Genomic DNA, 144,179 nt, shown 5'->3' with positions numbered 1-144,179 from the left:
TCACCATCTTCAGGTTTATGAATTTAAATGAACCCTAAAATTAACAGTTATATCATGGGAGAAGAAATCTGTATTTCAAAGTAGGAAAATATGAAACTGATTGTATTGAGTGTTTCATAAAGAAATTGAAAAGTACACTTTACAAATACACACTTTTTGACATCTCTGAATGGTAATTTCATCTTTCAAATGTCTTAATTCTGTCTTTATTTTTATTCTTCAAAACTCCCCGTCAAGCTTCTGAAGATATGTGATTCTGTGTACTGGGAAAAATGGATTGGAGCATTGTCAGTTAAATATGAGGAAGTCAGGCTTCCTCTCAAGCTGGAGAGGAATGAGACATTCAAAGTCAGCTGCAGCAAGGTGATTTTAATCTGACAGTTTGGCAATCTGAAATACTGTAATTTCGCTCATATAATCTTTTTTGTCCTCTTGAGCTTTACATATTCCCTAAATATGGTGCAGCATAATGGGGACTCAGAACTATTCTTCATTCAAAACAACAGAAATTCTGCCCACTGAATATTTAAGGCAGCCTTTTATAAAATCTGTTTCAAAGGGGGATTTAATCTGATTTTTCAATCTAAATTGTGAAGCTTCTAACAATGGCCTGTTCCTTCAGAAGGCCTGGTATCCAAAAAAGCAGATTACTGCTAGGCAAAACCTTTGTCTGCAGAAGCCTACAAGAATTATACAAAAGAATTTCTGTTACTCAAAATACTAGTTATCTTTCTGATTATAATTCTTCAAGATGTTTTTAACCTTTGCTGAGAAGGCAGAGTTACTGACTGCCTTATTTGCTTCAGTCTTTACTGGTAAGACTGCCCCTTGGTAATCCCAGATCCTGTTGGTAAGAGAGAGAGTCTGGGTAAAGAAAGACTTCCCCATGGTCAAATAGGATCTGATAAGAAGTCATCTAGTGAAGCTCAGTACACACAAATCCATAGGCCCCAGAGGGATGCACCCATGCTCTCCATCAACTTTGAAAGTTCATGAGAGCAAGAGAGATGCCTGAGAACTGGAAGAAAGCCAGTGTCACTCCGGTCATCAACAAGGGCAAGAAGGAGAACCTCTTAAAACTACAGCCTCACCTCTGTCCCTGGGAATGTGATGGAGCAGCTTATTCTGGATGCCACCTCCAAGCAATTGGAAGAGAAGGAGGTTATCAGGAATAGTCAAAATGGATTCACTGAAGGGATGTCATGCTTGACCAATCTGGTAGTCTTCCATGATGTTATGTCTGATTTGGTGGATGAAGAGAGAGCAGTGGATGTTTGTATCTTGTCTTCAGCAAGGCATTTGACCCTGTCTCCCGTACATTCTTGTAGGTAAGCTTAGGAGATGTGAGACAGGTGAGTGAACAATGAGATGGATTGAGAACTGGCTGCCTGGAGAAGCTCAGTCTTCTGATCAGTGATGCAGAGTCTAGTTGGAGCCCTGCAGTCAGTGGTGTTCCCTGGGAGTTGGTTTTGTGGAACATCTTCATTAATGGCTTGGATGAGGAGACAGTCCGTTCTCAACAAGTTTGCTATGATACAAAGCTGGCAGGAGCAGCTGACACCCTAGAAGGCTGTGTTGCTGTTCAGCAAGACCTAGACAGATTGAAGAGTTGGGTGGAGAGGAATGTTATGAGGTACAAAAAAGCAAGTGTAGAATCCTACACTTCAGAAGGAATAATTGCTTGTGTCAGAACAGTTTATTCAAAACCAGCCTGCCTGGATGCTTTCTTGTGCAGTTTTCTGTAGGGAACCTGCTTTATCAGGGGAGATTGGACTAGATGATCTCCAGACATCCCTTCCAACCCCGATGATTTTGTGATAATATGGTTGTTTCTTCATATTCTGCTCTTCAGCCTTTCACCCAGAAAATAAGTGTAGGTTTGGAGTGGAACAAGTAATTTAGCAGTAATTCAGTTTTTCTGTTAAGAATGAGTCACCATCTGACTTTCCACCCCATGCACTCCAAAGGTCTGCTGTGGTAATCACCACTTCTCATATGTTTTGAGGTCATCCCTCTCTGCTGACCCGTGAAGCAAAAAAATGGCAATTTCCTCTTCTATGACAGGGTAAAGCCAGCTTTGGCAATTAAATTTGAGCTGCTTGGTGTCAATTGGCTGTTTTGGGTAATTGTGCAGCCAACTGCTAGACATCCATCCTGTTCCAGTTGTGGAATTACAGCTACATAGGTTCTGGACTTAGGAAACCTTAATATAGGTGCTCTTGTCATCTATAATCTGAACAGCTGTGTTATGTTGTGACAAGTGATAAGAATTCTCTAGTTAGGAGTATACAGAAAGGAATTTTGCCTAGACAACAGAGTATTCCTTGTACCTAGCAGTGAGCTCACCGTGTTTAACTTCATCTGATTTTTTTTTAATTAAAATCAATAGTTTGTGTTATAAGTATTGATAGATTTTTCTTTATTGTTTGAATAAGCATTTTTATTGCCTGTATATATTAGTATTATTAGTATTATACAATAATAATGTTATATTATTATATTACTAATAATTATATTAGCATATATTAGTTCTAGAAATTCTGCATTCTATCTTAACTGCTTATATGCTTCAATATATAAAAAAAACTGGGAAAGGAGCTAAACCAAGAGCAGTCCCTTTGAGGAATTTTTTTCTCTCCAATTGTCAGATGTTCAGTGGCTTCAATAGAAGTGCTCAGCTGCCCTTTGCAGCACATGGAACTGGGGTGTAAATAGCTTGTGGGGTTTTTTTTGCTTTCACTAGTTATCAATTATTTTAGTATAGTGCCTTAGTATCTCATGTATACCATGACTCAGTCTGAGTATTATCCTTGCACAGTAGTTCAGTTTCAAGTTGTAATGTGTACCTCTAAGATTTTATAATGCTGTGCCTTCGCTCAGATCTCTTTCTAGTGACTATTCTTTCTGTACATGGGTAGGAAAGAGCTTTATAGAGTTAAGGATTGAAGTGTCAACTAATTAAAGTCAAATTCATCTGTTTTGCTTTAATGCTTCTCTTTTATATCCTTTTTTTGGGGGGGAGGGGGGGGGAGGGTGGATAGGGGAGAGAAAGGGAGAAAGACTTCTGAAGAAAGGCAGTTTTATCTTTAAGTATCTTACAGTATGAAGCTACTTCATTTCATAGACTCTTGTGGCTTCTATTTCCAGATATCAGCACATTCACATAGCACTATTGTTATTCTGGGCAATAGTAATGATCTGCAGTAGAAGTGGTCTTTTGCATGCACAAACCTAGAATAATAGAGGCCTGTGCCATTCCAGCTAGAAAAGAGCATCCATTTATTATCACTAGTGATAGCAGGTGTACAGTTTGCTTCCCAAGATACCAATTGTAAAGGAAGAAGCACATTCATAAATGCTGTGAAATGAGGTTTTATCCCTTCCAGTCAATTGCAGTGGAAATGAAGACACAAATTTGTGACTACAGTTCTGAAAGTACCTCAGAAGAGTGCAAGGTACTGTGAGCAGTTAGGTGAGCAGTGCAGGACTACTCTTGCTTATCACTTCGTTGCATATTTCAGGTAGCCAGGCATGCCTTGCTTGGCTGAGGCTCACCCTGTGTTCTCAATTCTCTTTATGAGTTCACCTCTGGTGTCTCTGTAGTCACTTTATCAGACACACAACCCCATCAAGCAGGGCAGCTGCAGTAAGAGTGCAGCTTCCAGGACTATCTGTTTCTGGAGCAGCACTAAACTGTGTTGCATTTGTTGGCTACTGCATGGATTCTTGCCAACTGCAAACTGTTGGTCCTGCACAGCAGGAAGCAAAACCCAGTGGCTGTAGGAGTCTTTCCATGGCTTTCAACAGTGTGCATTGGGTTAGCCCCTATAACTGAGATTCCTGGGGAAAAAACAAATTTGCAGCAACTCCACGTGGTAATGCAATTAAGCTTTCACTGGTGTGAGTTCTTTTGGTTTTAAGGTACAGATCCACAGATAATCACCAAACTACTTTGTTATGAATTTTAAAATACTTTGGGGCGCTACAATGACTTGCCTTTCCCCTTTGAGACTTCTACCTAGCATAGTTTTCAGGACTGATAAACAGAGCTTGCATTTTCTGTTATCAGCCTATTTCCTCAAGTGAGTTTTAAGTTGCATTGTATTCACAATGGGGCCATCTTCCGGTCAGTTTGCTGTTATAAATAAGCATGCCATTTATAATTGCATGTAATTAGAATTGTGCATTAGAAGCATTTATGGTATCTACCAAAAATACTGATTAAATTATATAGTGAGTGTGTGCCTTCCTGGTTTAAATATGTTGAACACTTTCCAATACTGTTACAAATAAATGAATGTATATTCTCTTCTCCCTTGCTAGCACTCTATCTCACTTTTTTGTTAAGCTCCCTAAATTTCTTTGACTCCTTTGCCGAGGGAAAAATATCAAAAGGCAAAGGTCCAGCCCAAACCTAAGGCTTTTTGGTAGTTAATTTTTCTCCCATGTAATCTTTCCTTTTTCTCATGATTAAAATTGGCCTATTACAAAAGATCAACACTATACACAGTGATGTTGTAAATAGCAATAGATCATGCATGGATGCAAAACTTTCATTTAAACCTGGTAGCTGAATCACTGTGTTTTTTTATTTTTCCCTTACCCTCCTACCTTTTCTTACCTCCAAGGGTTTTAATCAGTAAATTCCTAGTCAGCATAATGGAAATTATTTCTGTTACTGTCTCAAAGAAGACATTCTCCTGGTCCTAAAGGATCCTTAAAAGTATGCAGAAGTTGGTAGGCATGTCAGTTGCAATCCATTACCTTTCTTTATTAGAAGTGGAAAATATCCAAGTATGAAGCTGTCTTCGGTCTTGTAGTATGTCCTATACTATATTCTGTCTGATTGCAATCCCACAATTGTTTTCTGTTTGTAAAACTGGCAGTGAATGATCTTGCAAAATTCAGGAATCTGGCTGCAGAATGAAGTATTTATGTTGCTTGAAGGCATAGCATATTTTTCTAAGCACGTGCAATAAAAATAACCTATTCTTATATATTGTCATCGGTGTTGTGTTTCAGCAGCATAACAAGTTCCTCTGTGTGACAAGTGTCTAGAGGTTAAGAAGTTTAAAAGCTTTCTTTATAGTTTGTACCATATCCAAAATTTTAACAGACTTAATGGAAGTACAGACTTCCCACTCTGTACTATGGGTTTAGCCACGATTGCTAAAAGCAACTGGAAGTTTAAGATTGAAGCTAATTATATAGGTAACAGGCTTCAATTTTATTATTATTATGAGCTTTAATTACAGGCATTAATTCAGTGATATTACAGGTGCTGTTCTCTTTCTTTGGCCCAAGAAAATGTAAATGAAGTAGGAAAAGGAAAATCTTGTTTGAAGAAGGGCATTGAAATGAGGTTGGCTCTAAACAATCTACTTGACTCACTGGGGATAGGATACTGTCATTAAAGCCTATGGCGAATTGCTTATGGATTACTTTGTAGCCTGGTTGCAGTACAACGTTGTAACTGTGGACAGTGGCAAAACTCTACACACCTGGGTGAGGAACATCTAGATCTGAGCCTGCTGGTTCCTCTGTGTCCTTTCCATTTTCCTTTGCAGTTCTTCAGTACTGCTTCTTTTCTCCTCGTATCTCTCCTACATCACAGTTCTGATCTTGGCCTTATTTCTCTCTCCTTTTGCTTCTTGATCTCTGTCTATGGCTATGAAGCTACGATCCAGACTGCTAACCCCAACCTGTCATCTCTACAAGAACTTTGTTCACATTTCAGATATCTTATGCAGTATTTCTGGGGTCAGCTGTCTTGATTATTGTTTCTTTCAATCACTCAATCTGCAATCCCTTGTGCACTGGAATGTCTTCAGCTGTATGTCTACTAGCATCATTTGACATGTCTCTTGATTGTATTCCTTAGTAATGTTTGAAATGAGATCCCACACTGGGAAGATGTAGCATGTGCTGTGTTATCCAGGTGGGACACAAGTGCTGTATGATGAAATCTAAAAAGTTCAAACATCTTGCTTGCTCAGGTATCAGTGTATCCTAAGAGACCATGCCTTATGTTTTCAGTACCACAGACTTGCGTTATAGTGAAGCAGGAACTTGCTGTAGTCTGAAGCAGATTTGATTGCTGATTCCAAGGGGACTGCTCCATGAATATGCAGAGAAACAGCACTGGCAGTGAGTTTGCAGTCCTGCTCATCAGCTATCTGTTGCTAGATGGTGTAGTCAACAGAGGTGCTGGTCACTTCTATCTTCCATAGGTCCTGAATGGTCAAAACCATGAAAAAACGGATGCATTCTGCATTTCATAGTGAACTTTAAGATTTTACTGTGACATTTCATGTTCTCTTTGTCATCAATTTCTCACTTCCTTACAAAAGGTAAAAACTCTTCTCCCATCTCCTATGGGATGGTTCTGCTGCAAAGGGAATTTTTTTTTTTTTTTTTTTTTTTTTTTGCAGCTTATAGCAATCATTTTGAAAGGACAGAAATTAAGTTATACTATCCCAACATTCATTTCACCACTCTGCACTGTAGCAGGGGTCAAAGAAGCACCAATGATGACATTATCTGTTGAGCTCAAGTAATGCAATAACTGTGTTCCAAAATAAAAGACGAGACTGCTGTACTTGATAATTATTTAGTGAGGTAACACTGTGGAGATGCAGATTATAGTAATCTGAACCAGTGGAAGGATTGGGGGGAGGGGGAGCTTGGTTGCTTTCTTGTGTGTGTGTGATTATTTTTCCGGTTCTCCATAATCACCTTCTGATTACCCTTGAGTTTTACTTCTTAATGGAGTTTAGGGGTTGGAGGGTTTGCTCTAGCTTGTCGTTTCTTAATTTTTTAGGTTCTGTTACTGAATTGTGTTGCTGGATCAGTGTCTTATCTGTTGCATTGGCAGGAAGCAATTACCAATAAAAGCAAACAAGAAACATCTGAGCAGTTAGTGAAAACAAACCAATGATATGGTGGCTTTGTTTATAGAATCATAGGATTATTAAGGCTGGGAAAGACTACTAAGGTTATCTAACCATCAAGCCATCTTCCTGTGTGCACTATGTCCCTCAGTGCCATATCTCTACATTTCTTGAATACCTCCAGGTTAAGAACCACTCATCTCTGAGAAGCAGGAGATCTGGATGTCTGCATACAGATAAAAGCCACGAGAAGGGTTAATTGGATGAGCAGCAGTAGAGAAGAATAAAAATGATTATCAGACAAATGTGAGCAGAATGAAACTGACCTGTATGTTGATGCTCATGACCCTTTTATATTTTTCCTGTTTTTTCCACAGGTAGCTTGGGGCAAGCAAAATAGCAATGTTTAGAGCAAGATGAAGTTTTTAACCTGTACCTATGCAGCTAACAAGTAGACTTGTAGAAGCATGGTCAGTAAGATAGCAGCATCTAAGCAGTGGCTTTGTTTCCAAAACCAAACACTTTGTTATTCTGTTGGTGCTGTGTCTTTCTTATTTGTTTGGATTTTTCCAGCTAGAATCACAAAATGACATGGGGAAAAAAAATGTTTGCTTCAGACTCTTAGATCAAAAGTGCCCTAAATTACGATATGAGTATGCTGGAGCAGGTCCCCTTCAAACACTGTGGTTGAATTGCTCTTTGTCTTTGTCACCTTCTGGAGCAGAGGCTGGATTCCTGACATCCATTAATGTCGGTCTACAAATCATTGTCTCTGACACAGAGGAAGAAATTCTGATTTACACCACTTCACACCCTGATGAATACAGCTTAGGGACACTGCCCATAAGTGCTTAGGGCCCGTATCTGTTAATAGAAGCAAACAAGTGTGAATCATAAGGATTTAGATCTTCAGTGGGAAAATGAAAAACAGAAAAACCAACCAAACAAAAACAACCCGAGGTTCCAAAAGCAGACAAATGAAGGAATTAAACTGCTCGCTCTTTATTTTATGGTCTGGTTTTGTCTTCACCTTACCTGCGTGGAAGCAGCAAAGGTGGAAAACAAAAGAAGAGAGCAGTTCTGGAATGGTACCTACTTTTTTCCCTCACTTTGGAAAGAACGAGTGTTGCTATAGTTTTCATCTCCTCTAAAGCAGGGAAGAGTTGGGGCCCTCCTTTGCTTCAGACTTCTGACCCCCACACCATGCCCACTTCTATGGCACCAGAGCCTTTCAGCCACATGGCAAGAGATGGCTCTGACTCCTGTTATACGTGCCTCTCTCTTTCCCTTTCTTTTCTGAGCTTGCTTGGGATTTATTAGATTTCTGAATGGTGCTCGTATGTTTAATTAATTAAGGCAGGCTGAAATGTGGTTTTCTCTTGGATGTATGCAGAAAGCGTTGAAACTTGTGATAGAGTAGAAAGTGTTGATGCTGCAGGGCTGTACTTCACAGCCTTGTAAGGCCCTCAAGCAAGTCTTTCTCCTGCAAAAATGAGATTTACCCTTTCTGAAGACAGTTCCTCTGTGCGTGTGGAGTGGCACTGCCTGTGATCCTCCCCTCAAGTTTTACATGCTACCACCACTCCTGGATATCTTTCCAAAGGAGTCCTTATTTGCATTCATGGCCTAATGAATCCCTCATCTTCACATTATACCTTGCAAGCGCAGAGATGGTGGAGGGAGGATGACTGCTGCAGGGTATAATCCCCTCTGCATATGTAGAACAGGTGAGCTGCATCCAGACAGACTGAAAATTTACTGCTAAAAATCACTAGTAGTGAGGGCACTTTCTTGTACGTAGTGCTGCAGACACCTGGCATTGTGATCATTTCTTGTTTCTAGAAATAATGCACTTGTTTCTTGTCAATAGTGACAAGTAGCCTTTTTAATGTGTTGCATATAGAAATAAGAGAAAATGCAGACTTAAATGTTCTCCTAGTTTCGGCAATGTGATGAACAACACCAGGCAGCATTTTCATGTTTCAGTGTATATAAATTCAGTATAACCCACGTCTGTCTAGCTTAGGATGGTAAAATTATAGCTGTAATAAATACAGAATCTTTCATTCGTAATGTACTTTTCTGTTTCCCAAGAGAGAAGATTTGGGAACAAACTTTACAGATTACCTTGTTTCAGCCTAAGTACGTTCATTTAAAATGTTTGCTGTGCTGGACACTTCTTACAGTCTGAGCTTTCCTGCTGTGGTTATTGCTCTGGCTGCACGGATCATTGAACAGAGAACTGATATGCCCTTCCTTGCTCTCCTCTAATAATCAGGAGGGAAGTAGCAACTTGTGTTTGCAATGAGGCTCTCAAACTAACAAACAAACAAAAAAATACATCTAGATAGCTGCTGGAAATAGATGCCCTCTGAAATACCTTGCTGACCCATGCTCCTTGTAAGTACTTACGATTTGAATCGTATAGTGCTTGATCATGGAAGATTTGGATTCACATTTAAAATCTGCATCTTTGCTTTTTTCACTTGCTTATCACTGGGTGTTTACTTTTGTCTGTTTGAAGTCTGCAGACTCCAGTTTCTGTGCCTAAGAAAACGCATGGAATAGCAAAGGTAGTGCTTATGAGCAATCACTTTATGAATGTCAAAAACCTCTTATGTTTCTTTTTGCATCCAGTATTATCCCTCTCCTTCAAGCCCTATGAGCCATGGTAGCTCTGATGATATCATCTCAAACAGCAAGCATTGCTAAATAGCTCTAATGAAATCTCATCAAGCGACTCCTGAAAGGTATGCTCTTTGTGAGAGCACATATTAAAAGAAAAAGTCATAAATCAAATAAAGTAGGTGTTATCTGTTCTTTTGATGGTGTTGTGCTACTGATAAACAAACAGAAAATCCTCAAGAACTAGCATGTCATTTTAAGTCTATTTTTCCCATTCAAGAGAGCTATTCATTTCAAATAACAAAGGAAGGTTGCTCTTATGCATGTCTGTGTGGTGTTCTGCACTGTTGTACGGGTGGCTTACAGCACCGTGTTTCATATTCAAATCTGTTTGGTATTTCCTTGACCTCTTACGTAATTAATGTCTGTTTAACTAAAAGGCTCTGCTTATGAAAAAACAAGAAATTTGTTGTGCAACCATAAGTAGACAGCCTACGTTTGTCTTGTCTAATCCATAAAGCCACCTTTCCTATTAAACTAGCAGGAGGGTTTTGCCTTAACAGTCAATGCAAAGTTGCTGTGTACTCTCAATATTTCTCTTACTTCAAAGCAAGGGTTTTGGCTGCTGAAAGCATTTCTGTTTTCTCAAGTCTTAGTTTCAGCTGGGATGGAGCTATTTTTTTCAGAGCATCCAGTATGATGCTATGTTTTGGTTCTAGGAGAAAAGCAATGTTGATTGATAACACACCAATATTTCCAGTTGTTACTGAGCAGTGTGGTACAGACCTGAGGCCATTCTAATTTCTCAGCTCATACTAATGAAGGTCTGGAAGGGAACAATTAGGAAGCTGACTTAAACTGGCCAAAGGGATATTCCATACCATACGATGTATGCAGAAAGAGAGTTTTGAAGAGGGTGAGAGTTCCTCTCTCTTTCTTCAACTCCTTGCAAGCTAGCTAGGCTTTGGTCAGGACCTGGTGGTAAGCAATTGCTTGTGCACTAATTGCTATATACAGTCATATATATATATGTCATATTATTTATCCTTTCCTCTATCTTAGCAAATAGTTTTATCTCAACCCATCAGTTCTACTGTTGATTTTCCTTAAGATTCTCTCCCCCATCCCACTAGCAAGTGGGGAGAGTGAGCGAACAACTCTGTGATGCTGAGCCACGTGCAAGGTTAAACCATGACACTGATCATATTAACATTAATTTCAGCAAGGTGTTGTAGAGCCAGTAGCTCCAAGTTGGTGCTGCAATTGTTCTGGATGGGTAAGTGTAGGATTCAGCAGCCTGCAGTGAAGTTGGGATGACAGTAGATTTTGAGGTCACCCTCAATGCTTTCTTTCCTTCAGGGATATATATACACCCTGGTCTTACTTAACTTTACTAAGTCTCTAAACCAGGCCAGTTTGACCTAAATAAACTGCTTCTTGTGGTACAATGTTTTCACACTCAAAGGCTGAAGGTGCTTTTCCTTTATAACAGTTTCAATGGCTTTCTAATGGTTATCAGTGGGAGTTTTATGCCACTGGATATTAAAGTGTCATTCCAGACTTTATTGACTAAATTTGTAGACCTTGTTTCTCTCACTGGGAAGAACCTTTCTGGGGGCCACCATTGGAGGCAAGTGTGGTTATGCTAAACAGCAGTGACATCTCTGGTAGTATGAAGTATGGTGATATCGGAAGTATGGTGATATAGGATGTGTAACAAAAGAGCAGTGTTCATTTCCGTGATGAGGGGGCTGAAGAGGGGGCAGGGAAGTTGGAACTAGATGATCTTTGAAGTGCCTTCCAGTGCAAGCCATTCTATGATTCTGTGAAGTGGTAGCCAAGTTTACTCTGAAGCAATTCCAGTTCACGCACAAGGCTGCAGTGCTTACTGCAGCACCAACAGAAACTGAGAGAAATGGGGATATAGTATGGTTTGGAATGGTGTACTTACCATAGCCTGGCTAATAACAGTTCACGTTGCAATAGTGTTAGTGCAAACTTACGGATTAGGGTAGTTTGGAATCTGTCATTGATGCATGGAGATTTATCCACCAGTTCCATTAAGATTGATCCCCTTCACATTGATCTGTAGCTACTTTCTCCTATTTCACTAACAAAACCTGATTTAACTTATATTCGGTTCAATAAGGAGTACTGCCTGCTGAAATAGGGTTTGCTTTCCTGCTCACCTTTCTAGGAAGCCATCGTCAGTTGTGTTTTCTGAACAAAACTTCTTCATCCCAAATTCATGAAGAGAAAGTATTTTGCTACATTTTTCCAGTATTCATGTGGGATTTAGTACATAATCCAGTGCTGTTTCCATCTTGCAAGGTCCAGCATTTACAGGTGAGCTGGGATTTAACAGTGACTGACATGAATGTAAGCATCTGATTTCTTTTCTGAACAACAATTCAGAGTAGGTACTGCTACTGGGGAAGAAAACAGAGTGACAGGGGAATGTCAGACATAGCATTGGAGGGGAACTGCCGTAAGAAAGTAGTCATAAGTGAGCATAGCTTTCAAATATCCCCTACAGGATTTTGTGCTGTGGGGAGTTGGATTTTTTTTATTCCCCTCCCCCCCCAGTTCATAAAGCCTGCACCTTGGTACAACCCCTGGAGCACTGACATACCACTGCTTTGGGAGCACTTACTCCCGATTTTCTTTCCTGATGCGGGAGGGGGTTGATGTATGCTTTTGATCTCATGGCTATTCCATTCCTCTCTGCCATGCAAAGTTCTCATCATTATTTGGCAGCTATGACCCACGCACAAGCAGTGCAAGGGCCAATGCTTCCTGACCTGCTTCTCCTTTCCTCCCTGTTTCTGATAAGACCTGTCATCTGGCCCTTTTTATATAAAGACTGTTGTACGCAGCCTTTAAATAGTACTAAGCGGTAGGGAAGTGATGGCAGTTTTTAATCACAGTAGGCTCAGTAATAAGACTCTCTTGCAAATGACATGGCTCTAAAATTTTGATAACGTGCAATCTAATTATCCAGCTGGCCTTTATCCAGATCTAAGGCTTATGTTCTGGCAAAGTGAGCACACCTAATCCTGCTGGTGGTTCAGCTCTGCCATAACACTGCTCTCAGTATGAAGCCTGAGCACAGGGTTTGCTGTGTTTCTCAGCTCCCTCCAGTCAGGTCTGTGCTCTGCCACACACGCACAGCACCACTGCCTAATTTGTTCCCTCTGCTGATGACAAGGACACTCAGGACCGAGTGCAGGGAGCACAAGCAGTGCTTATCAAAGGGTGCAGCCGGCTGGAGTTCACCTCTTGGCTTTTGGATCCATCATGGCTTCTGCCGTGCAGAACACATAATGCCTGCACCTTCCTAGGGAAAAGCTTTATTGTTATTTTTTTCACCTCTCTCCCAGCCTGCTGAGCATACTTTACTAATAGTAAAACAGAGAGGAAGTTCTAACAAAGCAAAACCCAAAAGGACCATGCTTTCATGTTTCTCTTACTGAAAAGATTAAATTGCTACAGCTGTATATCAGGCCAACGGATGTCGATGTTGAGGCTGGATATGCTAGATCCTTTTGGGAGTGAAAACTAAAAGCCTAATTCTCAATAAGGGAGGAGTTCAAGGCATCATTATGTGTCTGCTTTTGCTGAGAAAATGGCATGAGCAAAGCAATGTTGCTATGTTTCAGCATAACATCTTGCTAGACGCATGTATCCTGTTTTTGCTCTTTAAAACAATCACTTGAGAGAAAAGAAAAAAAAATCTCCAAGCAAACTGCAGACCATTATTATGAAAAGCGTTTCGTCCGCTTGCACTGAAGGCTGGGCTTAGAATGTGCATACTTATTCTATTAAAACAATTAAAATAAAGCAGGGATTCCTCACTGTAGCTCATGTGCAAATATTTTTGCACATTCCTGTGTATACTGAATTGAGAATCTTGCTAAAGATGAAATAGCACTAAATTACACACATAAGGATAGTAGCAATCAGATCCTAATCCCAGCCAGAGATTTGGGGTACTAGTTTGATACGTTAAAAAAAAAAAGAAGAAGAAAGACAAGGAATACTGCTTTATTTTTTTTTATATCATCTACATATGAGTTTTTCCATCAAGCATCAAATTTGGTGTTTGTATTCTGAATTATAGCCCACGGGTACGGAATAAACTTAAGCATGACCTGCAATGTTAAATAAGAGAAATTCAATTTAAATCATCGTGTAATGCGTATACCTGCCAGGCACAGGGCATAGCCTCACCCAATTAAGCTCTGGTATGCACAGTTCTGACATATATCACACCAGTTTGTGATTGCCTCAAGCTGAAAAATCTGGGCTCTTTTCACACTTAAAAACTCCTCTCTCAAGTCGTGTCCCCATGACATCAGAAGGACATGGAGTGGAATGCACGAAGCCAAAAATATTTGTCCCCTATGTTTATCAGCTTATTCAGGTTTTGAAAGCACCTGAAAAATCTCAAAGTTTGATAAGAAAAATCTGAGAGTAATTATTTTCTTGCCTCCATGCTTTTTCCTATAGGTTTTCTTTAATCGTTCCCTTTTTAGCTGGAAAAGTAACAGGATTTTAAGTTTCTCTTCATTTCTGAGGCAGCGTGCTCAGTAGCAGTGCATTTGTGGTTTTTTTTTTGTCATCTTTCATCTTTAAAAATATTTACATTACAAATGCTGGGCATACTTCTCAATAGTATAAATAACAAGACTTCTTCCATAGAAGAAAACAGAATGCACTGAATAAATTTACTTGCATATTTTCACCTAAGGGCTACGGTTGATCCACTCTATTGCAACAACCACACTGGACTTACCAGCTCAGTGCATCTCTTGCTCCTAAAAATGCCAAATTCATTTTAAAATACAGGAAGCACCAGCCTCAATTGGCTATATCATCCTATCTTTTTTGCCAAAACATTGTTTTAATGGGATTGGTGTGTGAGGAATGGTCGTAACAACCTGTAGGAGAGATGAGGAGTGTAATATGAGGCAACCATCGAGTCAGCAAAGGAGTGAGTGCTCAGAGCATACATATCTTCTACTGAGGGTCTTGCCTCAGTGATGAACGCCATCATAAATGCATGGGGAAAGGGGGAACATAGTGCAGAGGAATGTGACTGGAGAGAACAGAGATAGGGTGGCTGCAAGACACTTCAGCGTAGTGCATATTGTCTGCTATATGTACTCAGGATATTTCTGTTTAGCCTGGATTGAAAAGAAGGCATTTGTCATGAAGGCGTGTAGAAACACTGCTTTGTCCTATGGACTGGATGGTGAAGATAAGATCAGGCTGGTTTTACCACCAAACAGCCAGGTGCACCTATATGACATATATGGGGGGACCTTGTTGTGGTCTTCCAGTACGTGAAGGGCGCTTATAAACAGGAGGGGGAATGGCTGTTCACAAAGGTGGATAGCGATAGGACAAGGGGAATGGTTTTAAACTGAGACAGGGAAGGTTTAGGTTAGGTATCAGGAGGCAGTTTTTCACACAGAGGATGGTGACACACTGGAACAGGTTGCCCAAGGAGGTTGTGGATGTCCATCCCTGGAGGATTCAAGGCCAGGCTGGATGTGGCTCTGGGCAGCCTGGTCTGGTGGTTGGCGACCCTGCACATAGTATGGGGATTGGAACTAGATGGTCCTTTTCAACCCAGGCCATTCTATGATTCTATGACTTGAAAGGCAACAGGGGCCTCTGCTGTATTTCTTTGACTCACGTTTTCTTGGACAAATCAACTTCTCTGTGTTAGTAAAGGGTTTAGTTAATTGTTTTCTTTATTTTTTCTTTTTAAATCTACTGGTTGTTTCCTTGCACTGAAGGAACGTGGCTGTGGAGTCAGTGTCAGTTCCAGGAAAACAAGATAGGGGATGACTCAGGAAGGGCCCCACACGTCCCTCAGCCATACCAGTAGTTCTTCTATGTCTTTTATTTCCCTATTCCAACTGCAGACATTGCTTCTGATTTGTTGTTCTTGGGAAGTGTTCAATACACTCGTGGGGTTTTTTAGAGTTGGAGGAGTGGGTTGTGAGCAAGACTCAGCGGGCACGGAAACAAGTAATGACTTCAGCCATTTCTGGGTTACATTTTTAAGTTTATTTACAATGATGGCAGCCCAAACTATTTTACTGGTATATTTCTAAAAGGCAGCTTCTGTTCTGGTGGCCCCATGGGGTCAGTGAGCACCCTGTGGAGCCACTGCCTATCTGCCACCACACAGACACAGCCTCAGCTGGGAGAATCTGCAGCACAGAACATTCTCAGAAGTTTTCTTATCAGTCTCACCAGGGTGGTTTCTTCCCTGCTGCACACCTGTTTCTCAGTCCCGGGGATGCTCTGCTTCAGCACAGACTCCCAGTTGCTCAAGGATGTCTTTCAAAAGGAGGAATAGAAAACACTCTTCTCAAATGTACCGTATATAAGTTTTAAACTGTATTCAGCTGGTTACTTTCCCAATCACCTGCTTTTTTGATGTCAGATATTTTACCTATGCCTATCTTTGGGAAGTACATTAAATGAAGGTTTTTGATAAGTTCCCTTCTTGAGGTTCCTCTCAAAATCTCTTGTGCCCCCTCTGCGCTGTCAGAAGCACAAACATGTTCTTAAAAGCTGCGTTAACATAAGGTTCACTGGTATGCTGTGTGTTTTTGGTAATTGCACTGTGGGAGATTGGAGTTGGTTTGTAGCTGCATCAGGATGAGGATGGAATGAAGTACAACACTGGGAAGATTCTCGGTTCCCACCAGTTTGTATTTCCAGCAAGGCCTGCAGACAGCAGAAGATTCAAAAAGAGCAAGAGCGTTGGGCTTTATTCTGAGCTTCTCTCTGAAAAGGTAAATCAGATTTATGTCTTGTGGAAACCACCCAAGTGCAATGACATACAAATAAAAGGGGAAGTGCTGCATTTCTGCATTGAATGTGCACTAAGCTGTTTGTTTTGAATTTAAAAATCTGTTGGGCAGGATTGCTGCAATGTGTTTTATTTTCTCATCTACATAAAAATCTTGTGCTAGTCAAACTCAAATAATAGAGAAGTGATGGCTGATTAGACCTGCCTGTTAGCATCTTCTTGACTCTAGTGACTGAGAAATGCTTGGAAAAATTTTTCCAAGGCCACTTACTTTTGCATTACAGATTAATTTCAGAATCCATACTGGAAATATTAGCATTCCCCAACACAACTGCATAAGGGTTGTGTTGGCCCTGTTAGTATTTCTTAGTAAGGAGAGACTCAAACACTGGTGTTCCTGCTGCCCCATTCCTCGAAGGTGCTGCTCTTTGCTCTATTACTTTTCAGTTAAATCAATTTTTATCTTATAGTGCCAATTCAGTGGATTTTTTTCTACAATGTGCATGAGATTACCGAGCGTTTCTGCTTTGTTGTTGAAGTTACAGTTGTGCTGCCGGCAGATGATCATTTTCTATACTCATGCATAAGCCAGATCATTTTCCGATTCTGCCAAGGGGAAAAGCCTGCTCTGTAATTGTGCATGGACCCTCCTATTCAGCATTGCTCAATGGCAACTTCAAACACAAAGAAAAAAATAAAATCTGTGTTTTAAAGTGTGGGAAAGACAGAATCTATGTCAAAGCCAAGACTTGAATGCTTTCTAACTAATGTCCTCTTTTTTTCTAGAGTTTTATTCACAGTATTACTATTGTTATTTAAATAAAATACATTTTTTATTGTTGAGAGAAATCTGGTGGAAAACAACTTTGTTAAAATGCCATTGAAGAAAGCAGTGCTGTACATTACATTTTATTTCTGTGAAGCTGGGGGGGATTAATGTATTGCCTTGAGCTCTTGCATTAGTATTCCCAGCTACTGAAAAACAAAAGTCATACTTGTTTCTTTTTTCCCAATGAGCAGTTTGCCTAGCTCTGGGTGATATGCTTACTAGCTAGAATTAAAAAAGCTATTAATTTTTACCTAATTTATTTCTACTCCTGCAGGCTCTGACTTTCTCATAGGAAATTAGGAAGGCTCTTAGTGCCCTTCACTTGGCTGGATTGTGTGTACCTTCTTTTTTGTTCCCCAGACCTACTGACACCATAGGAACTGGACACTCTGCTCAGACTGACACATCATCACAAACTACTCACCCAGATCTCCAGAGCATTTCGTGTGTCGTATGCATATGCATGATTAATAGGTATTTTTGCAGATATTTTTGCTTTTTTTTTTTTTTAAAAGGGTGAAACCAAGTGAACAAAATCTTTTTTTTTCCAGTGAACTGTCTGATCAAACGGAAATGAAAATCTGTTCTCTTCTGAGCAATTTTTCCCTTTTACAATTGCAGCATTAACTCCCTCAACTAGGCTAACTGCTGTGGGCAGTTCCTATCATAAACTTGCTACCCAGTGGCAAAATGTGTGTAGCTCAGAGAATGCTAAGGGCAAAATATGCAAAATATTTCATGAATACAAAGCACAAGATGTTCTGGGGAAGCCCAGTACTTGGACACCCCCAAGGTATAGAGGCCTATATTAAACAGAGGGGGGAAGTGCTTGTTGTCTCCACGTCTGCTTGCATCTGTTACTATGCTGCTTGCATTGGCTGGGTTTGTTGTCAGGAGCAGGCTGGTGTTAATATGGTACAGGCTGTGTCCAATGCCTCTGTCACTGTTGCGTAAGACAGGAATGGTGTGAACAGCAGCATCCTCACGTTTGCAGGAGTATCCAGGCTTTGGTTAGGGACTCTGAATTGTGTTTAATTCTGTTCTTGGAAATTAAAAGGCAATCTGCCTGTGGTAATTAGGTACAACATGGAAACATGAATGAGACAAATTCATGGTTGAATTTCTCCCTGTAATGTTTTCTTTCAAGAAAGCTGTTGATCAATACATCATTGATCACTGGAGTTTATAACCCCCCCAGTGGGACTCCTTCTCTACCCTCTTGCAGCAGTACTCCCAGTTTCACTGTATTTGTGGAGTGTGCTTCAGCAGAAATTCTCAGTAGTACCAGGCAGAATTCACTCCAAACATTTCAAAACAATAATGTCACTGATTATCTGACCCTGAAACATACTTATGAACAGCTATGAGGAGCACAGATCAGCAAGTACTGATGAGGTGGTTGGTTACCCTTTGGCAGGTACTGTGAGCTGATACTCAAGGAAGTGTGAAGAACAGCTTTTAAGGCTAAAAATGCACCATTAATAGAAATGATCCGCTTGTGCACCTGTAACCTTTTATATGTGTTACACTCAAGTGCTCAGGCAAGGTGTTAGTCACTTCCTGCATCCTGGCAGGTAACTGTTGGACAAGAACTGTACAAATGCTCCTCAAGGGTGCAAATCTGCTGAGGAAAGTCGTGTCCTTAATATAAGGGTTAAATGAAAAGAGAAGAATGTCCAGATTATATTATTAACTACTTCACAGTAATTGTGGCAGTTCATTTCTGTTATAAAGATGGAACATCAGGTACTTTTTACTTCAGAGCACGGTACTAATAAATTTCGAGTATTTATGTTCTCAATTTTAATTCATGTTGGGTTTATTTCGCTTTTAATTAAGAATTGAAGTAAAAAGGATTGAGAAAAGTTAAACAGTGAAAAATAATTACGTATATGTTCAACCTGGTTTGCTTCAACCTTCCCAGATTCCTTTGGGTGCTACCCTGAGGCCCACCTCCTTTCACCCAAAACTCTCAGAAGAAAGCTTTAGCCAAGCTCTATCCTTGAGCCTTATCCATTCAGTCCAAGGTGAAGTAGTTTCTATTAGGAGTAGACTAAAATGTGCCTTTGCTGTACATACTTCTAATCAGAGAGAGAAGGGCTGGGCAGCTGTGTATGTGAGGCAGCTGTGATGAGCAGCACACAGCTGATGCTTCTCATACACTTTCTTGCTTGACCAAATCATCTCCCGCTGTACTGAATCAAAGCTAAAGAATTACCAATCACTTTCCTACCCATGACTATGAGACACAGAAAACACTGTAATTGGGCACAGTGCTTAATTCAGAATTCATTTTTATTTTCTAGAAGTGGAACTTCACTTGTGTTCCTGTTTACCTGACCCCAAGTAGCTGAGGTCTCTACTAGCAGATGAAGGGTTTTCTTTGAGAAGCCACATGTTGAGAGTTTCGTCAAAAACAGCTGAAGTTTAACACTCTTGTAGCATACTGCATTATTCATAGCATTGTTTTAATCTAGTAAAACATTTTCTTTTTTCTTTGGGTTGTTATTGTAGCTGTTCCATTTCCCTGGTAAATGATTAAGCATGTACTTGTTCTAATTTTTGATGCCTGCAGGTGGTAGCGAGCTGAGCTGTCTCTAGCCCTACTTTGAAAACAATACAGGTATTATTCTCCAAGAGAATCACAGTGTGGCTTTCTATGGCACAGAAAGTAGCTCTAGGCACTGAGATTTGAATTATAAAATAATGTTATAGTTTAAATGTGAGCTCACATTAACAAAAGGAAGTATCAGAGAGACTGGCTGCAAGACAAAGAATATGTTCAGTTTGGCCCAGGAGGCATTTGTAAGTTGTGTTCTTCCAGATTGACAAATTCAGACTGGTCACACCTGTACTCCAACCAGTGGCTGAGGCTTTTTTGTCAGTGTGTCACCTATGAAGCTCTGGTTTGGGGGGTTCTGCAGGAGACTCTAGGTTGCTACATGGGTTCTGCTTGTTAGCTTTCAGACTGTGCTTTGTTTGGGGAGCGTTGAAATAGATGATTCTGGGTGCAAGACTGTCTATGGTAAGTGTGCATGGCTGTTTGAAATTGAACTGTCTCAAAATTTCAGCAATTAAATGTAATGTTAGCAAGAAGAGCTTAATTCAGTAAGTATTCTTTGTGGTCTGGAATACTTTTGAAAGCTGTGTCTGGGACAACAGCCTCCTGGCAGCTAAATAAAACATTTTCCCCAGACTATGAGTGTAACCAAAGATAGGGATGGTTTGCTGGGCAACAAGCAGATAAGGACAGAAGAGATATCTTTCATACAACAGCACTTCTGTATTTTCTAGCTAAGGCCTGGTGGGGGCTTAAAGGTAAGATTCAGTTTGATGAGAAGGCTGAAATTACAATTCTGTCTGTAGCGTAACAAGTAGCGGTAAGAAATGAAACTTAGTAATTATATGCATTAGTTCTGTTTGAATTAAGATGTGTGATTCAAATTCTGCTTCTGTTGACAATTCTGTAATGGGGTAGTAGCTACAGCATCCTTGGCATACAGGAATTGGGAGGAGGGCTGATGTGCTGCTGTGTTCAGGAGGTGGGAGTACGGTATGGCTGCTAATCTGGTGATGCACATTGACATGGCTTCCCTGGAGTAAGGTGGTTTCTGTGCCATTCCTTCATAATGAGCAGCTCTTTATATCCATAGAAATAGTGCTTGTTTTATGAAAGAAAAATCAAAGTATCAGTGTTTATGCCAGTGGTAACAAGCCTTCTTTATGTCAAAATATTAGGCATCACTGAGGAAATCCTCCTGTTGCGAAATAATTAAAATATTAATCTCCTTTTTTACATTTCAAGGGATTGTGGGAGAGAGAAAACCAAAAAGCAGAACTTGGAAATGCATGTGCAAACTGCTTACTGATAGAACAGAAGGTTGTCCTTGTATTCAGTGTAGTAACTTTAACTTTCAAGTCTTGCTTCTGTTAATGTTCATTAATCCATACATGAATCACTTAGTCTGACAGTGGAAAAATATGAACTCTAAATGCAAATTGTGGACATATCAAAGGGAGGTTATCAGTGGTTTATTTTCAGGAGGGTAATAAAGGCTTCTGAGTTGAATAGGTCTAGCTTTTCACAGGGTGTCAGAAATGAGGCTAAAATGATTCTTATCACAATGTTTTAAAGGAGAAAAAGTGATGTAAAGCTAATTTCCTTTTCCAAGAGAAATTTGCTGTGACATTGAGACAACAGAGCAGCATACTGTTGGAAGCAAGCCGTTCATTGACGAATTTAAAATTCACTGCCAATTCAGCAGTATCTTTAGACCACAGAATTATATTCCCATATCTCCTGAATATTAACTACGTTTAATGAAATAAATATATCATGGTCTGTAACTTTTTTTTTTTTTTTTTTTCCTCAGTGAGGGAAAATACAACGTATTTTCTATCTAATCCTGCATTAATTACTTGTCTGTTCTAGATATATATTCTATATATATATATATTGATACTGCTACCTATAGACAGCAGAGGGTTGTTTTCTTTTAGTTGGTCTGATCATTACAGCTTGACTATAAAGATTGGAAGGCTTTGTATAATTTGTAGTTTTATTTATTTGCAAAGAGAGTTGGTGATTAGAAAGAGTCATAGTCTTATTACCAGATTAACTTGCCTCACTCATGCGTGCTCACTCTGCAAGAGCTCTGCCTCTCCAGTCCTGGGGCAGGAGCAGAAAAAAGAACTCATCTTAGCTCATCATTGCTTCTAGCAAAACCTGACAGCTGTTAAAGTAGCCACGCAATGGTTTTCCTATTCCACATAAATTAAGAAATCTCTATGCTTCTGATCTCTTCAGTTTGCTGTTTCCTATGTGGAATATAAAACTTTCAATTTTATTTAAAGAAAAGGCAGGGAGCTTCAGGGAAGAAGAGAGAGGTTCAGTAGGATGTCACCACCCTCTTCACCTATCTATCCTGGTCCTTTTTTCAGAGAACAGACTCACACACATACACAGTATACGTATAAATACAAGTTTTTGTATAAGTATATATTTTGTATAATATTTTTCTACCTTTTTTCAGGTAATCCCAAAATGTATAAAAATGTTTTATCATTGGGGAGGGAGAGAAGGAGAAAGGTCAACAGTCAACACTATCAGAAAAATGGGGGCAATATTAAATAAGGAACTGAAATTCAGATGTCTCCATAAAGTAGAAGTGAGGCATATAATTCATTGATCAAGTCTGAAGAGAATTTTTACTAAAATATGTTGGTGTCTTCCCTTATGAAGTGCCTTACCTGGAGTGGCAATACTTCATTCCTATCCCCAGCTGAGCAGGCAGTTGCTAAAATGCAGTGCTTACCGGGTTGCAGCTATTCCTTTGAGAAATTAAATGCAACTGAAGAAAGTCTGAGAAAAGATAAAGCCTCTCACCAGACTTCAGAAGACTTTTGAATATCTTCATTTGACATAACACGCTACTATACAGGAAACATGATTTAAGCTTACAAGGTGCAGAAATGAGGATTACTGAAATGACAAGAGGGATTAGCCCGTGAAGGAAATAGCTGAGAGTGAATTTTTGCATCATGGGACCAGATAAATTAATTTTCAACATCTTTTGCTACAAATGCTCTGTTTCTGTATGGCTCCTAAAAGTCATTGGCCATTCAGCAGAGATATCAACTACGTTCAGTTTGGTTGGCAGTAAAGTAGTCACATGCAAAATATGTTCTTTCCGTTTATCCTGCTCTTTTTCTTCTCATTTTCCCCCATTAATGAGTGGTAGTTTATTGAGATCTTTCTTTCTTTTTTTTTTTTTTTTTCTGACATGTACTAAATATGAATATTGGTAGAAGATGGTAGAAGAAAGAGCCATTATGAAGGTTCACAGCAGTGACTCATCTGCAGCTGCTGTACCTTTATGGTAATGAGTGCATTGTTAATAACTTGCTGCCCTTATGTAGTTTTGGCTGGCTTTCAGCTTTGCTGTTCTTTACTGGATTATAGCAGAACTCGCTGAATTTTTGTAAGGGCTACAACATGCCAAACATTCTGACGTTGCTGAGGCAAGTAAAGGAAAGCAGTTGTAAAAACCCTTTCCTCAGTGCAGTGATGGAAACGTAGGCTGTGCGCTCTTTTTTGTTTTATGCAAACATTGCTGCTGTATTTAAATACAAAATATATGTTAGAGTAATATAAGTAGAATTCTTTATTTTTTCCATTCTGCATCTGCAATATACAGATGGTCTGCAGTTGAAATCTATGTCTATTGGACTGATATCAACTGGGTCAAAACCAACTTGCAGTGGTAGGACTTTCAAATAACTATACAGGAAGAGAACACTTACGCCTAAATAGCTACATGGAGGCTCCCTGTGCTATATATGTCCCTATGCAATGTATCTCACATTCACTCCTTCATGCAGTGCCATCGTGCTTCTAAGAGAAAAGTTGAAGATGAAAGCCATTCTTTATAGAGGTGAGTGTAGTGCTCTCCCCCGATGAGGGATACACAGTGAAATAGCTGTCATCCTACAAACCATTTGTGCACCTAGGCTGCCATCGCAGCCCCCAGTGTATATTTTTAGTATTAATGTAGCATTTTTAAAGGTCTGCTGTCTGTGAAGCAACTTTTAGTTATCCTAGCTGTGCCTTTTTTTTCCCCTTTTTTCACAGATGTCAATCTCTCATTCCCTGTGGTGCGTGTTCTTCGATCCAGCAATCCATACATAACTGTAACTGAAATCTTCTGACCTCTGAAAGTCCCATTTGTAAAATAGAATATCATGAAATTGCTGTGATATTTTCATTATTTGGATAAAAATCCCACTGGTCCGGTTGGAGTTCTGCCTCAGTAAGAGCCATAGAAGCATCCATTAATTCTAGCTGGCCCTTATTATATCTTACTGAGGAACAGAGGCGCAGTTAGTGTTTCAGCTAACATAAATTTTTGAAAACCATGTACACATTCAGGGCTGTATCTGGGCTCACCCCCAGTCCTTCTAGAGAAAAAAAAAAAAAAAGCATGCAAATGTTCTGCTTTAAATAAGAAAGGAGCAAAATTCTACAGGAAATGGAGAGAAGGAAAAAGGATCTTGCAAAAGGTGAATTAGATGGGAGTTTTGCGGTGAAGGTGCAGAATTGAGTCATCCCAAGTTTAGCAACTGGTGATGGGGACTGTCAGTAGCCCATTGGCAGCCATTACCACCATGGACGCTATTCTTACCTTTCTGTTGCTCAGGCTTCCAAGGTTTGTTGTGCTTCAAGAAACTGATACTTTAGTAACTTCTTGATGTTGAGCTTGAAGAAGTCTTGATATTGAGAAGGCAATAAAACAAGTGCATTCACTGGATAATAATTAGGTTTGCAGATCAAAATTGGAAGCTGTTTTGGATGAAACATAGTAGCACCTGGTAGATGAAGAGCACTAATGTTGACTTCTTTTCCACCTGAACAGAGGTTCATGGTACTAGGTCTAAATTGGTTGAGAATTGGTGAATATAAGTTGATTCCTGGACCACATAGGTCTTCTGTTTTCTGTTGCACATATCTACTAAAACTCACTGAATTTAGTGGACCTTGAAATTTCCAGAGCCACGAAAGTCTCCTTCATTTCACAAGAGCATCTGTGCAAAAAGAACATCAGATGTTTAGTAAACCAGTGTAAACATTCTGCTACTAAAACATCCTCTGAAGTGGATAATTCAGGAAACAGTTTTGCTCTTGCTTGATATGAAAGCAATGTAAGTAAGCATTGTTTGAGTGATGTTCTAGCATTTTTAGTAATAAAGAAACTGGCCTAGGAAAGATGACAAAAAAAAAAAAGGAGGAATGGTGCTGAAAACTATATGCAGATCTCTGAGCATCATCAGTTTCAGAAAAAGCTTGTCAAATATCCTGAAAATTCACCAATTCTTTGTGAGTAGCTTCACTGAAACCCAAGTTGTAGATGTAGATTTAATTTGAGGTTTGTGTTCATGCACGCTTTAGACAGATAAAAACTTTCCCATGTCAAGCAAACATGAACAGACTATGACAACAAAATCTGGCACTTCTAGAAAGAAAGCCAGGTTTATTTCAGCTATACTCCCAACATCTCAGTATAAATGCAGGAGAGTGTTGAAAACATCATAACAAAACAGGCACCACAAGGACAGGTTTTAACACTCTAGATACTCTTTTTGAAAGGTCTTCATCTCATGTTACGTGACTTAAGGAGACAAATGTAATGATATATGGTAGAAGATACTGAAAAAATTAGGAAGCTTTTGTCAGTGCTCAGTGTAACATGCCTGTTTGTTTTCTGTTGGCTGTTAAGACAGACAAGTAGTTAAATCATTGTGCGGGTCACGGGGAAAGGTGTTTCTCTAGGACAAAACTGCATGTATTGATTAGCCTGGTTCAAGAAACCAGTGCATCAAACAACAAAAGGGTGTAAAGAACATGCCCTGATCCTTGATGAGTGAAGGCTAACAAGGAAGTGCAGGTTGAAGCATAAAGAGTGAACTGGATTTTGGTTTGTGTCTATCATGACAGCTAATAGATGATGGATGATGATAGTTGGTAAGTGCAGCATATATGTGCACTGGTTGCTTTTATGACATACTTTTAACTCTTTCAGGATAATGCAAAGCTTTGTGATAGCTAACAGGTATCCTTTTCACCCCATTTTTCCTCTAAGAGAGAATATGAAGGCAAGTACTTGGGCTATGGTTAAGTCCTCAAGGGTAGGAACAGTGTGTGGATCCAGGAGTTGGATTCAGTGATCCTTATGGGTCCCTTCCAATTTGGGATATTCTGATTCTGTGACTGGAAGGCATATATATTCTGATTTGATGACTTGGAAGCCCAAAAACACAGCCATTAAGAGAAAGGAAAGAGGTGATCATGGCTGGAGAGGCTTATCCCTGGAGTCAAAGATTGTAACAATAAATTATGGCAAAAAAAAAAAAAAAAAAAAAAAAAAGTTTTTTGATAATGAGCTTCAGTTTTATTTTGAATTCAAAAATTGTGAAAGGAAACCAATAGTAATTAGACTCAGCACATGGTAATTTTATGCAAAGGGAGCATAAAAATAAAATTATACCTACAAGCCAGTAGGAGAGAATATTTCATTAAGCTAGGGCAACTCCGTATATGAGTTTATAAAGCCCAAAATATTTATCTTGAAAAGTCGATCTCATTCTTTCCAATGGTACAGCTGTGTTTGTTTATCTAAGGACAAAAGTTGGTCTTGGAGGTGGAATATCTTTGTCTGATGTTTCAGCCCTTAGAGTCTAGTAGAATTCTACACATAATTAACACTTCTCTGATGCGTAATACATCACAACATAAGTGTTGGGTCAAGCGTTTGGTTTCTTGCCTCTATTATTATTATCAGTCCCACGGAAATTCTAAGCACTGTAAAAAGCAAGAAGATCACATTGCCTGTGGCTAAGAATTTTGCTGCAGATGGACTTCATAGCCCCTGGACTTTCGCTGTCAGAAACAAAGAAGCATGAAAATGTCTCAACCTCTTCATTTCTGAAACTCTAGGGATGGATCTTAAACAGTTCTCATTATTTTGGTAAGCCTAATTCCCATATAAATAGAATTCATTTTGTATTTGGGCGCCCAATTTATTGAATTTGATCCTCAGTTGAAGAGTATGTGCAGATCAGAACAAGTATCAAATCAGCAGACCACACAGCTTAAATACAAATATATCGCATTTTGATTATATTTGATTTTGATATATATTTTTTGGAATATTTTTGTTATCATGTCATCATCTGCCACTTTATATATCATTGTCAGCAAAGGACTACTATAAACATCCTCTTTTTCTTTCTTCATCATCTTCGTTTTGAATCAGCTGCAAGGACACAAAAACAGCAGAACAATAAGTGAATAGAAATTTAGTGTCCTCGTTTAGGAAACATGCAGTACGAAACTGAAATAGATTTAACAGGATAAATATCAGAAAGCAAGTTGCCATCCATACCTTAATAAAGCATAACTTACCAAATATACAGAATGTTTATGTGCTATGTAGTCATATATCTTCAGAATTTCACTTACCTACAGAAAAGCACATGATTAAAGTGAAATGTATATTAGATTGCTTCTATACCACTTCTCTTGTAAATTGTCTTGTTTTTCACTTGGTCAAATCAGAGTTATCCTGACTTCCATCATTTTCCATGAAATGAGGATCTGGCATGCTATACATAATTCTCTATGAATTGCTCTGAGAAATTAATTTTCTGTAAAAATAAAACACAAAATGCATCATGAGGAAAATGTGTGAGATCAGCCATACTCGTCTCACCAAAATGAGGGACTCAAACTCAGCAGTGAAAAGAAACATGGATAATAATTTGTTGTTTTTTTATACTTGGACCAGAAGAAATGTTATAGTGAAAAAAATTGTTCTGAAAGTCGGGAAAGAGCTGCATTAGCCTGAAATGCTAAGCAAGATAAATATTTAGGCACTTGGGCACCTCTGTTAGTGCTAGTATTGGCTTTTTTTCTTTTCTTTTTTTTTTTTTCTTTTTTTTTTCTTTTTTTTTTTTCGGATTGGAAATCATGGTTGACCTCTTAGACTTCAAACTGGTCACTTGTGACTAAAGTTTCTCTAAGTCAAATTGGATTCTATTCACTTCTGGCTGGAGGCTCTGGCTGCCAGCCAGGCTGCTTTGCCTAATTCAAGGCTTCAGTACAAATTTTTTACCAACTCCAGTCCCAAAAGCCTAATTGAGACACGACCCTCTTATATCCAAGAGCTGCTCCCATTTTCCAAGTAAGGTAGTGCTGCTGGCCTGAATGCTATCATGGAGAGATGTGAAGCTGCTGCTGCACTCCCAAGGGGAAGGAGAAGTAGCACAGTTGTATTCCTGCACCATCCCTCAGTTCTCAGGTTCTTCACCTGGATAGGATTTGAGACCCACTCTGCCCACGGATAGCAAGACTGAAAGAAAAGGCATGTCTGATACAACGGTTGCACCTTAAACTGCCATGCGTGCTCCCCCATAGGAGCACGACAGTTACTGAAGTTATTACAGACCTCTGTCTGGAGTTCATCTTTTTCTTCAGGAGCATCTGTCTCATTCGGAGAACAGGTTGAACTGAATTTGCAGTAGAGAACAGTTGACCATGGATAAAAGTTTGTTCCTGTTTCTTCTGTTTCTCAGTTACTTCACTGAATTTCCTTTCGGGGCTAGCACACTACCTGTGATCTGTGCTTGTCTGAATATCTTTTGAAATATCCACAGTTCTTTTTAAGTGTCTCAGCCTAACCTCTTCTGATATTTCCTCAGTTCCTTGCTGTGCTGGCGTTTTTTGAAAGATCTTTTAGCCCCACCGATATGCTGGCTGATTCAGCCACCACATTAAGCAAGCTTCCTACTTCCAGCCACTTCCACCTGCTGGACCCTCCAGAGAGCCAGAGCTCTTCTGAAGATACAGCAAGGGGACAGGTTTTCTTTGTTCTATTGAATGGCAGCCTCCTCTCACTATGCTTGCTAAAACTCAAGAATGGTGATACCTGATATAGGAGGATGGGTCTGCAGTGTGAGTGTAAAGATATATGTATGCTTCTGTACACCATGGTGTTAGGGAGACAGTTTCCACCAATACTGCTGAAATGTTTCATGTATGGATAGAAGGCACTGATTGTTTTCTACAACAGGTCTTAGCAAGTGCACATGAACGCTCATCCAAAAGGTGAATCTGATCCTTCAAAACAAGTCCAGGTAAGGATGCTGCTTCTGCCTGGTTTTGTGACAGTATCACTGTATGGCACCGAGTGAATGACAATTTTCTATGCATCATGCTATTCTCTGGTGTCTTGAACCAGTGTGAGTATTGTATCCCATGTACCCCCATTCTACAGCCAAAGGCTTCTGTTCAGTAGTACTACATCAACCCAATGTACCTTCAACAGTTTTGGCTTTTTCTGCTGTGGTACAGATCAGATAGTCACTATTTCTCTTTCTCCTACCGAGCAAAGCATGGAATAAATGTAAGAATATTTGCATCCTAAATAAGTTGCCAATTTTAATTTTTTCCTTTAGGGCATAATCTTCTTCATTTTGGACAGGTTATCTCACTCCATCAGGATCAGGCTGGCCTACTTTGTATGTAAACTTTCATTTGTCTGTCTAGTTGCAAATACATTTTTTATTTTGAAACAAAATTGGAAAACTGTGAATGTTTAGGTAGAGTGCATAGAGCACAGTCTGATTTTCCTCTTCTCTTCTGTGTCCTTACTTGGTCCTGTACGAAGCAGACACAAGTCTGCCAGTGAGCAGATTTACAGCCAAACGTGCAATTGATCACACAACTGTAGACCATTCAAGCTGTCTTTTTGTACAGAAATTACCTCTGTGCTTTAATTCCCAAAGTGTTCCCTTTTCTCACAGGTGTGACCAATGCTTAGCAAATCCACTTTCTCTTAATTGCAAGCACAGGTATTATTGTGCTCTGCATCGTGTATTTTAAGTATTTTATTTTTTACTTTTTTTGTTGTTTGTACTGTTTAAAATTAACTGGATCCCTTGCAGTTGCTCCTGATTTATTTGTGAATTCCTATAATCTTTGTCTCTCCTGTCTTTGGAAGGAGTAGCTCAGAAAAACAAAAACCCAACAAAAAAACCTGTACATTTTTCTTACAGGCAAATTTTACATTTCAGGTACTATTCTTCTGTAAAATTATATTATAAAAAAATGATCGAAGAGGTGGTGAAATATAAAGTTCTTTCATTAACTCAAGGATAGACCTAGTAGAGCTTTAGTGAGCCACTACTGTGGCTGCATATATGTTACTTTTATTGTATGCAGTTTAGTGATCACCAATTCTATTCAATCAGAGATATTTACGAGAGAGATCCTGCAAACCTTAAAACGATTGTTGGGTTGAAGTGAACATTAGTATGATATCATCTGATGATTTTCATTGGACTCATAGATAGAGGGTGGGAAAGAGGAAACAAGACCAACTGAGATTTAGATTTATAGTGAAGACGGTGAGGTGCAGGTGGGATGAGATGTATTCTGCAATTCTCCAGCACTAGAAGGAATTAGAAAAGAAAGTCTCCTTTGAGAAAAATGCACCGTTTATTTGTTCAAAGTGACCTTGCAATCCATCAGCCATTAATTTGATAGCAAAGAACGTGATCGCCACCCTGTGGTTGTGGGTAGAATTAGGCTAATGTAATGTCACTAATTAAAAAGTAATTAATGCTTCCTGCTGTCTGCAGTAAAGTTTTTTTGGTTGTGCTTTTTGGGTGTAGCTGGAGAGTTCGTAGAGATGCAGAAATATTTGAGAATGGAGGAGGTAGGACTGGGAGTTGAGGCTCCGGCATGACCAGGGAAAGAGGATTTATTTTGGGACATTTAGCTTCCAGAAATGAAACTCTTATCTCTGTGTGTAAGCTGTATTTTACACATTCCTGAGTTGCCTGAAGTTGACTTGGTTTTCACAGGATGACGAAAGTATTCCAGAAAAAAAGCAATGTGGGAAAAATGCTCTGTGCAATAATTTGTCCAAACATTTTTCTTGAAATTTCCCATTGAGAAAGGAAGCCCAAAATACAGAATGCCTAGAGGGGACTATTGCTGACATTGCAGAATCACAGAATTGTAGGGCTTGGGAGGGACCTCTGGAGATGATTGAGTTCAACTCCCTGCTACAGCAGTTCCCTACAGCAGGTTTTGCAGGACTCCACAACCTCTCTGGGCAGATTGTTCCAGTGCTCTTTCACCCTCACAGTGAAGATTTTTCTCATGTTCAGATAGAACTGCTGTATTCCATCCATGACATCAGCCCTAGTTTTGTAAGAAAATAGGCTTACGCTTCCTTAGCAGTTTTCTGAAATTCCTGACTCCCGAGAAGAATTGTGTTCACTAAGTCTATCTGTACATAGGCTGCCTTGGCTGAGGAATCATTGTCCTTTTGCAGAGGAAGACTGGGAAGATTAAGCTCCATATGCTTAAGCCATTCTATGTGAGCAACTTCTTAGCTCAAAATTACCAGCATCAGGCGATGGTTTTAAGAAGCCTGGTTGCTAATCCTATCTCTCTTTTTGTGAATGTTTAGTGCTCATGAATGTTTTAGGTGACCAAACAACATCTTCCCCTCACAGGAGCACTTTGCCTTTTGCACGAGATCCTTCTGGGAAGGTTCGGCTTTGTGGGACTGAGGACTTTCTCCATATCTTGCATCCCAAAAGTGCAGATGTTCTCTATAGCATGGAGCGCATCTTCCATGAGGAAGGAGGTTTTGTAGAGCATACAGCAACATCTTCTTGATGTTTGGTTTTCCTGTATTTTGAAGAAAAGATCTTGAGCTGATCTGCTTTCAGAGTACTTCCACAGCATTATTCTATTTCTGAGGCTAAGGCATTAAGAGAAGAGACCCAAGGAAATTTTGGTCATCTGTAATATAATTTAATTTAGAACTTAGAGCCCCCAAAAGTTAAGTGACTGCATTTAACCTGAAGCATACTTAACCTTTAACACAAGTTGACTAGTGTGGATTGCCCACCTTATGGTGGGAACTTATGCTAACATTTTTCTTCTACCAAATGCTTTTCCATCACACTGAGATCCTGTAAAGGCTGGGAATAAATATAACCAGTCACCTCAAAATCAAGATTGGAGGTGAAGAAATATAACTGCAGTGCAGTGTTACCATAGTAACAAAAGCTCTAAAGTGATCTAATCTACTGTTAAATTCCAGCTCAGAGATGAACGAAATCAACATAACAGAATAAATGTTACATTAAAAGGGGTAAAATGATATTTTGAGAGTGCTGTTATGTTTGTGTCCTCAAATACAGCATAAAAGCCACATTTGAAAGGAGAGGGAATTGGAATTGCACATTTATCATATTTGTTTCTAGCTCAGTCTCTAATTAATATCCTGCGAGGATAGCTGTCAGGTGACTGTTTAATATATAGCCCGAGTTTACTCACACAGATGTACAGCTTTTTATAATATTCTCTTCCTATTGTTCTGTTTGTGCAGATGGAGAATGGTGGCCCATCCTCTGTGCATCCCAGATTTTTGGAACCATTAAAGCCTCCCACCTCTCACTGTTGCTGGATCTAAATGAGTTGGAATGCTGAATCCTTCCTAAAAACTGGGTTAGACCGTGAGGAGCCTATAATGGGACATCGGTAGGCAAAGTTGTTTTCAATTTCATTTTTTTCTCCTTGTCTTAGGGAATGTTGACATATCAATGACTATTTTTCATTCTATTTCAAAAAAACAAGTCTGTAAAACCTCCCATGAAATTAATTAAAAAGCATATATCGTTTTGAGAAAGATTACTGGAAGTCATTCAACAGGAAAAGTTTATCACATTATGTCATGGCATGACATTCTCAAATATAAACCACATGCATTACCTGAACAGGCAGAGAGTAACATTGGTTTTTTAAGGTTTATTCTATTACCATTAAGGTCGTTGGGAGTTTCAGCTATCACTGAAGATTAGCTGTGATTTTAGTTTGCAGGATTGGAGGTTGGGTTGTTTTTATTTTAAGCAGTCAGTGCTTGTGCTGTAAGTTGGAAATTTTAATAGCTGTTATTTGAGCATTTCTAAACCGACTACAATAGGAAATTCGTTTTAGCAGTCTAGGCGAGTTCTGTATAATTTTGACTTATGCATAATAATGTAAAAATAAAAAGGAAATAGTTAAACTAACAGCAGTACATTTGTAATAACTTTAATAAAAAAAATTGACTAAGCGTTTTAAAATATTCAGTATAAAGAAAACTTCTTTCATTGACAGAGTTTGACCAAAAAACCCCAGTCTTTCTTAATCTAAGCAACTGGCAAATATTTCACAATAGAATATGTCTTCATGATCAAAGACGCTCCCAGAATTTCTCTCTGGCTCATAGCAAGGAATAAATTAGCTTTGTGTTTTAAAAGTAGGTCTTCAGCTGTATTTCATCAGCAAGGAACAGGTGAAAATAGAATTTACAGAGCATGTCTTCTAGTTTGTTTTAATAGCTCATAAACAGCTTGCAAACAGCATGCTTTAGAGTTACATTTTGCTTTTCCAATGGGAGAAGATGAGCTCTTAGAAAATGACAACTCATCTGCATGCAATTTACACACTGCATTTTTGCAGGAATACATTTAACTTTTTTGCACTGTTTTTTTTTTCTGGTAGTAGCATTTCATTTTCTCAGTGCAGCACAGAAGTTTTAAGTTCAGATTTTGAAAGGTAGATCCTATGTACTTTGCAGATGTAGACTTAAGAGTGCAAAAATAACAGGATGGCCCTCTTTCTAGCTCTTTCTTGAGCAATGTGTAAAATCTTATATGTATATAAATGTTTTGGTTTTTTTTTTTCTGATATCTAATTATGTATTTGTCTCTTTGTCCTTTATACCATGCTGATCGCTCTGGTATCTTACATAAAATTCTTGCTTCATTATTGAAAGGCATGGAAAGCAGAGCTATTTCTGAGGCAATAATCTTTGCTTTTATAGTCTATTCTCGTTCACATTGATTGCTTGAATTTGAAACTCTGATGACATTCTGAAAGTAATAAAAAACTGTGGAAGAATTTGTTTCTTTTTTGCCAATGTATTCTTATAAAGTCAAGCAGAGCTGCTTACAAGCATGGTACAGTTGCTGTTGACAAATTCAGGTAAATGAGGAGCAAAACAAATTCCATGAAGGTTGAAGCTGGAGCTTCCCTTGGCTGTTCTACAGGTATCCTTTCCTTTTCCAACTCAATCTGTCTTTATTCCATTTGAGACTTTCCTGAACTTGAATGGATGAAGTTCTGTGGGGAGAAAATAAACACCATCATTCTCTTCTCTCAAACTACACATTTTAAAAAAATTCTGAAGTGTGGTGCAGATTCCAAAGAGGCTGGGCTAACTCAAGAGTCTCTACCCCCATATACATTAAAATGTACTACAGTGTACCAGACCTTCTTATCTGTTCTATTTTTGAGTCCAATGTGATTCCTTACTTTAGTTTAGCCAGTTAAAAAGTGCAAGATGATGTGTGTTGATGCAGAGGAACAAAGTCTCATGATTGAATTTTCAGGTGTATCTCCTCCATAGGGTAAGACCTTTTTTCCTGTGTACAAGTATGCTAACAATTATTTGTTCCTATTCTTTTCATACTTCATGTAGATATTTTATAGGTAGCTTCAGGTAAGCATAGTAACATGCAGATAATTTTGTAAGTGAATACCACTTCTAAATCTTCTTTTTGTCAAACTTGAATTAATATTTTAGTTACATTTTACGGGTCCCATTTAGAGTTTCAATCTCTATACATATGGCATTGTGCTAACATATCTGAAATGTAACTTCTAATGTAGTCTTCAATAACTGAGAAAGTGAAGGTCTAGTTGAAAAGTCATTTATTTAGGCTTGAAAAAGCAGAGGCAGGTAGAGTGTGGTGACATGATAGAATGGGAATGTGAGAGATTTCAGGTCTGTTCTTTTTTTATAATGTCCACTTATCTTCGTGTTTCTTCTTGTAAACCACTTTGCAGATGAGAAACACAAGGATGTCCCTTGCTAAGGGTGGTCAGTGATTCATGTAGACTTCTATCTTGTTTTTAATATAGTCCAGGAGTAGGTATCTGTGAAAAATGACATATGAGTGGAGCAAGTACGCAGTTACACTTCTCCCACCACTTTCCCAAATTCTGGCAGTCTGTGGCTATTGACATACTGACCAAGTTTGTTGTATTAGTCATGTTTTTTTCTGGCATTTATAGGTCATTCTTTCACAGATTTCTTTTTCTCTCCAAAGCATCCTTGGCAACAAGTTTTGACATTTTAGTTATAGATTGTGGTCAGAGAGAAAAATCTACTTGCTTTTCCTAGTCTTAAAACTACTGCTTGAAATTACAGAACTGAAAAAGTACCAGATCAAACTCAGGCATAAGGAATAAGCACTTGGTTGCCTCTACTGGCTTTCATCTGCTGCTGTATCCATTTAGAGGTGGGTTGCCTAAGAATGCATGCAGCATTCAAGCTGTGGGTACACTGTAGGCTTATAAGGCGGTATAATACTGATTTTGCTTTTGTTTTTTATCCCTTCTTAATGATTCCTACCAGTCTATTTTCCTTCTTGGTGCCTCTGAGCCATGAGCTGACATTTTCAAAGAACTATCCGTAATGACTCTGAGATCTTCCCTGAATGCTGAGAGATAATTTAAAGTACATTAATATATACATATTTAGACTAGTTCTTCCCCAAATGCTTTACTTTAAAATTCATTTGACATTGATTGATTGTCTCGTCACACAGTATTGTGAGATCATTCTGCTACTTGTCACAGTCAGTTTTCATTTTTAGTACTCTGAATAATTTTGAATCACGAAGAAACTTTGCCGTCTTACTATTCATTGCTTTCTTGAGCTTTAAATATGCTGAAGAGGGCTCATACAGGCCCACAGTTTTGATGTGTTATGAAAAATGGCTATTCTTATGCTTTATGTTCTACCTTTTAATAACTCATTAATTCTGTAAAGGACATAGCTTGTAGCTCCATACAATTTAATTTTTTTAAGAGCCTTTGGTGAGAAGCCTTGTCAGAACCTTATTGGAAATCCAAGTGGAGCAGATCAATCGAAATGGCCTCATTCCCATTTATCAACTCTTTCAGCGAACTTGAATACCCTCAAGAGACATGACTTTGTGTCTCGGTTCTTCTGTGTTGTATTTATTTGCGTGTCTGCTACTTCTTCCTTTATTACAGTTTTTATCAATTCACTTGATATAAAAATGAGATTTACTGATCTGAACTTTACTGAGTTTTCCATTAATCTTTTAAAGAAAAACTTGGCTCACAAATCTATGTATCTCCACTGAAGCTTGTTTAAGCAAGGAGTGCTTTCATGTGTGATTTGTTTTCAGGTTCTTACTGAATATTAGTATCTATTCTTTCCTAATCTTAAACCTTCCTTGGTTACGTTTCAGTTTGAGGCAGTCAATGTGACTTTTCTCCTGGAAAGAAATGATCCAGTGTGCCATTTCTCTTGCTTCCTATCAAACACTGAAATAATGGATTTCAGAGCTCTGATAAATAGTGACCATTTGCTGCTTCTAGAAATTGTTTGGCAGACATGATACTACTGATACACTCTTTTGGAAAACTATCTTTCCTCTTTGTAATTTCATCCTTAAAATTCTCTTTTGTCTGTACATATTATGATTTTTAGATTTGATTTCCTAGCATGCACTTTTCCATTTTCTTCAGCTGAATGCAGCTTCCCATTCTTGATTTTTTGGATTTGCTGGAAGCATGAATGTAGTTTCCAATGTGATTTGTTATCTGCCCTCCCTTCTTTCACAAGTAAAATGAAATGGTTAACAGTACTGAAGTGTGAATTATCTCTACGAGGTGCTCAAATCAATCCTGTGCTGAGGGATTTTGACTCCCCCCTCTCTCTAGAAGCTCAATGAAGCCCACTAGCATGGCACTTGATCTGGTATTTTTAAAGCATTGCAGCCTGAGGTCAGCACCACTGTATCTTCAGAGCTAGTATTACCTGAGCTGGGTAAATTGAACCTTGGCACAGTATATTTTTCAGTCTCCTCTCCTGCCAGGTATCCAAGAGATGCTGTGTTGGATGCACATTCATTTCCAAGCTAAACGTGGTACTCACAGTTCACTTCATGTGTGTGCTGATGTCTTCACATGTTTCCTTCCAAATACTTGTGCACATTCTGAAAGCAGTGTGCCATGAAAGCATCTGCACGAAAGCACTTGTTATTAATGTGCCTCATTTATTTTGCTATTAATATGCCCAGTGCTGCTACTGACATCAGTAAAACATCTTCTAAACTAAATGTCTGTTTAGAAGTTGACTTTGCATGCTAGTTCACTAGCTTGGAAATAATGGTTGTAGGGCACATAACTCTCTGACTACACAGATGGCTTCTTCTTAAATGTTGAGAAGGTGAGTCTTTAAGAAAGTCTTTGTCAGGGAAGCATAACAATTGGCAGCTGAAGGGGGAAAGGTAATTTTTTGTAACAGAAGATTTTGTTGGCAGGAAGCAGACTTGAGATTGGACCAACAGGCAGCTAATTGAAAAAAATTAAAAATAAAAGACCCACACCAGACCAGGTTTCATCAACAAAATACTTAAAGGTAGACAAAATATTGAGCTTCTCTCTGTGCATATATTTAAGGTTTGCTTTGTTCACCATTGTTGATAGCAACTGCCTTTTAGGTAGAATGTCCCGTGAAGTGCCAGAACACCTTTCTGATGAGGTAACCTGGTGCCTGCTAAGTCTGTGCAAGGCTGGATCATCTGAGACAGGTTCTGATCTTACACCATTCTAAACACTCAAAGCATTTAAGCTGCAGATTTCTGTACTAAACACAGGGAATGTATCTGCGAAGTTAAACAATCTTGAGGCTCAATAATTGTAGGCCTTACTTAATTTGTAAAGAAATGTACAGATATAGAAAGTTGTTCTTGCAAACTACATTGTGGAAATAAAAAATATCTGGCTTTATAATTTTGCCATGTTGAACTAGGTATTTAGGAGAAGTTCCATCTAGCACTCATATCAATTGCTCTTTAACTCGTTAAAGAGTCTTCATTGCTTAATTGTGGTTTCTGTAGTCTTGGTTTTGCTTGGCATTGATGTCTTTCCATTTTATAGTAATGACATTTGTGAGGCTATGTATCGGTCTTTATTACTTCAGTCTATTCATTTCAGGTTCACCTTTACAAGAAAAAGACTATTATGTTGGAAGAAATCTCTAATACATTATTTAGCCTCCTTTTAACTGCAATAAAAGAGATTTCTCTACTGTAGATGATCTCTAATCCATGGATAGCCCCATCAAGGATATTGCCTGGGTATTATAAAAATGCTTGATACCTTATTCCTAGTGCTATATATGGCTGCCATTATTTCTCTGTATCTTTTCAGGAAAAGTTTATATGAATGTTTGTAGATCTGGAAGTACATTTCCTCCTGAGCAAAAAGAAGAACATTTCCTGTTTTCCGTTGTTTTAAATGCTATTTCTGTTCTACATCAGACATTTCTACTCTTATCCTCCAACTAGAATGCTGGTTTGTGGTTGAAATAGAGCTTCAAGATAACGTTTTGTCTTTATAAACTACTATCTTCAACGTTTGTTTCGCATACATCCAAAATGTGTTCATTTTTGGTGGTTAAGAATTTTGAGGCCAAATATTAAGTATGCATTAAAAAGTGTGAATAGTTCTTGCTTTGGTTGGATATTCTTTTTAAATTTCATTCATTTAAACTCTTTTTCTGCAGTTCTCTTGCATATTTAATACACTGATCAAATTTTTTTTTGAATTGTAAAGGAATCTCACAAAACTTTGAAATGGTTTTGTTCAACATTAAGGTATGTGGAACAGCCATCACTTGTGTCTGTCTCAGCCAGTGTCTTTCTCTTAAAGGCAGAACTTTGATACTCTTCTTTTGCTGCATATGGAATATTTCTCTATTCATGCATCAGTGGCAGAATATCAATGTTGAGATATGTGATACAAAAGTCAGAGAAAAAAGGGCACTAACAGCTAGAACAAAAGCTACTGGAGCTGTAGAAAGTTTCCATCAATTTATATTAATAAGATACCAGTGTGGGGAATTAAGCTGTTAACCCATCAGCTTAATATGAAGCGTTCTCAGCAATTTGAGTCCTCTCCTTTCCCTGTAAAAGACATAATACAACTAACTGAGTTAAGGGCCTGTCTTAAGATGGTACCACCACAGTGTCTCTAGTACTGGATACCCTTTTCCATTAAGTTAGTAGAAAGTTTTATGAGTCTGGAGCTCTTCACACTTTCTTTGTATTATTTTCATCATAATACAAGTAAGTGATTCGGAATACAAGTAAGTGAACGGTGATTCAGAGAAAATCAGACAAGTTACTCTTATGGGTATACAGAACAGGTTGATCACACTTTTGTTTTCTAAAATACACCAAAATTTCTGTTTATTACTGAACTCAAGGCTTGCCTGGAGGATTCCCACAAAGCAGAACAAGCACTGTGTATTTCAGAGTGCTGTAGATCCTAATACTGGACTGATAAGCAGCCCATGTGAATGCAGACTTGGCTGGCAGCACCTCTTCTTGGAGAGAGGCAGCAAGCAACTTCCAACATTTCTACTCTGGCTGTAGTCTGTGGAGTTAGTTAGTATGCTGCAGCTGTGCAGATTTTCATTTCTGATAGAACTTAGCCTGAGAGGTATTTGCTGATGATTGTCAACAATCAAATGAATTATAGATGATGTTGGTAAACAAAATGCTGCCTTGATGAATGATGAGTTGGTTATACTATGACAAGACTGCTAAGTCATTCAAAGTACTGATTAAACCCATTACAGTAAAATAATCACCATCCATTACCTTTAATGTCGTGAACTGACAACCTAGTTAAGGCAGCTGATGGTGTCAGCAAAATGATTTGTTGGTCTTCTTGTCCAACAACAATAAATCACTTCGATAAATCAATGAACAGTAGCAATAAAACAATATATTTTCATTTTTCTTGACATTCAATTACAGAGTGTGTATATGGACTTATTCTTAAACACTCAGTGATATGGCAGGATTCAGCATCCACCAGTAACTAATACATACAGTTGTTGAAATCTAGTTTTGTCCAATCATCTTTTTCCCTTTCTGGTTTTTTTTCTGCTATGTCTCCTGTTGTGATACACCACTTGTTTTACTCAGCTAGATTTCCTCAGGTCTAAATGGCAGAACTTATACAATACTTTTCACTGCATCCAAAGAAGTTTCATCTTCTAAAGATTTTAGAGATACAGCACTTTTTTCAAAACCTGGAGGATAATAGTAATGTTCTTCATTTTTCTTCTTGCTAGTAATGCCTCCAGGCAACTAAAGTCCATAATTTGGCTTATAGATTAGGTGAAAATTGAACTTGAAATGCATTTGGTCAGCCAGAACAGAATCCAGACTTCTGTGTTGCTTGTTGATGAAACTATAAAACTTAACTTAAATGGCAGCCAGTCTTCTCACTGTTCTGCCATCATCAGGGCAATGCCAATCTGTCCTTGCAAGTAGGCAAAGAGTATTGGGAGTGTTGGATTTTATTTTAGAAGAGCACATCAGTATTTGCCTATTTCTCTGTCTCTTCAGAGATATGTTTGTGTGTGTGTGATATTAAAGTTTTGGTTATGCACTGAATTTCAACCAGAGTAGCAGTTTCCCTGGAAATCAGTCATATGCTCCTTGGCAATTATGAAGGGCAAGGCATCTCCTGAAGACTGAACTTATCAAGTACTTGTATTAGAAAGCATTGTGCATTTTAATTGAGTGTGTAGAAGGCTAAAATCCTTTATTTATTTCAGATTAAGAAAAGATTTGGAGTACTTTAACAATTTTTTTCTGAATTCCTTCCTCTTTCCCACCCATGCACACAAACACGCACTGAGTCAGACCTTAAGGAATTCAGAGGATATAGATGTTTTGTGTAATTCAAAGCAATACTGGGAGGGTAATAATAAGACATAGAACAAGAAGATACAAAACAAAGTGGCTATTGATCTTCTATCCCGAGTTTTCTTGTCATTTATGTGTTCCTGCTTGGTCAGATTTGACTTTTTTGATCACACTTGCATTGTACAGAAAAAACAGGTCCCTTTCACATATGTGTAAGAGATAAGGAGGAAGAGTTCTACCTTTTCCTTGTACTGTAGCAGAGCTTGAAAAGAATAGCACAAACTGAGGAAGTAGGAACCATTTACTAATGGTTAGAAGTATGCCAAAAGTTACTTAGCACACTGGACCTTGTCCTTAGTGGTTATATGAAGTGAAATAAGAAGATCTCAAAATGTGCATCAACTCTTAGATTGTTAACCTCCTTTTTAATGAAGAAAATATGAAAACCATGGCTGATAGGCCTTTCTGTGCTGCTAACCTGGAGACTTCACCCAGATGGGCATTTGGGACGGTATGTGTTCCCACTGTCAGATCCTGTGCAGCCCATCAAATAGCTGAAAATAAGATTCAGTTTTCATTTGCTTCTGGTTCTGACTCAGTTCAAGATAATGATTTTATGTGGGATCCATTTCTTTTAGCACTTGCCTGAAGAAAACAGAAGGATCATGATGGAGATTAAACTTTTTCAATGTGGCGATATAGCATATGAAAGATTTTCTCATTTCTTTCTAAAAATGGATCTGTCTGTAGAGAATGATTGGTCTCACTGGACATATGGGCAGTTAGAACAAAAGAAGCTGAATGTCACTAAGGGATAGTAAAAATGAACTGTTTGACTATGAATTATTTTTGTCATGTTTAGATTTGAGTATAGAAAATGCAAGTACTTGATATGAGTTATGTAGCAGATGCCAGAATGTGTCATGAAGTGTTCCATTTTTTGATGAAAATGAACACAGTGGAGACCCTGCATTGACTTTGGAGAAGAAATAAGTTGTTGGTACTTATTCCAGACGTATTATCTGCAGCAAACTGTTCTGAAATTACAACTTTCAGAACACCATGGGATATTTTCTGTGTAAGTTTTATTAAAAGATCATTTGAGATAACCATCTTCAATTTGCTTCTGGAAAATCTCAGCAATTGCTCAGAAAACAGGCAGCAAAGTAGACTGTTGTCCTATATTGAACCGCCTGTCTGTGATTTCTGAGAGAAATAAAGGTAGAAATAGGGATTTTTGTTGAGAAAAATAAAAGTTTTTTTTTTTTTTCCTCAAGATTTCCTGGCCTTCCAACTCAACAGATACCTATATCTTTTCTGACAAAGCAGGGTGTTTAGATGTGGGCTTTTTTTTTTTCTTTTTTCTTTTTTTTTTTTTCTTCTCCTCTCTAAGCCATGGATGCTCTGACCTAGAAATTGACTTCTTTGGGCCCTACTGGAGCTGGTTTGTACTTTGTCATACTTCTTCAAGTGAGCTTCAAAACTGCCAGGACAGTGCACAGAGCATGGCTTTGACACTTTGCTACCTTCCTTGCTAATGCTGCAGTACTTGAATGCCTAGCAGGCTTTGAGTTGCCTCATGCCACAAGGAGTTACCATCTCCAATGGGAGGAACTTATACACCAGCTGGGGCAGAAGATAAGGAAGATATTTTATATTGCAATTTTCTGGCTTATAGCACGTGCCCTTTAGGCTTCTCTGACTTTAGCCTGGTTGGGTGTGCCCTGTGAAGTTCATATTATGAACCAGTCAGTGCCCACTCATGCTGCACAGCTGTCACTCCTGATCCTAAAACTAGACAAGGGGAACGGGTTCCCCACTAACCCTCTCTACTGCTGATGAAAACTTGGACAAAAAGCTGTGGGGGAGGAGGCTCGGGTGTTCTTTTATAACAGCTGCACCTGATATGCAAGGCCATTGGCCTCCAGCGAGGTAATGTGGCTTTGAGTCAAGGAAACGCATAGAGGTGAGCACAGTGCCTTAGAGTCACACCAGAGAAATTTCATACTGTCAAAAGCAATTTGATTTCCTCAGCTCCAGAGCAAAGATGAGATAGAATTGCTTTTTAATCTGAATCAGTGTGGCCATCTGTATGAGAAGCAGTAGGTCACAGCCTGAAACAGTGATTGAGCACCTGGTGAAAGGGTGTAGCAAGCCCTGGGAGCACAGGTGCAAGCAATTCCCAACAGATGCATAGAAAACCCTGAGTCCACCCCTCTCTAACCTCATTTAAGGGCTGGCAGCTGCAGGGGAAAGTTCTCTACTCGGAGGTTCTCTCTTTTGGAGTGTTTGGTGAGCCCTGATCCTTGGAAAGGGGTAAGCAAGTGTTTTTTTTTTAATAGATTATGATTGTTAACTTTCTTGGATGATCCAAACCTGGTGTAGGGAACCTGCTTTGGCAGGGGGGTTGGACTCGATGATCTCTGGAGGTCCCTTCCAACCTTTACAATTCTGTGATTCTGTAAAGCAACTATGTCTGCTGCCTCCTGTCCTTGTGCCATCTCAGAGTTTTACTAGGCCATGCAGTATTTCAGGTGGCATAGATACAGGCTGTTTAATAGGCAGTTTTCCCATAGAGAGCAAGAACATATCTGTGGAGCGTTTTTCAAGCAAATGCTTTTCCATGCCTTGCTAAAACTGCAAAGTACAATAAGAAAATTGGTGATGTGCAGTGGATAAACTCAAGCATTGAGCTGATCATTCTGAAGAGTTAAATTGTGTTGTGTGTTTTTTTTTTTAAGTGAAGCAATAACTTTTTGTATTTTTGATAGCTAAATTCTGAGGTAGGTGTGCTATAATTGTACAATCAGTGAAAGACAGATGATATAGTATATCCAGGAGTTTGGCTGATGTAATTATTATATTAGAGTCGGAAAGAAGGACACTTGCCCTATCCTGGGCTTGCATGGTAAACTCTGGTGGAGTAGATCTCCAGAAGAGATCCTTCCCCACTGGCAGTCAGCTCTTACATGGTACTAGGAGACGTGCAGCCAGGCTCCACCCCTTCGAACAGCACAGCTGAATTGCCTTCACCTGTGCTCCCGTGGCTGACTCATTGCTCGCCTCAGGTGATTATCAGAGGGTCAGGCCGTGATTTAGCAGCCCCGTACACATAATGGTACTTATACACCATATCTTTGAAGAGCATTTATCACTGAGTATTGCAGGTGTCAGAGAAAACCAGCTTGAAAGAATTGCTTGAATGAGGCAGAGGGGCAAGTTACTATCGTGTTTCCTTTAATGTTTCTAGAGATTGCATTTTGACATTTCTGTTGCTGTCCTAGTGTTAAGAATATGACATGTATCTGTTTAAATGTGTACTTTTATATAGATATTAGCATTTTAAATAGCTTTTAAGTTGCCAGACTGAATAACTTTTGTTCTCTGTATGTGAGGAAACCCTGTTATGTGATACTCTCTTCTTGGGAAAAGATGACTTTATTAACCTTTTTAAACCATCATCTATGAGGTCCTTGCCGTTAAGTAGGTATGCTCTATCTCAGTCAGTGGTGATTTATTTGTAAAGCTGGCTTTGCAGTGTCTCACTGCTATATCTATAAACATTTTTATAAATACCTTAAGTTGTTAAGGTATTTAACGATGTTGGCTTTCTTCCAAAGCTGCTGTAGAATTTTTAAAAAAGCCCTAATTTACTAAGAGAACAAATATTGAAAGTTCCCCCTGAATACATTCCTTTTGTATGTTGGCTGAGTTTGATTGAATTAGGATCCCTAATGTAGCTTCCTAAAGTACATCTGGTCCTTCTTGTGGCTGTGAGAAATGAAAAATGAAATATTGAGACTACGCAGTTCCTGTTATCCAGCTCAAAAGATGTAACAAATCCTAGGTGATCCCTCCAATGCTTGACGGTGATCCTGCATGTGGCTAAGAGAAAACTGGACAATTTTGCTTTGCTGTCATGTACAGTTTGAAGGCATGCTTCTATACTGAGACTATTGCAGGGAAAGGGGAGAGGAAAGTGGGAGAGAAGAAGAACATGCGCATCTAATTTTAATAGCTCTCAGAAGTGCTTTCTTTGTCTTTGACACCTGCCCTAGAATAAATGCAGTGTACAGCTAAATAACATCTTGTCACAAAGACCAAAGCAATGATTACGCTATGACGAGGTTCATAAGGCAATTTTATTTCACGCTTGTCTATTACAGGCAAGAATGATCTTTCAGGAGGAGAATGAGAGGTTTTTTAAGCTGCATGGTTTTTGTTTTTTTTTTAGTATCTTGCTACTGAAACCCCCTGAGTGTTCTACTGCAGTCATATAGTAATAATATTATTATTTTTAAACAAATAAAAAGCTTCTTCTTTGCTGGGAATGCATTCTGTGTCCCAGCTCACAGCAGTTTATCACAAATTTTCCATTTTTTGTCAGCTCTGCATATGGTGTTTGAAAACTGGTATTTATTTATTTATCTTTGTAGAGACTGGGGTTGTTGATATTAAGAGCATTCTTCCCACGATTTGATGGGGGGGAAAAAAAAAAGGTAAATTTTACACTTCATCAGTTCAATATTATTAAAATTTAAAAGTTTTTCACTTTATTTCCTTGTGAGGCTCCCTCGCTTAGCAGTAATCTGAATTCATGCCTTCATTTCTCCTATAAGAATGTATTCAAGACTGGGAATTTGGTGTATATTGAGAATCCCATCATAAAGTTCATATTCAAATAAAAAATTTACCAAAATGTTATTCAGAACAAATTCACGACCAAGGAAAAACAACTGGGATAACCAAAGTAATATATATGCATGCATGTATGTAGATACAACATTTCCAGATGTTCTCCAGAACAGCTTGTCTATTAGATCAATGTTGGAGTAACTCTCTTAATGTACTTTAGGACCACATTTACTTTCCCATGGAAACATCCAGTTGATTACCCATACTCTGGGAATTGCGTCACAAATTGCGTCACTGCTGGGAGCCAGACACTATTTACTCTAAGTGGAGAACAAGGAAAGAGAAGAGTCATTTCAGAATACAGAGTGAGCTCTCTGAAAAGAAACTTCCAGCAAATCTGGCTGTGTCTGTGTCAGATGATCCTGACATCACTTATTGTCTGCAGCTGTACTGCTGGAGCACTGTGACCTGAACATCCCAGACCAGCACTTTTTGCATCAGTGGAGAGCTTATAGTGGGTGGGACTTTGACATCGAAGTCTGCAAACCAGAGCAGCTGAGGCACAATTTCCTGCTGAGCCAGCTCGGTAACTTTTAGTAGGAAGGCACTCATGTGACATCTTTGACTGCTGGTATTCATTTATCAGAGTCCAAAACCCATCTTCCCTCTGTTGGATCACTGATATCTGTGACAGAGCCCAGTGAACAGCTGGTACCAGAGTGGGCACACCACAAGGCTCTGCTTACAACAAGAAAGCATTTCACTGAAAATGAATTGCCAAAAGAAAGAGACTGAAAAATAGCCCCATCTTTTTATTCTACCTGGGGGAAGAATTTCATACAGCAAGTCACTCAATCGGTGGGATAGATAACAGTCCTGTGGCTCTGTGTTGCCTTGTTATGTAGCTCCATGGGAGACAGTGCCCCCTCAGTTGAAAAAACGCCTCTTTCTGCAACCTAATGAACAAACTCCTTCACAGCGTGTTCCCCCAGCACTTGGGGGGGAAAAAAAGTCTCAAATCAAATATATTGTTAGTGTTCCTAAAGTGAAAGGGAATAAAATATTTTGTTCCTGAGATGTAAGACTTTAATTTTTTTATCTCCTATTTTGTTGTCCCCAGGAAAGGATCTGATTTCTTTTGCAGGAAAACAGGTTGTGATTGGTAGAACATTATCTCCATTTAAAGAAATGCATCAGTATGTTTCCTATCCTCACATTAACCAGAAAACAAAAATATTTGTTTTCTTTTTCTTGACATCTTATTCTTCTTTTTTTCTAACAGTCAGCGTGAGTTATAGTATTTGTGTTATGATGTTGTTTCTTACTCATCATTTCCTGCATTGTCTCAATTAATTTCAAATATTTTATGAAACACTGGGAATTTTGCTCCAAATGTCGATTTATTCTGGGAGCCGTGTGATCTAACTCAGTTCACCCAGGTAATGTTTTCTTTTTCTTGGTGGTCATTCTCTCATACCACACCAGTGGCAACAAGTATCAAACAATCAAAGCAAAAAGCTTCCTGAACAATCAGAGTGATCACAAACCCTCTTTCGATTTAATTAATTAGGAAGAACTTCTCTGAAAGGGTGGTAATGCATTGGAACAGGCTGCCCAGGGAGGTGGTGGAGTCGCTGTCCCTGAAGGTGTTCAAGAGCTGTGGAGATGTGGCACTGAGGGATGTGGTCGGTGGGCATGAAGGAGATGGGTTGGGGTTGGACATGGTGATCTTAGAGATCCTTACCACCCTTCATGATTCTATGACTTTATGATTCTAATGTATTTTCTTCAAGGTATTTGTCAAATATTTGCAAGCACTAAAGAAAAATCAGGCTTGGTTAGGAAAACCTCTCATGTCCAGATTGATACACAGTGGGTGTGGAAAATGGAATGTGGATGGGAGTGAGATATCCAGTGGGATTCTGTGATGACCCAAACTTCTTGCACTTTTTTCTGATCATGAGTTGCATCAGCACAATGGAGTGCTAATTGTATCTCATTCTCACTCTATAGGATCATAGAATGGCTTGGTTTAGAAGGGACCCCAAGGATCATCAAGATCTAACCCCCTGTCACCAGGGCCACCAACCTCCAGATCTGGTGCTAGACCAGGTTGCCCAGGGCCCCACCCAACCTGGTCTTGAACACCTCCAGGAATGGAACATCCACAACCCTTCTGGGCAAATATCCCACTGTTACTACTAGCGTATAAAAATAAAATTCAAATAACCAATTTCATGTACTCATGGCAGAAAAGAAACACAGCAGTTGATGATAGGGTAAGTGTTTGATTTTTCTTATTTTTTTTAAACTAGATAACATGGATTATCTTTCACCTGCTTTGCTCTGGTGGTTAAACAAGATGTACGGAGCCCTAAGTAACAGTACAAGAGTAAAGGAGACTCCATCCCTCCAGTTTTTACAGAACATCTCAACAGGTAACAGAACATCATTGTTTTGTATATAGTGTTTCAGGTGTATTTGAACTCTGCATTCTCAGAGTTCTCAATGCATTCATGCATTCTGCATGCTCAGTTATTTGGGTTACTACATTCAACTAGAAAGCATAGCTCTTGGGAACTGTATTTAAGAGATGCTTCTGTAGTAACTACTGAGAACAAGTTACTGTGTGGTAATGAGATTTGTGTGTTACAAGAAGAGGAGTTCAAAGTCAGTGCAGAGTGAAGATGTCTGTGACAGCCAGCTCTACATGTTCTCTGATACCTCTCCTGTCATACTGAACAGCTGGCATGTTGCCCATCCAGCAGTGATTTGTTGTGATGCTGTACTGATGAAGTACAGGAGGATGCAATTTGGTAAACTTGTTAAAAGTAAACTTGCAGTGTGCAAACGTAAAATGAAATGTGAAACCAAAGTTCGTAGCATTTTAGTTCAAACATTCATGAAGAAATACTGAGTATTTTGATTTAAAGTGTTTATCTGGTTAACTTGAAGGATAATTGCAAGTTTATGATCTATCCCAACAATGAGACCAGAACAAGCTTAATTCTTCTGCTTCAGAAATTGCAAGAATTCTGTAGTAAATGAGTGTGGACATTTATGCTTGTACTTACTAGGTTATGGATACACATACTGCCTATAAATGTAATATATTATGTAATATTTTAAAGTTTTGCAGCCTGTGTGACCTAAGTAAATTGGTAAAATAATCTCATTGTCCTCCTATGACTCCAAACTAGATCTCACATTTATTTGTGTTTTGTTTCCTTTAACCATTCTATGAAAGGCCTTCAATTTTTTTTTTCTAGCATAGCACCCCAGTAGTTATTAATTAAATAAAAAAAAAAAATGAAAGAGCAAAAGTTTATCTGCAATTATAGTATAAAAGTGGCTCAGTCAAAAAGCCATTGAGTGCTATAAGACATTTTATTGTGTATTGTTACTAACTATAACAGTAACACTTCTAGATCTCTGAAATCCTACTAAGGCTATATCCTCTTCTGTTATGAAAGGAATTTAGTACCAGTGAAAGATGTACCACAAAACGATGCTGCCTTTATGTAAGATGGATGTGTGGTATCAGCAGTGAGTGTTCCCCCACTATTTAGGTGTCAAATGGTCTTGTAAAACTAAATCAGTTGTTTGGGAAGAAATCTGCAGAAGTGCTGTAACTGTAATACTTCAGCCTAGGAACTGCTGCCATGCCTTTGCTGATTCCTCAAGAAACTCTTCTGTAGCAAATGGTTGCAACTCCCTCTTTACTGTGCTACATCTTTGCTTATAAAAAACCTTAGAAATTTTGGGAAGTCATTTGTTGTCTTTTCCCAAATTGCTGAGGTCAAGTTTTTGAGTTCCTAGGCCTCCTGTGGACGCAGACTTTCCCAGCGTACCACCACATCATAGTATTTCTTACACATGTGATGGCTGTAAGTAAATTACTTGCAAGTCCCTTGGCAATGTTCCAATAAGTGGATTGTTCTTGTCATTTTTAGTAAGTCCTGTGCCCAAGACAGTGTTTTTCCATGTTTTCTGCCACCGGTGATGTTGGCTTATATGTTTAGCTAACAGGGTCTTGAGTATTCAAGTTTCCACTGCTGCTCTGGGCCTGCAGCTGCCTGGTATATACTACTGCAGTTTACCTTTTGCCACTGCTGTTTGGACTAAGGCCTGATCCCTGTGCACAGTGTCTCCCAATCACTGACACCTCTGCAGCAAGCTTTTGGCTTTACAGCACGCTTCTATAAGCTAATCTAAACTCTAAACAAGACCATGTTTCATTTTGTGAGGTTTCTAGCAGCAGCCTGTTCTTGCCAGCTGGCCCCAGAAAACTTATTTTCCATCACCTGCAGTTGGTGACACTTGCCCAGCCAAAGATTGCTGCTTATCATTGTTGTTTTAATGATATTGCATCTGGCTCCACAAACCAGCTGGAATGAGTACAGTCATTCACTGAATTCTATAGCTGCAAATATGGCAGCTGAATGATAGGTGACTGACTTCTGCTGTCCATACACTTCAGGAATCCTCGCTTTGACTGAAATTGTATCACAGACATCTTCCTCAAAAACTGAAGCCCTCCATATTTTGGTGTGTGTTTGCACTACTCACTGCTTTCTTCCTGAAATAGCTGCAAAGTGGGATTACATGTAGCTCTAATTCACATTTTCCTTGCACTTCCTCACTATTTCTTCATGGATATCTTTAGCTCAAGCCTCTTCCTTTGTGTTTTGTTTTGTTTTCCCAAACTGTGCTTTTACTGTTTTCTCTAATCCCTTGGGGTGGTTCCAGTGGGGTTGATGATATTTGGAGGTGCCTCCCTGGAGAAAAAGCCTCTCTCCCCTCTGTCTCTGGAATCACAGATTGGTAGGGAGTCCTTAAGTCTCCAAAACTACAGGCAGATAAGAAAGATTTCAGTCCTGAAGCTTAAACTTCCTGATACTTACTGTGGTTTAGTTGGCTTGGGATGGCGATAGTCACTCAGTGCTTCTCTTGGATGCTTGTTGTTTTAGATACTGTTCTTGGCGATTGTGTTTATCTCACTCTGCCTTTTTTTTTTTCCCTTCCCACTGAGTTAACTGACCTCCCACTACCTCCTTTACTGTTCTCTATCTTTCAGCAGCCATCTCTACTTCTCTATACAGACTTTGTTCTCCCTGAATTTATGTTTGTACCAGATTCTTTGTTAGGAATCCAGTGTGGCCAATGGTCTGAGTCACTCTGTGCTAATCATATTCTCTTTCTTGATGTGTATCGCACTAGAAGGCCTCCGCTGCATTTCACATACCACATGTTGGCTCATAAAGAAAGAGGGTTTCATGCTGGTGAACATAAGTTTTTCTTTATTTAGAGGATTACTTTAGAAATGCTGCTAATGTACCATAGACTTCATCTATAATATGTAGACTGAAGTCATGGTTCTTTCTTCAAACTCTTCTTCCTTTTGTATTTTTTTGTGTTTCGGGTTTTAACAGGAACAGTGTCTATGGGGCAGAAGCAGTGTTTTATCACTTTAGTATTTAGTACTTCTGCAACCAGCATGCTTACTCTTTCTAAGTAAGGTCATTCACTATGTACATTAGCAACAGTTTCAGTCTATGCCAGAGAGACATCCTGCTGAATATGACATCAGTTCAAAAGTGCTCCAAGAGCTGTATGACTGTCATGTCTCACTTTCTGGTGTCTGTTTTTCAGTTCTGGGGAAATCTCCTCTCTCTTCTCCCATTCATCTGCTTCCTTGTAACACCAAGTGTTTTTGAGTGCTTCTCCCATTTTAGTGAAAGATCACATTTTAACAGGAATAGACTTTTAGAAAAATGTGTGTTGAGAGGGGATCTGTGATGCTTGAAGTGCTGTTTGAGCTCTGCAGCATGGGAGCATTGCTTTGGGCAGGACTGAGCAGGGGCTTCTTAGGGGGCTGAGGGGAAAATGATAAATGGAATGAAAGGTGGGAGGTGTGTGGTTCGACTGGATGATCTTGGAAGTCTCTTTTAACCTTAATGATTCTATGACTCTGTGCTGGGCTGGATGTTGCAAGCCTAGGTTCAGTCCCTGGGTCTGATGCAGACCTTCAGCGTCCTGGCCAAAGCATTATGTACTCAGTGCAGATTACATCTTTAAGGTGACTCCTGGGCACCCTTGTCTGACCTAACCTATTGCATGTTGGTTGGAATAGGTGATGTTATTTTTTGACTGGCACCAAAAATAATATGGTTATCTTCTGGAGTAGGTAAATCTCAATATTGCCTGATCTGATTTTGTATAAGCTGTGCCCAGACTGGAAGTTTCCTGCCAGTTTGGAGAGGGGATACATTTTTCTGATGGAATTAGAGCTTGATAGAACTCTTGGGACTGAGCTCATCCCAAGGAGAGACATTGCTCTGCAAAAAATGATGGCTGCTTGTTTGACCTTGCTTCTGTTATGCGCATCAATACGGTTGTCCTCGATTTCAAAGCTGAATGTTAAATGTCTAAAATAGTATTTTTAAAATGTAGTTGTGATATATCAGTGAATGTGACCAAGCTGCTGAGATTAGTAAGCCCATAATGTTTGAAGAACTTTAATGCAATGACCTTTTAAGTCACAAGTTTCAAGGAAGAAGCTAATACACCCAACTACAATATTTACATTAGCTATGCAATGCAGCATTTACTGATCTTGGAACCTCAGTAAATGAGCACCAGACAAACAGAAATGTTTTTTACGCTAATCCTGTAAATGAGAAGTAGTTTTTGCCACATATTAAGGCCTCTTAATTTTTAGGCAGAAAGCCAACAAAAAGGGCAGAGTAGATTTGAACTTTTTGACTGTAGTTCTGTACATTTTGTGTGAAGTTGACAGCATTCAGTTACATGTACAAGTTTTCTTTGATTGCCTAGAAATTTCTTATGCTTTATTCAGTCTTTTGGTCGTTTGTTTTTGTTTTGGCTAGTAAAGGTAATTTGAGGGTGCTGTAATAGAAACAGATGTAATATAGCATTATATAAAAATATAAGTTGTGTCTAAGTAGCACAAACACTGGGACTTGTTTCCAGGTCTGACAGAGAACAAGAAGGTGACTGTAGTCATAGGTAGAGAGCTGCTTGGGAACCATCATCCCTAACAATTCAAATCATTATTCCTAATTGTGGATAATCAGCAAAGAAAAGAATTAAGTATGCAGTTTTATTTAACAGAATGCTTTGAAGAGGTATGGAATTCTTTGTGAATTATTCATGCTCTTTAAGCTCAGAAGTGCTGAAAAAAAAAAAAAGGTGGAGAATTCTGCTGGGAGGTGCCAGTTGAGAAACAAAGCAATACTGCTACATGTAAATGCAGCTGAAGCAGGATAGCTGTAATGTTAGGGGAAAAAAAAATCTTTGCTAAAATGTCTATAGCGATACAGTTGATCTCTTCTTCAGAAATTAAATGATTCATTTTGTCCTTGATCAATTCCAGTTAACGTGTATTTATGGCTCACGACCATTTCTCTGAAACATAAAAGCAAGTCACAGGGGAAACAAAAAGAAGTCACACCTGGGGAAAAGGCATCAAGGAAACCCTGCCATGATGTCATCTTCTCCATCTTATTCCCCTACCAGGAATCTCTGAGATAACCCTTTCAACACCTTTGGCATTAACAAGTTATTTAAGTGTTCACTGCCTATCTCAGTACTTTTCTGCTGTATTAGACACAATTTAAATGAAAAAAGGAAAGAAATATTGCAAAGCACTTTTGATTTGGAGTAATTAGTTGAGCAATAGTGGGCACAGTATGGACTGCCAAGTGAAGTCTTAGGAAGGAGGGGGGGCAGCTCAGTTACCTTATTCTAACTTCCATATACTCCCTGATATACTCTCTGCTATAAGTATGCACCAAGAGAGTTAAGTTAGTAGTAAGAAAAAAATTGCTGTATCTGTGAATAGAGTGATTAGTCTTGCAGTTCAAACTGAAGACACTTAGAATCCACTTGTGCTTAAAATTCTTCTTTTTTGAAGAACTGTGACTTTGTGGTGTGGGCAGATTGTCACCAGTGTACGTATTGTGGCAAATGATGAGCAGCTTGTCGTTACCAAAGAGAAGCCCAGTCAACAGGCAGCCTTCTATTTGTGATGTTCTAGTAACTTTTGTTTTTTTCCTCTTTGATGGAGAGCACATGAAGAGTTAGTTCTCCAGAATTTATTTTCCTGTTTTTCATGACACTTTGGTGACTTTTCAGTCATCTGCAGCAACCTTTCATCTGGTATTTTTGATTCCCCTGACAGTTCCATGCAAATTGTTTGTGGTCAATATGCAGAAGCTGGAATACTTCGGCCAATGGTCCTACATACAAGCAAAGTCTTGCTTTCTGTATGTGTGCTGGATATCAGCATGTCTTCTCTTGTCCCCAGGGCTGAACTACACATTCCTTGGCTTGAGAGATGCTTCATGGGTACAGTATGGAAGCAGGCTGTGTCCACTTACGTTCCAATGCCAGGACATTTTCACAATCTAGGGGTATAAAATCCCACTTGGCTGGGAAACTAAACAGAATATGTGTGTCAGTCTTAAATACAGATTGAACACTTCCTACTTCTTTCCAAGAAATATATATTTAAAAAAATAGTTTGCTGGTAAGGTTCATATGAATTAAGCTGACTGAACACTAAGCCATTTTTGAAGACATCCCAGTGTGCCCTGTACCAGTTCTTTACCATTCTGTATGCATACAGAGAAGGTCAAGCAGTGAATTAACAAACAGCTTTGATGGTGCCAAAGACAACAACCTGCTTCAATACATTACCAAATAATAGACTATAAATTATGTAAGCACCAAAATGCCAAGCAGCAAACAGCATTTCCACTGCTAAATAGAATCACTGAATTCATTAGAAACTGCTAACCCTGATGTATTTATTTTGAGGAGGATGAGCATTAACTGTTTGTCACCAAATTTCCTTTCTGCCTTTTTGTCAAGTGTGCTCCTTTCTTTTTATCACTTTGCTTCATTACGTGATTATCTGTCAAGCCCTGCCTCTAGCACACAGAAGCTGCATTTTGATTCATGTTTAAACCAACACCATAAGGTGACAGACATCCAAGGCATCAGCCAAAGCAGCTCTAAAGGGGCATCACGTGGCAGCATGTGCTGCAGCCTTCCCCCTCTGGGCTGTGCTGTCATACTCTGTGTGGTCTTCAAGAGCATACCTAGATCTTCCTCAGAGAAGATGTAACCTCTTTTCCCTTCAGAGGGCTTTTTTTTTTTTTTTTTTTTTAAAAAAGAAAAAAAGTCAAGTCCCCTTACAGAAGTACAGAATGTAAGTAAAAACACTAAGATGGATGCTCACCATCCAATGCACTGTGTGTTTTGCACAAGTGTTTTCCTGATCTTTCCCACCAGCAGTGAGACATCTCTTGCAGTATCTAGCATAGAAGTGACACAATTTGTGGCGGTGGACATTACAGTCTTAAGGAAAAATGCATGTAATCCCACACAAAACATTGTAGTTGGACTTGGGAAGAAAGGATGTACAACTGAACTGAACTTACTCCTTGCGGAAAGCTTTAAGTGGTTTGGTTTCAGGGAATGAAATCACCTTGTTGGTGACGTTTTCATGTATCCAAGTAATTCTTTGAGAAGCAGAAGCAACCTGAAAAGGTATGTTTTTATATTCAAACACTGTTTAACAGAAGTTCCTAGAGGTTGTAGCCTGACAGTATTATGCTGATACAGTTGTTAGACTTACAAGGACAAGTAGTGTGACATATGTAAAATAAACTTATTGGCAAAATAAATGCTTCATAGACTCAATGAGCTAAGTGTAAATTAGGCTAAAAATAAATAAAAACAAAAAAAAACATAAACCAAAGTAAATATTAATGAACAAAAATCCATAGTCTAGCAGAGCAGCTGGTACCTGTGTCAGCTTGGCAAGTAGCATGAATATTAGGTACATGGAAGGACTCAGAGATAATTGCAAAGCCCTGTAGAAAACTTTGGTAGTTCTTATACTGTATTGGCTGCTATCATTACGTTATTTTTCAGATCCACTAAAAATCAGAGGAATTGTTATCAAAGAAAAAAAAGAATAAAGTTGAAATACATCACAGGCACCGGGTATGAAACATTTGCCTCTGAACATTGTACTTGTTAAGCTTTATTTTTTCATGGAACTCTGCTGTTCCTAAATACATTTCTTTTCATGACTGCCTACAGCTTTTAAGACAAACTAATTCTTCCAAATAAAAACACCTTTTCTTTTTCTTGCATTTTTATCTGGTTATTTCACTAAATACAGTAATTTTCTTAAGGCCTCCAGAGCAAAGACAATTGTCAGATTAATTTCAGTTCCAGCCTGAAGAAAAAAGAAACCATCAAGAGAGCATGCTGTGTCCTGTGGCACTATTTTTCTGTAAGAGGACACAGGACACACATAATGATGTGTTTCATAGCTGAAGCTTGCTTTGATTATTTGTATGCTCATTATAATCTGCCAGTAATGTTGCTTAAGGCAAGGCAGTGGTGATTCTACATCTTAATTCTGCAAGGAAACTTGAGACATCAGAGAAACAGCTTTCTTCCCTTGTTTATTTCAGAAAGCAAGAGATTGGAAGCTGACCTTAGATTACAGGTGTTTGAAAGTAGATTAGCTTAAAGTGTGAGGAAAAAGAAAATACTTTGTACGACATCTTTCAAAACAGGAGGTGCCATCCTTTGCCAGTTGAAGCCCCTAACAAAGGACTGTTCTCAGTCAAGTATCCAAGTTTTGGCAGGAGTTGTCATTTTGATATGCGTGAAACAATTCAGATGTGTGCATTTAGGTGCATACTTGGCAAGCAATGACTTCAACTCTTAGTAATGAACCACTGTCTCTGTGTGAATCTGGAGGCAGTAGGAATACATAACTCAAGAGCTAGCTACTAGAAAGTTCCTCCAATTTCTAGAATTATTGGTGTTGGCATATTTCAGTGTTCTTCTATCCAACCCCTATACAAGGTGGTGTAAGTGTGAGAAAGAGATCTTATGAGATAAGTGGAAAATAGTATCTAATCTGCATAGCAGAAGGCCCTCAGCTGCTGTGAAAAGCTAGTACTCTAAGTCAGGACTCGATTTACATGTTTAAAGTGGCAACAGTGTTTACACTAAGGATACGCTTCAATCCTATGCAATCCAGGTGTTCTGCTAAACAGACATCTAAGGAAGAGGAAGAGTGGAAAGAACTTGTATGATTCCTTCTCATAATATTACTTTACCCTCCAACTTTCAGCTCGGGGAATATTCTATGTTTCTTCTTGCTTATCTGTTTCGCAACCTCAGATCTTCAATCTTGCAAGTAATTGTTTAAGCCTTCCTTGAGTCGGACACAACACATTTAATAGTGTTTCTTAAGCCAATCATCTTCTACAGGCTTCTCCCCAGACCTCTTTGCCTTCTTCTGGAAATATGCCATGTTGCCCTCTGTTGAATCACTTGGAGACAAAGAAGAAAAAGGATAAACCAGAAACCATATACAGATGTGAGTCTTAACTTTGGTGCTGTCTCCTTTATGTATGGCAGAAATGTCACTTTCTCCTACACACTGGAGAAAGCACCCTACAACAGCTGTGGTTTGTCAGTGATGAAAGTTGGAGTTTGCAGTAGGATATGAAAGTGTGAATCTTGGCCATGATCAGACCTGGGAACTTTTTCCCACTGGAGCTGGCATATTTTCTGTCCATAAGTTGTATGACTTCAGTTCTCTGTCAGCTGATGCCAGCTCTAGATTTAGCCAAATATCCTATCTGAAGGATACATTTGAACTGGGTTTCTGTTTCTTCCCAAACCATCATCTCATGTAGAATAGTTGTTGCTCATCCTTTTTTCTTAAGCACAGGTGTTTAGTGTTAAGCCAGTATGGCAGAGTTGCATAACCACCATACAAAGTCTAAAGATTTTATTTTCTTAGAGTTGCTTTTTTTTCATCAGTGTCTTTTTCAGTCATTTTCTGCCTCACTTGATACTCAGTCATGTTCCCGTGCTTCAGTGTCACTGTGAGCATTTGGTAAAATCACTTCTATAATTCATTTGAATTGAGATATATTAGGGTGACCAGTGGCTTAGTGGTTCAACTATAACTACTTGAATCAGCTTCTGAATAACATACAAGATAAGAATAGCTCCTCATCTGCTCCAGAACCTGAGGCCCCTGATAACTGTTATTATTAGAAGTTACTTCCACGTGTTGTTTGGCCAGATAATGCCATGCAATTAGGCCTTAAGAATAAGCAGTGAGAGAACTATTGGTGATAGACAGGTGGTTGGACTGGATGGTCTTGTAGGTCTTTTCCAACTGTGGTGATTCTATGATTCAATGGGAAGCTCTCTATAAAAGCTGATATGGTAGAGCTCAGCAGCATGCCATATAGCACTCTCCTAGATTTGTTGTCTTTTAATGTCTCTGTTGCTGCTGTGATCCAGAGACAAGCTGTTTATCCAGACTGCTGCAGGCCAAATCTTCAGTACTGATGCTCTGGCACATTGGTATTGTGGTCAGGGAAGATATAGCCTGGCTCCTTCTTACTTATATTCCTTCCTATATTCCTCCATAGTGTTAGTTGTATCTCTCTGGCATTTTTTCAGTTTCTTTTATTGTCACGTTCATCTTCATCTGGCATTGAGTCATCATGAACTCAATGAATCTGTTACTGGAATCAGGTCTGCTTCATGGTTTTTGCACAGAGGGTGAAATGTTTGTAGGACTGTGGAGAATAGCACAAAAATAGAAAACCCTGCAAGTCTGGTGAATGTCAGTACAGTTTGGGAAGAAATCTTCGCTGTCCCATATGGCTTCACTGCTGTGCATAGAATGGCGGGTAGCATGAAATAGTCTCCAACATAGCCCCATAGCTGAGCAGATGGAAATTGCTCTGGTCATGCAGGGTAGAAAACAAGTATAGCTGGCTTCCAAGGGCAGGACTGCAAGCCCATGTTTAATGTGTTATGGTGGAGTGGGATGGGGTATCTCTAACAGTAAAAGAAGAAGGATTTTTTACACCTGTCCTGTACTTGGTAAGATGGCATTCATATATTGCCAGGAGTATTCTTTCTAACTCCCAGAGCTGCTGTGGTCTGGGAGGGTGCAAAGCAATTTTCTTGTGCTTTGTTTTCAAACAAGCAATAAAAGTCTTCCTGAGGCTGTGAACGCAGTGCATTCTCTTGAAGGGCACACCACACGTTGTTTTGCAAACAAAGTCACTTTGCCCACATGCCAGGCCAATCAGAAGTTATGTGAGCAAGATGATTTTTAGGGTCCTTTCCAACCTAAGCCATTCTAAGATTGGTTCACTGGATTGCTGTGCCCGACCTGTTGTCAGTTTAGTCCAAAAGGTACTTCTTTTTTTTTTTTTTGCCTCTTAGCCAGATGTAACACAATAGGATATGTCATTAGTTGATAAATTATATCGTACTAAACAATTTCGTGTGAGTCAAAAGGATAAAAAAAAAAAAACTGCAGCAGAGGTATGAAAAATGAAATACGTTGGTGAAGCATGGCTTTAGTTTCTGCTTTGAATTTACAGCATTTAATGGATTTAACTTTAGTGGAAATACGTAACACTTTTCTCCTTCAACCCACCAGTTGGTCTCCTTTGACCCTTCAGTGTTATCACAAGGGTGGCAGCAGCCTAGAGATTCTTTCTGAGTTGAAAACATGCAATCTATTGAGAGGTGTAATAGAAATCTGTTAGTGCTTTTTATTTTTTCCACATAGGTGAAGATGTTCTGGTGCACTGGCCAGGTTTAACTGTACATTTTTAAGAATTTGAGCCATGGCTTGTGAAGTTTGTTTGAATTATTTGAAAAGCATCTTTGTGCTATGTAAACATCAGGTGTAGTAGAGACAAACAAGAGAGAGTTGAGGTGTTACTGGGATGTGAGTGGGAACCTTAGCAGATCTCTGCCCCTCCCCTAGGCCTCCCAGCACATACCAGCGAGTTCCCACAGGTAGCCAAGTTTCAGCTGGATGTGCAGTAAAGCACAGAGCACATCTCAAAAGTTTCCCTGACCCTAAACTAGCGAAGTGCTAGAGGTCTTTATGTGCACAGAAGTGGGGACAAAAATGCATATTAGAATAGTGAGGTGCTTTGAAAACATGGTAATGAGGGCTATAAAAGTACCTGAGCTAGACGGAGAGGATTCTTCTCTGTCACTTGTAAAATCTCATTACTCTACCTTCATTCTTTTCATTAAGAGCAACAGCAGGACCTTATTCTCCTCCTCCTTTCACAGATCCACACCTGACCTCCTTGGTATGTGCTGAGGGCACTTGCAGGCAAATGAAGAATGAGGGGCTTCTCTCTACCACCTTCCATACAATAATCTGCTTCTGGCAGAAGAGTGGGGTTTTTTTGGTGGTTTTTTTTTTTTTTTTTTTTTTGTGTGTGTGTGTGTGTTTAATCTTTTCTCTTTAATAGAAGAAGAAACTATTTCAGTGAAGCACATAGTGCTGGACACTCCTATAGCACCGATTCAAGCTGTTCCCTGTTTAGACGTGCCCAGCTTACTTTCAAAGCTCATTTGCTTACATTTAAGTGCATAGGTGATTTTTTCATTGTTTTATCATATAAACATAAGGTAAAGAATCTGAATATTTTAGCGATGATTGGCAGAGCCACATTCCAAAAGTCATCCTATTAACTTGGTGAGCCCGTTTGTGGGTGAGGGTGAAAAAAAGAAGCAGAGTACTGCTCAACAGTAGTTGAGGAACTCTGCAGAAAGAGCAGGGAAGAGTGAGAGTGGAAGATGGCTGCAACAGGTCCAACAGTGTTTAGGTTTTAATAGAGCCCTACATCAGTCAATGATTGCAGTAAATTTTGGGAGGGAGTCTTCTGTAAAAGGCTTACTCAGAGTAGGAAAACCCTTGGTTGCCCTTCTAGGGAGGCTTAAAACAAAGGTGCAGTATTCATTTTCACTATGCAGTGGTAAAAATAAAAAAAAGGCTCAGTGATTCTTTGGCTCCTAATTATCACCTCAGGCAGCTTATTTAGCCTACCTGTTGTGAAGGTAAGAAGTACCCTTCGCACTGTAACACTTGCAGTGTAATTGTGTCACGTTTTAGCCTTCTGCCATCAATATTAATAACCTGCACTAATTGCACAATGCTTTCTTTTTTTTCCTCTTTTTCCAAACCTGCTTTGGGGATTAGTCATTAGCATCTTCTTCAGAGGCCTTAACAGATGTTAATTTGTATTCTTGACTCTGTTGGTTGTTTTTTTTTTTTTTTTCTTGTATCAAGTGCCAGCATAAAATATATTTCCTAGGATATCTAGTGTCTTTTATGTATCAATCAGAGCCGAGCTCTTCCTTTTCTCATGCAGGGATGGTTTCTCCTAAGATGGATGAGGTCAACAACAGAGAAGGTAACTTTTATACATTGTGGCATGCCTTGGAAACAAAGACATCAGTAGAAAGTTAAGTGACTCCTGGTGTTCTGTCAAGATATTTCTATTTCAGACTTCTTTAATATATTTCAGTGCCTGAGATGCCCATCCAGTTTGAAAGAATTTCAGTGTATTTAGTTGCTCTAGCCAGACAACAGGCTGTCAATGCTGTCTGTTGGCCGACTGTGGGTATTAGAGGAGTAAGCAAGTTTTCTCCTTATGGATAGCTCAGCCCTTCAGTCCTCAAAATGTGTGCTCTGCCAGGCTGCTCTCTTTTCTTCATAGGGGTTATGCTGGCTATGTGACATGTTGTGGAGGTATCACTGGGTTAAAGTGTCTTCATTTTATTTCATGACAAGTTGCACTTGAAAGTATTACTGACCTATTGACTTTTGATGAGTAAGACATCCAGCTTTGCTGTTAAAATATGTGGTTTTCTGGATGGCAGGCTCATGAAAACTTGGAAACAGTGGGAAAGAAGCGTTGTCAGCCTACTTTTTAATGGTAATGAAAGTTTCTCTTTACTTGTGGATTGAAGACAAATAGCTGAGCGGTAGATCATAACCATGCTCAAAAACAACCAACAATGTAGACTGCAGGAAATGTGAGCAGTCAAGTCTGTACTTCAAACATCCTAGGAAGATGGTTTTCTGAGCTGTAAGTAGGATCACAAAAGAATGTGGGTAGAAAGGAACTTCAGGAAGAGTTCACTCCAGCCTTCTGCTCAAAGCAAGGTCAGACCAGGTTGCTCAGGCGTTAGGCAGTGCTGGGCCCGTATCCCTGCAGGGAGTGGTTTGTCTGCCCCAGGTGCAGGATTTTGCATTCAGCCCTGCTGAATGTCACCAGCTTCTTGTCAGGCGTTTTATCTAATGCTTCCAGGCTCCTTGGAAAACGGAAATTACATCCTTAATTCTAGAGAGTTTTTAAAGGGATTTAGGAGTGTAGGTATTCTGGTGTCTCCCCATTTTAACTGTTTCTCTGCAGGTGCTAATATGCACATGGATAGTTGTTGTTATGGGCAGGTTTACTTTATACTACATTTAGGCAAGGTTTCTCTTGCCTAACACCTCTGACCTTCTCTTGCTGACAGGGAAAGGCAGAAGAGAATAATGCGTGATGCAAAGTGAGATTCTAGGCAGCCTTTGGTACTTCTTGTGAGTTATTTTGATCCAGCAAAAGGAAAATCTTTTTTGATCCATGCGAAGGAAAATTACTTCAGTAACTGTTATTCTGTAGACATATAATGGAAACCTATAGGTGGGCTGTGTCTCTTATTACTGAGTGGGGATGAGCAGACTCAAGGTAGCAGTAATAGGTGGGGGCGGCAACTATTCTCTGGCTTCGGTGTTGTCTCTTGTAAAAGTCTTCTGTAGGTATGAAATAAATGAGAGTACTTATAACTTATTGGTGGTGAGGACTTCACCACCAATGCCACAAAAGCATCGAACAGAGTTAAATAAGTAGTAATGACTCCCCTGCCCCCTGTATAATGCCGGAAGTAAATTCTCACTATAGAGAAGTATCAGCAAAAATATTAGATGGGATTGTTGTCCTTTCAAGCTGAGCAGCACCCGTCCCTAGTTTAAACAGATAGGCAGGGCCATTTGCATCGGATGCTAATTAAGTTTCAGAGCTGGGATGTGGGGGATAACAGGAGAGAAGCAGGAGGCACAGTGCAGTTATTGCTGCGTTAAATATAATGCTGTACAGCGTGCAGCTCCGTGGTCTGCAGAGGTGCTATTTAATAAAAGAACTAATTACAGTCAAATTTTGAAGTCAAAGGGCAGAAAGTCGCAGGAAATCTGTGTGAGAGTAATTCCATCAATTTTTTAATCCTTTTCTCCTACCAGTGTTTCTTCTTGAGTGAATGCACTCCCTCTGGTGGCTCGTTTATTATCTCAATTTCATTTCTTTTTCAGTTAGGGCTGCATGCAAGCAGCTGGCTAAAAATTGGGAAAGCAATATGGTACTGCTTTTATTAGGCTAACTTAATGTTTTATGTTCTTGGCAGTGTATGCACAGATAACGTCTAGCTATTCAAATGTGTTTTAAAATAATCTCCATTCATGGAAAAAAAAAAAAAAGGAAAGCTTAAAAGGAAGAAAAAAAGAAGAAAGAAACTGCTTACAAGATTATTTCTGAGAAGAAAATGTTATCTTTTTTATCAGATAAATGTTCCATTGGCCTCAGTGATCTGCTGTTATAAAACCCAGGTTGATCGTTCACAAAAAAGTGAACCAGTGTTATATCAAACTCTCTCATAATGATTTCCTCTTAGGAGTCTATCTTTTATGTCTCACACTGTAAGTTTTTCAGGACAGAAAACACATTTTTCTGATCATAGCTTGTTAGGAAAATAAATGCTATTGCTGTTTGTAAGCCCATAGGAAGAACCTGTGAGCTGGGAATCATCAAGAGTGAAAAATCTCCACTCGGAAGGATAAATTTATTTTTGGTGTGGTTTGCTTGTCATCTGTTCGTTGAGGCAATTTATTTACTTACACATTCTATAGATCAATTTTGGTTAAGCAAAGCCAAACTTACAGTGGTATTTGGTAATTAAACTCTATTCTGAGACTGAGAAACATCAGTAGAAAGAGTGTTAATTTAATTAGATGTCATGTTGTGTTTCAAAACAGAAGGACAAGCTAAAACTGCTGCAAACCATAAACTTGCTTGCTTGCAGACTGATGTACTCCAATACATGGTGAACTTTGTCCTACAAGGAACTCTTATTGAAGAATTAGATTTAAATGCTGAGCTGACCATGTCTGTGCACTGCAGTGAAAAGATTTTGAATCATTTCAATGTGTTCAGGGGAAGTTTGGCTGGGACAAAAGCAAAAAGAGCTGGGGGTGGTTCCTTTTTACTTCTTTCTGTATCTCCAACAATCTGGGTGGCAGACACTTTGGTCAGATGGTAGGATCTACAAAACACCACAGTTCCTCCAGCTCAGTGCTTGCAGACTTATACCAATGCTAATTTTAAAGGCCCATCCTATTAATTAGACTCATTTACTGTAGTCTTTAAAGAGTATAACCATATAACCATGTAACGTTGAACTAACTGTCTATCCCAGAAATCATCTAATTACATAATCTATAGTATTGTTTCTGTCATGATTCACTTAATTGCATGTCTGTTGCTACAGCGTGTGAATTTGAGAAAATTTTTGTTTCCTTACTCAAGAAAACAGTTTGTGCTCTCAAGACCAATTTGCCAGCTGGAGCATATATTTCCTACAAAGGAATGCAAAGATAAGGCTCTTATAAATATATATAAATACATGGAAGCATCACAGTTTCTGCAGCTATACTTTTCTACTGATGTCAGTAATGGTGCACCACAGTCAGCCGTCTCCATAATCTCCTGGCACCTGATCCTCAGGGAACTTCCTGTTGGAAGTTCCACTCTGGCAGCTGCCTGTGAGTTCACACAGTCCGGGAAAAGATCTGGAGGTATCTTTGCTTTTTATTTTTCTCCTCATTTTTTTTATCTTGAAGATAAACAGTGTTTGTGAACTGGTAACACAGTTGTTAAGGGAGGATCATTGTCTGATTAATTCATCCAGGGAGCTGTAGTAATATGGCTGTGTGTTACTTAATGATGGATAGAAATCAGGAAAGAGCTGCTTCACAAAATTAATAGACACTCGAGTCTATTCTTCAAGACCTTGGATTGTATATATAAAACAAGTGGGAAATTATTCCAAGCCTCTATTTATCCCCATGTAGTTTAAGCATGGCCCTGAATCCTATCACTAATATGCATGAAATCACAGTTCTATTTTATATACTACTATGATTTTATTTAATTCAATGATAATTGGATGTTTCCCTCAGTTTTATCTCAATGGTGTTTCAAGAGAATCCTATGTTTGGGCATTTTTGCGTTGTTTAACAACATCTCACTCTCAACAGCTGTAAATGAAAGTGGAGCAGTGTGTACCGTTCTGATGAAAACGCCTCACTAAACAAAAAGAGGAAGGAGCCAACCTCCCTCCACTTCTTTATTAAACTCATAATTTGTTGTTGGCCCTGACCCAGTGTTTTAAAATGTCTGTGTTTCACCAGTTGTGTTAAAATGAAGCATGCTTGGCATAGTTTTGAAAGTCATTAATAATTGAAAAGATCCCTTCTGACTCCAGTGATATTTTTTCAATCTTCCAGCTTCTGCATATAGAATTTTTACTAAGATCCGGAACAAATTTTGTAGTTTGATATATGAAATCCAGAGTTGATCAAATTGCTACATCTTCATCTTGATGTCATTTATTTTGACATTCAGGGAATGTTACCAGTTTCTCAACTTTGTTGTAAAAACTACTATCTATTTCATGGGCTGTTGATAGTGATGTATTTCAGATTGAAGGTATGGCTTACACTTGTCTGCTCCCTGTGAGGAGCTGTTGGCTGCCATGAGGCCTCCCCACAGCCTGCTCTGCTCTGGGCTGGACAAACACAGGAGCCTCAGCACTCCTCATGCATGCAATCCTTTAGGCCCTTCTCCATCTTTGTAGCCTTCCTGTGGATGCTCTCTAAGAGCTTTATGTCCTTTTTGTGCTGTGGCACCCAGACCCACACCTACTGCTGGAGGTGAGGCCACACAGTTCAGAGCAGAGGGGACAACCAATCCCCTCACCCAGTCATTTTTTATGCCATATATTCCATATTTCATATAAACGTATATTAAAAGAATGAGTCGCTCTTTCCTCTAGTGGTCACTCTCGTTCTTATGACGCTATAAAGAAGCCTTAACAGAATGGACTTTGCATTTTATACATACAGCTAATTTAATCCTTTTACAATTCATTACAAACATTCCAGTGTTAGAAAGAGTCATTGTCATGATTATTTTTTTTTTTAACTTTTTCTACGTAAGCATCATTTTTCTCATCTGGAGTATGTTTAAGTGACTGGGGAAAAAATAACTGATATTTGGTAATGTTAGGGTTACTGTGAGGTTTATGTAAGAATTAGTTGAATAGTTTAAAAAACCTTAATCATCTCCTCTCAAACACCTACTTATCAGTACTTATTTTAAAGGTGAGAATGGTGGAATCTTTTCAGAGAAAAGACGCCGTCTTGTGTCTCATTAACTTTGCTTATAGTTATAATTATGGAGGAATTAAATGAAAGAAACAAGCAAACAATCAAAACCCCAGCAACTTAACAGCTGCTTTTACCAAGGTTATTCTTCATCTTGCTCAGTACTTCAGCGTGAGTCAACATCAGCAGTTACCCATGGAAGTCCTGCTAGTGAGCTCACGTACCATGCAGATGACTCACAAGCTGTGCATATCTGGAACAGCCATTTACCATTACAACAAAACAAAACCAGAAACAAGCCTGTATCACTAAAATGTCATTTCAAGTGTCTTGTAGACAAACTGGTCCCTGATGATAGGCTGGTGCAGAATGACTCAGTGACAGGAATGTGTTAGCAAGGTCCCTTCCACAAGAATTAATATGTGTAACAAGGAAGATAATCTTGCTCAGTCAAAAAGTGAATAATAAATAAGGACTCAAAGATGGGATTCAGTGTCCAGGCCTTATGATCTTGATAATGTTTTTGAAGCTATTTCTTGAAGATGTACCCCTTGTTGTGTATAGAATATTCATTCTGTTTATTTTCCAATGTTAAAATTAGCTCACTGGTCTCCAGAGATCATTTGGGTTGTGGTGTTTTCTCCTTTTGGATTCCTTTAAAGGTGGTAGGGAGGAAGAGAGACAATTCAGCATGTGCATAAAGAAAAATAACAGTTAAAAATAAAGGTGTGTTATTTAGCTCTGGCTTCAGGGTTGTATAGCTTTTAACGTGTGAGAAAAATTATATACCCTATAAAATACTATATACGCATATATATATTTTGCCTAGGAGCAACATAAAAGCTAGGATTCTTGGATCTATGAAGGGGAGCATAAATACTACCTCTCTTTCAATGGCAAAAATGCCTGGGCTGTAAGACATAAAAGTACTTACTTGTCCTTAGTCTTATTACACAAAATGTGCAAAACATCATAGCTGAGATGGAAGGCTCCCTTTCCATTGTAGATATGCACTGCACCAAAAGCATTCTGGTTCATTCAGCTGGGGCCTGTGATTTCAACGATACTTAAAAATTATAATCTTAAGTATTAGGCAACAGTTTTGTCATGGAAAATCAGCCTCACTTCTCTCCATCCTAATGTAAGCCCATAAAGGATCTTTGACCATGAACTGAAACTTGCTGAGAAAGCATCTCCCACGAGTCACGTGTTCCATCTCAGCTTTTAGGGCGGACCTTCGAGGAAGGGCGTCTCTGAGTTGCACTGTGAGGTCTTCACACTCCTTCCTTCTAGATGGAGGAGAAGGAGACAAATGTGAAGACAGAGATGTCCTTGGGTCTTACCTGCTTGCTGATTCTCCTGGCCAGCTGCTCCTGCTGCCAGCATCACATGTGCCACTGTGCAGGCAGGATATTCATCTGCCAGGAGAGCAAGGTGGTTCAGCTGCCTCGGGACATTCCCACAAATGCCACAGAACTGTAAGTAGAGAGAGGGAAGGGTGCAAGCAGCACTCTTGCCAGCTTTTAACATAGCTGCTGCTTGGCAAGCCAACGGCTGTGTTTGTAGGGGGTCAGTGGGGAACCTCACACCAGCTGTGGAAAAGCACAGTGCTTCCTTTGGCACTTGGTTAATTACAGCTTGAAGCTCCTCTCCCTTACTCTTATAATGCTCCCTTTCAGGTCTCTGTTAAGAGAAGATGTAGTACCGTGTAATACAAAGTACAGACTGGATTTTAAGCGGGATTCCTTTGTGCTGTGACAGCAACTTGAAGCTTTGTAGGGTTTCTTTACAGCTTGCTCTCACACCATCAAAGCATGTTTGGGGCAGGCAAGTTTTACTATAACAACCTAGTGAGTTCTTCTGCCTGTGCTGCAGGGCCTTCCCAAAGGTTCAGGCTTACTTGCCAAGAAGCAGCTTATTGTTTTCTGTTCTGAAATCACAAAGGCAGTAAAGAAAGGACTGAGATAAGCTTCAGAGGACGATTCTCCTGTATCAGAGAAGCAGCGTGACTGACTTGGAGGGAGCTGGCTGTGTAAAGATACAGTATTGTATTACTTGAGGAAGAGTTTTGTTTATCTTAAAGCTTCTTGTTTTCATGAACAGTACCGTATTGCAGCTGTTTTCTGTGTCACTGGCACAGGCAAGCAAGAGAAGTCATGCAATGTCATGCACCTGCATAAGCAATTGTTTTCCTTCTAATTTCTCTTAAAGCAGATTTTATTGCCCCCTTGCCTACACCCACAGCTGTCTGGCATCATTAGGATCAGGCAAAAGTGAAAGGAATCATCCTGAATAAATCCTTAAGTTTGGTGGGAGGATTCAGAGAAGAATGATACATTGCGAGTTGAAAAATACATCCCTATCTTGACCTCACAGACCACACCATACCCCCACTTACTGTCCCACAGTTTTCCTAGTGCAGAAGTTTTGTTTTATTCAGAAGAAGCAGTTGTTTCGCTCAATGAATCAGTGGACTGCAATGAAAATTTGGAGAAAATGCCTGAATTAGCCACAGGTCAGTAAAAGTTTAAATCATTCTCACGACTAAAGGGAAAAAAATCCATCTGTGAATTAGGTCATCTAGATTTTGGGCGAACCATGCTCCAGGTATACACTGCTAATTTTGTTTAATTTTGCTTTGATTGTTTCTTTAGATTACACAGTTAAGGTCTGCCTTCTAGGGATGGAAGAAAAAAAAAGCAGTTTATAATTATTTCTGCAAATAAGCAGAGTTTTATATTGCCAAAACACACCTGCTAGCAAAATGGGATTTGTTTCCAGCAGATCCTTGTTAACTTCTCTGGGGTTTGTTAAGGTTGTTATCTGCTAGTGTTTCAGCACAAGTGTGTGTTCCCTGAGGCGGGCTGACTGCAACGTCAGTGTGACTGAGAGCATCAGCTGCGTCCTCTCTTCTTGCAGTAAATATTGTACTTGGAATCTTGACTCTTCCCATTTACACCAACTTTTGTTTCCTCAGGAGGTAATTCTGGTCCTTGTAAACCAGTGTAGCCTGGGATTAATTTCAGCGTAGTTAAAAAATTTGTACACAAATACTCTGTAAAGTATAGTGTTCATGAAACTAAAACCAGATGCATTGGCTGAGGAGTTTGGTCACAGATAAGCATTAGGTCTTCGTTCAAAATAAGATGGAAACTCTAGAAAAGTGCCTTCCTATGCACCTCTAAGCTGAGTGCCCAGTAGGGCTGTTTTCAGCAGACTGAAAAAGACCTCACCACTCCAGGTGCTGTTGCAAATGTACCGCTGGTAACAGAGAAGATGCTTTCTTCATATTTCTTTAAAACATTTCTAGGAATCAAAAGGGCTTTAGAACCAGTGTGGCACCTGGAGGATAAATGGAAAAGCATCCTCTGCAGAACATGAACACAAACTTCTCCCTGCCAAGTACAGGTCCTGCAAAGTGCTTTGTTTCTCTAAGAACTCATTCTGAAAGTGCTGGATGTGGTTTATGGCTTGACATGAAGGAGGGGTCTTCCGTTTATTTTAATCCTTTTACTCTTTGTTATGTGGTCTTGATGGCTTTCCTCATTTATCCTGGTGTCTTTCCTAGTTTTAGCTGTTAAAAACATGCACATGAAAGCACTGGAGAGAGAACAAAAGCTCTATAAAACTCCAGCACTTCTGCTTCCATGTGTTTCTGTTTCACTACAGTTATTTCTCAAGTTGGGACAGTGGCAAGCAGCTATGTTACACAGTAAAAAAAAAAACAAAAACAAAAACAAAAAAACCTCAGGTTGAAAATAAAGAATCCTCACAGAACAACCAGCTGTGATGCTGCTCTTTGCTGCAGCTGATTTTTGTGTGATTGGGTTGGCTTGGTTTGTTCTTGGGGTTTTTTGGGGGGGTTGTTTTTTGTTTGTTTGTTTATTTTTTTGTGCTTGAGGGAGGTTTATGAGGTTTATGACCTATTGGCCACTGACACACGCTGCTGCGATGTTTTTTCAGTTATTTCCCAACAGTGAGAGCTTATGCTCAGCAGGGAGTGTGAGCTTTGCAGCATGATGTGAGAGCAGAGGCTCTGCTCCTGACTTAGCACCTGCTTTAGCAAGGGCAGCACAGACAGAATGTTTGCAGCTGCCATTTCCAAACAACGGCACACAGAGCAGGGATTGGAAGCCACAGGTTTCCAGTTCTGCAATGCCTGCTTTTTGCAAAAGCTCTGGAGAGGACTGCTGCACCTCTGTGTGTGTGCTCTGCTCCTTGCTTGTTTGAGATTCCTTTGCAGCTGGCTTGCCCCACGAGTTTGCAGGAGCAGATGGTTCTTATTAGCTGTTCTATTTTATAACCTTTCCTTGGAAGAGGAGTTGCAAAGGAATGTATTTTGGCTTTTATATAGGTAGGTAGGTATATAAATAGATAGATGGTGAAATGCTTTTGACAAATACATGAGGCTGTGACTTACTGTACTGGGAGCAATCCATAAGCATAGAGAGGCAGAAAGTTCACATGGGGAATTTAAGTTCATTTGTGTCAGAAGATTAACTATTATACTATAACTATTATGCCTGCAGAGTGAGAAAGGGGAACAACTGATTCGTCACCTGTGATAGTTCACTCCCTGAAGAATTCAAGGAGTTTTAAGATGCTGTGTCAAGCTTTGTAGACCATCCTTATTATTTACTAAGGTTTTGTTTAGTCCATAGAGATCTTGCTTTGAGAAAGTTATGCAAACACAAATAGCTTGTTCTCAAATAGAGGGGATCCTTTCAGGAGTTTATCAAAGTCCTTTAAGCAGAATTATGTGTGTAGCAAATGGGAATACAGCTAGAGATGCCAGGAGAAACTTACTCATCTCTAACTGTACCCTTCCTTGCTTTTGAGCTTCTGATCTGAGTGCCTTAAATCACACTTACACTACCCCATGAAAGTAGAGAGCTGTGGCCCAGCAGTTAGGTGTACCCATTTGGGCAGTAGAATATATCTCCAACAAAATAAAGCAACGGTACATGGCAGCTTTGTAAGGGTAATGGAAAAGGGTTGCTTGGTCCAATTCTGCTTGCATTCCTACAGGGTTATGTGATAGAAATATTAGCATCAGTGTTTTATCTGCATCTTATAATTGGTGTTATTTTCAAAAGGTATTATGAAATCAAATTTGTTCATGCTGTATTCATTACAAGGAGAAACTGTCTCCAACTTAGTTGATTTCCTTATTTACAGTTGCTTCTAAACATCACTGACACAATGATCAGTCCTCCTTAGCCCACAGCAGCAGGGAGAGGTGGACCAACAGGTGCCTTCTGCTTGCCTCTTTCTGAGCCATGGAGATGTTGTAAGAAACATCTCTGGAGAATGAAGGCTACTCAAAGAAACCTTGCAAATGGTGTTATTAAGCCAATTAAAAGTTTCCCCATGAGGAACTGTTTAATGTGTTAGTAAGCCAGAGGCTTCAGCCTGAGAATGCTGCCAGTTCTAGAAAGGAGTAGCTAAGATGACTGAAATAACTGACACTGGAGACAGCCCGTCATTTTGCACCCATCTGTCACAATGCTGCCTGAAAGAGAGGGAAATTGCAGGCAAAATTAATAAGAGCAAGCCTTGATCATAGTGTTTTGTACTTTAAAATACCTTCTCTATCTTCACTAACCAGTTTAGCCACTGGCAGAGCTGTTTAAATGTATGTTATGTAGAAGCCTTTCTCCCATGTATCTGCAAACCATAAACAGTGGGGTTTTTCTTGCCCTCTGCATAGGTGTTTTTGTACCACTGCTCAAGGTTATTTATTTTAGATTATCAAGTCAAGGCTGAGTAGGTGTCTGCCCACTAGAACTGTGGCTGCCTCGAAATAACAAGTTCTATGTTATAAACCAAGTGAGTTAGATGTGTTTCCCTGAGACACAAGCTAAGAATGATGTGAATGGGAGCTGCAACACTCCCAGTGACAGCTGCAATTAGATTTTTGTTATGCTTTCACACAGAAGGTTGAAATTTTTAAGCAATTACAGCTCTTATTCAGGTGTTTATATAGGTGGATTGACCTTAATACAGAGTGTGGAGAGAAGAAACGCAGCTAACAAAAAGACCTGTGAAGCTTTCAAGTGCATTATGCAGTTAATCAATAAATCTACACGTTATCAGACAGGGATGGTAATATTTGCACAGCAGAGCATTTTGTATTGTATGCTATCTGAAGCCAAATTTTTAAAAAACTTTTCCTTTTTAACCAGCGTTACTTCTGTTAATGTAGAAGAAGTCTATGGCTAGTGTTATGTTCTTCTCTTTTCAAGTTTATGACCAGTTCACACTTTGAAGCCGAACACTCTAGAGCTTGGTGTGCAATCACCAATTGAACAGTGCTGGAGAGGTCCAGTGCATATGTTGGGTGTTGGGTTCTGTATTTGGAGTTTCCATTGAGAGGATAAAAAGAAATAAGCAGAGCATAAGACAATAAAGGCTCCCGGAAGCAAGTGACACTAAAGAGGGATAATAAAGCCTGTAGGGCAGATCCTCAGCTAGTATAATTTACCAAGTACATGTCTCTGTGGAAACATCCAGTTTTCACAGACTGAGAAGCATTTCAACATAAGGAGGTGCACTGTGTGCAATACAAGGGGCTTTCATGCTGCACCATGCTCTGCTGGCTTATTTGTGGTAATGTGGCAATGAATGCATGACTTCCACCTGACTTGTAATGACTGAAATGCATGATCTAGTCTGAAGATGTATAGGTGTGTACATGTGTATCTAAAGCATCTTTGAAATGGGAATGCATTCACTGAGAATGCTGTGGCTGTGTTTGACTTGTTATATCACTATGTTTTTCCAGGGAAACAGAGTGAAAGACAAGACTTGTTTTTATGTTTGCATATGACACTGAGACTTTATAAAAGGTCTCAGCATGAGCCCTTGGGGTCAGCTACGGAGACTCCTGCTGCACAAATCTAGACTTTCCAGCAGCTTCTGTCTGGTTCCCTGTGAGGCATAAATTCGCATCCAACTCCATCTGGATCCTCTGCCTGTTCAAACAGGTATCCTTAGGACAGAAGGTGTTTCTGCTGTTCTCCAACCCAACCAGTGGTTTTACTCTTCACTCTCTTAGTTGTTATTCTGAAGCATTTAAGTCATACAACGTGACTGTCACATGCATGTCTTCATTGTAGGAGGTTTAAAAAGATTCCAGTTTAGAAAGAAAAACTTACGTAGGCACTGGCATGTGATCTCTGAGATCCATAATTTGTAAAAAGGCAAACAATTCTTTGGAATAACAAAACTGAGGAGAGAAATATTGGTTAGGGACCTAATTGATGAAGAACTTTCCTATTCTTTGTCTGTCTTTTTGTGTTTGTGTGGATTAGAAAAATATTTACAGTAAAAATGATGCTCAGAATCAAAAATTTGTATAAAAATCAACTGGTGAAGCACATGTTTACATTTACATTAGCTGAAACACTGTCCTAAGCACAAAAAGAACTGGGCTTATGTCACTTCCCAGCAGATGAATGGGGTTCCTGGTATTTCTCATCTCTGTGTCTCAAAATAAAGTCTCCCAGTTTGACATTTTAGACATGACCTGCTTTACATCTACTTATAAAGAATCATAACTTGTTTATTGAATGGCATTAATATCAGTGTTTTTTCTGAAGCATTTGGAAGATTGAACTTAGCCATTTGTAGCTGTTGTGCTTCTTTCTTTTGTCTTGAACAAAATGTCTGCATCTTGGATGTGTCCCCATTCAAATCTTGTCTCATTTAATTATATCCTAGAAGAGTTTGCCGGTAATGTGATTTGTAAGATGTGAGCTGGTAGGCACCAAGGTTGAGCAAGAGAGTTCTGGTAAGGTCAGAAATGGGTAGCTTTCAAATTAAAATATGGTTAAAAGGGAGAAGTTGTTAATTTTAGGGACATAATAATGAAGGATATAGATCCATCTTTTATCACTCTGATAAAAATATGGATTAAAAAAGCAGGTATGAAGAATTCTGAATTCACCAGTGTCTTACAGCAGCCGATTTTCCTTTCCTCTGAATGGTGTGTCTTACTAAACCCTTCAGTCATAAGGAGCTCAAGGTGTTTATGCTGAGGTGGATGCAGAAAGGTGAGTGTTTGTGCCTCATGCTCCAACCCAGTGGGGAATAAGCTGCTGTGCTGTCGGTGTCACGAAGCCATGCAGAGCTCCTCAGTTTTCTCTCTTTGTGTGTTTGTCCATGCATTGCACCTTCAGCTCCTCGCTCTAGTTTATAAATGACATTTGGGGAATTTCAGTTAATCATTTTCTGGATCTGGCCTTCAGCAAAGTTATACCAGCTCTACAGTACTGAATAAATAAATAAGTCTTGTTAACCCCTTCAAACCTAAGCCGTTTCTCTTAAAACTTTACCAGTGGTATTTTGTGATGTATGTTGAAGATTTCCATTGGAAGATGATTCCAAAAGTTCCCTGCTTAATTCTGCAATTATTCACCCTTTAAATGTGTCACCCGATAGGCCTGCAGGAGAAAGTCTACTGCACAGTTTGAGGGTTTTCTTCCCAGGTGCCAAGGAGGGTCTCACTGAGCTGGGAACATCGCTCAAAACATTAGGTACGTGGAGAGCTTAGCTTAACAAGGATGGAAAATAAGAGAGTAGATGAGGGATGCTAAAAGAACAGCCAGTGTGGTCATATCAAAGAAATCTCCAGAATATACTGTCTTGAGGTGAATAACTGATCTAAGTGCCTGCAGTATATATATGGAAGGGGGTCCAGTGAAACTGAACCAAATTACACAGTGTAGCAAAGAGGAACAAACTCAGTCACCTCACTGAGGAATGGAAGAAACACATGTAGAGTTCCCTGTACTTTATACAGTCTCCTCTAGCTTGACAGCTTTTTATTTAGTTCTCTTAACTTTCCTGAGTGTCCTTGTGCCGGCAAGCTGAAAGATAATTGGGATAGGTTCACAGCTAATTTAAATTGTCATAGCTTCATTAACTTCAGTGGCAAGAGCTGAGTTCATTTTCACTGTATGGCAGTGGCATTGCCAGCAGTGTGTTTGTGGTGGCAGTGGGTTGGCAATCTATCTGTGTGTGCTTTTGTTAAACAGGACTCTTTGGGCACAAAATGCAGGTATTGTTTTTCATAATGGCGTATTAGTTTTATGCTATGAGAGGTAAACTGTGGTAGGAAAAGTCACTTTCCTTTGTTTAAGATATTGACCTTTCCAGACAGAGCCTGCAAATTATTTCTCAGCCTCTTCCTACAGTTTGATGAGACTGTTCTTATTAGTGGTGAAATGCAAGTCTTTAAAATGACGCATATTCCAAATTATAGGTCAGAATCAAGCCTGGATTTCATGTAAGAGTGTAGAAAAAAATATTTCTTTTAATTGTCTTGCATAAATTATAATACGGAGCCCAACTGCTGCCTTTCTTCTGGTGCAGCTTCTTTCTTTTTTAGCATGTAGGGTCAGGAAAGCTTGTGATTTGTTCTCTTTATTTAATGTTTTCTTCGAAACATCCTCATGCACTTTGGGAGCTCAGTCTGAAATATATGGATGCTTCTTATCTTTCATTACCTTATCAGGCCACTTTGATGCATTTGTTCCTAGGTAGCCAGAAGAGAATTTACAGCTTTATTACATGCAAAGGGAGATATGTTTCTGCTTCAAATGAAAACTACCTTCAATCCAACCGTGCACAAACTACTCCTTGTTTTTCATTGATATGTTTCCATAACTTTCAGGCTTTCTGAACCCATATTTCTGCCTGGACTGGCTAAATAATGCTCTATCTTTAACTGTAACACATTCAAAATTTGATAAGGTCAGGGCAGCCTGGACTTTGAACATGCTGTTGCTTGGTGTGCTGCGAGCTGAAGCTTTCCACTCTGTACACCATCTTATCTACACAAGAATGCAGTTGCTAGTCAGCACGTTCACATATTTTGCCTAGAAATCCCATTTTGTGAAAGCCTACGCAAGACTGTCCTGGTAACTTTCCTGGTGGCCTTACATTTCCCTATATGAGGGAAATGTGGGTCTGATTTCTGTTGTGATGCTTTGCTCAAATACAGCCAATTAATAAGAACTGATTTGCGAATATTTCTTCGTACACAATCTGTGAATCTTCGGTGGTTTTCCAAAAGCTCTATGCGCATAAATACTGGGTGGGGAAAAAAAATCCAAGTTTTCTGAGTTTGTTGCACCCTCTGTTTGAGTGGCATAAGGAGGGCATGTGTGTTAAAGTGATGCTGAGCAAACATTTTTCGATTTGAAGTGGTAACTAGTTATGTTTAATAAGGATATGAAGTTAGTCTGTGAAGATTGGAAGAGGAAGTAGAAAAAGTGGTGTGTACTTTGGTTTGGTTTTCTTCATTAAAGGGGATTGTCACATGGGCAGATAAGGGATTTTAGCAGTTTTCTGTAATAAACCAGAGTCTTTTATTGGTTGTATATTCTGTGCTATACCTCACATCTAGAAATGATGCCCGGTGTAACAGTCTTGCCCACATTGGTTTTGAGAACTGTGGATTTCTGTGCTGACTTTTGCTTTGATTTCTTTTGTAACTTACACAATTGCATACCATAAATAAATCGGGCTGTTGCCTTTTGTAGCCCAGTAAACATGTTGGAGGACATGCTATTTAACAGGAAGCACTCAAATCTAAGAGAGCAAAAAAAGTCATCTATGCAAGAAAGAAAACTTAACTCCAGTAGTGGGAGTTACAACCCATGCTGTATTCTCTGGCATTTCCATCCTCACAAGTGCAGAAAATGAGCACAAAATCAGCCAAATCCCTTTTCTCCTTCTTAACTACTGGGAAATAATCAATGCTGAAGTCTTTTCTTAGAGCCTAGTCTCACAGCTGGAATATTTATGGTATACAGAAATTTCTGAGCAAGCAAGGTTTAAGCACAGAGTCTGTAAATCTCCTCACCTTGCAACCCCAGTACTGTTAGGAGGCATAGGTTTGATGCTGAAGAACTTGCTTCATCCTTGAAGTTTTCTTTGGCCACTAAAGGTACTATGGAAACCTTTTGTTGTTGTTGCATTGGCAAGTGGAGAGTCATAAAAGAAGTATAGATTGTGTAAGAAAATGACAGCAGTACAAGAAATGTCCCAACAGGACGACTCTCTCTAGGTGGAATTGCTGGTTTGGAAAAACATCCATTGTATCTGAATCCCAGGAGTTATAAATCTCCTATTTGCAGTATATTGTTGCCATGGTGGTTGAAGACCAGACTATGTTCTTCATGGTAGTGACCCCTTAGAGGAATACCCTACAAGAAAATGCAGAATTTCATTCCACAAATATTTGTACACATCCTAATTGCTTTGCCCAAGCAGCTCTGTTGCGTTCCAGTGGGACAAATCATAGGTATGATACATACCCATCTGTATGTATTTGCAGATTCAGGACTTTGTACTATTGCACTGCACAGAAACAACTCCAAGGAAAAATAAAAAGGTTTCTGAAAGTACAAACAAAATACAGACCTGATAAAATTTATTTAAAGTCGTGAGTTGGGATTTTAATGGTTTTAGTAAGGTGCACGGAGATGTTGGGATATTCTTAGTGTTTGCAAAGGTTTCTGTAAATATTAACAGATTTCACAGCATTCCTTTTAAGTAGCTACAATACAATTTTAACAATTTCAGAAATGGTAAAGCTATAAGATGTAAATGGCAGGTCATTTCCCAAGTTACAGGGTAACAGAGGGAATCAGAGGGGCAGCTGGGACTACAGCCCCTTCAGGATCTTATTCACAAGACCACAATCCTGTGGCAATGTATTTCCCTGCTCAAATAAACAAAAAATATCTTGCACACTCATATTGCTTTCTCATAACTTTCTTACAATGAAAAGCCTTTATGCTCAGCAAAAAGAAATGGCTGCTCTTTTGAATCTAAGTAATGAGTCATAACTACTATTTTTGTAGCTTTCCAGCAATGCACATGCAGTTTCAGGGTGTTTTCTCATCAAATACGTTATTGCTATCATAGTACTGCTGCATCATCATGTGTCCACATGTGTCCAACCTGTTTTTCACCCTGTGAACCATATATCTGCCCAAGCCATGAGAAGGCACTTTCTTCAAGAGCATCCACTGAGGAGTACTTTCCCTTTTGGTCATACTGGTGTCTTGTTCTGGCAGGGGCAGCCTTGTAGCTTCAGGACTGTAGACTTGCAGCAATTATTGCTTGCCATTTTGTTTGTCTGACAGAGGTGTGCATACTGTCTGGGAGAAGTGCTCCATTGCGGAGAGTCTTGGTCAAGGCTTTGAGAGAGTTTTTTTTATTTTTATTTTTTAATCTGTCAGATTGCCAAAAGGTGGCCTTGGTTCCAGGTATAAATTCATGTTTGGTGTCCTCGGGGCTGAAGGAACGTAATTGTGGTTATCAGCTAAAATAGGGAATGAGGCAGGGACTGCTTCAGAAGTTCCTGCTCTCATCTCCCCAGAGATATTTTGCATTCCACAGAAACCTCACTAAGCTCTGCTTTGGAGGGAAAGCAGGCCATTGTATTTATTAGCAGTGTTAATAGCCTTGCTAGCTAGAATACATCTCTACAGTGTTCATGGTATAAAGGAATGCATACATTTCTGTAGTGCATGACATGCTTGTATCCCAATTTTATGAACAGCTTTAGGCTTTAGCTTATACTGTACAGACAGATTCAATGTTTCGTTTGTCCAAACTCTGGATTCATGTGGGCTTTTGATCCTAGAAGCCCACAAATCTATAAGGCATGAATCTTCAATATATTGTTAACTACTTTTCCTAAAGCACTCCAAAGATTGAAAACAGCATATCTAGGCTATATAGAGGCTGAAAGTTCACCTTGGGCATTAAGAATAACATCACTGTGGGAGTTTCTATGGCACTGAGTCCTTCCAACAGCAGTATCTGTATTTCAGTAGCTGTTGTCACAAAATCCAATGGCTGTGCTACTGTGCTAGCATGCCTAACAGCATGCTTCCAAATTATGCTTGGCTTATATGTTCACCCAAATGGTTATTTAAAAAGAAAACTCCATGAATCTTATTGAGGAGATGGTGGCTGAAAATACTTTCTGGGGTGGAGGGGCATGGAAAGGTGTCAAATCAATGGCTAACAGTTCCCTGCCATCTTAATGCTGAAATAACAATATTCTCTATGTTAGAGTCTACCTATGGCAGATAAAGCAGATGATACATCTGTGAATTTCAGGGGATTATCCTTGAATGAAGGAGGCAGGAATATCAAAAAGCACACACAAAGGCAGACAATATGTCAGTTGTTTCTTTCTGTATGTTCATTGCATAGTTACTTTTTTTGCAATTCAGTATATGGACCCTAAGTATTCGTTTGATGAATGATAATAGCAGTAGCGCTTTTGCCAAAAGCAGCATATAATAATTTTTAAACGCTGCAGTCAAATAAACAAAGCCCTAGGAAATAAATGTTCTTTACAACTGTCAAGCTCAAAGCAAATGTCCATTTTCTCATCACCACAAAGTGTGCCTTCATCTGAGAAAGTGGAAGAGAATAGCCAGAATCACGCCTGTTATTTTCACAAATTATTTTCAGGAATAGATATAGATGTTACATTTAAAAGGGAAGAAAAGGGGAAGAAAAAGTGATTGGGTAGCAAGACAAAATTATCAGAAATGCTGAAATACTGAGCAATATGTGTAACCCAGCAGCTTAAGAGAGAGCAATTAGTGGAACATTTTATCAGTGATAAAATTCACTTATTCTTTCATTTTTTTGTAAAACTGTCTTTAAATTAAGAGACCTTTCACCATGTAAGACATTTAAAAAAGAAAAAAAGAGAAAAAGGCGATTGTGTAAAGAAGCTGTAATTAGAAGTTTTAAAGTGATGATACAGACCTTTGAAATGGATCTGAATACACATAATGATTCTGGAAGGGTAAGCGTAAGACTTAACAATGACGTTTCAGGTTTGGTGGTGACACTGACCGTCATTTCTACTAGCCCAAAGGCAAAACCAAACATAGTTAACCAAGTCTCTTGCAGCGGATTCCATCAGCTAGATAAGGTGTGCAGCACTTAATGTGCAGTACATCTGCTGACTGTGGATGTCACTGGAGAAGAATGTGAGGACAAGTCGTTCTTTCATTATGAACTCTGATCAGAATGATTCCATCTTTGCATAGACAGATTATCTTTATGTTGCTGATTAGTTAGCCTCTGTTCCCACTATTCAAGCTCATGCATTTGGTAAAAGGTCTCTTCAATACCCACTGAAAAATCAGTGGAAAAAGTCCTATTGATTTCTATTGGATTGTGCAATATTGTTGGGCCTGGTCTTCTACTGCATTGCTTTAATACTTAGTAATCAATATTGAAGCATCAACTAATGAAAGCCAAGGAGTCTTGGCAACATTTCTCTCATACTACTTCTGAATAAATGTGTATATAAAAAGAGAGTATTAGACAAAATGAAGTCACTATACAATTTATACTCCTTTAATTACCTTCTGTCACAGCAAGTTATCATTACTTTTAATTAAGCAAATGTCTTTGGAGTGGTGAGATGTGCTGCCTCATACTTTGCGCCTGCTGGAAATGTTTATTTCTGTATTGAAGCTTTAATATGAAGTGTCAGGGGGATAGAAAGAGAGTAGAGGTTTCAGTATCAAATATATTCAAAATATTTGTGGGGCTTGCAGTTAATCACTGTCGTCTTTTGCCAAGGAAGTTCCCTGCCTTTTGCAATGGCACTGCTTGCTATAAAACATGAAATCTGCTTCTGATGGAAATGTAATAAAAACTGCTTATAGATCTAAGCTGAAATTTCTGTCAGATATTCAGTGTTATGTTCTTGAAGATTAAAACCTCTTTGAATATTTATTTGCAAGGTGTCCGGCTATTCTAGATCAGCTTTGAACTATCACTGGAGTGTGTGAATGATGCTCAGTAGTACATCTGTCACATATTCTATTATAATAAGGTTATTATTCCCCTTTCACTGTTTATCTATAATTCAGCTACAGCAATGAAAAAGACTCTTATGTACTATATGTGGGCACAAAGCCCGTGTAACCAATGCAAGCTTTTCAGCCAGAGGATGAAAGGGAGTTAGTGAAGGTTATCAGTGCCAGGCATTGTTCTCACACCTCTGGGGTGTCATGCGGTGTGCCAAAAACCTCTTCAGTTACACAGTATTTGTTTAAATAAATTCACAGCTCTTCGTTTGGACTTGGCTTAACTTTAATAAGAAGGCTATATTGAAAGGGGGAAAAGTAGTGTTTTTTTATTTTTTATTTTTTATTTTTTTTTGTTAAGTGTTTTAGTTTTCTGTGCTGCACTGATGTTAATGCTTGGGTGTTTGAGTTAAAAACTTTGCAATGAATGAGTAGCTCATGGTGATGTCCTTTTGCTAAACAGTATAAGCACTCACATCCAGACCCAGGGTTGGTGACCTGGAGCTCAACTGAGATTTGAAAAGCTGTTTGGAGCTGCAATGTGCTTTTCCTCAGCTTCAGTATGGGGGAGGAGGCCACTATTAATCAAAATAAGCTTGTGTGAGATAGGGTCATCGCCCTGTTACCCAGAGAAGGAAAGCAGCTGGGATTCTTCATTCTTTCCTGTCCTTTTAGGGGAGATCAGAGCATGTTGTGTACCAGCAGTATCTCTGAGCTGTACCCCTACCTTGCTTTGATAGAACTGGTGACCAGTCCTTGTTGTGAGCAGCAGTGTGTCCAGGTGATTATGTCCAACACAGAGTAGGAACCATTTGCTGATATGCTCCTTGGTCACCTGGCTCTGGAGCTTGTAAGCTCAGATTGACCTAAGCAGTCCCTGTGTAAAGCAAAGCTCCTATGCAAGAAACAGAAATGAAGAAAGCAAGCTATTCAGGTGCAAATCCCTCATGCTGATCAAACTTAATTCCTTCTTGCTCCCCTCAGGTGGATAAACGTTGGCCAGCTTTTTGGGTGAGAGGAAATTTCTAATCCCAACAACCCTTCCTAACCTAAGCTAACGTACAAAAGGACACATTTTCAGAGAGCTGAACAAAAATACTTCACTTATGCATTTAATTCCACATGTAATGAAGGATACTTTGTGCTCCTTTGTCCATTTAGTTCTGTTCTCCCTGTAGATTTCTGCTTTCACTTCCAGAACAAAGAATTCATATTGTACTTATTTATTTTCCCTGTAGAGAAAAGAAAAAGAAAAGGAAACTATGTTTGTGTTTGGATACCCAGAAACATTTATAGCTCTGCATCCAGCTCTGTGTACAGCTGTTCTGAGAGAGATACTAAAAAGCTGCAAGAGGCTTCTTGTGCCACCTTATCTCCTTCAGACAAGAGAAGAAACCCCCTGGCTTATAATGATAAGCTACAGCCTTGATCGATTTGATCTGTGCTTTTGTCCTTCATTATAATTTGAGCTATTGATTCTATTTATTAAAACTAATTCAAGGAACATAAACCCTGAGTGCTGTGCTGTTCCAGATCAGGCTGCTCTGGGCAGTCTGATCTGAAGCTAATCCATTCACTGCTGATTTATTTTCATTCTGTTTTCAAGCAGAGTTCTGTTCTATGTCCTTACTTTTGTCCTCCATCTCTCTCAGCAAAAAAACCGCCACCACCACCACCAACAACAAAAATTTAATTTCACACCTCCAGTGGGAGCGGTGTGATCTGGATTCCTTTTTCTGATATGCAGAGTGAGCTCAGGAAAGTTTCTCTGGCTCATATTTGTGCAAGTTTTTACATGGAAGAAGGTGAGGAAGAATTAGAGAAATAGTACAGCAAATGGGTCACAGTAAGCCTTTAAGCATCAGGAGAATTACAAGGCCAAGTCTATTCCAGTTGCTACTGTCACTTCTTGGTAGAAAATTCAGGGCTTTGTGGGTGTTTCGGGAGAGGACAATTTGTAGTGTCTGTGGGTGGTGAGCTGAGGCAGAGATATTGTCCATTGGTCAGTAGCTTGCTTCTTAAAGCACCTATGTATGAGAAAAGAAACTCCAATCTCATTTAGTTCCTGATTCCCTGGCTATTTTGCAGCAGATCATGTACTGCAGTCCAATATAATGAGCAGGAAGCAGAAATCTTCAAAGAGAAATGGTTTTGAGGAAACTGTTTTGGTCTGGAGAAAAAAGAAAGTAGAGATTGAAGGGACTGTAAGAACTTGAAGTTTCACATTGGCAGCATATTTCCCCTGGCTTTAAAAAGATTAGCAAAATGACCTTAAAAAACTTTGTGGAAAGCTGAAGTGTTCTTTTAATATTTTCATTATTGAAGAATGCTGAAGTGTTCTCATGGAATTTATTTTTAGAAATATGTTGTAGAGCCAATTCTTTGGAATGAAATAAAAGTCCGAATGAGACGCTGAAAGCATTAACCCTGATTCAGTTTTACCTTTTGATCTGCTGGCAGAGGGAGGACACTAATCTTTTAATTGTTTTAACCTAAGGAGCAACCTTTTCTTCTGTGAGATACAAACACTTGCTCTAACTGCAAATATCAGAAAATATTTCAACACTTCAATGAGACAGAGATCACCTTTTCCCAGTAGTGTTAGAACGAGTGTTGTTTGCTGATGTGAGCATGTCAAATGGTGAGTCCCATTTTGGCAGAGCCATCCTATGCTGGCTGTGTTGTGGTGGTGGTTTTTTTTGCTTTTCTGATGTGCATCTCAGTGGAGAGACAGGTGTTCCTACAACTCTATCTGGCTCAGGCACACCTTGAGTGGTGTCGTGTTTTGGTAGTCAAACTTCTTCTCATGTTTTACTTACATGAATCTATACATTTCTTCATCTTCATCTACCACCAGCAGTATCCTGTAGCAAAATGCTCCATAGCTTAAATAAATGTTGTGCAAAGAATGAAGTCCTTCCATTTTTGCAACTTTTTATCCAACTCTCGTCTTACTGTTCTGGTAATCATGGACAGTTGTCATCTTGTTCCTCACTCCATTCCTAGATCATTTTTATGGTTTTCAGGCCTTGTGAAGACCTTTGCAGGATGCCATTCACGACCTTCCTTCACTTTACTAACTCTTACACCTATACTCGTTTCTTCCAGTCGGGTGTTATCCAATTTTACATAAGTTATCTAGGAAGAGGACAAAAACATAGGTTACACTCACTAAGGTTATGTATTGGCATGACTGCTAACGGCTTTCTTAGGGGGTCTTTCATAACCTGCAGCTGCTCCATGAGCAGGTCAAGTTTCTCCCATCTTGATTCCATCCTCCTGTCACGATCTTTAACAGGACTATGTGCATTTAGTATTTTAAAGTGCTCTACAGAGGTCTCATGTTTGAACAGCACTCTGAAGGTGAAAACACAAGGTATACCTTTATCCTGAATATATGATTTGTGGTCAAGCTGACATCTTTCTGAAACAACAATAAATGCTTTCAAATTCACTAAAGATCTCATCTTGACCCTAGTACAAGATTTTCACTGTGTATTACTGAGAAGAGACATGTCAATATTAAATGAGATAATATAGTTAGTGTTTGTAAGGATGGTGATTGTATCTGTTCAGGTTCATCACTGTAACATCTGAAGGTAAATCCCTGTTTATTAGAAGTTCAATAGATAAACTCAGCATTTGCAGTGGTGACCTAGCCTTCACTAAAATAATGAAAAATATATTTTATTTTATTTTAGTATGAGAAGAAGTAATAAGACTAATGGTTTCATCATTTGTTTCTGTATTTCAAATCAGTGATGTCTATGGAGAAGAGATCTCAATAACTGAGAAAGACTGTGAGGGAGAAAAGAAACTGTCAGGGGAGTGGAGAATTAAATTGGAAAGAGCTATCCATCTGCAATTCATACCTCTGTGAATATTTCCCTCAGCAATAGCTAATAGATGAACTGAGAAAAGTTCTTGTCATGGAAACTGGGCAGCTAGAAAGAGTACCAGTGACCTGAAAATATATTGTGAGCTATGACAGTAAACACAAATGTTTGCTGGACATAAAATGTGCTAAGTATGTCAGTCAAGTAGAAGACCTCATCTTGGCCATTGTCTGTGCGGTGCAAAGACTATCCAAGCTCTCCTATGCATACAGGAACACACTGCTCAGACTAATCTTGTTGGTGCTCGCGTGTTCAGTGTGCTGTGTCCTTATTTCTCCTGCACCGGCAGCAGCACAATCAGGAGCCAGCTGCTGCCTCCTGGCAGCAGTCAGCTGGGACATTCAGATCAGAGGAAGGCCTGACCAGAGGGCATGAACAGAAGGTTTTGTGTCTTTGTATGGTGCCAGACTAAATGAAAGGTGGGATTTTTCAACTTTTCCACTTTTGGTGGTGGTTATTTCAAAACATATCTGAAATGCAAATGTACAGTTTGTTATGTGAAAGGATGGAAATGACCCACTCACCAGAGTGAGACATGGGATCATATGGCATTAGGCCAGCATATTTCTGTATGAACTGTGTCAGCACAAGTCTAATTGGCGGCTTGAGAACAGTGGAGGATGTGCTGTTCATATGCTTCCTGCTTTGGGAAGGTGAAGGATCTAGGTGAAGAGGGCAGTGAGCATGGAACAGCCTGCCCAGGGCAGTGGGTACAGCTCCAATGCTGGAACTCAGAGAGTGTTTGGTTAGTGCTCTCAGATATAGGGTTTGGGTTTTTGGAAGAGATGTGTGAATCCCTTCCAACTTCGGATATTCTATGATCTTTCTAATGAATTAATCAGGAAAGATAAAGAGACAAAGGCAAATTATTTATTATTTTGCTAAACAGTGAAGGATCAGCAATACAGCAATACATTTTGCAGAAAAACTTTCTGTTTGAAGAGAGTTTTGTCTTTAGTAAAAAATCCAACCCAGAACTTGCAGGATTTTGTCTGTGGATAATTTATTTCAGTCAATAAAAATAGCATCATGTGTGGTGAGCATGCAGACATAGCCAGTCCTGAGGTCTTCAAGGATGGAAACACTACACACAAAGGGTACCTATCACCTTTCTGGTATAACGTGTACCGATGAACAAACCATTGTTCCTCTCCCTGCTGAGGAGTATGATCTATTTTAACTCATTCCTGGGACAGGAATAGAGCTGTCTGTGAGCGAGATGTCTATTTTTGCTCCAAATCAAAAGTGGGAAGAAAGTTCTGAAGAAGACAATACATAGAAAGCCCCCCATCTGCTTGGACTGTAGACATTTTCCGTCACCCTGTTTGCCTTGACAAGTTGCCCACAGGAAAGAACATAAAGTAGAACACACTGTGGAAGAAGAACAAAATACCCAGGACTTGTGCAGTGCTCCTAATACTAGGAAAGTATTCAGAGATATTAATATGAATAGGCACGACAGAGAGAGTTTGCTCAGAGTGGATGAATTTTTAATGGCTCCTCACCATAAAGATGGTTGTAGATATTAAGGTCACTTTTCAAGGAAGTAGTATACATTTCTCATGCTGTATGTTTCTCAAAGGCATATGTGAGTAAGCAGGGAGAACAAGTGTGTGCTCTCCAAATGTAGTGTAGTGTCTCCCAGTATAATCAATACTAATAAAGTGCAGCTATTTGTAAAAATAAAGCAAATGCTGTTTTCTATAACAGAGACAGAGTAACTTCATTCAATTAAGTTATTTATCTTACACAAAACAGTTTTCACTGCATGCCATTGGCATTAATAGGAGCAATTTTGGCTGAGTTTTCAAGCGTACTGTTGGCATTTTTTGTGGGCAACTCATTCTTGACAGTTAAACCCTTTTTGGATGAGAGTATGCTAGCTGCGAGTCTGTTCACTGAATGTAAAGAGGACTTGTTTGTTTTTGCAATTCATACTTGGTGGCAAATCTCTATTATCTGTGTGTCTGTACTGTGGGAACCAATGTCTCTGTGTCGGAGGGTGTTCTGCAGTCATTCTACTCACGGGATGTCATTTGTATTTGTTGCGTCTGCTGCACATTGCTGCTTTGCATCTAAATCTTGACAGTGGCATTTGTCAGACACTTTGCAAAGTGAGTTGACGTATCCAGGCAACTAGCCTGGATAATCACAACTCTGTAGAACTCAGTTCCTCTCCGGCTTTATCTCAGTGTAAAGCATCTCAGCCTAATGAGATGGAGAATTTAGACCTAGTGAGGAGCATTGAACGTCTCAGGCTGAGCAACAGTATGCTGTTTTATCTCTTTTCCTGACTGTGATTCTTGCGTTTTACTTTTTTCTCCATCTTTTTGATATATTTTTTTTTAAGCCCCCAGCATCCGAATTCATCCCACTCTATTCAAGCAGAGGCATTTAAAGTCATTTTGAAGGTTTATATTTAACTGCCTGAACGTGTGACCTCAGAAAAAAGTTATCTGCAGCACAGTAGGGGTATGTTACTGAGGACGGTGCATGCTTTGTCCAGAAATGAAAAGTGTATCAGTGCTGAGACTAAACATACTATGTTTTTTTTTTGAAAACTAAGAAGAAGAGGAGAAGAGTAAGCTTACAAGTATGTTTCTTGATCATTTTTGCAGTCATGTAGATTAACTGATGCTTTCTTTATTTTTAATATAATTCTGTGTCCTTCCTGATCTCTCCTTATTCCCTCTTAACTGCTGAGGGGCACGTCATGCAGCTTATTAGCTGACCTAAGTGGGAATCTGAGAGTAAAGCAACCCAGAGCAGCTTTTCTGTGAACAGCATTACAGTTCTGTCAGGGAAAAGAGGTCCTCAGCAGTGCAGGCAGAGATGTGCCTTGTTTCTGTTATGGTATGATGGGTGCCTCACAATGGAATGCCAATGGAGCATCAGCTGTAGGATCCTAAAATGTCTTCCTTCAGCTTTTTGTAGTCAGGTGGAATTATTTTGCCTAGCAAATATTCAATGCTATTACCATTTTGAATGGAAATGCCGTAACTTCTATTCATTGTAGTTCTAATTCAAAATAGAAAAGGGAATTGGTTTTAAGGGACACCATTAGTAAAGATTAAAGAGTGATTTTTCATATGCAGCTGCACGTGTTGCCTTTTAAAGTCAGACTTTCAGAGTAGAAGGGCATTACTAATAACCATATCATCACAGTTCTAATTGTATTTACTTTGTCTGTACATTTCACTGTTTAATAGAGCATAAATGACAATATTTTCTTTCTCAGAGGTGGCTGCTTACATTACTGTTAGGCCTTGAATGATTCCTGAGTTGCGTACCTGAAAGGGCATCATGCTCTCCCCCAGATTTATTGTGCATTTTTCATTTAAACGTAAGAATAGTGTGACTCTGCTATCTTTAGAAAGTACACAAGCTTGCATGCAGCTATAATGCCTTACACTTTTTGAGTTTCACCCTAATAGCTTCTTGTAAAATTTTAATGTTTCATCAGTTTGCTTATTGCTATCTGTAGAAACAGCCGTAAAAAGATTGCTTCAATTTCTTCCATTTTGGTGGAGTTAGAAAGACAAAGAAAAAAAAAAAAAGAAAAAAGAAAGAAGGATGAGTTTTTGATTATGATGCTGAAACTCAGGAGCTCTGGCTTCAAGCCCTGACCCTCTGACAAATTTCCTTTGTGGTCTAAGGAAATATCTTTTGGTTTGTATTTGTATAGCAAAGGCAGATGTGATTAATTTTCTTGAGAATTAAGGGGAAAGGTGCCAAGATACTTGTAAGAACTTCTTGTACCCATTTCTCTTCAAGTTCTGAATTGACTTAACTTTTTGTTAGGGCCTGATGTCTCTTTTAAAAAAATATTAACTAGGCGTTCCAGTATTTGAAGGGGAGCGTATCATCAGGAGAGGGAATGACATTTTATGAGAGTGGATAGTGATAGGACAAGGGGGAATGATTTAAACTGAGGACAAGTTTAGGTTAGATGTTAGGAGGAAGGTTTTCACACAGAGGGTGGTGATGCACTGGAACAGGTTGCCCAAGGAGGCTGTGGATGCCCCATCCCTGGAGGCATTCAAGGCCAGGCTGGATGTGGCTCTGGGCAGCCTGGTCTGGTGGTTGGCAACCCTGCAAATAGCAGGGGGTTGAAACCAGATGATCATTGTGGTCCTTTTCAACCCAGGCCATTCTATGATTCTAAGACCTTTATCTTGTCCATTGACTATGTGGTCATTGAGGTCTCATTGAGGAAGTACTTTTTTTTCCCTGTCTTTTCCATAAAGTGTATAATGCCTGATTTTTCTTTGGAATACTCTCCTTCACCTTCTCTTCTTACCCCATGTCCATTAAGAGGCTGCACAGTCTAGATAATTTCTCCTTTCATAAGCATTAGAATTGGTTAAATAGCAGTGGGCAGATCACAGTAGGTGAATGCAATGATTAGATGCTTTCAGCCAGATTGTGCACATTAGCAAGGGATTAAGGTCTCTCTTTCATAAATCAATTTAACTGTGTGTAAAGTAGGGCTGCTTAGACTCTTAAATGCACAGATCATGTCTCAGATGGAAAAATGAATTTTAAATTGTAAAAATTGTAAAATAAATGAATTGTAAATTGGAAAATTAATTGCAAATTGTAATGCTTTTCCTTCAGTACTCAGGCATGTCTGTCTGTGTCATCCAGTACTCTCCTTTGAAACAAGTCTAAATAAATTATATGAATAGCTGTTACTGAAAAATATTCTGCTTGCTTTTAATTTTCCTTTGGATGAACACCTGTTGGCAGTTGAAAATAGCTTTAAAACATCATATGAATGTGATATAAAGACTTTAAAACCAGAAAAGAAATGAAAGCAGTTTTTGTGTATTGGGGTTGATGATTTTTGAAGCCTGTTTCATGATGGTTTTGGATCTGATTTATGTATTTACTCCTCTATATCTGCTGATAGGAGGGGGAGACCATAGCTGTGTCCAAAAGCAGCTGCAAAATGATTTTCAGAGGTCTTCTACTTAAGACAGCTGATTTTCATGCTGATCCATGAAAACAATTTTTGAAAAGGTTAAAATTTGAAATGTTTAAGTTTGATTGCACTTTGGGAAAGGAACTCGAGACTTTGGCTCGTTGTGCACTTGCTTGTAGATGAACAGACTCTAACTCCTGCTTTGAGATCCATAGGGTCTGAAGCCTGTCTGAGCTTTGTGAGCATGCTGAGAATAGCACTTCTGCATGTTCAGAGGCTTCTGCCTGCCTTGGGTTGGGTCACCTAGACACCATGTCACAAAGCAAGAAACAGCTGCCATAAAACAAATTTTCTAAGAAAAACAAGAAGCTAAACACAAGGCCTAGAGATAGCAATTGAGCTCTTCTTAAGAACTGATGGGAGGCAGTCAGCTACTCACTGACTTCTGCTAGGATTATTTAGCTTAGCGTGTGAATTTCTAGTCCAAAATCAAGTCATGTTTTTTGCTATAAACAAAGAAGGATTTGACCTTTTACATTAGCTTTTTTTTTTTTTCCGCTGATGAACCATTCACGTATTTCAAAATATTAAAATACGTGTGTATTTTATGACTATTTCTAGAAAAAATGCTGTTGTTTGTATATGTCTGCACATTCCCCTTCCTTGTGAAGATGTTTATTAGACCCATGCCCTGGTCAAAGAGAACTCATTTCAGTGAGCTGTGGACTTAGAGATGTTCTTAACAACTTTAAATCAAATCACATTTAAGCTCAAAGGAATTTCATGATTGAATCCAGTGAGAATAAGGAGAAAAATTAGGGCCAAGCTGATACAGCCAGGTTGGTTTACGCCATCTAAGACACAGTCTGCAATGTCTATTTTTTTTTTCCAATTACAGCATGAAAAGCAAAATAATCCTTCACTGTTGCATTGTCTCGTCAAGCAAAACCACAAATAAACACAGGGCAGAGTTTTGTTGATTCTTGTATTTTGTCAAGAGCATGCTAAGTAGGTCATAGCATCATTTCATTTTGTCTTCTCCTGATTTAAGGCAGATTCGTCTGCTGGGACCTCCAGCAAATCTCCAAAGCAAGATGCAGTAACAAAGAAACAACCAAAAAAATTACAAAAAGAGCAAATAAAATCTCGTTGTAAATCTTTTGGTCTGGCAAAACACATGGTACTGCAGAAGATTAGATGGTGATAGCGCCAGTATGTTGGCGTGGATACTGAAGTCAAATGGCTTTCAACATCCTGTTGCATTTATTTATTTGGAACTCAATTTGGTGTTTAGCATTATGGTCATGGAATATTTTAGGCTTTTTTGTTTTGTTTTCCTTTGGTCCTTATGATCTAAAGCTTACACTGTCTTCTTGATGTAGTTCATTTTAACATCATGAATTTGCAATTTGCAGGGGAGGTAATTCCACAAGACACACACTTTCTGATTAGCTGTGTAGATAAGAGAAATGAGTTTTAGAACGTTTTGTAAGAACTGTACTCAGCCATGTTTAATGAAGCAGAAATTAATGAGTTTTTTTCCAAGTCTAATTTTCAATAATTGCGGTTGTTTGTTGGGCAAGATTATAGCTGGTGATGGGGGGCATTTTCCAGAGAAGGGAGCTGGGAAGAGGGGGCACGAGCAGAATGGGAGCAAATTCTGGTAGAGACTTTTGCCAAGAAGTCTCTTTCTAATTGCTAAAGGAAAAACTTGCGGCACCAGGGTCTGAGAACTCATTTGATGAATATGGAAAATACAGTGTTTCACACCTAAGTGACTAACCTCACAAGCACAGCATATTTATGTTGATTTTCTCACTGCACCCACTTTGCACATTTTCTATGCACCTCTGTTTTTAGAGACAATTTGCAGAAATGACCTTTATTTATCCACTTTTCTAATCTTATTTACCAAGTCTTTTTAGTTACCCATACCTTAGGCACCAGATGCTTGAATAATTATATCCAGTCTTCCGTCTCTTTGTGGTGAGGTTGATCTACTTTCTTTCACTGTGGTCATAGAGGGCTAGGTGGAAGAATATTAATTTTTCTTGAAAATTCTTTTCCACTTCATTCTTACATTCTGTCTGTCTGAACTACTTCAGCTGCTGAAGACTCTATTTTAGGGAAAAGTTTCATACATCTCTTTGTAGCTGAAAATGTTAGTTATTCAGGATCATTTTACTTTAACCTGCTAATTTCTGTTTCTTGCATCATCTTCTACATACTTTGAGATAAACTTGGCACTATGAGATTTCTTTTGAACTAGACACAACAATATAGAAACGACATATATTTGGGTTGTATGCCCTTCATTGTGATACAATGTGCAAGTCATCTGTGTCAGTGGCTTCATATCAACTGAGACCTTGCCCTCTTAAATAACCAGGCTTAGATGTCTGTGTGTAAGTAAATAAAATAGTAGGTGATAGCTCTGGTATAATTCTGACAGGCCTAGCCTTCATTAGCAACAGTGTTTCAGTATTTTTGTAATCGAAAAATTTATTTGTAGCCTTTCATGAGATTAACTAAAAGTGATAAAAGGCATGTAGATGTGTAGACATTAGAGGTGGGACATAGGAAAACCTGTAGGAATTGGGCATGTTCAGCACAGAGAAATATCACCTGGTCTTACATGAGATTAATTCTCTCTCCAGGTGTAAAAATATTCTGTCACACAACAGACAACAATTATTCACAATCAGAATACTGAAGTGGAAAAAAACAGTTAAATATTATGTAATACAATATATTTAAGTGCATATGTATGCAGTAACTTGCATATATATATATATATATATGGAGTGTATATCTGGCTTTGCATGTCAGTGACAACTAACTTTCTATTGATAAAGTCCCAAAGAATGACCTTCAATAAAAGTGTTTAAATCTGGACATCAAAGGTTCCACAGGAGAAACGGGCCAGATTAAAATCTAGTTTGTACTGCTGTCCATAGCCAGTAACCATTTTTAGTGGTTTTATATCATTATAATCATATAAAATCATTATATACAGTATAGTTATTATACAGTTCTTCTATTTCCAGCCAGATAAGATGAAAGGTAACCATGTTTCCTTTGCTTGTTTTCTCATTATGTGTTAAGCTTTTGATGGCCCCAACGCAGGAGACCTTGCAAGGGCTTCTGGAATGAACTGTAGCATAAATAACGATAACACTAACATCCATGAACTCTGAACTTGTATTTATGTGTATACATATATATATATATATTTATATTTTTTTAATCTGTCCAAGAGAAATCAAATCTAACTGTATACATCTCTAAAAGAACGCTAGGGTTAAGCTCTGTCTTGTCTTCCTTGGTGGCATAAGGAGTTTCATAGCCTTGGCTGTACAATGCTTCACCTGCAGTAGGGCACAGAGAGAGGTTCCTGGCTGCTGAGCACCATTTGGGGTGAGGGAGAGACTTGATGCTGGGATTCCATTCCCTGTGTCTGTCCTTCTGCTGCTGGAGTAGCATCAAGGGAGCACAAAGCCTTCTTCCATCCCAGTAAAGATGCTGTGAGAAGAGCTCTCTGGATTTTTGTTGTTTTGTTGTTTTTTTTTGTTGTTGTTGTTGTTTTGTTTTGTTTTTTTGTTTGTTTGTTTGTTTGGTTTTTTATTTATTTTGAGGGTATGGAAGACCTGGGTGCGTTGGAGATGAGATGTACATCCATGTAACTGCCTGCATAAGGTACAGATCTTTGGATCACATAATCCTTAGTCTAACCTTCCTCTTGTCCTGTGCCAAGTGCCTGGCTGTGGGTTTTTAATTCTGCACCATGTGCTGAATGTTTATGGTTTTCTGTGGTTTCTGTTTGGGTACCTAAGTCCTAGCATTATTTGTTAGGACCAAACAGTGCATTTCTGCATTAAGTACATGTTTTTAAAGGACAGCTTTTTTGTTTGGCATGAAACATACTTGAACAAAGATGGACTGTATTTATTTCTTTGGCCTTAAAACAATTGCAGTCACAAAACCAAGAAAATGCTTTTCAATTCTTTTCTCCACGTGCCCCAGTAAAAATTTGTTACTGAATAGCTAGTATCTCAAGTAGAGTGCAGATAGATTCTTGGAGCCTAATTGGTGAGATTTATTGTAATACAGCATTCCAATAGTTGTAATGGACTCCTATTCATTGCACAGTTGATAATTCAACAAGTAACTGATTCTAATTTTCAATATTAGTTATAACATTAAAGCTGGCTTTATTAGCCTACTTGGGGATGTTTAAAAACAATTAACCTTAATTTAATGAAGTGGAATGTGAAACTTCAGCTATTAAACTTCAGTTCTACCTTAACTGCTCCAGGGCACTAGGCATGTAGCTCCTAAATTCTGGCTCCTTATTAGCACAGGATTGGAGACTATTCAGCAAAGAAGCCCAAGGTTTGATTCTTCTATGCACTTGTAGCATTACTTATGTAGGTAATGTCATCTATGAATGAAGCTCCCTTCTTTTAATTAGTGTCAGGATCACGATGTAAATGCTTTGTGGGGTGAAGAATGCTATAGGCCAGTGTTTAATTAAAGAATTGCAAATCTATTGATGATCTACAGAGAGGATTCATTTCAGAGTATTGCCGTAAAAATACGTAAGTGGCTTTTCAGACGGAGCCCACTTTCTATAGTGCCAAAATTAGTCATGTCTCTACAAAGGAGAGGTTAGGAAAGGTTTCAAAGTAGATCAAAGTTAAACAGTTGCCTGATGGTTCAGCTCTGCAGCACTAAGCCTGCTGAGCGGTCTGCACAGGTCCAGTATCTGAACTCTGAAGGTACAGACATAGCTTTGCATGAATTATACTGACTGTGCTTTTAGTAGGGCTTTACAAATTGCTTGATCCAGATTAGGCCTTTTCTGGTAGCCCTTTAATCCTTCAAGTATTTGCATAGTGATCTCAATGCTGTAATATTTGTGTGACAGTATACAGCAGCACTGTCTAACTTACATTAATAATAGTGCAAGAATAATGGAATAACAAATTTTTATCTTTCAGGACTGAGATTGCCACACATTTCAGTGCTTAAAATAGGATGGGGCAAAACTCACTGCTGCTATAATCCCACTGACATCTGTAGAACTAAATGAGTTGTGCGCTGACTTTGTCATGTATAAGTAAATGCTGACTTGAAATTTGATCATCTAAATGAGGAGAGATTCTACTGAAGATCTAGAATTTAAAAAATAAAAACCTATCATAATGGTACTCTTATGAGAATATGATGTACTTTTTCCATAAGTTTTGATTAAAACGTGATGCTCTCATGTGAAAATTCTAAACTCATCAGCTGAAATAAAAAATAAATAAGGATTCTATAAGTAGTTTGTGTGAACAATAAGGAATAATGTCTCTAGTTTTTAAGTATTGTGTTAAAATGTGCAGGACTGCATAGCAGGTAGTACCAGCCTGAGTTCCAATTTCTTTAAGGTGTAGTAGATACTGGACTGTTCTTTTTGTTGGTGGTGGTTTTGTTTTTGTTTTGTGTTATTTAATGTTTTGTAGTCCTCTGTTTACTGCGATAAAAGATGAGTTCAGGTTAACAACAAGGTTTATCTGATATTTCAAACTTTTATTCTTCATAAAGGATCTTCTGTGAACTTTAAAAAATGATTAAAGTATTATCTTGGTCCCTATGTAGTCGAATTGTGTATTCCAAAGTTCCAATTTTATGGCATATTATGAACTAATTAGAAAAGAGACTGAGAAGCAGTAAGGAGTATTAAAGTGGCACTGATGGGAGATACAAGCTGACTCCTTAAATTATCTGTGCAGCGGGTTAAGGCTTATCTTGCATGAACATGCATGTAGCACCTTACTGCCTTGAGTTAAGCAACTCATCCCAATCCAAACTCTACAGGATTGCTTCATCCTGTGCTTGAGCATCTCTCAAAAGAAAGGATGAGATGAAAAAGACACAGTTCCCTCCAAGTGTGCAGCAAAGCTGCAGTGACCAGGTGTTTATTTCTTACTGAAGCCAGCAGGGAACTTGCTACTCACTGATGGATAATCTTTCCCCAGCAGCACCAGAGGCAACCCAACACAGCGTTGTAATTTTGGTCCAGGCAGGCATCTGGAATCCTGCAAACATTATAGCTGTTATTTTGGCTGTGAAGCCTTCAGGCTGGAAACTCTCCTGGTATCAGGGCTAAAGGTGTATTGGCAAGGCTGCCACACAGTCCTGTGTGAACAGTGAATAATCACTCCATTTTCTCTATTTTCAGAAGATTCATCCTCACCAAGATGAGAGTCATTCCAACGGGAGCTTTCACAGGACTTCGTGACCTAGAGAAAATGTATGTATTTTGTCAATATTTATCCATCAACAACCGTTTTACTTCAAAAACAGCAATTTCTAATTGCAACTCCTCCTTTTACTGCCCATGAGTAACCCCTGTCTCTGAGCTCCATCTCATTTCATCTTTCTATTTAAAAAACAAATTTTCCATTTTTCAGATTATGTTCCAAAGCACTATTGTCACAAGTACATTTTCATATGAAGTAGCTGGGCTGTCCTTGGTGAAAGGAGTGGTTCGGTAGGGAGTGTCATTGTAGTTGCATACAGAGAGTTGCAGTCAATGGCTGGGAGTATGTGAGAAGCTTCTTGCACAAGATAATTCTGAAATTCCTAGAACATACAGAGAGCAAGCGTCTAATTTCTGTGAATTTTACTAATAAGCCTGGAGTTATAATTATGAGTGCCTTCAATGAACAGATGTATCAGGTACCCATTAGTCTGCTGTACTGCAGCCCTCCAAGACAAGGCTTGATCATATGTTGTAACAGCAAAGGGACTAGTGCAATAGGGGGATGTTGCAATAGAAAAAGGAAAAGCACTCACCTGTCTTTGAAGATCTAGGCTTGCAATAGAAATTCCACAAGGAAGGGATCTCCAACCAGAGATGCAGCCGGGCTGCACCCCTTCACCTGTGCTCCCAGGATTGACCTGGTCCTTTCCCCAGGTGATCAATCAGTGGTTCAGGCTGTGACTCAACAGCCACCAAAAGTCTACAGGTTAACTGATGCTAGCACCAGAAAAGATAAAATTCACTGTAAAATATGAACTACTCTGGGGCATGTTGTGCTTTTCTAAATTAATACATATATACGTAAATCACATATTGTTTAGAAATTCATACAGTGTTTGTACCTCCACTGGTGAGGGTTGCAAATATACTGTTTGTCCAAGAAGGGCCTAAGTAGCAGTGAGGAAATGCACTTCAAGGTCAGTGCCATTTTCAGTTCTGTTTTTATAAGAGCAAAACTGCCTGCATTTTTCTGCATTGTCTTCTCCTTTTATCATCTCATGCTCCTGTTTAAGAATATAGAGGAAGGTGAGCACACTAGAAGGCATAAGAAGTGAAGATGCTAGAGGATTTCAAGAGGTCTTTGTTGAAAATAAAGATCTTATTTTCTGTGCTCAGGAATCACCAGTTGGGAAAAAGATCAGTGCTGTGTCACCAGTTACTTTGGAACTTGTTTCTCCCCAGTCATGCTGGATTCCTTTAAATGCAGTCCTTATGGAAAAAACATTCAGCTCCCTAGACTGTGAAGTGGGCTGCAAAAGTGCATTATAGATTGCTCCCATTGTCTTTAATTACTCAGAAACCATATGCCAGATATCTATGAAATTAACCATCACACTGAATAGGATGTCTCTAAGTGACGATTTATTGTTAACCAAAATAATTGCTAATGGAAATGAGCTCAGTTTGAAAGTGTATCTGTGTAATCTGTGTACTATTAGAACATGGAGAAGAAATGGGGACATTCTATTGCAAAATACCCTTGAAAGTAGAAGTGTGATAAATATGTAAATGAGACCAATCAACATCAACAAAGAATGCAGTATTTGCAAATGGTGTGGCAAACAGATGAAATTTGAAAAAGCTCACAAATCCTAAACCTAATCCATAAATAATTGATCAGAAATATTCATGATAATGTAGAGACCAAATAAAGTGTGTAATCAAATGAGATATTTACACATAAAAACAGAGCTTTTGTGTGAAAGCCTCATTTCTCTTGCAAGATCATGCACAAAAAGGAAGATTAAGGCAAACTTCAGTTTATCTAAGGAAAAGAGCTAATAATGGTGTGATATCTCCATGTGGTAAAATGTAGATAGCCTGATGTATACAAATGAAATACCTCAATGTAGTATATGCTTGTGTTCATGTAGAACTGAGTAGGCTAAAAATGAAGAGAGTCACAGTATCTCCTGAGTGTGTTACTGATTCAGAGCAATTGAAAATAAATAAATACATAAAAATAAATTAAAAGAAAGAAAGAGAGAAATAAAAAAGTCTGTACTGTTTCCATCAGTTATCTTTTCTAAGTGATTTCCAACAGTGTTTCAGAGAATGAGGTGGATTCACAAATTGCAGGGAGCAGTCTTCTTTGTAATCATTCATTGGAGATGAGCTGGTTAAGCACAAGTTAAATCAGAAATTAATCCTCTGTAATAATCTTAACTCGATTGAGTTTACATCCAAAGTGAATGAAGGCTTTTGAATATAGTGACCAATTATGGTAGGTTTTCAGACAAAAATAATTCAATAATGTTTTTTCAGTGTTTCTACTTTCTATATGCACTTCAGTTTCATCCTATACACTCAAGCAACTGAGAGCTTTGAACAAACGTATTTTTTCCCAGAATGTTGAATAGTTCTGGTCAGATACTTCCAGTCAGACTTGTTTCATGGTACCCAGGGAATAGCTTGTTTTCTTCCCATTTGCACTGTCCAAGGGATCTCCAGTATGGACACTAGTGACCGTAACTCCTTATAGAAAAAAACATGAGCAGGATCTTGAAGTGTCAGCATGGAGCACATGATCTTCCCTCCCTCCATTCTAATCACAAATCAAAATCCTTGTTTTCATCTGTTGCCAAACACAGACTTTGTGTTTGGAGATGGTGATGGTGATTGGAAAATGAAGAAAATTATCACCGGGATATTTTTACTGTTTCGTGATTTTTGAAAGAATGAAAGCCTATTTGAAACACGACCAGCTTCTATTCTTCTTCTTGCCCACTTGGATTCCTTCAGTTACTGAAAAAAACATGACCCTGCACAATCACAGAATCATAGAATGGTTTGGGTTGGAAGGGACCTTTAAGATCATCTAGTTCCAACTCTCCTGCTATGTCTTATAAGACAAAGTTTTTCCCCAGGCATGTTCTAGGGAAAAAGGTATTTTGTTAAATAAAATGTTCCAAGTTACAAAACATATTGAAAGGTTGTAATCCTTTGAGATCTCTCTTTGTAATGGTGTAACACTGAATTTTTTGTATTGAAAAGTATTTCAGAGAATCACAGATCTGGGGAGCATCTTAACCAGCTCTGTGCTACCAGCTGTGCAACTTATGCATAGCTCTGGCTTCACATTAATTTAGCAGGAAGGGAAGCAGATTAGTCATTCTTGTTATATTGATATTTAGTTTGTTCCTAGGAAGTTTTAGCCAACCAGAACACAGCAGCTCTTCTTGACTCCTGCTTAACTAACTTGTTTCCACTACCAGAACAGATTAATTCTCCAGTTACTAAATTAAAAGGCAGCACCATGCAGTCACATACCTGGCAAAATCAATTCAACATGCTCTGCAGCTCCTATGTCATCTTCAACCCACACTAAAACTACTTAATTTGGAAATAAAGCCTAAAGCAATATTGAAATCTCTCTTTTTATCTTGCTAAGTTTCCTCCCAGTTCTGTGGTGTAGCAAAGTAAATTCTTGAGTGGTGGTCTAACAATGCCTGGCAGTACATCATATTTATAGGAAGTTTGGTCTGATCCTCAGTAGCTGAACTAATGATGGGGAGATTGGGATATATTACTGCTCTAGGGAGAGGTGAATGCTTCAGTCCCACTTGGAAAAAAAACAAACAGGAATTTTATTTCAAATCCCAAGATGAGTGGCTAGTTTAACTTAACCAAGGAAGCTAGACAGCAATTTCAGCTTCAAATCACTATCTGGATGATAGAAGTAGACTGAGGATGCTGATCTCCCTTGGCTTTTGAAATACCCATATAATGATTTTTGGAGGACAAAAGAAGTCTGGCTTAGGACTTTGGTCATGCTCCTGACCTGTGTCATTAAGGAAAGATGTGCTGTGGAATGATGTTTCTCTGAACAGTGATATTGTAGTGAAGCAACAGTATTGCCTCACCCTGTGTAAGCCAAATAGTCTTCACTTTTTTATCCTGAAGCACAGTTCCCTTGAAAATTCACTGACAGTTATTTCTTCTTTTGAAAAGTTTGAGTTAAAAAATAATGCTTTATTTCATGATTTGCTCCCAAAATCTACAGTTTTGGGCAAAGGCAAATTTTAAGAACACAAACCATACTGTGTTCAACAAAGCTGGATGAGACTGATCCTTTATGAGCTCTGAAAATCCTAGAACGTGCAAACTTTAAGGGCTGAGGGAATCTGCTGGAGTTGACAGTCCTGCAAACTGAAATCTTCTATCCATGGAAGATAGCAGGAACATAAGCACTAGCTATCTATAGTATCTTCATGATTCTGTAGAGAAAAAAGCTTTGGATCACATCTTTATCTCATCTCTCAGGTCATTCAAGCTATTGCATTTTTTTGTTGGGATTGCTGAGTTTGTGATTGTTCAAATAGATTCTACTGGTCTGCTTTGCCTAAGATACATTGGCACCAGCATATGTTGTATTTGGCAACCAACCTGATGTGCAATGCTAAAATCTTTCTGTTTTGCCTCATAAGCTCAAAGACAAGCCACACTTTCTTATTCAAAATGAGTTAACATTAATGTTTCATCTAATCCAAAGTGAGGTATTTGAAAACAGTGAAGACCATTCAAGAAAATATTTTGAAACACACGTTAAGGTTACCAAATCAAGGTGTAACTTGCTTCCCATGAGTGGGGAAGGAACAAAGTTCTTGGCTTGATTTTAAAAGTCTCATTGGGAGACTGACATAGTAGTAGAAAGCATCACCGACTGTAAGTCTTCTTTAGCAAATTTGAACCACCTGACAACTCAGTGGGTAAACAATCCTGACCTTCTTCAGCAGTATCCATCAAAACTGCCAGGATGAGCAGCTGTCTAAGGGATGGCTGTCACTCCCTCTGCTCCTGAAATCAGTTTCAATCAGCCCAAATGTGATTCTGTAGCATTCAGTGGCATACAGCCCAAAAGGAAGGAAAAGAGGAGAGGGGAAGGCAGAAACTGCACAATCACCTAAGGATAAGCAGTCTTCTGCTCAAAAGAAGGCTGGCTGGCATGTTCCAATTTCTCCAGGTGTTTTTGCATAATGTATCATATTCTGCCTCATTCAGTATGCAAGAGGCTGTGATTAAGTATGACCATTAAAGCTCTTTTGAGAAAATAGATTCAGTGTAACAAAGACAATTGGAACTTGTCTCTAGGTAGGAATTCCTTTCCTCTTGGAAAGTCTTCCTGTTGGAAAATCCTACTAATTTTTTTCTAGAAGCAAAATATGGCTTTGCAGGAGCTACTGCGATGTTCAAATTAAGTAATGCATGTTTACAAAAATATTTATTTACATCCCTAAGGTGAAAGAGAGATGCAGTGCTTTCTGTGTATCAAAATAAGTACCAAATCAGGTAAGGATCATACTTTGATAACAAATACTCCAGGGTAAAATCTCAAGGTGCAACTTAATGGATATTGTATTCTAATTTATATTATAGGAAATTATGTGTAACAGTATGCACCTTAAAGGCAGGGCACAAAAATAAGTATGCTATTGAATGCATTTAAATGAGTCTAAATATGTATTTTCTCTGAGGGAATAGGGGACTACTGTTCGAAAACCTTAAGACCAGTAACCAGCAGAAGCAAAGAAATTGAAAGTTCTGGCTGACATTCCAAAGAATAACTCTTCCATTGGGACCACTGCTATAGTAAAGAACTTTGCCTTTCATCTCCACAGTTTAACCCTGCGTAAACTAGTAGCAACTACAGGGCTGCCCAGCCACCACACACTGGTATGAGGGCTGTGAGCAATCACAGGAATTCTCCAGGTTCCAGCAGATGGACTCATAAGTTTCAGATGCTCCTGTCACAGTTGACTGTCTGCATTTAATGGTGATCAGCATCTCTTGTCTGTACTGGAAGGGTTGCTTGCACTTCAGGTCACTGGTTCAGCAGCAAAACCATGTAAAGGAGCTAATCTTGCACTGTATGCATTCCTTAGCTCAACAGCATCCAAGGTGTCAGTCTTCATTTGCCCATTGCTGTGCTCTGCCCTTTGAAATGGGTTCCCATAAATGGGATTTGATGGGGAGCAGCCATGCGAGCTTCTCCCAGGACACCAGTAACATATCATCAATGGAGAAGCTGGGCAAAGCACTGAGTTTTGCAGCTGTTTCTCAGCATGGCACTGAGTGACTTAGGCACATTTCCTTGTACATTGAATGCTATTACTACAAATGACCCCTTTCTAACCATTGCAAATATCAACCACGGATAGCAAGTTTTAGTTTGGTACAAAAAGCATATGAGGTCTGGTATGTTCTTAATTAAATTTATTTTCTGAAAGTAGAAGCTGTGCTTTGTGTTCTAAATGCAATGTAATGAGCCAAGGCTAGTGTTCTGTAATATAATTTATAAATGTTCTGCTGCATCCTCACCTGGCATTCTAATTTTTTCTGCCAAAGCTTATCTGTGGAAAAGGTCTTAAATTTGCTGTTATTGTTGTCATCTCTTGCACAGTTACAAAACAAATGAAGTAGGTGCTTAATATTCTTGTCAGTAAGTCACTTCTGATGTCAAAGAGCAAAGATTTTAATTACAGCTTTGTAATACTTCAGTAAATGTGTAGCTTGATCAAAAAGTTTTACTAATACTTTGGTGGGGAAAAAAAATGACAAAATAAAAGCCCTTGAAAGAAGAAGATAAGAATTGTAAAATCAATTCATTATGTCCATATCAGCATTTTCTAACTTTCCTATTTAAGAAGTCCCAGGAAATAATAATAATATTTGCATACTTTAATGGAAACATATTAGAGTGCAAAAAACAGTATTCCATAACTCCTTCTGTATAGTTTGGTATCTTGATGCTTGCTTTCTTTGATAGAACATATTTAGAAAAGAAAAAAGGAAGATACGTTTTGTCATTACTTTCTTCGCTTGAGCAAGAATGAAATTTGTGAGAATTGTTAGCATAATCTTTATTTGTTAACAGCATTAATACAAAGCCAGCATTAGAAACTGAAACTTGAACAGAAGAATCATCTTGGATATCATTTCTCTTTCCTGCTTTATGGTTGTCTAGACAAAGAGACAGTTACAGAAAAAAAAAAAAGAAAAAAAAAAAATGGAAATCCGTTTGTCTGAATGCATGCCAAATATTTTAATGCCTCTTTTTAATGCCCAGTGTGACATGTTCACGTTACCTGAATTCATAAAAATCTAGCTGGCGGCCAGTCACAACTGGTGCTCCTAAGGGCTCAGTACAGGAGCCAGGTGAATGATAGGAAGAGAAAAAATGGTCTCAGGTTGTGCCAGTAGAGGCTCAGGTAAGATGTTAGGAAAAATTTCTTCACAAAGACTGTGTGGTCGAGCAGTGGAATGGGCTGCCCAGGGAAATGGTGCAGTGTCTGTCCCTGGAGGTAGTTAAAACATGTGTGGACATGACACTAAGGGGCATGATTTAGTGATGGGTCTCTGCAAGTTGGGTTGATGCTTGGACTTGATGATCTTGAAGGTCATTTCTAGATGAAACTAGTTCATTCTAGAATTCTACAAGTCTAAGACAAAAGTGCATGGAGAAGAACAATTGCTTTTTCATATCTTTAAATATGGGTTCTGAATTAACCACATTCACTCAAAATGAGTTTTAAGGATTCTAATGTATAGTTCTAAATAAAAGTTGTAAGTCTAGCGGTCCAAAAACCCACCACGTGGAAATGGTAAGAATTATAGAAAGTATAGGGATCAAAGAAGATATTCACTAAAATGAACACATTCATGGATGCTTTCCACCTGAGGAAGAATGGGGTAGGTAGGCCAGGATGTTGGATGAAGACGTTTGACAGAGGATGTTGGAGTGGTCTGTTCAGTCTGGATTGTATGGGGAAGGTGATCAGGAATGATTGCTCCTGCCAATTCTACTGCTATATCTGGAGCACTGGATTTCAATTAAAACTATTAAATGACAAACCAAAAAAATTGCAAGAAATAATTCACACAGTGTGTGATTTGGCTATGGAAATTGCATCATGGTGTGAGGGCTTGTGGTTCCTGATGCACCACAGTGCTGTGTGGGTGGCAATTTGGGTAAAGGTATATCTCAAGAGGCATAGAAGTGCTGTGTACTTCTAGGTATATTCAGTTTCTGGATTTACTTGAAAAATTCCTGCTGTTGGGGAAAAAAAAAAAAGGAAAAGGAAAAGAAAAAGTATTTTTATGGAAAAGTTTTGGAGTTTCTTCATCGTAAAAAGGATTTTTTTTTTTAAATTATTTGTTCTATTAATCTTATTTCAGTGTGTTTCTAACTACAACAGTGTGCAAGTGCGAAAGGTGTGACCTTGTTCCTGGCATACTCTAACTGGGATTTTCTTCAGTACTTATTCTTACTTAATGTTATTGTTAAACGTTTTTTGTCACAGAGAGGAAGGTTGGCACCAGTTCAGAAATGGTAATTCAGTTTCAGGTGGACTTCAGAAAAACAGTCTCCTATTGATTCTATCTAGCTTTTTCTTCTATTTTAGAAATAATGCTGGTGGAATTGGCATGTTGCAATGGAGAATTGCTTCCTATTGCTATACAAACGCTGATAGAAACCTCAGGAAAACAAACCGAGATGAAGTCAAGACATTTATTTTCTAAGCAGGAGGTGTTGATTGTCTGACAACATTATATTGCACAGCCTTTATTTTTATAATGCCAAAAGATTGATTTGGATTTAATCATTAGTTTGATGGGTGTTTTGCTCAGTGGAGAGGAAGTTGAGCATTTCATCATTATTAGTGAGCTGCATTTTGATTTTTCTATAAAAGATGCTGCTAGCCTCTGTTCATCCAAGGTGTAAATCCAGAGACATATTGTTTGCTTTGTGACCAAGCCAAGAACAATTTGCTTGCAAAATACTGTGAATATTTGTTTGGATTTCTCGAGCAGAAAGATGTTCTTGAAGATCTCCACGTATGTGCTTGATTTTCTTTAAGAAAATAACACATACCATTTGTGTATATCATTTGTGAGTAAACTGCGCATGAATAAATATATGCAGACAACAGAGGATTAGGGTCTGGGGATAATGACATGCTGTTGACTTTCTTAGTTCAGAACCCTGTCCCTGCAAACTACCAGTGCCAATTGCTGAAGGACACTAGAGAGAATGTTTCTGGAACAATTATGGAATAGATTCTCCAGATGGAGAAAAGAAATATTTTGTTCATCCTATTCTGAGGAGGAGAAATGCATGTAATACATAACAGTGAAGAGCTGCTCAGTGCTGATGCTCAGCACAAATTCCTGGAATGGTTTCTGTGCATTACCTGTGTGCTGTGAGTTTCATCCACTAAAAGGAGTAATGCAGAATTTCAGTTGTGGACTAAAATAAACTGGTTCTTTGTTATTCAGGAACATTATTTAGTTGTGTCTTGTTTGTCTATTCAAAATGACATCTTTATCTGGAAATGTTTATCCTTCGTAGTGTAATTATGACATGAAGGTGCTCATTAGAACATATCTAATCCTTTTGTCAATCTCACCATTTATTTTGAATGAGATTTTATGATTATATGCTTTTTCTTTTTGTTTTCTGTACTTTTAAGACTTCTTGTGCTGGATTCTTAAACTTTATTCCCACCGCACTGTGGGAAGGGAGGAGCATGATATGGTGATATGGATTTGTTTTATTATTTACTACTTGTGTTCCCAATTACATGATGCTCCTTAGGAAAAGTGACAGCAGAAGAGCTCCTTAGAGGCAGTGGGATAGGACATTTCCTTTGCAGCCTAATGAGCATGTTCGATGCGGAGCAGCTTTGAGCTACTATAAGTAGGAGAAGTTTTGCAGTCAGGTATGGAAATGTGCCACTCAGGGACTGCACTGAGGAGCAACCCCTGAGGTAATGAATGCAATTTCAGGGAGGTCTGGGCAGGGCTTGCTGCCACTTGGAACAAGTCACTGAGGAGCTCTAAACCTTCTCCAAAGGTGTTGGATGTAAGGAGAGAGAGGTGTATGAACTCTTTTTCCATTCTCTTCCACCTAAGCAGTTTCCTTTGAGGTTTTTCTGGCTTAACATTAATAGTCCTAGTTTATATTTTAATCAAACCTGTCTTTTTTGAACTTAAAAGCTTTTTTTTCTTCCTGGGGACATTCTGTACAGAGGAAGGTTGAGACAGATTGCCTCAAAGCTCACTTGAAGTGTTGTCGCACAGCACTATCCTGACTTCCTTGCCATAATGATTTCAGTGTACAGGCAGCCTTTGCTCTTCCCCTCCCTGAGCCCAGACCTCTGTGCAGGGCTGAGCTGCAGAGAAGTTACCTCCAGAAGAAGAACATAGGGCAGAGCTAAGTGGCAACACGTTTGTATAAAGAGGCAAGTAAGTAGATCACGGTCCATCTGTCACAGCCAGCCTCGTGCCTCAGCATAGCTGATGACACTCATCATTTATTTAAAAATAAGATTATTTTTTTTTTTGCCTGTGCTTCTTAGTAGCAGATTTAAAAGTGTGAACAAGTGGAGTGGCTTTTCATGAGCCTTCATCTGTCATTGCCGAAGAGCCTGTTTTGCGCTCCCTAGGCCCAGAGTACCTCTGAATAGCACACATGTTGTAGTCCAACTGTGCTGCCAGGCACAGTGCTTTCAGGGTAAGCAATAACCTGTTAACAGACTGTAAAAATAAGGGGCAAATTGTGTCAGAGATTGGCAGTCACTCAGGTCACTAGAAGGAGAACTTCCTAATGGGATCCCAGCACTTGTTTAAATACCATTCCCACGAACTGTTGAGCCTCACTTTATTACAGGTTTCATGTAGCCTTCCTTCACAGGATTGTTGATTTCAGATGTAGGGACACTGACAAAAATATCCAACGTATTTATTCTTGCTTTGTGACAGTGTGAAGTCGACATCATTCCCAGCAATGTGATCACAAGGCATCTTTTTGTCTGCAAATCTGGGGATGCTTCTATTATTCAAAATCTGTGAACCTGTTGATGGGTTAAAAGCTTTCTGTAGTCAGGTAAATGGCAGGAGTAGCCTTAGTTATGAATCCTTTTGTTCACTGAAGTGTGAACAATAGCAATCATTCTTTGGAGAAGATTGTGCAGGATCCCACTCATTCTATTCTAGCCATTAGTGACTCTTAGTAGTCTTTTTAAAAATCTACAGAGCTTTCCCCAGCACTGACCTTGTCTAATTGTATTGATTGTTACTAACTGAAGGCTAATTGGGAAGCAAGTTGCTATGGTAATTCTTGAGTCATACGTATAAAGAGAAAATACTGCTAAACCCACCAGTGCATGATGACTATTATCATAGTTAAACAAATTAAAAAATATAATTCATTCAGATTAATTCTGCAATTCAAATGAAGATACAGTATGCGATGAGACCGTTTTTTTTCCTTGCTACTATACTTTCCTCTTTTGCAACCATTTTGTTCTTTCATTTGTCTATTTTCTAAGTTACTTATAATTTTAGGACAAAATTGAGTTGGGGTTGTTCGTCCCCACCCCCAAACCTTCCTCCCACACAAAATATGTCACAAGCTTCCTGTGACAGGAGGATGGCTCAGGGGCAGAGGATAACAGGACTCAAACCCCTAGATTTCAAGGTCATTTTTTCATATCCACTCTGCATATGTGTGATGAATGGTTTATTTTCACATAGGTAAGTTGGTGTCTTGCATACCATGAGATGGTGATCTCAGCCTGTAACCTCAGGAGATGATGATTCACTCCAAGGTATGACTGCTGCAGCTGGCTTTAAATCAGAAGCCTCTTTTGGCTGTACTTTGAAACGGCTCTGAGACAGAGCTGGTCTCTGTGGGTGACTGAGCTCCACTGTGGGGCACTGTGGGAAGGTTGGATTGCTTTGGCTGTGCTGTGGCTTTTTTATGAATAGATGGAGGATTTCACAAATGTGAAATAACATCTTTCCACTTTGTTATTAACTAAATGTGAACCAAAGGAAAATCAAGGGCTCTCTTCCCTGTGTGATGAGGGTCCTTCACCCTCTCCTTTGGCACCGTGCTAACCAGTCGGGTCAAGCACCAAGTTTAACTGTCCTGATCAACCTCCACTAACAGGTCTTTTAACTTCAGGAGAGAGGATCTTTCAGAGGTAAACATGGTAATGTTCCCTTACAGGTGCTATATTTGTTTTCTCATTTTCCTATGGAAATAAGATACTCTAGATTCAAAATATGCATTTTCTTTTTAGAGTGATGCAAGAAACAATACAGAGTTTACCTTGTAGTTTTTAATTTGCTACTTAACATGCACAAAGCATTCATTTAAATTTGAAAATTAAATTGCTCTCGCAGGGTTGCTTTTGAGTGTATGTATTTCTGTGCCCCTTTGTGGATTGAGCTGTATGGTTTCTAGAGACAACATTTATGTAAAGATAAGTAGACAAAAAAAATTCTGTACATTTTTCTGAAATGATGAGTGCTAATGTAAATACAAGTTCAATATATTAAAGTTCATGGGCTTCCACACCTTCTGCTTGGAGTGTTAAACCTCCTTCAGTCTCAACTGAAGCAATGATAGCAATCAGAAATCAAGAATTTTAGTTCCTTTTGTTTTTTTCTTAATTTAAGTGTATTTCATCAACGTGACTTCTCCAAATAGTAATTCTTGAGGTCTGGGAATTCTACAGGTGTTGGTTTTCCTTCGTGCCCCATAATCTTTTTTTCAAAATGCTTTGCTAGAAACAAGAATGGTTATGTGGGGTTTGTGAGTTGTGGAAACGTGGTCAGTTCCTGTTTGCTTACATCAGTACAGGTAGACAGAAAGAAAAATGGCATAAGTATATACTGCAGTGCAGTACAACAAAAGAGAGATGACAATGTTTAAGGACAGCATCATTTCTGTATTCTTGTTGTCTCCTACTTTGAGCTGTGTGGCGAGCTGGGTGGAAACCTTACTTTACCCTTGATGATGAAGGAAGATCTGGTTTAGATAAGGTTTTCTGCATCATCTCTATCACCAACTTCTTTCTATGCCTGCAGCTGAAAATGACCCATGATAGTGTGTGGAGAAGGTTTCCCAAGGAGACGAAAAACAGGTCACTTCAGAGCACCAAGCATGCTTTTAGATTCCCAAGGGTTGCACCTTTCTCTTATGCAGACTTCTCTGGAGGAACCAGTAGTAAAGGCTTCTCAAGGGCTGAGGGCTGAGTCCGGCCTGAGGAACTTCTCATCAAAGCCCCATAGCAGCAGGTGGTTCAAGGAAGCCATTTTGTTTGTTTGTTTAGGGTTTCTACAAGCTTGGATACAGCATAGTTACGGCAGAAATCCTTCAGATGGTTTGTGAGCAACCTCCTTGTAAATGGGGTTAGCAGAAAGACTTCTGCTCATTGATAACAGTGAGTAAGCACCATCATGTGGCTGAGGGTCTGTTATTTGTATTGCTTTTATTGGAATATTCTGTACTGGCATATATTAATATACCAGATTTTCACCACGACATTCTATGACATATTCTCTTTCTACTATTAAGTCTTTCTTACCTGTGTACACACTTGTGGTGTTTGCAAGTGTAGGGTTATTTATGTTAGGGAAATCCAAATGCAATCATGTAATTTTCCCAGGGAAAGAGGGTCCATGATACAGATCTGATCAGTTATTTGGTACATAAGACTTCAGATGTGTTGAATCAGGTTCCTCTTTGCTGCTGCTGATTGGAAAGAAAAAAAAGAAAAAAAAAGAAAAAAAGAAAAAAAAAAGATTAGGGATTGAATGTAATTCCAGTCTTTGTATATTGTTTCATCTCTACGTTTTTCAATAGAGAACCTGCAGATTTGGGTTTAATGATGATTTTTTTTCTACTTTTATGGAACATTGCCACAATCAGGTAAGATACTCTTGCTGCACTCATGCTCTGTAAAGCTTTTACCTCAGTAGCTGCTTGCTGGTGTTTGTGTTTGCTGTTGCATTCTGTTACAAAGAGAAGTTTTGTTTTAACTTTGGAGGCATAGAAGATCCCTTTCCCAAGTAGGTTGTATCTGAGTGCTCCAATCAAGTACATATTTATGCAGTGGGGTCCTGGCTGAGTCTGGAGATAAAGCTCAGGAATAAGAGCTTGTCAAGGCCTCCCTTAGAAAGAAAGCATAAGAATAGTAAGTAGTTTTTTATGAAAGGATCTAATGAATGCAAACAGAAAAGGAGACAAAAGGAAATCTCTGTGCTGGAAAAAAGATATTTTGCAGGGATTGTGTAACACTGACTAAGGGACAACTAAATCCCTTCAGGAAGGCATTTGAATGATGTAGCAGCTGATGTTAGCAGCTGGAAGATAATGTCTGTATTCATAATTGAATTTCACATTAGACAATGCAAATATCTTTCTCATGATGGATCAAGTCAGGAGGATTTACTTTCATTGAAGTGAGTGTGATGTACTGCATGGTGTGCTCTGGTGGATATTCAGAGTCCTCTCATAAGGCTTGGGAATATTTTTAGCTGAGGAGTAATAGTGTTTTGTGGTTTTTTGTGTTTTTTTTTTTGACAATTTTCCCCTCCTATCTAAGTTTATTTGTACATATGTGAGGCACTTACTATTGTGAATTCCCCTTTCTGTAATGCACTGGAATTAGTAATGAACAGCCCTCCAGAGGCATCTCTTTGTTGTGTGTATGCACTTATATTAAACACTTCAGAACTCTTTTAAAGTGTCTGGGAACATCTTCAAGATGGTCTCTTTGAAAAGGCTGTCAGTTGACTTAGGGTCCTGGAAGCCAAAGTCCAGGACCATCTGAACTATTCATATCTATTGATATTCACTCAAAATGAGTTTGAGGTCAGGCAGAAGTCGGTCTTCTCAGGGGCAGAGTTTCTAGTTTCCTCATTCTGGCACTGCCCTGCGTGATTATCTCTGGTGTAATTCTCATCTGCCCAGGTCATTCTCAATAAAACTATTCATCATTAACTGACTACCAAAGCCAGGAAAGAAGCAGTAAAAGATAAGTGGCAATAAACTCTCCTAGTCCATTTCCATGAAAGGAGTTACGAGGTGGGCATAATGCTTGTGTCAGCATCTCTGAACAAGGAGGACCCTTTCTCAGCTGAACAACCACTTTCTTTACCACCAACTCTCAAGAGCCTTTGGAGCTCGTTGCATTTGAGAAAACCATGCCACTGCTAGGGTGGGTGCTTTTATTTAGAGGAAGCTCTCTGTCTTCCCTACACCTTTCATAGTTGAAGGGAAAATTTAGTGACTGTCTTCAAAGCAGTTGGGTTGTCAGTCAACAGGTACACCTGCCCCAGTGTCTGTGCAGCACCAGAATGCAAACCTCTTTCTCTGAGCTACCTTTGTTGGTAGGGAGGACAGAGAGTTTGTGGCTCATTTCATCCAGAATTGGTCCAGGCTAGGTCCCTGTCTCTTTTGAACTGTTTCAAGATGTAAGACCCTCCAAATATATACTTAGGATCTCATATGAAACTTAAATCTCAATACCTTGGTGAATATTGTTCATTAGGTACCTTTGCTTTATAGCTACTATTCAGCCATTTTCCCTGTACTTTGCACTTCCAAAACTGCACATGTGGCCATTATAACTCCCAGTCCTCAGCAAGCCGAGTCACATCAGCATTTCTCTATTCAGAGAATCTGGAACTGCTTAGTCAAAATAGAAGTGGAGATTCAAAGTTTAATTTTAGACCAATAAGGCAACCACAAATATCTGCAAATATCCATCCCAGATGTGAAGTGGAGGGACAGCGGTACAAGGTCAGCACATGTACCTCTGGCTGCAGACTCTGGAGTCTGCTTTTCTGCTGAAAGCTGCCCTTTCTTTCCTCTGAAGACCTGGTCATGATTTGTTTGACTTACAAGGCTTTGTGCATTTTCAGTTTTACCGACAGCAAACCAAAATTAGTATAAGACATCCCCTCAGTTCTACAGTACGAGGAGGTATCTATCCCCTCAAACTGTACTCATTATAAAATCAATTCTTATAACGATGTGGCTTCTGTAGCTGTGTTTGGTCGTTATCAGCTGCAATTCCGCAGACTAATCGCATGCTTTTTCAGATTAGGCAGACCGGTGTAATACTGTTACATGGACAATTAATTTAATGCAACCCAACTCTCAACAGACTTTCATCTGGATTGCTGGCATGGTGTTTAAGCACTGATAGAAATAAAAAACCCTTTGCTTGAGCCTGCTGTGCAGAAATTTGCATTATATTTCCAATGCCTGAATTGATCTATTTGGGAGTATGATGCCATGCCCTTTGGAGAAGGCAGGAAGACACAGTATTGGTGCCTCCTGATAACCTCCTTCAAAGACTCAGGTATATGCTATTTTGTTCCAAGCGTGAAATCAGTTTTAATATTCAGCTGGTGAAATGGGCATCCCACTTATTCAGGTCAGTATAGTGTGCATGTGTAACTTCAGAGAAGTAAGGGGATGATGAGGAGAGTCAGTGTTTGAATCCATTTTTGAAATGCCAATAACTTCTAAGATATACTAGCCTGTAACTGCCTGTAATTCAGTGGATCATGGTAGGGAGACAAGTTTTTTGTGCTCACAAGGAAAGTGGCGTGCAAGAGTATCAAGCATCTATTTTTAAAAGGTCAAAAGCCTCCAATATTTTTAAGAAAAATAGCTTTTCTTTTGTAACCTGTTTAAATCAATGGAGTCGCATTTTACTGTCGCTATAGTGGGAAATTTTCCAAAGGAGATTCCATACTAGCCCGTTTCTGATCAGATCAAAATAAATAAGAGCTCAGTAGTCTCTTCTGCATCAAGACTGGTATCCCAGTGCTTGATTTTTTTGTTCAGACTTAGCAAGGGCTGTGCCTAGTGGGCTCACCCAGTGGATCCTGTCTGGGATCCACTGTTGTAGTACAGAGTCCCCAGGGAGGCCATTGGCACTGAGAAGTGGCACCTGATATCTTCAGTATCACTGGTCATTGTAGACATCAGTAGGGTGAACAAAGTTTTGAAGAATCAACAGCACATCAAAAAATGAACTCCCAAAAGCCAAAATGCACATCAGTGGTTTATCACAGAGAGTATAAGGTGAGCAGATCATGGGTATAGCCAGTGCACATACCTCCTTTGGATCAGAACTTATTGAAAACTGCAATTGTTTGCAGGGAATGGGTCACACCCAACACTGCAAAGGAGGGCGATGTGGCTGGAGAGAGGGGAAATTCCCCTTTACAGTAGTAAACTGTGTAGTAGTACTGTGTGCCATGTCTGTGTGTGAACAAACAAGCACTCAGAAGATCTTGATCCATGGGCCACTAGTCTGTCAACAGGGAGGTGAAATGCAGAAATCCATAAATCTTCCTGCAACTGCAAGCATCGTGCAGCTGAGCTCATCAGTCAGGCACCCATTACCCTGTCATTGACTGCTCTGCTACTGATATTATAAGGTCACTGTGCTCGAGAGCCGATGTCACCACACACTGTGTAAGGGACTCCCGCTGTCATCTGCCTCTGAGCTGCCATGATTGCACTTCTTCTTACAGCAGTTTCCCATGTCGTGGTCTATGTTAAACCTCTTCCTCTCTAGACTCACAGAGTCACAGAACAGCCCAGGTTGGAACAAACCTCAGAAGACCATCAAGTCAAATCTTTTATGGGAAAAAGGAGCCCAGATGAGATTAACCAGTACCTTGTTCAACTGCATCTTGAAAACCTCCACCATATCCCTGGGGAGGGTGTCCCAGTGATGAGTTGTTCTCACTATAAAAATGTCTTTTTTATATCAGAATGAAACCCAATTTGCACCCATTGCCCCTTCACTTCTCCATGTAGCTCCTTATGAAGAGAGGGCCTCTGTTCCCTATAGCCACCATTTCAGTACTGCAATACTCTGATGAGGTTTCCCCCAAAGTCTTCTCTTCTGCAGGGTGAAAAGACCAACTCCGTCAGTCTTTCCTCAGAGGGCAGCTTCTCCAGTCCTGTGATCACCCTTGTGGCCCTCTCCAATCTTTCTGCATCATTTTTGAATTGTGGGAGCCCAGACTGGATGCAGTGCTCTCGATGTGATCTAACAAGTACTGAAACTAAGTTTGAGCAGATGCTTAAGCGTTGTGCTGTACTGAGGGCTCAGTGTGTGCTTTGGGGGTTGGGAAGTGCTTGGTTTTATTTTTATAAAGAAATTGCGTCCGATTATCTTACGTAGCAGCTATTCAAAGGCTTGCGTGTATTAGAAATTATTAATTTAGCTCAAATTGCTGTCTAGATTTGGTGTGATAGCTAGCACTAGAGCTAGTAGTATAATTCATTACAGACAAACAATGTAATAACAGTCCCATCTCCTCTCGTGATGACATATAATAAGACATGCATTATGAACAATCCTCTATGGTTGTATATTTATACGATAAGACAAATCTCGTGCACAAATACTGGCCAGCAGTCCCCTATTTCTGTTTGTAGTTCACACTGCAGGCATAATTTGCTCTCCTTTAGAGAGGATCTGACTCTGCTGAGTTGGTTATTTGGTGTTCTTTGGGTTTTGGATGAGCAGGGTATGCCTTTACCACTCTTTACCAAGAAATAAATTATTCTCAGAAATCATGCATCCAAACACAGAGCAGTGCTGCTCCTTGCTTGCAGAGTGTGACTGCTCTCCTAAACTGAGTTATTCTATATTTCTCCTTCTTACCTGAGTGACAGCTTATAACAGGTACATGTAGACCAGAAGGCAAAGAATAGCAATGGCCTTCTGTTAGAAAACAACACTTCCATGCTGGGAAAAGGCTCAGAAGCCCGTTTCTTTCCTGAAGAGCTTAAACCACAGTGTGATGATAAGTAATCTGTCACCAACAGGGTTTCCTGGGAGAACTTTAGCAGAAGATGCAGGGTTCATCAGGAGTTTCTTGTCATTATCTCTCAGCCCTGCGGCTCCCTGAGCAGAGACAACAGAGCCAAACACTAGGAGGGTTGCTGGCTTCTGCCAATGAGATGGGTGACCCCACTGCTCCTAGTCAGAGGATCATAACCACAATGGCTGCAGCAGTGGGTTGCCTGAGATGGAACACAGCAAAATCATTCTCAGTGGGTATATTTCATTTCCTTGTTTAAAAAAAAAAAAATCATTATTGTACACATGAAGAGAGATGTTCGTATGAAAATTAAGTTATTTCCCTAATTATCTACTTCAATCAGTTCTAAATCTCCCATTTTTTCTAACCAAAACAAAGCACAGAGCCCATCTCACACTCCTAGAAAGCCAGAACATCATCCTGACACAGAATTGTTCCATCCTAAGAGCTTGAAATACACCTTGAAGAAGGGTCGTGTTATCCAAGCTGTTCCAATGTTAGCTAGCAGATTAGATCATAAAAAATCATTACCCCTGACAGCCCTATCTTTCATGAGAGGTCACTACTGTACTCTGGTTTCTAAATAAACTTTTGTTTGCCTATATAAGGCCAACAAATTTGCAGCATTTAGTCCTGAGCCGTTTTGTGGTGTGAAATCTCTTCTGACTAAATGGAATTTTTGGTACTAAATATTTGGTGGTTTTTTTTTCCTGTGATTCTTTTTCCTAGAAAACTTATTTTCAGACTGTGAGAAATGACAAATATAAAGCTGGTGGTCCAAAAAAGAGCAGAAGCAAAACTAAATCTTAGAAAGTTGATACCTTTTGTGTCATTAAATCTTACAAGCTATTGTCTTGCAAGTGAATTGTACTGTCAAATAAATACAGTATAGTGAATAGCGGCTTCTATTCTATACCTTATAATACGAAAAGAAGAAAGAAAGTAGGAAAAGAGCAAAAAGTCTATCCACATTTTTCTGTGTATGTTTATGAGTGAATTCGCCATGGTGCAGCACATCAAAGGTAACCCCAGATCCCTCCTCAGTAGTAAGGACCTTTGGGAGCCTGGGCTCTTATCCTAGCTCTCCTAGGGACTTGCTGCAAGAGACCAGAGCAAGTCACTGCTCGTTTAGTGCCTGTTTCCACTGCTTCCCTTTGTCTGCTTCAGTGGGAAGCTTTCCAGCACAGAATCCCTTACATTGGCTGTGTAATTTATATAGAGTGGAGGAAACCAATGAAAGCATTTTATTATTGCTCGTAGACAAAGAAGGGTATTCCAGAGCAGAGATCAAGACTTCTCTAAAAGCCGTGAGATGCAGAGGGGGAACTACTTGTTAAAGTAAAAAATGCCAAGACACTAACTTGTTTTTCTAAAGAAGAAGAGGTCAGATGAGTAGCTTATCATTTTTTTTGCAAGGCTGTTGTCTTTAATCAGCAGGTGATTTTCCAGGTACAGTTCAGTTGTTACTCAAGAGAAAGTGGAATACTTTTTATATTACTTGCAGTAGTCTTTGTGATTACTTTTTGAATGTCGACTCTGTACCCAGATGATTATAATATAATCCATTATTTTACCTCGGGCCTGTTTGGATCTATTTGCAGCTATCATAATTTCTAAAGAACAAGCTACCTAAGAGCAAAGGATCACTACTTTACAATCTGTTTATCCAAGGTTTCATTCCAAAGATGTCTGCAGCTATATTAGCAGAAAAATCCAATAGACCATCGCAGTTTCATCAAGTTATAGTTGCAGTCCAGTATTTACTTCCTATAGCTGATCTCAGGCTGGGAAATAGCATTATGGCACCATTTTGAAAAATGGCCATGGTGAATCTTTTGGCATAATCATTTTTATTCCAACTTCAACGATTACTGCCAGCATAAGAGACGTAATCAGGATGGGTTGCATGGCAACAATTCCCTCTGACTTACCAGGGAAATTCTTGAACTCTGAATCATACTAAATAAAGCCTGTGCTATCTGTTTGCCACCCCACAGATTAAGGAAGAAAAGATATATGCCTCTGGACTAACAGGATGTATCTGGTGTGTTGATAACATCAAGCTGGCCATTTTTGTTCCCCAATTCTATGTCTACAAGAGGGTATTCATTGTACATAGAAGAGATCAAACAGGGGGTTCCCCAGGATATGGAAGAGTTCTTGAAGTCTATGATCCTTTCCATTTGGATCTGTCCATTCTTGGCTTAATTTCAATTTCTGGAGTTTTCATCAGGTCAATACAAAAGCACATCCTGCAGCTTGAGGATGTGTCCTATTTCTTGAGAACTTTTTAGACTTGTTCTCTTTTCTAGATAACTTTCATCTCCTGCAAGTTAAAATCTTGCACTAAATTTCAATTGGTAATTAGTGATGTCAGAAATGCAGTAGGCAGTGGTAGCTTGGCCTCAGGAGGTGTACTGTTCTGAACTGCCTTAGTTTGCCTTTGGTGGCAGTTTGTAGGCATTTCTGAGGTATGTTTTCTTATCTGTTGTCCAGCTCATTTTTAAAACGGATCTGTAGTTTAGGAACCAGTTTCTTCTGGATTTTTTTGCTTTTCCATTGTCTGCCTCACCTTTTTACTGAAAGCGTGGCTTTGAAATATCTTGACTTTTCGATTATTTTTCAGAGAGATCTCACAGAATGATGCCTTGGAGATCATAGAAGCAAATGTGTTTTCCAGCCTTCCCAAACTACATGAAATGTAAGTAATAAGCAATCTAAATTCAAAGGAGACTATTATAGGTAAGTGTGAAAGACTTAGCAGTTTGGTTCAGGCAAGTTGTGAAGAATTTGTAGTGATACAGGAACACTGGAAACCTCACTTTGTCTTTCCCATCATCTTAGCCAACTCTCCCATTCTTTCCCTTGTCAGCTTATAGCTTGTCCTCAAGCCACCACCAGTATCAAGACACAGTGGGGTTTACTGGTCTGTGGTTGGCTCCTCTTTGGAAGCAGTTATGCTCTCAGAAAAAAAAGAAAAAAATCTCAATGTACAGTACCACTACATCCCTGGGCAACTACACATATTTTAGCATGCAACCACAGACATTTTAAGATCTATATGTTCACATATTTCCTCTGATGTTTCATTTTCCCATTGCAGAAGAATCGAGAAGGCCAACAACCTCATGAAGATTGATCAAGATGCCTTCCAGCAGCTTCCAAGCCTCAGATATTTGTAAGTCTTTTTGGTCTTTGAAAGCACTACAGTAATTTTAAATTATATGTATGAGTTTTTATCCAAGCTGTGCTGAGCACTTCACTAAGACAGGATAATGCTCACTCTTCCCTCACTAGTTGCCTACTAATGATCTACATTTTCATACTCAAGTCTGTATATTGTCTTAAGAAAAGTTGAAGGTACTGTTCTCTATGGGAAATCCATGGACATTCTACAGTGATCTCCAAACACAAAATCTTTGAGCTTTTCTAAGCAACATGTTGAAACTAAGTGATGAGAAAAGAATCAATGCCTTTATTTTATCAGTATAAAAGCAGATCTTGGTTGAAATTCCTCCCGAGAGCTTTAGGACAAAGTCTCATCTGTCTTTGTCACGACTCTGCTTTCTATTAAACTTTGTGCACATGATCTTAAGCACTGAATTTTTTTTCTTTAGCAATGATAGTGCTATAGCAGTGGTTTTCATTAACATTGATTGTGAGAAGATTAAAACCTTAGAATGCAAATGCACTGGTGTAAGCTGTACATTTATTTTATTAAGACTGCAGTTTGCACAACTGTGGTGCCATATCTGATCCCGTGGGGTTGCAGTCATGACTCAGTGATAACTGAATCCATCCTTAAAGTAAACTGCTCCTCAAAAATATTTTCACCGCTCTTAGTGCATTATCCTAACATGACCAATGGTAGATCCTCTGCTATGTATTAAAACCCAAATGCAGTCCAATGAAATCTGTTTAGCAGTAATGTTTTTTAATGACCTTAGGTCCCAAAGTGCTCTTTGCTGAAAAATGGCGTGTATACCAATGTCACGGAGTTGACCAGATCAATCTATGTCCGTGACAGGGGCGACAGGCCTCTGCCCTCCCCCCCCACCCCAGTCCCACAAAAATGGGAAGGAAGGAAGGGAGGAAAAAAGCAGCGGCAACAATCTATGGAGGAAAACTTATTTTACTATAATATCGGAATACAAGATAACACAATATATACAATTTAATTGAAATTGAGATGAATAAATCAGACAAGATGAGGGAGAGAGAGTTCCCGGGACCGATTCAAACCTGAAAAGCTTGGAACAGCTAGGAAAGCACCTCCAGCACCCACTGCAAGGCAGCAAGAGAGCGCCCCCCCCACCTGGAAGGGCCAGATCCCGTGATTTCTGTAATGTACAGGGATAGGTACCTGGGATTGGGGCAGTGACACTTTAATACCCCGTACACTACATGATGTTTTGATGTGGAATACTGAAACCATAAAAACATAGAACCATGACAACCAAGCAGGATATTTTCTTGATTTTTCTAATGTACATCCTGCTGAGCACGTATACCCAACCCTCTTTTCTTTGTTCATATAATAAGCTTCACTGATCACAATTTATTCATTTGAGTACATTAGTGCTTTGTTTTCAGATTATCTGCTTCTTAAAGATGGGATGAAATCAGATCAGTGATCCAATAAACATGAGCGATTCTAGACTCCCAAAATCACTTGTGTCTGACAGGTTCTGGGCTCATAAATGCTAAGAGGTGTTAGTTTGAATTTTAGTTTTAAGATTCAAGATTTAACATTTGGACTTCAAGATATACTGTTTATTTAATGATATACAAGTTGCTAGAGTTTAAACCATCTATAAATCCGAATGTGTGATTAGATTTGCACTGCTGTCTCTCTACACAGTATTTCAACCAGTATCTGCTTCACCAAATTCATAAGGCACTTTGACACACTTTCATTTTTGTATGCGTGTGACTACAACACAGATTCTCTCTCATTAGTAGGGAAATAAAACTTTAAGCTTGCACTGTCACAAGAAGAAACCTTGTGCCTTTTTCCTTTGGTTTCAAGCAAAAATTTTCAGACCAACATTTGATGTGAATGATTCTAACTCCTCAGCTCATTGAAATTACAATCACTAGTGCGAATTTGCTCCAGCTGAGGATCTAGTTTGCCACTCAGGATTTATAGCACAGTTTCAAGTTCCTTATCCTAGTGATATTCCTTCAAATTTCGTATTTTGCAATAGGTTGTCATAAAATTTAGACATATGGGTTTTTTTATCCTCATCAGAGATGAAATGTTGTTCATTGCTTTTGATTACTGTAAAATAGCACTATGAGCAGTGGGAAACATGCTCCCTCCTTTCAACATTTGTCACTCCGTACTCCTCTATGCACTGACTCAAATGTTTAGAGATTTTTTTTTGTATAAAAATTCAGCTGCAGTAGCTCTGCCATGACCTCTAGAAGCAACAGGTTAAGAAGACAGAGGATTGCTTGTCTAACTAGCCATTGCCCTCACCTACCCTTTGGCCAGTTTCACTCAGCTTTCCAGGCTTTTCCAGAAACACATTGATTTGGTGGCTAGAAAATTTCTTCTAATTTTATTGACATCCTCTTCATTCAAGTTTGTTTTAATTCCAAATCTTTCCTCCAATCTAAGTGGATGAAGTCCATCTTTGATGTTTTCTTGATTAACAGATTTATATTGTATCCCATTTGCGTCCTTATTTTACAAGGTAAAAAAGACTCTTTCCAGACTGTAAATAGTACAAAAGATGCAGATATTATGATCCCAAGAGTATGAACTGCTGAATGTGCCTTTCATGCTAACAATAAGATTGGAAGTAGCTCCATTGTGGGTACAAATTAGTGTCACATCATTGGCTCTGGTGAAGCTACATCAATTAACATCACAGGGATTTGATCAAAATAGTTTTACTGAAACAGATTTTCAGCAGTATCTGAGCTGTGTTCCCCACCAGAAAAGGGCAGATGTGGCTGAATTGGTAGGGTAGGAACTTGCTGGACTTGCAATTCACTCTCAGATGCGCTGGCGCAGGAGGACAATTCCTGAACATACAGGAACTCCTGTCCTGTGCTGCATTATCCACACCAGCCATGCAGATGGGTCTCAACGGAGCTATGCCACCTGTTTGTTATTCTAAGGAACAGCAGCCTGGAGGTGCCTACAGATAAACCTGTGAGTGATTGAACACTGGGAAGTCATTTCTGAAGAAGTGATTCCTGCCTTCCTTTGCCTGCCCTGAGATATGGGGAATGTTCCCTTTTCAGCTAATCCTGCCTGCATTACTGGAGCAGAACATGAAGTCCCTGTAGGAGTCTTCCAGTGAGCTGGGTGTGATGCTGTTACATTGTACTAACATCACTCTCTATGTACAGTCACTAAAGCAGGGATCTCAGGTCTGTGCCCACAGCTGAGCTTCTTGTTGTTCCTTCTGAAGTTTCCAGCCTCAGTGGCAGCAAAGGAGATGTGTAGTTTTATTCCTCTTGACAGTGCAATGACTATAATGGAACTGTTAAAATGCAGTTCAGAAAATATTGCAGAAAAAAAAAAAAAAGTATTTACTAGCAGTTTTCAGGGAAGAAAAGAAAAAAAAAAAAAAGAAGGAGTTGATACAAATTAATCAGTGTTAATGCCTGAGATGGAGGCCAGACATCATAGCCCATGAGTTTTAATGACCTTTGCAGTTCCTTGCAAGGCTCTCTCTGTGCTGCTTCAAAAATGCTTGCATAGGCACTAGATCTTCCTTACGAGCAGGCAAGAAGCTCTGGCTAACATTGTCAGTCCTCTCATCAGCTTTACGGTCTCATTACAGCCACTGGGTGCTGAACATTAATATGCTTTTATCTGTGCCAACCTGAGCACAAATACATTCTCCGCTCATCCTGCTCCCTCTGCCTCTTACATCATCATTACTGGTATAGCAAAAATGCTATGGAGAGAAAAATACTTTAAGACAATGTTGAGATCTCCTGAGCCTTCTAGAAAAATGCAACCTAAACAAAAAAGTTTAGGTCAGTCGTTTAGAAGCTGTGAAGAGGGTTGTTAATTGGCCTTCTTGGATACACGCCGAAGAGACAGTCTGCTTCAAAATGGTAACTTGCTGACCTTTTCATCAGTACAAGATTATTTGTCTGGCTCTCGCTAGGGAGAGCTGTGGCATTGTCTCTTTAATAATGCATTGATGACTTTTCAAACCTATTTTCTTGCCAAAATTAGTGTCATACGTAATCTATGTCTTTTTTGGTCCTTTTTTACAGTGAATATATCAATGTCCTGCATTAAGAGATCTCATCTTAAAACAGAAAGATTTAAATGTAACCTTTTTTTCAGATGAATTTTTAGGGCATGCAGCTCCATTGCTGGTGGGAAGCAAAATGTAGGTCATGAGAACCTATTTGATCTGTAACGTATTTTGTAGTTTAGGCTTGTAGCTGCTTCTGCCTGCTGCCCTGCTTGTTGGACGTCTTGACACACAGATGTCTGGCATGCTTCTTAAATCCATTTGTTTGATGCAGCTAGGTACACCTAGCAGAGATGGCCATGTGGTCTGAAGTCATCCACAGAACCTTTGCTTGGAGGTGGATTTTCAATAAAAAGAAGTGATGATCCACTCACTCCTTTTGCATGAGAGTCTACTGGTTGAAGACCTCCCCTACCTCCCAGCACTGTGTGCTGTGGATTACATACTTGTCTTCACGGATTATAGACTCTAGCCTACGAGACCCATTCCCATGAGTCAAAGAGCTCTCTGTCTCTAGTCAGCCCACGTGCAGCACAAAGCCACTAGCATGATGAAGGGGTACATAAATAATGCTTCCTGAGTGATGCAGTATTTCATTGCTTACCTTGTGTTGGCAATTTAGCAAACATCTGCAGTAAGTCAATGAGCTGAGCTAAGTGCCAGCTTTTGTCAGAGTAGCTTCAACTTGGTTTATAAAGAGCAGGGAAGTTGCTATATCTGGAAATGAAGCGGCCAGAATCTTCCAGGAATTCACTTCTGAAAGACTTTTTGTTCTCTGGTGATCACAATGCAATGTTTTTTTTACGTGCTGACTCCAGTAAGCCTTCTCAGAAAGACAATTAATGCTTTGGAAAGCAGCCATCAGCGATTTGAAACACATGTTCTTACCGAGCTGTTTAGGTACAGCAAAGGGGAACTCAGTTTAAGCTGATATTAAAGAGGATATTTGTTTAAAGCGAAGCTACTAAGGATGTGTACGTTATATGATAAAGATACTGACAAAACTGTGCTGCAGTAAAGTTATTCAGTAAATTGGATTATCTACATTTTAACGAGATTACCCACTCCAAGGCCTCTGGAGATTTGCTGGTCGAATAAAAAGAGAAGAGAGATCTAGGCCACAGACTAGCTGCATGTTTTTTCAGTTCTTTTTCTGCAGTTAATTAAAAGAACATCCTCTCCTGCTCCTAACCACTGTTCTGTGCCTCTGTGCACTCCGTACCTCGTACCTGTAGATTTATCTCAGAACAGAATCATCTATGATTCTATGATTTGTCAGAACACTTGGCTCTTCATCCCACACTGTTCATTGGACACCAGTATAAACCAAACCCTGAGCACCTTGGGATATTACTGGGAAGATAGGACTGTGGCATCACCTAACATGTTTATTCACACATATAAGGCAAAAGCCCTGCTAACCAGTGTAGCATTTTATGATGTTTGGAATAAATTGCCACTGGGAGCATTGCCTGAACAGAACATGTGTAAGTACCATCATCCTTCATTACAGGAACAAAAGGATCAAGATTTTCTCGGGAAAGTAAAATAGATATGGAAGCTTTTCATGTCTTCTCCTCGGTCCTGCAACAGCCACGCAGTATTTGGCAGCTCTTTTTGTCTTCATTTTCCTATTAAAGCAAAGGCATGCCATGATTTGTATTTAACAAGTAGCTCTTGAAAAGAATTGCGTGAATTTTAGTATATGACTCATTTAAAATGAAAGGCAGCTTCCAGACAAGTACTTGTTCAGCATTTAGAGAGTGTACTTTACAATACTATAAGTGGGGATTTGCAGGCTCTCCCATTGGTTCGAACTTTTTTGGCTAACTCCTTTCACAAGTGCAGAAGTACTTTACATAATTACGGCCTTGTGAAACCCACCTGTTTCGTTAATCACACTTTCTATTTAACCATATGTAATAGTTTTCCAAAGGCATTTTTTAGAGCTTTCTTGGTCAAAATTGACAGCTGTGATTTTTAAGCTAATGCAGCATCAGACCACTCTGACTCCCGGGATAAAACAGTCATTGACATTTCAGCAACGATTCCAAATTGGTTTCATGAATATTCACTACACTTCTTAATATATATATTTTTTTCCTACATATAATGCAATGCTTTTTGTTACGAGGTGGATAACCAGTTGGCTTTTCAATGTGAACCTCTGAGGATATCCAGATATCACCTCAGAGCTCAGATGAGTGCTTATGCAAGTGAATGAGTATTTTATGGACCTTTTTGGTCCTTCCGGATTTAGTTGTTGTATTTATCTGTTTCGTTTCAGTTCATAAAACCTGAAAGTTTGAAGCTCTTTTGAAATAATCTAGATTAGTAATAAACATAAAATGAATGCTGTTACTTTTTTCCCAGTCCCAGGCAGTGCTTTTCATCACCATTCAACACCATCAACTGTGCTCCTCTAACATATAATTACCCCAAATATGGTTTCTCCCTTGACTTGTGTGGGGGAGAACTCAGCTTATGCTTCTCACAGAAACCTTTTTACATTAGAATGCCAAGTTTCCTCTGGACAAGCACTGGCTGACAGTTTTTTGCAGCTTCGGTATTAAGTTCAGTGTGCTTTCTGTTTTATTAGTTATAGCTTCATTCCTGGAACAGAACTAATCACCTTAATTTCTCCTCTTCTCCTTAGGTTAATATCAAACACAGGTCTTAGGTTTTTACCTGTTGTCCACAAGGTACACTCCTTCCAGAAGGTTTTGCTGTAAGTTTTAACGATTTTATAAGTTCCTTATGAATGTCTTGCTGTTCTAACAAAATCATCGAGGTCCAATTTGCCTTGTGCTTATTTATTAGCTTTGTGGTAGCATTTTTGGTCACATTTTTGTAGGCATTGATGATAATGTAGCCTAAAGGGTCTCTATTCTCTGGAACTCCTTTCTGCAAAGCATTGTAGCTTGCACTCTGCCAACTACTCTTCTATGAGTGCACAGGTACAGAGTCCCAGGGGACTGATAACAGCCTTTTAGTTTTGATTCACCAGCTGAAATTCAAACCAGGCTGGTGGAAGTGGGAATTTGTTGCCACCTGGTGACAGTTCTCTGGTCTGCATGGAAAGAGTTGCTGAACTTTGTGCTGTTTTCTCTGCATGGCAAAGAGAACAAAAGCCACTGGAAAATATCTCACTCAGTTAATTCACTGATTGTGAAAACGCCCAGGGAATGTAATATATTCTTCTGTGGAAAAAGTTCAGTGCCAATAGAAGGAAAAATATGTACAATTCTGTGGGAAAGTTGGTTTGTTCCTGTGTTTGTTTTCCCAGGAAAATTACATCTCTTTTCTTGGGGGAAAAAAAAAAAAATCATGTTAAGAAAAAAGTGTCTTTTTTTCATGGAAAAGACCTTGACCAATATTTTTTTCAATTGATTCTAAGTATAATTGTATCAAAATCAAAAGGAAAACTAAAAATGGGAATTAAGCAACTATTTCTTTTCTTCTTTTTCATGAGGAATATTAATGGCATGCAGAAAAAGTTGTGAATCTTCAAATCTCTGATTATAAGGTTTTAATCTGTAGGAACAGTAATCCTGCTGTTTGTCTTACAAATATTGTATACATGCATAATATACAAAATACCTTTCTGTTACATGCTTGACAGAGAAATTTGAGAACTGCACTTCAGGGCTCCATGAAGCCATAAAGCAAATGCAATGGCTGTGGAGCCACCGAACCTTCCCCCTGCTTACCTAGCATTAACTAGACTTGAATTGCTGTGTCCCACTGAGCAAGAGATTTTTTTAGGTGAAATTCCTCACTTTTTGTAAGGAAAGCCTTGACACAAAATATAGACCTTGGTCCAAACCCTGGCCACGCTGAAGCTCCATGAGAAAATTCTTGTTGACTTCAGTTGTTCTGGTGTTTAAATCCCAAAGACAGAACCTGATGGGTTATTGAGGTTTGTGAGGACCTGGTTGTTTCCCTTTTGCAGTGGGAAACTTTCACTTCTATGGGTGCCGCACGCCTTCCCTATTCCTCCCTCTTCTGATCTCAGTGTGAAGAAGGATGGACATGTCAGTTAATACAGTGCTGTGGCCATATTTCACTCTCGGTATGAGATAATTTTGGAACCTCATTTAACTTCAAGCTTTGCAGATAATTCATTTTGTTCCATGCTTTCCAGCAGAAACAGCATGAAAACAACCATATCCCCAGACTAAATTATGAGTAATGCTGTTTAACTTCTTTGAGGTCTATTTTGAGCAAGCAACAGAATGTATATCTGCCGTTCTTTTTGTGTAGCAGTCAAAACTGCTGAAAGACTGAAATGCATACTTGTCACTTCAACAAACTGAACTGACAGGGGTCCTGCATTGCAAGTTCTGAAGCACAGACCCAGCTTATAAGCAACCTCGCTGACATTAGCAGGGGATTATTTTCATGGGTTTTCAGGTCCCTTGCTGAATCAGACCACAAAGGCTAATGGTCCTTCCACTTTCTGGCTGGGAAGCTGAAAGAAGCTGTTACCTGCCAGCCACACAACTTGTATTTAATGGATAACATTTTCTGGATGGTCAGTTGGGCTGTAAGACCCAAGCTTGTGTGCATTTCAATGGCATAAACCAGTCTGGGAGGCGGGCATGTGAGGTGTGCAGAACAAGAGTCTGGAAATGTTGTGCTCCTACCTTTTTTTTTTTTACCAGGAAGGTTTGCTCTCTGCAGATGGTCAAATGTTCAAATGTCTTAAAAGCTTATGTTGTCAACCTTTGCATAAGAGTTCCTCAGACTGAATATAACAAAAAGCAGCATGTTTGAAATATTATAACGTATTGAAAGGCTCACAGAAGTGCAAAACAGGTGTTGTTTCCATTGTATTTTATTTTCCAGAGATGTGCAAGACAATATCCATATACGTACAATTGAAAGGAACACATTCATGGGCCTGAGTTCTGAAAGTGTGATTCTGTGAGTAAGACATGGCAAGTTCATTGTTCTCATCTGCTCATTCCTTGTCCAGAACTGAGTTGAGGATTCTGTGGGATGGGCTCTGTTCTACAGGCTTCCAAATTCAGTCGGAAGTTTTAGATTTTACCCCTTCTCCTGCAATCTCTGCATTCTGTTTTGCTGCCATGAAAAATTAATGTATCTGTGTTGTGTTTTTGTTGTTTCTGTTGTTACTGTATTCTAACTCTGCTCCTTATTTTAGAACCTCTGGGTAGAGTAAATTTTGTAATTACTAGTGCCAAGGTTAAATGTATTCCACCTACAGCAACAGTTCATGTGATGCAAATTGTATTCAGAGGGATGGTGTGATTCATAAATATTTACAGTCAGACACATCATTCAAAGGCATTAGTTATCCTGGCAAAATAGATGTAGATGTTTTGAAAATACAGTATATTTGTACACAATGTTAATGCATTGATACAGGCTGGTTCACAATGCAGTTCCATGCTGTGTGGTTAGATGACTCCTCGTTTGACTCGAATCGTCGTGTTTTTTAATGAACTACCTGGCTTCTTCTGCTGGCATATCAAACCGTACCGTGTGCTTACTAACAAGCTGCCTTCATTCCATTTAGCCAGTGGCCAGACTGGAAGAATTTCCCACTGCGTGTGCAGTTAACCTCTTGTGACACAACAGACAAAGACTGATTGATTTGGTTTACATTGATTTTGGTGGGAGCAGAGTCAAACCATCCATACTTGAAGAGAGGACAATAACAAGTCACCCAGCTGTTCTCTCTCCCTTTTTCTCCATAAGATATCCACAACCTGTCAGTGCCAAGTTCCCTGAAGTTTTAAACATACACACATACATACATGAGATATTCATGCAGCTATCTCAAATGTATTCAAGTAATGATACCCCAAATGTACTTTTTTATTTTTCCTCCTATAATTATGGTTTTCGCTGCTCAGATGGGACGTGGTTTTGTCAGAGTACTACACAGCACATACCTTATTTATTCCGATAATACCACTACAGGATGAGAGGTGTATGCCAGGTTTTTAGTGTGATTTGCCCTCCTTATAGCAGTCGAGCATTCAAGACTTCCAAGGCACAGTGAACCCCCACAGTCTGAGGAGAGCCAATTTTAGCAGGCTTACTGCAACAGGCTCCCAGCATGCATAAGCCAGTAATTTGGATTGCATCTAAGATTGCTTTATGCATGGATCAACACCGAGAAGGTGACTTGTAAGTGGGTCTTAAACATACCAGTACCGCCAGGAAATGGTGAGTAAAAGCCCGTATGTCCAGGCTCTGATTTGTGCCTTTGTGTCACCTGTTGCTATCATAAGATTTCCAGATTATTTAGGGGAACCAGTAAGGGTGCTGGTTGAAGTGAGGGGAGAATGTGTCTCAGTAGAGTCTTGTCCAGATAACAACTGAGAAGGAGGTATAACAAAGCCTTAGGATATAGGCAAAATGTTGTTTGCTCTCTTTGCTATCTGAAGGCAGTTTGCCAGGTGACATGAGTGTACAGTCCACACTGTATGACAACAGTAACTCAGACTGTATGACTCTAGTATCTCATTGAATTAGCATCATGTTCAGTGAGAGAAAGCAGTCCGAGCTAATACTGTGATTTAAAGCATATACATCAGCCTAGTAGATTGGAGGGGATGCGATCAATTTAATATAATAAATATTTTAAATGCCGTAAGCAGGGACATAGCTCTCCTGTGTGCCTGCTCACTCATGTCTAATAGTGCTATTGCAAGCAAAGGAGATGATGGCTGTTTTCCTGATGTGACCTGACACACACTGTAGGCATGGAATTATGCACATCTGCCTTCCGTGGTCAGAAGAGTAATCCCTTCAACCAGACCCATGACTGATTTTCATAGCGAGCTGAGCTCACCACCTCGGACCTCAGATAAGTGGGTCACTTGCATGCTCTGCTTTCAGTGTGATTTAGGAACGTGGTGTCCGTGTTTACTGACAGTGTCACTAAATCAAGCCAGTTTTGCCACCAATCAGACTTGTCATGCCCTCTTGGAGAAAGCATGAGTTGCACTGCAACAAGATGAAAAATCATACCGTAAAGATGATAAGCATAACTGACCCAAATGTAAATTTCCAGGATCACTAAGGGAAGTGATGGAAGGAATTAAGTATTCATTAGTTAATGCACTACAGCAAAAAATTGGCAGGAAGCCCTACGGCTCCCTACCTGCTCCTCCTCTCAGAGGAAGGAGCCTGGGGAGATGTGGAGCAGGGCTGATGACATCAGAAGAGGCAGCCGGTGTGAGGAGAACTGTCTGCTTCCCAGGCAGTTTGACACCAGCCACATCCTTGTGTCCTTCTTGAGCCTATTTTAAAATAATAATTGGCAAAGGTTAAGCTCTTCCAAAAGCATCTTGGGAAAAGCGAAGTGTATATATAAGGAATGGCAACAGTAGGAAAGGTCTCACTCATGCTGGGGTTAACCTGATCCAGCTGTGCTGGCTCCCCTTGGGATTCCCAGGGCAGCTGAGCAGCACTGGTGACTTCATCAGTTCCACCTTTGCTTCAAAAACTTAGTCCAACTCATCTCTTATGGTAATGCTGGTTTGCCCTCTTCATATCTGTTCCCTGCAAGTCCTACCTCTAACTATTGGGATATTAGCAGCTGAGATTCATAGACATTTGGTTATTTAAATATTCATTTAATAATTTCTAGCTTGAGATCCTTTTCAGTGGTTTTATTTGCACATGAAGCTGTATCAGAACAACTTTTGTTTTTTTCTCTGTTGCAGACGGCTAAATAAAAACGGGATTCAGGAAATCAAGAATCATGCATTTAATGGAACCTGCCTGGATGAGCTGTAACTATTTTTGTTGTTTATTATTCTGAAAAGCAATTATTAGGAGACAGCAACTTTTGCAAGGCATTATCTCAATCTCTGATTACTTTAGAATCAATATTGTGTTTTCCAGAAATCTAAGTGACAATCACAACTTAGAAAAATTACCGGATGAAGTCTTCCAAGGAGCCATCGGGCCTGTTGTTTTGTAAGTAATATTCAAATTTGTCTTTTCTCATTATTTAGCCCACAGAAGAGACCAAAAAAGAACATGTGAATGCCAGTCTGGATTTCGACATCTCCCAAATCTTGCAATTCAAAATTGGAAGTGTAGAAAAGTGGAAGCCATATCAGAAATATCTAGATCCGTGTTTTCACTTTGTCCTCAGAGCTTTTAGATTTTTTTATATCCAGGGATTTAAATCCAAAGTCCTCTCTGCAGTTGATTAAGCTCTATAGCTCTGCTTCATTTTTTTGCAGAGAAAATACAGTTTGTTTTTTGTTTGGGGCAAAATCGAGAATAAGTAGTTGGGTTTTCAGAGTTTACATCTGAATAGCTCACCCTTCAACTATTTACAAACAGTGAAGATTTGCCCTGCATCTCTGAAGCTTAGTTCCTAAGAGAAAATCCCTACCCTAGAAGGATGTGTATATCTCACACAGTTGAGATACAGCTCTCGAGTTGGCTGGCAGAGTGAAGAGCATGATCTCAGCAATAAGATGCTCCTGGATCTCAGCACTTCGCACTACACTTTGCTATGTTGTAAAACACCTGCGAGAGTGCTCAACTGCTTGTGTTTCTGAGCAAAAGCTACAGGATGTAAGAGCTGCAACGAAGACAAGGGTGTCTTTTTCTTGTGTCACAAATCACAAATTCATCACATCCTTTCTTTCTTCCCATCTGTCCTAGACATCCAGAGAGTCCTAGGAGTCAATCAGAAAAGGTGAAAACAGGTAAATGGGAGCTGATGGAAAACATTACAGAGATTAAAGTGGTTAGAAATCCAAAAAATGAGGGAGAAAAATGACCGGTTAACCTTGAGCTCAGACGAGCTGTTCTGAAGGCATTTTTCCATGTAGTGATGGTCAGTGCATCTATGACACAAAAATGTGTTACTGTATTCTATTCCTCTTCCATCACTCCCTCAGTGCCTTTCTCCTTTGGAAAAGACTGCCACTGGAGCATCTTTTCAGCAGTAACATTGTTGATGTTTCTTTGGAAAAGCATTGGTTCCTGTACCAAAAATTAAATGCATTTTCTTTGCAAGTTGTAGTGATTCAAAAGGTTTATAAAATTGATATGGCTGTAGCTCAGATTCATTTGATAGTTCAACTTCTAACACTGAATTACTTGTGTAAGAAGTTTTCTGTTCCACTACCACTCTATCCACTGTTCTATGGATGGGAAATTACCTTTTCATCCTGACTGAGATCAAGAAAGCAAAGCCTTCTTACTCATCTATCACTGCAGCTTACACCTGGAATGCTGAGGAAATGACTGACCCATACTCATATCTTTGCTGGAAAAACAGGGCTGTTGAAATTGAATTTGTGCTGCAGGCTGCCATGTTTTATTAGGCTGAACATCAGGATGTTTTAACTCTTGCTTTTCCTGAACCAGTGCTGTATGGTCAGTTACTACCAATCCCTATTTTATAGTTCAGAATATTTAAACAGCATGAAAGAATGACAAACACAAATAGTAAAGTCAGGAAGCACCTAACTTAGTGAGCTTTATGCAGGCTGCGCAGCCTCAGCAATCAATTCCTCCTTTGGCTGAATTAGAATCTCTCTCTTGGAAAGATGTCAGGTTTTGAGTTAAAGGAGTTCAGCGCTGACAGTAAGCAAGGAAATCAAATGGCTAATTACTCCCACATATATACGCATTCCTTCTATACAGAAATATGGTTTATTTCCATTATTTCATTTAATTTTCTGGTGCTCCCACAGCTGTGGTGACTTACATGAACTTTTACTGGAGTCCCTAGGAAATTCTGCCTCCTGTAAGCACTAAAATCATGCTGGAGGTACCAGCAAATTGCAGGAAGCTACAGGGTGACTCTCAGCATCCCCCCCTCTCTGTAATATAGTTCATCTGATCGATGATGATCCATTCTGGGCTGAGCTCTCTGGCTGTGTCCTGCCTCAGAAGCAGTGCAAGGTATGGCCACTGTCTTTCCTGTCCTTGCAATTTGACTGCAACAGGAACCCCACAGATGTGGACCACAATAGACCCTCTAGAGGATCCTCAAGAGGACAGCTGAGACCCTGAGGCACAGCCAGAGGGCACTTCAGATACAGCTGCTAGAAAAATTGATCTCACTATTGGTCTCTCCTCTCTGGCTTCTGCTCTGACAGCCATGCCTTGCTATCCCACTATGTTCCTTTCAAACCTAAATTGGACTATCATCTGGTCAGTGTTTCGAGTAGTTCAAAAAAGATTCCCCAGAAGGAAGAGGAAGAGGTTGGAAGAGAAGTCAGATTCATTTTGCTGTTCCCATACCAACTTCTGTCAAGTCTGATGACTAGCAGCCAAGCATTAATAATACACCGTGTATTCCCATCACCAATGCTTTCTGGTTTGATTTCCCATTGCTATTTTATCTTCTTCTTCATCTTCCTTATTTAATTTACCAGTCCAGTAACTAGGGAGGAACGTCCCGAAGAATCTCTGCACTGAATTCTGCTCCATGATGTCTCGGTGGGTAACCACCTGCACAATGTCTGCGTTTCCTGTCTGGGGAGTCTCTTGATGGTATATCAATAATTTTCTCTAATAGACATCCCAGCAAACCCTGCAGTAGTTTACAAAGCCCTTTCCCCAGCTCACGTTGGTTTACATGCAATAATGAGCACACACACACACACACGAAGAAAAGAATTTTTAAGAGAAGAAAAGTGTATTTTCATGGGTGAATATTCAGTATTTATGAAATTGTTTTAAGATGCACAGAGACACAGATCCGGTAATATTTTCTTAGTTATTTTTAAGTCCAGATGTACTCCTGTTTATTTGTTGCTTCCACCCTGTATATTAACCATTTGGGGCACTGATGATTTCTGGCTAGTGAGACAAAGAAAACATTTCATCATGCTCTTGGTTGGAATATGAACCCTTGTGAAGTTTCATAGACTCGTAATGATTCTGTGAGTGATGTTGTCTGTGAATGTAGGGGAAAACTGCTGTTCAACTGATGAGTCATTAAGGTCTACTCTAGCTGACAGTTTTCAGGGCAGGCAACTAAGGGCAATAGTCAGTCCTTGAAACAACTGCGGTTGTTCGTTGCTACCTAATTACTACTTTAGGTGTCAAAGCTGGAAATTTAAGTCTGAAACTTCTCTTCAACTGCTCCTGTGAGACACAGGTCAGTCCCAAATGCAGCCCAGGATCAAACCTTTGTTCTCTCAGCCTGAGCAGTGGAAGTTCAAAGCATTTCTGCCTCCACCAGTCCTTTTTGTACTTGTAGTTGAAGCTGCAATGCTGGGGCAGGGCAGCAGTGTGGGATCCATCTCCAAAATTTCCAGCTGTGGGCACAGTATGGAGACAAAGACCCTCCTTACCCAAAGTCAGTAACTTTGGGTATGACTTTGTTAGCTAGGGCCACCCTATGCTGCAGACTGTGCATTCCTGTATTAATTTTGTTTTGGAGAGAGGAGAATGGAGGTGCAAATGTACATATCATACATGGCAGATGTCTGAACTTCACAGTGCACTGCTGAAATCTGATTTCCCCTTCACACCACTCTCCTACATTAATATGATAATAAAAACACTTTGTGCCTGTTGTGATGTTGTATAATAGAGATAAAATAACATGTTGTCCTGCCATCATACTGTTACAGATGTTATCTTGGGGGGGGAGGGGGGAACATGGAGAAAATGACAAATGTTGTCAGTTCCTTTATTAGGATAAATTCATTTCTTTTGTAAGAGAATGAAGACCAGAGCAACCTCAGCAAAGGCTGCATCCTGCATCACTCTTGTCCACTAAGAGCATGGGAGCTAAGGGTGATTTTGTATAGTCCATTCTGCTTTGGTGTAGAAGAAAGAAATGTACAATGTACTCTTCCCTTGTCACAAGCTGAGGGACACAGTTTGTCCATAGCCAAGGCAACGTGGCAATGTTTTGCCCCAGATATTATGGCATGGGGACAGGTTCCTTGGAAATGGAGTGCCATTGGTCCTTTTTCCCTTTCCCTACATGTGTGGCACTAGTCTCAATTTAGTGTTTGCACCATGTTTTTCCTCCTGTGAGCTTCACTAATGCTCTTCGTAATACATCTGTAGCTGCCTTTGATAGCCTGTCTCACAAAGTAATTGCCTTCCACATAAATACATCTCTCCTAACCTCCTGTAATCTTACCCCTTGCTCTGCTTCAGTCGATACTCTCTCTTCGTTTTTCAAACCTCTGGAAACATTTCGATGTTTTTGTTCCTCGCAGTTTGAACTGTATCACCTTTCTCTCTCTTTAATCTCTTTTCCTTCCTAATGAGTACAAAATCTGAAATCCCCAACGTCTCCTCATATCAGTAACCCCCACAGAGTTCACTTTGTGTTTATTGCCTCTTCTGTGGTGGCTTTTGCATGATGTGATGCTCATGAGGGACATCACAAACTTCTCTTGTGACATCAGCCTACTTTTTTCTCCTGTAACAGTGTTCTTGGATGCATTTATTTCAGTATTTACTAAATTCAGAATCATATGGAACTAGTAGTTTATGTCATTGTTAATCCTTAACCGGAGGGTATTGGGATCTTTTTCCCAAATCAAAATAACATCTCTTAATTGCTGTTTACAGTGAATAATAGTTCAGATTTCCTTGAGGAACCCTTATTTATTCCTGGATTCTGTTTTCAGCATAATTTTCAGTTGATCTCTTTTTAATCACTTCTCTGATAATGAGTAGGACAATCTGTAACACGTATCCACTATGTAGCTGAAATAAATTTGCTTTTTACCAGGCTTTTCATATGTTTTCTTAAAGGGATATTTCAAGGACAAGAATCAGCTTCCTGCCAAGTCATGGATTAGAATTCATTAAGAAGCTAAGAGCGAGGTCTACATACAAGTTAAAAAAACTTCCTGATTTAAGCAAATTTAGATCTTTGATTGAGGCAAACTTCACCTATCCTAGCCACTGCTGTGCATTTACAAATTGGAAAAGACAAAAGTAAGTGATTTCATTTGTTTTAATTTTTGGTGTTTCTCAGCAGTTGGTAGTGAACAAACTGGATATGAAAGTACATGAATAGAAATAAATAAATGTACAATGCATTCACGGTTCCACACGCTGCACAGTGCACTGCCTCTCCATTCCAGGTAGGTAATAAATTTTGGTAGCTGTATTGGTATCAGTGTTTTCTCCAGCTGAGACTCCAGCCATCTCTCACTGGGACCTGCTGTCCTGCATCAGCCTGGAGCCACCACACTGAAGACATCCAGCAGAAAAATGTTCATTACTTTTCAGGAGGTAACTGGAAGGAAATCTGTGTTTCCAGAGAAGCAGGTCAATACGGCCATCAATTCAGGAGGGTATCAGACACTCTCAGAAAGCCACACTGAAGTTGGAACCAAATAAAATGAATTAATAGAACAGAAAGACTAATTCGGTTGGAAGGGACCTGTAGAGATCATTAGGTCCAACTGCCTGAACATTCAGGGCTAAACAAAAGCTATAGTATATTAATGAGGGCTTTTTCCAAATGCTGTTAGAACACTGAGAAGCGTGGGGCGTCAGTCACCTCATTGGTAAGACTTTGCAGTGTCCGACCACCCTCACGGTAAGTTAATTTTCCCAGTGCCCAATCTGACCCTGGTCTTGCACAGTTCTGGGCGGCTCCCTCCTGCCTTCCATTTCCAGGAGCAGAGCCCTGCACTGCCCTCTGGAGCTGCAGGGTGCAGAGAAGTCACCTCTCCTCCAGACAGGGCACCCAATTGTCTTCAGCCTCTCCTCGCAGGATTTGCCTTCAGCTTTGCTTTGCTGACTTCTGAATGCAGTAAAGCTAAATATTAGCAGGAGAATCACCTGTGCCACTGTTACTTTATCTGTAGCATCTACATACACACAAGATTTGGCCATTATTTCTGTAGTGGTTAATACAGAACAAACCTTTTCTGTCCAAATCAACTAAGATAGGCAGGTGTATTTAGATTCCCAAAGTAATTTCCAGGGCTTGTTTTAATTTGTCATTAGCAAAGATGTGCTGAGACATCAAGTATTAACGATTTCCTTTGAGTATTTCCAACTATTCAGATAGGCTTTAAATGTACATGTTAAGTAGTTAATGAACTCGATGATCTCCAGAGGTCCCTTCCGACTAGGATTCTGTGAACTCCTGAATTTGTGCCACTGGAAAACTTGAGGCACTGTACCTATGGAAATCCATGCTATTATTTGAAGTTCTTTTACAGAATGTGTTTGGAATTTGCCAAGGCAGAAAGAAATATACTTTGGATCAGTGGATCAGTGTTATAGCTCAAGACATTGTTTTCAGAAGCTGCCTGGAACTTCAAAGAAAAGTAAAGCTATGTAGAGAAAGCATAATCTATTAGTAAGCTTCATTTAAATACTTAAGATAGCCATTCATCTTAGTTTTAACAGTGTCTGTCACCGGGCAATTAAGGTTTCATCCTGCTTGTGCTGATAGGTACTACGTATCACCTATGTGTGTTTTTAAAACTGTATGAAAAAAGTGCAATCTGATGTTGGACACCACAGTGCTAAGGAAAATATTTGGCAGAATCAATCCCTCTTTGACTATTTTTGATCTACAGTTCTGAACTTCTTACTGCAGAGGTTTACCACTAGTTGATATTTCCACGTACTTCTATATGCTTGTTCAGGCCTTGGTTGTCTGCCTGTCCCTGCAGCACCAATGGTAGTGGTAGTGGTTTGCTAATGAGTTCAGCTTGGTGAAATCCAGGAGGCTGCCATCACAAGCTGCCAGGAAATGAATGAAATTTTTAAAAATGAAAATCACTGTAAGGCAACAGGTCTCTTATATGGAACTTTCTAGGAAGCAGTTTCGGTGATTAAAAAAAAATTGTGCTATGAATATGTAGCAGAGCTATATATGTTTCCTTAAGCTGACCTATCAAATCTCATTTGTTTCCCATAGAGGAAAACAAGCCCTCTTAAAATATATCTTCTGAATGGCTGACACATATTCTGGTCTTTGCTGAATGTATTGTTTCTAAAGGGGGAAGCTGAGCTCCAGAATACCCCCAGTAAATTGTCTCAAAAAAAGTATCCTAAATGACTGAAAGATTTTTAAAATAGTGGAAAAATGTATTAAGATATAATTTTGTGAAGTTAATAAAACTGAGTCTGTGAAGGAGTTTAACCACCTTTTTGTTTTTCTGAAGGACTTATACTTAAAATATATCCAAAAGCATGTTGATTTCAGATTAAAAAAAGCTAAAAATACTCCTGAAAGAATAGCTACACTTCAGCAATGGTGACAGTTCTTTTTTTCATTTCAGCTTATTCTAGTAATTTAATTCAACTAATATTTCACTTAATTGTAGCTAACGAGGCAGGAAGGCTTTTGTTTATTAAAAAATAGATGTAGAAGGGAGCAGACACACACCAAAATCTACAAGGGATCCAGCAACAAACTGTGATATTTTGGTTAAGATTATGAAATCTGGTGTTAAATAAACACATTTGGAGGAACCATTTTCTGTATATAGCACATTCCAGGTAGATCTGAACACGCTGTGAAAATGAATGAACGCTAGTTTCCTACATTTTGATACAAGCTAAGTTTTCATCCAACTAGACTGTGGCAGGAATCATTGGGACAACATCACTGTCCTGTAAAAGAAATGCATTGGTAACAGAAAAGTATAAAAATTCAAACCAAATCCATAGGTGCTCTGCTGTATGTTACATGAATAAATGTGTACACATAAGCTATATCTCCTGATCAACAGAACAAAGTTGAGTGCATTTATCTGTGTTTTCAATGCTTACCAGACATATCTTTTAAAAAAATTACACATAAATACAAAATGATTAGAGTCAATGATTTAGATCAGTCTTTCCAGTTAACTGCTTTTAAATATAATTAAAAACGATCATTAACATTTGTACAGTTGTGTCGTGTACTGAACTTGGTAGGCGACCAATATCCCCTGTCCAGAGATGAATGTCTGCCTGTTGGTTTGGTGCTATGTGTTTGGATACCAAAGGTATTCCCATGCATTCCAATACAGATTAGTTGCACACACTGCAGCTCTACCCACTTGCATTTCAAAGCAGCATTCTCAGACTAGCTGTGTGTAATCAGGCTGCTCAGGTTTTTGAATAGCTATTAATAGTCTGCAGTGTTTGCTCACACAGCATCTAGTATTTCTACGACAAGAGTTGCACTTGGTTTAATGCAATAGACATTGCTTATTCTGCTGGGAATAATAATGTGAGCTGACTTACTGTGCCTCTTCACCTGAGCCAGTCATTCCCCTATAGAGGTTCTGTAGTGGAAATGCTAAGTCACAACTTGAACCAGGGATTGAGCACCTGGTGGGAAGGCAGGGCCAACCCAGGGGAGCTCAGGTGAATTGCTTCACCTGAGTGACTGGAAGGGCTGGAGCCAGGATCCACTCTTCCCAGACCTCACTGAAGGGTTGGCAGTGGAGGTGAGGTTATCTCACTCGAGATCTCTGCCTACTGGAGACCTTCCAAAGGTAAGCAGTTTTCCTTCTTTGTTTCTGCATCCACAGCTGCTGCATTTGGACTTGTTCTCAATTGCTGCAGCATCAGATTGTGTTACCCCGCTACTATCGCTGTATTTTCCATCACATTATAGCATTACATACCTCAGAATTTTTCCTGGTTATCCAGAGGATGCTTCATAACCCCTGTGTATTTCTAAGGATCATTGCAGTATTTGATGCACACATCAGAAACCTCAGGAGGAACTGAGACAGGAGCGTGTGGCTCCATTTGTATATTTCCTTTTTTTTTTTTTTTTTTTTTTAGATTTTTGAGATATTTGAAGCACTTGAGAACCTTAGATAAAATAAGTCAATTGCCATAGTGGATGATGAGTGATCACTTCTCCCGTCTGCACCATTTCTGTCACATTAATGGAAGTATTAAACCTATGAAACAATTAAAGTGTTGGCAGTTTTAATTCTTTTCTCAGAAGGATTGTATGATAAATATTGATCTGCAGGTTTATCATACTGGGATGTTGTGATGCTGACCTAACAGTAAACTGCTTTTTAGGACAAGTCCAGTGAGGTACATTGAGCTCTCACATTCCCCTGTGACTGGAAAATAATATCCTTAAAGCTCAGATAGGGCAGAGATTGGATGTTAAAACTCTCAACTTGACACAGACCATTATGAACTTCAGCGAGCTTTTGGCTTTCCTTGACACAAAGATCACCTTCTGCCTGAAAGATTGGCATTGTTATGACTGTGTCCTTGCACTTGGTCATTATTCGTTGGAGGAGGTATCACTTGAGAAGCTATTTTTAAAGAACATGGCAGCACTGGGGGTCATGTTCTTGTGAAACGAGAGCCAAACATAATATCAGTTGCTCACTACTCACTTGATGTCACTCCTTGGTAAGGATGGCTGGTTTGAGGTAGGGCTCAATGCAGAACCGAGACCTGGACTATTTATTCTGCTGAGTGCATTTCTTAGCACACAAGATCCTGCTGTCACCAGATCCAGATGGACTGCATGAAATAACTGCTCGCATAAACATAGTTGTTTTTGTCAGAATGCCGTGCCAATTTTAATGTTATTCTTTCAGTTATCCTTTCTCTGGTTTATTTTTCAGGGTGTTTACTTGAGTAAAACAAGTTCAGCAGCAGCAGAGGTTTACAAATAGCCCAAATAAATGAACTGTGTTATGATACGTGCCCTGTCCCTTGCCAACAGTGCTTTGAATTTTTGCTCTGAGAGCACAAAGGGCAAATATCTCAGGGCAGTCAGTACCAGGTGATGGCTTTTCTTTCCCCTGAGAGTTTGCAGCTGCCCATCATAGTGCTCACGGTGCAAGGAAGCAGCCAGGAGGCCCTTCACTGCCCGTCCTCAAAGCAAACAGAGCAGCGAACTCTGTGGGAGCCTGGTTCTGTTTGAGACCTCTGGGTGTTAAATAATTCAGGAATGAATAAATAATAATAATCAGAAATATTTCACTAGCTTTACATAGCTGTCTTATCTGTGGGATAGAGCTAGCTCTAGGCAGTCTCCATAATTCAGGAAATGGCTTATTTTTAACTCATAGCTGAGAAATGATTGGATAAAAACACTTCCTTCAATTCATTTACTAAAACCAGGAGCTGCAATAGCTTCTATGCCCTCAAGTGCTTGTTACACTGAAAACTGAGTGACTTTCTCTCCCATTATTTCTCCTTAGAAGCATACAGTCCCTTTCAGCTAGAGAACTGTTAATATATTGATCAACACGCAGGGCCCCTCACTCATCCTTACACGAATAGAACACAGGGGAACAGAAAGTAATGCCTTGCTGTTGCAGCTGTGACCTCCACAGTGCATATTTGACCTCCCAGGAAATCGGCTTTCTGCCTCAGTTGACAGGCAAGATAAAAAATATTAATAACAGCAGACGATGCTCAGAACCTCATAGGAAACGTTTCTTGCCTTCTGGTGCTGGACCTTCGTTAGTTTTTCTTTCTTCCTTTGAAACTCAATTCTTTTGAAGATGGAAAAAGTGCACGAAGGGTAAAATTAGGTTACCAAAAAGAATTCTAGCTTTTAACCTACTGCTCATTGTTTAACCATTTCAAACCAGCTTGAATAGAATCATAGAATCACAAGGTTGGAAACTACCTATAAGATCATCTAGTCCAACCGTCTCCTCATCATCATTGCCACCACAAGCAGAAATAGAAATGGAGTGGAATAGAATAGAATAGAATAGAATAGAATAGAATAGAATAGAATAGAATAGAATAGAATAGAATAGAATAGAATAGAATAGAATAGAATAGAATAGAATAGAATAGAATAGAATAGAATAGAATAGAATAGAATAGAATAGAATAGAAAGCTGTCAAGTTGAAATGGGAGATAAGCTGTGGTCCCGTCCTGGAAAACAGACACCAAATTTACTTTTAACCAGTAAGTGAAAGTAGGCAGAGCAGAACTGCTCTGTTGGCTTTCAACACACTGTTGACTGCTTTATTTGATAATTCAAATTAAATTTGATCCACCTTTTACAAACCTATGGATGTAAGTTTCTGGAACAGCAAAACTTCGATGTTCTATGAGAAACAGTTATTTAAGGCCTTTATTTCTTGCTAACACATTTTTATAGTTCTTATTTTGATGGATCTGATCTTCTCAGATAAAACATTTGTTTCTTCCCATGTTCTATGCATGCAGAAGGGTTTAAAATTAATCCTCTAGAAAATAAAGCCAAACACAAAGTAACCAAAAAAAAAGAGGCCATTCAAAGAATTTTTTTTTTCTTGAAATTTCTGCATTTTTTTTCTGACTGAAAATTCTAAAAACATTGAAAAAACCCAAACGATTCTGACAATGTTGGTTGTGGAATTGAAGGCTTCCCTTCACTCCTTTTCCCTTCACTTTCCTTGAAAAAGTATGATTGAAGCAAAATATTCTGCCAAGTCTACTGTTTTTATCTGTGATCTGTCTTTCAGAGATTATCTGAAAACCCTGCTTGATTCATGCTATTTATTTGCTTTAATGGCCAGTGACAAATATGATATTAGATACAACGAACGGCACATGCTGCAGATGCTCTGTGCCCTGAAGGAATTCTGATATTGAGTATGACACACTGCCAAAAACTTCAGGAAAAAGGGAGTTCAAGAGTAATACTGATGAACAGGGGAGTGATTCTGGTTATACAGACTCCTTTCCTTATGGGCACCACTGAATTGATTCTTCAGAGTCCAGTGTTATGTAGGGCTTCATCATCATGTTTTCCCCATGCAGAATCACCTTTTCAATAAAATGTTATTGAGAAATTGAGTTGAAATAAGGGAGGCTTCTTACTCTGTTTAGGTGAATAACTGCATCAAGATTGTTAGTAAGGCGAATATCAGGATTTCATTCCCATACGTTTTAAAATTAATTTACAGTAATGTTATATTAGTAGGGACCTATCAGTCTTGTGCTTTCAAGTTCCAGGCAAACCTTTATAATCAGCTAACCAGAAGAACAGAAGTGCTGATGTAAACACTGTGATTCTATGTTTGTTGTGAGCCTCATGCTGTGTCTCTTAGTTTATAGCTGCTTTTTTTTTTCTTTTTTTTTATTAATTTCAGCACGGAATTATACCCAATATGTAGCATATCTCAGGCTAAGCAAGACCTTGATGAGCAGACTGGCAAAAAGAAACACAGACGATCCGCAGCTGAAGATTATATTTCCCATTATGGCACACGTTTTGGCCCTGCAGAGAACGAATTTGACTATGGCTTGTGCAACGAAGTCATTAATGTGGCTTGCTCACCCAAACCTGATGCCTTCAATCCCTGTGAAGATATCATGGGATACAACGTTCTGAGAGTTCTGATATGGTTTATCAACATTTTAGCTATCACTGGGAACACCACTGTCCTCATTATTTTAATAAGCAGTCAATACAAACTCACTGTACCTCGCTTTCTAATGTGCAATCTTGCCTTTGCAGATCTCTGCATAGGTATCTATCTGTTGTTTATTGCATCAGTAGATATCCAGACCAAAAGCCAGTATTACAACTATGCCATAGACTGGCAAACTGGGGCAGGATGCAATGCTGCAGGATTTTTTACCGTTTTTGCAAGTGAACTCTCAGTCTACACACTGACTGTGATAACTCTGGAAAGGTGGCATACCATCACCTATGCCATGCAACTCGACCGCAAGGTCCGACTTCGGCATGCTGTGATCATAATGATTTTTGGCTGGATGTTTGCTTTCACGGTGGCACTTCTTCCCATATTTGGCATCAGCAGCTACATGAAGGTCAGCATCTGTCTGCCCATGCATATAGAAACACCGTTTTCTCAGGCTTATGTTATATTTCTTTTAGTGTTGAATGTACTCGCTTTTGTGATCATCTGCATCTGCTACATCTGCATCTACTTTACTGTGAGAAACCCCAATGTTATCTCTTCAAACAGTGACACCAAAATTGCCAAGCGCATGGCTATATTGATCTTCACAGACTTCCTCTGCATGGCACCAATATCTTTTTTTGCAATATCAGCTTCACTCAGGGTTCCTCTCATCACGGTGTCCAAATCTAAGATCCTTCTGGTTTTGTTTTACCCTATTAATTCCTGTGCTAACCCTTTCCTCTATGCCATTTTCACAAAGACTTTTCGCAGGGATTTCTTCATTCTGTTGAGCAAGTTTGGTTGCTGTGAAATGCAAGCCCAGATTTACAGAACAGAGACTTCCTCATCTGCTCATAATTTCCACACAAGAAATGGCCATTACCCTACCGCATCAAAAAACAGCGATGGGACTATTTATTCACTGGTTCCTCTGAATCACTTGAACTGAGGTGCTTGCATGAATTTGTGTCTGAGGCAGTGTGATAATCACTTTCAACTATTTGAATAATGACTTCGACATAGCATGCAAACTTATTTTTTATGAGAAAACATTTCTATTTCCACTTTGCTTTTTTGTTCATCATCGAAGATGACACATCATCTTCATTACTTCTGATAGGACATGAAGGACAAAGAACGAAACTGCAATATATGTCAAAGTGTCCTTGTAGAACTGTGTCCAGAAATAAATGAGCTTATAAATGCATATCTCCTACTGTACAGGCAGAGATTCCCCTCAGTCTAGGAAGATGTCAGCTGCTTACTGAGAATGAAGTAATGGTTATACGTGGTCAAAAGGGAAAAGAAAAAAAAGAAGAAAAAAAAAAAGTGGAATTATTTTTGTTGTCTGTGAAATGTGTTGGAACAAAGACAAATAAATAGCTTTTTTCATTAACCATATCTTCTGAGGTTACAGGAGACAGAAGCCCAGTTTAATGCCCTCCTAGGACTGTTGATTGAGACAGGTGGGCCCAAAAAATCAGATTTCATATGAATTTCTAACAGCTTTGTTTAGCTAAAGTTTTGTTTCTAAGACAAGAGAGGAAGAAAAAGAGCAGAAGGAATCCTTCATAATAATCATTTCTAAATTTGATTTAATAAAGTTGAGTTAAAATCGCTTTTGCAGGGCTGGATCCCTTGAGTCTGGCAAGGCAAGGTAATGAATGCTCTTCAAGACTGTAAGAGGCATTGCAGGCCTGTACCATCCTCTTCACGGGATGCTGGTCCTTTCATAGCTGTTCCAGGTAGCTGTTTGTGGCTGTTTCTTTTTTTTTTTTTTTTTTTTTAATTGAAAAAGTAGTGTAAGAAAAAAATGCAAGATGTATTTTATTCATGCCTGCAATGCCCAAAAAGCCTGCTGGTTTCTTCTCACCGCTGAACAATGTGTTTTATGTGTGTAATCTTAAAACTATTTTGCATTTTCCATTCTGAAATCCATTTTAATAAAACCAATATCAAAACAAAGTGCCTTGAGAACAACTGTACGGTCAGAGATATGCTGATGAAGTAAGCAATTAATGTTACTGCTTATCTGGAGAGTTCCATTTATGCAGCACAGCCTCCACAATTGGGTCACTGTGACCTATGAATGAGACTTGCCTGATGAAAGCCTCCACAATGAAAAAACCTGCAGTCTCTCAGAGAGTTAAGGAAGCACAGAAAGATATGCACACCTGAAACTTGTTAAGTAGGTTTCTTTGCAGCACTGGCATGCTAGTTTTAACAAATCTTTTCTATTAATTCTCATTTTCCGTGTTGTAAGGCATAAACTATTGATAGAACTTGAGTTTTAGACATTTAATATATATGCATTTAAACTATTCAATATATAGAAATTACTCTTGACAGATGAGACAATTGCCTGTTTCCCCTTCTAACAACCAAAGCTTAGAATCTCTGACAATGGCACTACAAGTGC

The 144,179-nt window shown here is 39.2% G+C and overlaps 1 protein-coding gene across 1 annotated transcript; it reads left to right on the top strand.

Moving 5' to 3' along the window:
- Positions 1-66,905: 66,905 nt before the first annotated feature.
- FSHR (follicle stimulating hormone receptor) lies at positions 66,906-142,709 on the top strand (the record flags this gene model as incomplete). The annotated part of the gene is made up of 10 exons (XM_079532727.1): positions 66,906-67,057; positions 95,490-95,561; positions 116,851-116,925; positions 117,328-117,402; positions 124,110-124,181; positions 126,302-126,379; positions 129,157-129,225; positions 129,338-129,412; positions 134,192-134,377; positions 141,482-142,709. 10 exons carry the CDS (start codon positions 66,906-66,908, stop codon positions 142,707-142,709), a joined length of 2,082 nt encoding a protein of 693 aa, XP_079388853.1.
- Positions 142,710-144,179: the final 1,470 nt, after the last annotated feature.

This window comes from Tetrao urogallus (assembly GCF_951394365.1).
Source record: "Tetrao urogallus genome assembly, chromosome: 2".
Lineage (NCBI taxonomy): Eukaryota > Metazoa > Chordata > Aves > Galliformes > Phasianidae > Tetrao > Tetrao urogallus.
This window is presented reverse-complemented; position numbering and strand designations above follow the sequence as displayed.